Here is a 125,700-nt window from a genome sequence, read left to right as displayed (position 1 = left end):
GTTTTTTCTTCAAAAAAATAAAATTGGTTACTTTCTTTGTTTGTTAATGTCTGTCCTTTTTTTTTGGTTTATTGTTTCATAACCCTTGACCCTGACAATCACTTGTAATTCACAAAAACGAGAGAGAAAATGCTTCCTCCTTAATTCCTTAACACTACAATTGGAAATACAAGTTTTCTCTGTGTGACAGGAGTGATGGATTGACTGCAGTGTGTCGCTGGGTTGTCAGTGGTGAGTATGATGATAGTCAGCTGAAGGCTCTCACCTGTCGCGGCTGAGGCGAAGTGAGGGGACGACTGGCGCCGGCCCAGTCTAAACAGGAGTCGGCCCTTGCTGTCTGAACAGGTCTGCTTCACACTGAGCACATCCCAGGGAGGGAGAGGGAAAGAGAGAGACAGAGAAGAAGACATTCAAATACTCTCACACACACACACACACACACACACACACAGAAAAACACCCTCACTCCTGTCCTTAACTCATATCTCTCCTGCTGCATGCACACACTCCATTGTACTGTGACTTTATAACACTTTACTGTAGATGGGTGCAGTAGATCTCCAAAATATTATTTAAACAGATGAGTTTACATGGAAGCAGCTAGGGCAAGGGTGTGTGTTATTGTACTCAGCTGTGGTCACGTGTTTATCTCATGTCAGTGTCTGTAACACATACATACATTTTGGTGCACTTGTTGGCACATGAAGGTTTGAACTGACCACAGATGTTCTGTCTGATTTCATCTTGATTTTTCACACATCCTTCTCTTCCTGGGCGGTGGGTTGGATCTGCAGCATGGCACTCCCAGGAGAGGCGTCTCACTCCAGCCCCGATGTGTGGGTGCAACTGTGAGTGTGTCTGAGCAGGATATGTGTGTGAGAGTGATGGCGGAGACGAACCATCTGTTTGGCTGAATCTGGGTGTGCTTGATATCCCCTCTGCCTTGCAGATGTTTTGGTTGTTTTTAGCACTGCTTTGTTTTTGATTTCCCCTCGTCTGTTTAGAAGTGGAGGGATTACTAGCTATTCGCTATGGGACATCTGAAGAAGTGTTAGTTAAGTCTCTGCGTTGTGATCCTTCTATAAAACTGTGCCATTCCACGCTTCTTGGGACCGTTTAAAACATTTATTTACAACATGAAGGAGAGCCTGGGTATCCTCTGTTTTTTGGTATTTCTTAGAACACAGGCTGGATTTAAGAACACATCACAGTGTACTGTACTTCGCTAAAATTGATTAACGTAGTTCATTGTGCCAGTGAGGTCAACACTTCACCATACTCCCAGCTTTTTTTATGGTATGGGTCATATTGTATGATTTGTTTGCAGCTGCCTGTATAGTTTACTTTCCTGGCTTGGCTGGAGTTATGTTGGCTGTTTCTTGTCAAATTATACAATAAACAAAATGTTTGTCTATGTGTTTATACAGCAGTTGCAGAATGCATGTATGATACTATATTGATGCCTTTGGGAAAGAATTCTTTTTCCACGGTCATCTACAGAACAACAACACTTAAGCGGGGTTTGCTTTCACAGTAGCTTTAGTGTAGATCCCGCTTTTGAAAAGGGTTCACTTCTTACCCTTTAACAGCAGTATGTTACTATACTAAATATGTATTTCTCCTTTGTACTTTGTGTGAAGTGTGTGGTATCTGCAGATTGTAATATATAATTTGAAAATAATGTATACATGTCAAATGTCTAATTCCCTTTAATACTGTTGCATATACTCTGTTACAGTAATGCTGACCTAAGATTACACAATTTAGGAATTTTCCACTTACATGATGGTAGAATTCCGATCACTGACCACTCGTCATTCAAGCCCTTTTTTAAGCAGTTTCCTGAAATTATTATGCACAAGAAAGACCATTTAGGATGTGAGAATAAATACAAGGAACACAACAGCCCTCTGAATGGGTCTGGAATAGATCTAACTGTGACTAAGATAACAAAATCAGTTCATCCGAGGCTAATATGTATAAAAAGGTTCTTTTATGGAAATCTCGTGTTATGATTAGTCGCAGGAGTCTCCCCAGAATATTTTTTGATTCCCCAACTTCAACCATCTGTTTTTTGCCATCTGTCATGAAAGGCAATGAGTCATACCGACTGAAAGAATCTTCTGGAATCTGTTGGATCCAGTTTATCTTCGTGTTGCCTACAGAGCCTCTTTAGCTCGGTGTTAGTGGGATCTCACTGAACAGTCTTATCTGTTGGTGCCCAGGCGGGGTTATCAGCTCGGGCCTACCTCAGGCTGAAGGACCTTAGACCTCACACAGACTGGAGGAAAGAGGGAATGCTGGAGTTTAGCCTGTTATTGACGTTTTATTCCTTGGAGAAGGCTCTTTTTCCTACTGTAATCAAAAACAACTTAAAAAATATTAAAACATTTAATACTTACATTGTAACATGTCAGCTGTTTTTTTAATCAGCTTATACTTGCTGTTGGTGTCAGCCATGTTTGTTTTGATTTAAAAAACCCTACAGTATCTAAACTGCGCAACGCTGTGAGTACAAATTAGTCAATTGTTATTCTTGTCAGAGAAGGGTAATAAGCCCACACTTGCCCCATGTGTTTTGAGTTGGTCTGAGTGGTGAGTGGGGCGGGTAGTGTTGACTTTCTGGTGAAAAGTGGCCTTGATCCATCTCTGCATGGTCACTTCCAGGTCAGGCTGTAGGCAGAGACGGCGAGGTGCATGGAGGGGGAAAGCAGGATATCAGAGACAGGCCAAATAAACAAACCTGTCAGCCATAGCATGGCCCTCTGACCTCCCCTGTCCCATCTGTTTTCTTATCTACTCCACTACTAATACTGAGAACAAGTGACACCTCTCTCTGGCAAGCACTTACTGTTTTGCTTCCACTTACCCACGGCAGAGCTGCACAAGATATGCACATGGTGAGGAAGATGATATCTGAGGCAGAACTGTGCTGGCAAAGGAAAACCTTCTCATTACCTGCGATGATAAATATATTTTTTAACACTCCTAATTATAAAAATACAAATACGCTACGTGCCTAAAAGGTTATATTTGTGGTTCAGTGAAACAGAATACCTTGTTGGAGTGGCGACCACACAAAGAGAGGACATCCATTCATGATGTCACACTACCAGCTGGAGAAGACATAAAAATACAAGAAGCAGATTTTTGAACCAGTGGACTGCAATGAACAGCCAGTGGCACCTAAACCTTGTTCCTGCTGTCAATGCATTACACCTCTTCCCTCCCTTTGTATTCAATCAGTGAGGTCAGACAAGATAGATTACACAAGTTGCTATTGTGTTTATAATCAGAGACACACACTGTCCTTCTATCTCCACCCTCTCTTCCAGCTGTTATTCTCTATTCGCCAAGAAAGCAGTAGGCCCATCATCCACGCGAAGGGGCGGAGTGGATAGGTGGTTGATGGTGCCAATCATTGGTGAGGGCGGAGGACCAGGGGCCCGTTAATGAACCTCCCCAGAGAGGAGAGATTGTGGGGGTGGAGTGGAGAGGACGAGCTGCAACAGGAGAGGAGGCACCGGAGGCGGAGTTTGTATGTTTGGGTCTGTGTGTGTGTGTGTGTGTGTGTGCAGAGGAGGTGGGTGGGCAGGGACGAGGGGGGTGGGGGGGTAACAAGCTGTCACACTGCAAGAAAGTCTGCTCCAGTTAGTCACATCTGCCAGCGTGCACAAGGGCCATGCCTGAGGGCTGCAGGTTCAAAGGGCAAGACGTCCCCCTGCTGAGCGCTCAGATCACATATCCACTCCAGTCAATAAACTGGCTGCTGTCACTGTTACAGACACTGACAATAATGTTCCTATTTGTATAGACTCAACTGTGAACTGCATCGCACTGAGTTACAGTATATTTGCTCCAAGGATTGAAAGATAACTATATTTGATGAACACAAAGCAGGGACAATATCAGCTGCTGATAAAGTAGCCTATTGTAACTTTTTTTAATTGTCTCCTATTTTGATAAAAAAAACACCATTATTCTCTTATATCCTAATTTGACTTTTTGGCCGGCATTCCGTGAAGCTAAAAAATGTTTCCTGGCTTTGTTATAACTGCATCTCCTTCAATGAATCCTATACATTTAGAGTAAAATAAATTCAAAATACATAATGCAAAGGTCCAGTAGCGAGGATGGACAGGCACGCTGAATCTTCTACCTCGTGTTAGGAGATGCAAGCTTTAGTTACTTGTGTTCGTCTTGGCTGATCGAAGCCTCGTTTGTTTACCTCTGAGCTACCACAGGCTCATGGCTCCTAAGCAGTGTGGATGCCCAGTGAATAGCACTTTGTGTTCAAATCCTGACACAGCAAATAAGTGTGTGTGTGTGTGTGTGTGTGTGTGTGTGTGTGTGTGCGCGTGTGTGTAAATGCAAATCCAGTGTCAAAGTCGGAATTTTTTTGGAATGGTTAAAGGTGCAGAGGGAGGGAAGTTGATTCCCTGTCAAAGCTGGCGCATGGGCTTCTGACCATCACATAAAGAAATACAACCTTCTGCTGTGCTAACATAACTTCTGACAAATCCTTTTTCCCTCTGACTCTATAACCATCTCTCATGTCCTGGAGCCACCCAACTTAAAGTTTGTTTTCTCTGGATTATCTGATCTTGTACCCTATTTCTACTCAAAAGCAATGAGAGTAGAGAATGTAGCCAGCACCCCTCCTTTTCCAACCCCACACAACTGTTGCCCCTCCACCGTCTGACCTTCTCTTGCTTCTACCCGTCTACTAGTTTGGCAAAGTCCGTGACCTCCCAATGCAGCTCCCTCAGTGACCTGTAATGGTTTATTTTGTGTCAAAGTGCATTTTGGTTCCACTCTGCTCAAATTTTCATGACAAATTCAACAGTTGTGCAACACGAACCAGTAATGAGCTCACATGTTTACAATGCCAGGCTGCCATTGTTTGTCACACTTTTCAAATAAAAGGTAGCCAAGATGGACAGTGTTTATAGGATGCTGGGAGCTGTCAGGAGCTGTGGCTGGCAGCTCTGTCCGCTGGGATGGTGTTTGGAGGCTAATTTGATGGTTTCTGAGCCTCTATTGCAGACGAATAGTGCCTGTCAGGAAGCTTCATGGTCACCTCATGGCTTGTGCATTATTATATTTTAAACAGTGTTTTTTTAGACCTATCTTAGACTATAATGAAAAATGGTTTGTGTTTTGTGCCCCCTTGTGCTGCTGCCCGTATGAACGAGAAATGTTTAAATAAACGAAACTTGCACATTGTTCACTTCTGCCATTTTTGAGTTGTCATAACTTTTTCATTATGTGTTGATTTCAGTGGTGAATAGCTGCTCAAAGTGTGGTGGATTATGTAAATACGGTTGTGGAAATGATTGGGGTGCAACCCCTTACCATGTCTGCTCAGGTTCTTCGTAAGGCAAGGAGCAGTGAGTCTTTCAATTGTAGTGGACTCAGAACTGCTGCCACATTTCCACAGCAGATCAACACAATACCCCACCCCAATGTTTCTGTGCATTTCAGACTATTGTTACCTGAGCCTAATCATTAAAGCAGGGACAGAAAGAATGCTAATCTTTTGGGGTGTCAGCCAGATCTCTCATAAGACAAGCTTGTTTACTCTTCATGCATTGGCCAGATTTCCCTAGTTGCTCAGCTACCAGTGCACAGAATACCTATAGTCCGATATCATATGAAAAAAATGCCAACACTTTGACAAAGTAAACAGTAACTTGTGGACCAACAAACAGAACACCTGACATTGCCATCACTGAGATGCAAGATAAGATCCAGGTTGTGTCAATGTAGTTTCCATTGACATACAGTAAATTCAAGTTTTGTGTGATTTTGTTAAGATATCTTCAAAAATGTGACCAAACAACTGAACAAATAGACAATGAGTAAAGGAGAAAAAACAGAACAATAAAAAATATAAGATCATTTCAAAACTAACTGCCTGGTATTTTTTATTTATTTCATGGGACCAACTTTGATATTTAGTGTCAGCACAGCTAATCACACATATATACTAACAAAAATTATTCAATGTTCATGAACCCATTAACCATTGCACTGAAGTGTTTGTGCAAACATTTTTATGTAGTCATGTTGGCTGCAGGTACATTTATAATTTAAGTTTAATTGTGAATTAAAGAGCAGGGGTACAGCTGAATGGTACACCTAAGGGCGTTTTTTGACAGCTTGACTAAGCGTTTGTGTAGTTATGTTGAACTGTGTGTGATGGTGTGTCAGTTTCCATCATACTGTGTGTTTCTGTGTCAATGTGCTGTAACATTAGCAGACTGGACAGCCCTGCACCGCTCCCACCGCTCTCTGATCAACTCCCTCCCCAGTTGTTCTCCATCTGTTGCCTGAGATCTTACAGGACGATCATCTTCTCTACTTCTCCACCTCCCATTTCGATTCCTCCCCTGGACTTCTCTATCCTGCCCTCCTCTCCTTCCTCCACCCTCAATGTCAACTAATTAGGGGGGTAAGGGGACGGCAGTACAAAGACCTTGTCTGGCCCACCCACTGACCCTGTTCCACCCTTTTCTGAGCCATCATTTCTAACCATTAGCCCTGTGTTAGTCTTTTGATTAGGGCCAAGAACGCCTAGACACAAAAGGCTAAGGGATACAACTAGCGGGCCTGTGTCACTCATCTTTGGGATAGTCCCCTTCCCGCCCACCCTGCCTACCTCTCTTATTTGTCTTTGGTCTGCTGGTCAAGAACTGAGCCTCTAATCTAGGCGCTGGCCAGCGAGGCAAACAGTCTGTCCCAGTCTGTCTCTGTCTCTCTCCTTAGCCTGTCATTAAACCATTAAACGAAATGTTGTCTTTCTGACCTGGTATATGTTTACTTGTCCACAGTGGCTCAGCTCTGTCTCTCTCTCTTTCTCTCTCTCTCTATATATATATACATTATCTGTTACAAAAAAAGGAACTCTTGTCTCTTGAAAGTAAAGTTTGATGCAGAGATGCTCACAAGTTTTGAGTGAGAGCCCAAATCAAGTCTCAAATCTCTCATGGTTATAATGAATGTTGTATCACCAGCTGCGTTCAAACCAGACTGCTTATAAAACTGCATGGCTGTAAGGAATTCTGTAACTATAACCTGTTTTTCACTTACAGAACACAACCATGTAATGTGCAATGCAATTAGTGACAGCTTATTAACTCCTGTAAGTCAACACTGCAGACTCTCAAACCCAGTGTACCTTTAACTAAATAAAACTGTAACGTTACATGATCAACAATAAACTTGCAACGGGGTTTGCAGCCAGTGATAATAATCAGCATGATGGCAGCCAGCGGGACGATGATTACGTTAATCAACTACCACAAGTTTGGCGAGCAAACAAACACTCATGCATCTTTTCATAACGAACGACAGTCGCAGCTGATACTACGTGTTACGTAGGTAGGTTAACTTATAGGTAACGCAGGGAGGGGAATAACAGCAAGCTCATCAGACATTTCCTAAAATTAAACATTGTTCATGAGTCCTGCACCGCGATTCCGAGTCGAGTCTGAAGTCTTTCGAGGACGAGTCTCAAGTCGAGTCTGAAGTCACTGTGTGTGCGACTTAAGTTGGACTTGAGTCCGAGTCTCAAACTCGAGTCCCCATCTCTGGTTTGATGCGCTACAAGCCTTTCCACCACCCTGACTTTCTACTTTCCATCTTTCCATAGGGGCTACTACTTCACTTCAGCATTTGACAAAATAGAGAAATGCACAATCATCCAATAAGGAACATACAGTATTTCCTATGGATTCTGGGCTGATATATGCATTATATTCTAGAATATAAACAGCAAGAGTAATTCAGTCATCACCATTGTCTAATGGCCAGGTATGATGAACAGTGTTTCTTATTTTTGGTATTTGTTCTTTTTAAACAAATTTAGGAGACTGATCCCACCCAAACTAAAGTCACTATTCTGTTCTGTGTCTTGGTCTGTGTCATTGCTCAGTGGAATTTTGGTACTATACGGACTTGCCTGTCTTGTGCTGGTTTGAATTTGAGATCATCCACACACGCACACGCACATGCACTCGCACTTCAGTTAAATAAACACTTCCATGATTGTTCTCACACACAAAGAAACATGTCTTGTCATGAAATCACAGGAACACAGTTAAATCAGTAGTCGATTGCATGGGTGGACTCCAGCCAATTTGAAACCAAAGTATTTTGCCGCATGCCAACATGCCATTCCTCTGGATGAAACATCTTGGCAAGTTAAGTGATGGACAGGAAGCAGCTTAGATGCAATTGAGGGGAAAGTTTCGCATGTTTCCATCTGAAATGTGTTGAGACTCGCAGGACGTTGGAACAAAGCACCCACACTGCAAGACTGTCATACTGTCTGTTTGAAGTTGGCCAGGCAGGATAGAATTATAATGTACATCTTTGATCTGTTTAAGACAACGCTTGTTCATCATCACCAACCTCGCCAAAGTCCAGGTGTGGAGAACCATCATTTATGAAATATGAAACTTTTGACCCTTGATATGATATCCAAATGTGCACTGTGTGTGTAGTGTTCAGTAACTTCCCTGCAAAACCATTTGTGAGTCCTAACAGAGGCTTCAGGGTGTATGTCCTGGAAGCAGGTAAGTATGTCAGCAATGCAAACAGATCATAAAGGATTACCTGCTGCCCACAGTGAAAGGTCCTGCACATAGCAACTACCTCTAAACCCATCAAGTGGGTGGTGTTTAACTCGCACATTACACATTTGAGTCTATCTGCCAGCAGATTTGGCAACTTGTCTGTTAATTCCAGGGTAGGTCATCTCACAAGGCTGCAGCAAGCTTGCAGAATAAAAGCCTTAATATGAATATGCACAGGAGTTGGATTTTTAGTGAGTGACATGATGTTGATTGTTGAATAAACTCTTTATAGCGTTTCAGAAAAAGAAGACATATTGCAGTACAAACATTACCAGTGTGTATACAGAGGAAGGGCAATGGAGGAGGGTGCTGTAGACTTGCTGAGAACAGTTTCTCCAATTCTTATTCCCATTGTCCAAAGAGCAACCGTTAATTAAGCTCACTGGTCAACAATCAGATTTAAAGTACTAGTCAGGTAATCACAGTGTAGCATACACTTGATTAAATGTGAAAGTTTAATCTACAGGATTTTCTTTGTAGATTATACAAGTTTCATCTTGATCTGATTGACTAACCTTTGTGGTTATACATGTTTTCCAATATGTCTGGGCTTTAGATACTTATTTGTGGGAACACTTTATCTTCATTATGGCCGCATGCCCAAAAAGATGGTCAACAATCAAATGACCTGCACAGCTCTGTGCATTATGATGGACCATCTGATAACTCAAACAATTACTGATTACTATACTCTGCTTATTGACAATCTAAAGAGCAAGAAAGTAGCACAAAAACAAGTGTCGGAGCTGGAGGAATAAAACTCATGGAGAGTGAAGAAAAGAAAAGTCAGTCTTTTATTTTTAAGTGTATTGTCTCAAGTAAGGAATCAAATAAGATAGCTCACTGCAGAACCACACAGTTACATAATGTATATCTGTGTTTGCATCCATGTCTGTGTTTTCCTTATTTTGCTCCCTCCATTCACATGTACAAAAATAATTCCATGGATATGTTCACGTACAAGTCTTTCTTCTGATGGTCTGATCTCCTCCTCCCGCTCCTCCTCCTCCTCCTCCTCCTCCTGGACACCCTGGATTAGAGCAGACCTCCCTGCCACAGCTCGCACACAGACCTGCTTCTTCTCAACTTCTCAATCTCACTTCTCACCTTTGTGTGTGTGTGTGTGTGTGTGTGTGTGTGTGTGTGTGTGTGTGTGTGTGTGTGTGTGTGTGTGTGTTAGGGGGGGCAAGGCGCATGCGTTGGCTTTTGAGATTTAGCAGGAATGTTTTGGGGATCACCCTGTTTCAGATTTCACCTCAGTTTTAGAGGTAGCAGAGGAAGGAGGGGGGATTGAGAAATAGAAAGACAGGGAGGAAAGAGAAGGGTGGAGAATGTGGGTAAATGAGGGCAGGGGGGGTGTTCAGGGTAAATCTTTCCTCTGTGAGAATAATTTGATACCCCAGCTTGACTGGCTGTTCTTGACTGTGTCTTGTTCTGTCCGTCTCTGAACAATGTAGATGGAGTAACGTTTCAGGTCGGAGGGGAACACTGATTCTCCAGACAGGTAGTTACTGCCCCCCCCCCCCCCCCCCCCCCTTTATTTCTCCCTCACACACACACACACACACACTCACACACCAGCTTTATCCCTTTTTCTCACACGCTTGCCCTCACCGCTGCCTGGTCTCTCCTTCCCTTCTCTCCCCCTGGTTCTTATGTTCTCATTGTATTCCTCCTTCTCTCTCACCCCCTCCGTCTCCTGTTGATTCAGTAGACAGGTAGTTCACTCCGACCCCACCTCCACCACCGTTTCCTCTTTTTACACAGCCCCGTGTGCATTCCTTTGACTCAGTATTAAGCACAAGCAGCCTGACATCCCCTTAAACACACCATGCAATGGACACTGCTTGCTCTGTTCCTTTGTTTAATTCTCTGACCTTAGTCAGACCTTTTCACAAGAAGGATCTTCACTGAACAATACATGGTTGTTTTAAGTGATTCCTGAATGACCATGCAGCATGTTTTACCAGAATATTTTCACTACAAGCCATGAGACCTGAACATTTTAATATAAAACAAGATTTTGTTTTAATAGTACAGTGCGTAAACCATATGTGATGCATCATCCCATTGCTCTTTATTCAATGTACTCTTGCCCTTGTATCCTCATGTGCCAGAGCATATCACTACAACTTCTCAATATGACATCTTACTTGGCACAAGGTCCTGTAGGTTACACAACAAATAAAATGAATCTCATCAGAACTTTTCAAAAATGCATGACGTAACATGAGCTTAACTTTTCGAAGATTCATAAAACTCCTTCCCTTTCATGTCATACATTAGAAATCAAATGACATCCTCAAATGAATTGAGTCTTTCAAGTTTACAGCAACAAATATATTTTCCCATTTTCCAAACTCCTATTTTTCTCCCCTCAAATGTACAGAAAGTCCATTAGTACCATTTATCATTAACCTCCCTGTGTGCAAGTTGTGGGTCCGCATGGCCGTGTTAGTTTTTCTCCCTGCGAAAACACAATCATTTCCCAGCGCTAAGAGCCCTTAATGGACTGGAATGGGCACTCTGAGGCTCATTAGCATTAGCCAGCTTCCTACTTTCCGTTAATGGAGAAATGCTCTTTATATTTATAATGCTTTTACAGGGAGGGACGATCAATATCATAATCTACATGATTGTGGAATATGAAGTCAGGTTTTTTTGTGGGCATCAGGGAGAAAGTATTGGTTTGAGTTGCAAAACAAGAAAACACTTTGATATGGGTGTGGTTGTTGTCCAGAGAGGATATATGAATCCTGGGGCAATAGGTAGAACATTAAAGAGATTATGTTGATGTAATGGGAAGTTTGTTCTGTTGAATCTCGAAACCTCTGAGGCCTTCTCACTTTTAAATCTTTTTTTTCAGAACTACTTAAAACCACTTAAATTAAACTCAAATAAGTAAATGCAGGTATGTTGACACAACAAAATACTGTGTAGTCTGGGCAATTTCACAAAAGTCAATGCTTTGAGTTGTATCATGTTTATTGAGGTTTTGTTTGGCCCTGGATAACAACCTCCTGCTGGCCTTCTTCACATTTCTATGAGCAATGTGAAAAGAGAGTGTGTGTCAGATAAGCACTGGGGCACAGCTCTTGGGTTCCCCAGCACTTCTGCTTCCTCTGTGTGTGTGTGTGTGTGTGTGTGTGTGTGTGTGTGTGTGTGTGTGATATTTCTCCTCTTATGTTATCGCTGGTGTTGAGAAGTGTGAACCAGGAAGGATTGTGACACATGTGAGAAATCCCATCACTAGTGTCTAACACTCATATAGACTTAGAGCCCCCCCCCCCCCCACACCACACACACACCACACCACACACACATTGTGTCAAGTGTATAAAATACAGGTAATTTTTTAAAGAACTGAAGACAAAAATATAATGTTGTTGTATTTTAAACCAGTTTACATGAGTATTTTCACCGGAAAGAATGTAACTGAGGAACAGCAAGAAATCATACACACTATACACACTACACACACGCACATACTTAGAAACACCAGGAAGCTGTAAAAAGCCACAACTGCCATGGTGGTCCACTGCGATCTGTCTCTTTCAGGGCCTGCCTTTACAGTAATGGACCACAGGAAGGACACAAAAGCCACATCATTCTCATATCTAGTCTCATACGTAGAATCTTGAATCTTATTGTAAAGTTTATGGGTTTTTTTCCTCCTAGTTTTTTTTTTAATTGTCTCAGATTGTATTTATGTTGTTCTCATCCATTCTCTATTTATAAAAAACCCTCCCCTCTCCATCAATCCTCCCTTTTCTTCCAAATGTACCCCTTAAGACTGGTGTTTAGATTACTTGTTCTCCATCACCAAGGTCAGACTCATATGTATCATGTATGATAGGGTACATATGGATCAGCCCATTCTGTCCTGTCTGTCTCCTGTCTTCAAGCTTGTGTGAGGTATGCTGATACGAAGGTAGATGGTAACTTCAGCAAGTTTACCTCCGGAGCATATTGATCCGAATCGCTTAAGTAAGTCATTAACCAAAAAGACTACGGTGGCAAAAAGAGATACCTGGAGGAAAACAATTGCCTTTAAAGAGATCTCTGGGGCTTGTTAATCTGGTTATTCTCAGGAAAGATGCAATCATTAATGTGAGACTGATGGGATGATGCATATAATTGGGTGTTCACTAAGCCCCTTCCCGCTTAGTTACTGTTGCTAAACCATTCAAGCTTTCTGTTCTCATACATATGCTGTTTATAATGATAACCACTCAAAATTAGTAATTATTTAAACAATGGGTCCCCTGATTTCAAACCAAGTGCAGATAAAAGCAGGTGTCTCATTTTTACTCTGCTACTGTCAGTTTTTCTGGCAAAAATGACAACTGTTGCTAGCAGCTTTTAACAGCTATAGCTAGCTAGCTATTTAAGCTAATATGCTCCATGAGTTGGTTGAAAACAGCATCCCATATGAAAACGAGAACCCTGTTAAAAGCGTTAATAAAAATGCACTTGATGTTACATTCATGATACCATGCTTAAATGCTTTTTTCCTTTTCTTTTTCATTTGTTTGGTTGCAGGATGATATCAAGCAAGACACACATTTTTAGATCCTGGAATTTGTGCTTGAGTGTGCCAGTTACAATATGGTTATGCATGAAAGTTATTTTTTACGCAATTCTTTCTCTCTGTACCAAGAGGGTGAGGACTGTGATTCTCAGAGGGAGAAGCAGCTGCTTTCGTCCACATAAATAACCTGAGCGTGCAGCAGGAATATGCACGTAATGTGCATGGACAGTCTCCAAGACATTGACCCTAAACGTCCCTAATAAATAAAGACAAGCTTACACACAACACATTAGCGGCATTCACCACCTCTCCGGATGCCACACATTCATACTCTCACTCACTTTTCTCTCTCTCTCTCTCACACACGCATAATATTTCTTCTCCTCACTCTCTATAACCAAAATGGATAATGATTGATTTTTGTTTTGATAATGTTGCACCCCCGCACATTTGCTTGAACTAACCCAGCAGATTGGACCTCTTAGTATTGCTAACTCATGTGGTAGGAGAGAGAGATAATGAGTAGATGCTATATTTACACTCTGTATGTACATATACTTGTCTTAAAGTATTAAATGATGCCATTACTATGGATGGGCCCTCAAACTGCTATAATAGCTGCCGATGGATCATTACCATAACATCCTGTGTATTAAGGATTGGAATATACTTTTTTTATTTTTATTTTGAAGAAGGTTTTTTTTCTAATAATAATTGCAAATAATTCTAATCATTTGGGTTAATTGTCTTCCATTTTCTGTTGTGTTTCAGTGCCTGATTATTCATTCGAATGTTAAAATACAATCTGAAGCACAGTTTATACAGCTCAAGTATCCACCCTTTACAATAATCCTCATCCTTTCAACTTGCAACAGCAGCCTCTCTCTCTCTCTGTCTCTCTCTCTCTCTTTCTCTCTCTCTCTTGCCCAGGGTATTACACTCACACATGGAGTATGTCTGTTCTTTCTTTTCATTTCAATAATCACACCACTAATCAAATAACAAATTAGAAAGGATTTATAGGTGGCTGCACATGATAGCAAATTTACATACAGGATGTCAATATTCAGTAGTGTTGGTATAATGTACATATCAGTAAATCAACCTTTAGGCTTTCTTGTATTTGAATGATCAGGAGTGAGTAAACAGACCTTAATAAAACATAAAGTGATACAGATTTTCTGACTCTGACTTATGTGTATGTTGTCTGTAGGTTCATGCAGACTCCAGTAGGTGCTGCTGGAGAGCAGCAGAGTTGACGTTTGGTGTGTGTGAGTCTGTCCCCACAATCTGGGCTCGCCACCAACCTCCTGTCAGCGTACAAGACCACGACTCACCACATCTCCAGGGAGATGCTGACAGAAAAAGCCACAGCAACACTAAGTGCCAATTCACACCTGAGACAGTACAGTATTTGCAAAATACAGTTAAACTGGCTTTTGTTACTAGATCCATGTGGGGGGGTTTGCTGCTTCACAACAACAATACAGACAGTCAGGAAATACATAGAACATAATTAGTTCTGTTTTTTTGTCCTAAAATCAATTAAATACTTTTTTCATTGGACCATTGCGTTTATGAGGTACTGCTAGTATGTTGCAACAAATGTGCAAATATTCAGATGTCTGACTGTTCAAAAAATGTAATGTTTATAATGTAGTGAAGAAGGCTGTGACATTGCAGTAAAACCAGTCAAACTAACTGGTAATTCTGGTCCACTAGTAGGGTTGACATAACAATGCAAATCACCTTCATCAATTTGCTATGTGACTGCCAAAGCCACAGTACTCACTCTGCTAAAGGACTTGGAAGTGTCATACATTTGCAGAAGTCTTAACTAAAAAAAAAACAAAAAACACAGCAATTAAATAAAGTAACAAAATGCTTGTAGGATAAACTTTAATGAAATTGTTATGACCATTGTGGCTTCTTGCATGATTTGATTAAAAGTGGGTGGGTGAAGAAGTAGGTATGACTTGACTTTGACTCATTTAAGTTTTGTATTTAAACTTCATTTGACTTCACATTTGTAAGATGAAAGTTTGGAGATAGCATCTCCTAAGTCCTTCTGCCAGACTAGGTTTCTGTCACCCATTCTTCTCCACTTGGAATATTTTTTACACTAAAACATCTGTTTTACTTGGGAAGGCACCACAGTCATGTTTGGCTGCTGCACACTTGGGCATTGTGATGCTGATCATCTGATCCAACTTTTTACTTCCTGTGATAGCAGGGGGGTCCAGTTTGAACTCCAGGTTCTGAACTTTAGGTGCACACGCCTGAGTTAGCTAATCCCTAATGATCTGTCTCCACATGAATTTTACAGCTTGAATTGACTGTAACAAAATTTGATATGAAATGTCAGAGGATCCTTTAGGACATCCTGCAAACAAATGCCCCAGTGAGCATCTTCAGGGAAGTCAGGGCATTGTCTAAAGTAAAATTTTTAATTTGTAGCTCTTGTAATCCTCTTTTCTCCCACCCAGATAAACCATCTGCTGTGGAATTCAGATTGGACTTCATACAGAGTTAAGAAAGCTCAACTAAGTAGACAAATTCCCAGCATCTTAACCCTTAAAGCCTTTACAGTACGATGTACAAATAAATTGATATCTGTTTGTATGTGTGGTCATGTATTAATAGCCAAGGGTGAAATTAATATTAATGATATTAATGAAATTCAGCTTTTTACATAATGCATCATGATAATCACTCATATTTTAACATATCAGCAACCATACTGGAGAAGTTTCTCATTCAAAAGAGATGGAAACAAATACACTTCAAATCAATTCTGAATATATGCACAGAAATTAAGGGTAACCAACTTTGTGCTAACATAAGAACCTGCTTCTACAGCAAGACTCATACCTTGAGCCATGGTTGAATACAGTAGATATTAACCCTATGCTATCCCTTGCCAGGGTGCGACTGGGCCAGCAGCCACTGACAAGGTTAAGCTGTTTAGAGTAGGTGAGGAGATTACACAGCTTATTATCCACATCTCTCTCTCTACCCACATCTCTCTACCCCCCATACACCCCCTCCCCCAGGCTGGCCGCATGGGGCCGCCCCGAAATTTAATACCATGTCTACAACAAGATAAGGCTTTCTTATGGACAGATTAACAATATGCCCATTGTTTGTTGCCCCTGTGCAGTCTTGCAAGCAGGCAGACACAGTCAGTCCAGGCACTAAAGCCCGGGAGTCTGGTTGTCCGATGTGAACAGAAAGAGAAAGAAGTGTTGAGAAAGAGATGGAGGATGGGAGGACAGAGTGCAGAAGCAAAAGAGGAAGAAAAAGAAGAAGGTTTGAGGAAGGGGAAGAGAAGCAATGAGAGGAATGGGACAGACAATTAGAGAGGAAAAAGGGAAATGAGGAGAAGAAGAGAAAGAGGGAGAGAAAGGAATTCATCAGCCTCAGATAGTGTGGCACTACTGGGTCAAGCGCAGTACACTTCTCCAGTAACAAGAGACTGAGGAAGGCATGTCAGCAGCCAAATTGCCCCTCAAACCCACTGACAAGGATTGTCAGCAGAGGGGGGAGAGAGACTCTTTCTGGCCTACTCTCATGCCAGGGTTAATCACTGGCAATTACAGAGAGGAGGAGCAATCAAAAGGCCGTGATGGCGCTGCACTGGAGTGTGTGAGCTGCGGTACTGGGGTGTCATAAACCACTGCGACTCAAACCAACCATTTCTCAAATGCTGAAAAAGTGTAAGTTTTAATCCTGGAGGACTGGTTCTTTATGCATCTGCTTGAAAGTTGAAGGCGACGCAGTGTTGAAGACTGCTCCATCACTGTGTGTGTGTGTGTGTGTGTGTGTGTGTGTGTGTGTGTGTGTGTGTGTGTGTGTGTGTGTGTGTGTGTGTTGATGTGAGTGTATGGGGTGGTAGGATTACGTGGGTGGGGATTCAGAGGTGATGAGGCTTTATACTGGAGCGGTCCCCAACAGACCCTGGGGTCCTGAGCACCTGGTGTCAGAACATATCAGAGGGCAGGGGGTCAAAAAATTATTTCTCAAAGTTTGAGCTGTGAATGTGAGGCAGTGCTGATGGTGAAAAGGTAGAGCTGGATCCTGTAAAAAGTTAAAAAATAATGTTTCTATCGAGAATATTTGATTAGTGTGTTCTTGATGCTGTAAATGTATAGTTATTTTATATATTTATGATCGCAAGAATTAAGATGATCTATTTTATTAAATTAGATCATAAATTAGAAAGCTAACTAAAAACTGCTGTAAATAAATATATCAATTTACATTCATATTGTGTAATGTTTTTTTGTGTTGTTTATATGAATTTCGTCATATGCTGTGAGTAAACAGTCGTTTTTTATCATTAATTAATTCTCTATCAAAGGCCAATGTTATGGAAAATATAAATGCATTCTTTCATCCCAGTTTGTTGAGTAATAATTGAGCTAAATAGACCAAGATGAAAAACAACAGGTTTTGAATTGAAAATTTTAAATGCTCTCTGTAGTTTATATGTGAATAAATGAAAAGTGTGTAATATCACTATAATTCATATTTACAGGTAGTAGTGAGTGCTTACAGTGTGACAGTGCATCCCACCAACGTGGCACAGACACAGTTCTTGTTCTCATCGCAGACCGTTTGTATTCATATGGTGACAGTTGACAGCTGTTTTTCCTTTAATAAGATTAGGCTAAAGAAATTAGTTGTGCACTCTTTAATCTGCCATTTAACAGAGGGGGCCACCTGGGGCCTGCCTTATCCCGTCCTCTCTGAATGGCTAATCAAAGAGTGTTTGATTCACACAGGGATGAGCACAGCACTCAAAACCTGCGCCTCTACAAGCCAAGAAATAGACAATTCCCCTGTCAAATGAAAGCATGTTTAGTTTCTTGCATATAAGAGCAAGATTTTTTTTCAGTAGTAACAGTAAGTAAGCAGACAGACAGATTAGTCCACCATTAAGTGCACAAGTCTAACATCATGTCCCTCTGTACTCCAACAATGTTCTCAAATAACCACAATGAAATATGCAAGCTGTTGTCCATGACATTGCATTTTTCCAGATAATGTTGGCTTTGAAACGCCGTTATTGGTTTGTTTACAGCATCATACTTGTCATTTTGATTTTAAATTTTCATCAAATGCACAGGTTCAGGCATGCTCGAGGTTACCAGTGCATTCTCCCCAAACAATTTTCCCCACAATAGAGGCAACCTGTTATCAGTCAAATAATTTGTGACAAATCAGCTATTGGTCACATCTGGCATATTTTTTCTTACATAAATATTCAGGTTTTATTTAAACATGGACAGTTAATAGCACGACGCAAACTGTTTAATCTACAGCATGACAAGGAGTTTGACAACAACAAGTCCCTGCATGTAAATGTAACCAGTAAATGGATCTGATCTGGTAATTTCACTCAAATTGTTACGTCACTTGTTCAGTGATGAAAGAGATTAAATACAAAGAAAACAGGCTAAACATTAGTATCTGTCTTACACTATATTTTCTCTGGTTACATCTGTTCTGAAACCTTGATGCTCACATTGCCATTGCAAGAAAGTGCTGTCACCCTCATTTGCTCTCAGAAGGGGTCTCTACGTGTTGGTTAATGTGGTTTCTCCGCAGTGGGAGCTAGCGGGCTGGTTGGGAGAAATCAGCTTTGGCACAGCTGCACAAACGGTCTTTTTACTGGGCAAATCAATCAGGCAGCCCCGGGCTTGGGCCTCTGCCCAGAAAGCACAGTTTGGAGGGAGTCTCACCTTACCCCTGTGCACGGGCTGAAAGGAGCCAGTATTATCACTGTACAGCACTCACCCTGTCACCTCCTCTTTCTTTTCCTTTCCCCCGTCCTCTTGCTCTTTCTCCTCCTGTCATCTCCACTTCTACCATCATCATATCTTTTTCCTCCTCGTGGCTATAGTTTTCTCCAGCTTTCCTTCTCCTCTCATGCTCTGCTACTCCTTACACACTCTCCAACTTAACCGATTGCCATCAGGAGGCTGTGATCTGAGGAGAAATGTCATATCGTCTCCTGCTATTGGCTGTGCGCCCCTCAAATCAGTTGTGACAGTTTCCTATTACATTGTTTACCTGCCTGAGGGCGGAGGCAGCCGTACTTTAACTATATTCAAATCTGCTCGATCTGGAGCGACCACAAGTCCATGCATAGCTTCTTTAAGCTGGTACGTTATGCGGTTTATAATGTCTACTGTTATTCCAGTGAGGATTGGTTTGGGAATGAGGACCAGATGGAGAAAGTTATCATGGATGTTGAGATGTTTATGACAAGGAATAAACAGGGGCTTGCTTTAAAATATCACAAGTCGCTCCCTTTAAATTCCATTTCTGGTTGGAATGACGTTCATTATTTTTTCACATTTTGTTTTGAGTAAATCCGGAGCCATGAATTGTTACAGAACAGATGAAGAAAGTAAGCATTCTGGTTTCTTCAGTTCCTCTAGTAGTTTTCAACTACGTGCCATGATGTCTGCTTTAAATTTTGTCCAGAAAAACACATTAATAATATCTGAAAACTTTAAAATAAAATTGTGTGTGCATAAATTGTACTGTATCATGTGGTTTGCTTTTGTATTTGTATTGTTTCATAAAGAGAAAGATTCTAAATATTTAAATTAGGATGCTGGTGTTGGAGGCCTTTACAGATCTAAATTAAATCTCTGCATTGTGCTAAATGCACCAATACACAAGATACCTGCTACTGAGTATGCATCAGCTCTCAGTGTCTCACTGGTGGTGGGAACTCCCTGTTGGCCCTGTGTCTTATCTCTGCAGACAGGTCATCAGGTCAAAGAGATTAGATTGTCAGTAAAATGGGAGAATTTGACAAGTGAGTGAAGCAAGTTTCTTACTGGCTGTCTGCTGTACACTTCCTCACCCATTACAGGTCCCTCTCACTCTTAGACATTAAGCTGTTGCTCGGATTACTGCAGGATGTCATTACAAGAACTCTCATGCTTATATTGTCAGCATTATAAGCATCCAAAGACATATGTGTCTTGTATTTGAGAATGATACATTTAAACAATAACAACACAAAGTGCACTGACCAATTCTCCACAACAAAATTCATATTATTTCAAACATATCTTAAGACAGTACTGTTTGTACAATGAAAACATTACTGATCACTATAATCCTGTTCGTCAAAGTCAATGTGGGGAGGAGTTGTTTGGGTGGGTGAAACACAGGATTTTCAGCCAGGAGGCCGCTGTTTGTGTCCCGTGTGAAATCAAAAGTAAGCTTTTTTTTTAAGAGGTCATATTATGCTTTTTGGCTTATTCTCTTTCCTTTATTGTGCTATGTATGTTTTTTGTGCATGTAAGAGGTTTGCAAAATGACGACCCCAAAAACAGAGTTACCAGCTCGACTGTAGTCCAGCCTTTCTTCTGTAACCTATCTGTAGGTTGACATACCTCATAATGCTCGCCTAGGGCTAATCAGACACGCCCTCAAAAACACTGGTGGAGAAACACATTAAGCTACAGCACACAGTGACGAGACGTCTGCTAGCTGCCTCCCCTCACCTCCACCGTCCCTACCAAATGTTGTATACCTGCCAGGGAGACAATGAACATGAAGTTGTTACTGTGATGTAGAGACAGTGCACAGTTAAAACTTTATGTATGAAAGATCAATTTGTTACAAGTTAATAACTTACCACTCTGAAACTCTTGCTCCATTCTAGGTTACAAAGCTGGTTTGGGAATATGTGCAGCAGAACCAAAGCCGTAGTTAGCAGCTTGTCAGGACCTGCCCTTCTCTGCTTGTGATTGGCTAGTAGTCCTTAACTAGGTACTGCGTGTGTGCAACTCACAACAAAAATCAATTACAATTGAGATGCTTCACTTTGTAGCTAAAACGGAGCATTCAACAGATATAGTGAAAAGAGCAGTGTGCAGAATGACAAAAATATGGTGTTTTTTGAAAATTAGACCATGTAAACCTTCTGGTACAACCTCTAAATAAGATTATGAACCTTAAATTATTTAAGGTCACATGACTTTCTTATGTGACTTATGTAACTTAACTTACATATGTAATGTACATTTTTTAAACCAAGCGATGATCTTTTACGAAACCAAAACATTTTGTAAGTCATTTCCAAAATCATGATGACATGTCGCAGTATTCTCCAACAGTCATATATGTCGTTCTGGGAGTCATTGGTAAACAACCTATTCTGTCGTTTGGTATGAGGACCGACTAATCAACTTGGCATCTTCATAAGTTACAGTCAGTAGGAAATCCCTCTTTTTTTCTTCCACAGACAGTGTTTCCTTGCTGAGATGCAGCAGAGGAATAATACCAAAGACAAGACAAAGATAACTGATGAAGCCACACATTAGCTTCAGTTAAACTTTAGAATGAAGACTTGTGCCCCCCTTCTCTTACACTGATTTTGCTTTTAGAAGGGTTTCTTTTCAGCCAGTATCTGCGAGGATGAATAATTTCATCTACTAATAATGCTTTCAATTTTTCAATTTGATTGATCATAGTCCAAGCGCTGTGGTCCTTAAGACTATAGTTGTATAATTATAAAAGCTCATTTTGTTCTCTTAAATATTTACTAAATTCTTTTCTCTTTAAGTCACTGTGTATTAAGAATACAGGTGAAGAAATCCCCTCCATGACTGCTGGTGACCTGCCGGGGGCACAGTCAAATCTCTAGAGCCTGTCAATTAGTTAATTGAAAAGCTATGTACTTGGCATGAATAATTGAATACAGGGGCTCTGGAATTAGCACAACATTCAGGGGCACAAATAAGTCCTCCGCAGCAGTGCGAGTAAAATATGGAGACACTAATGTTTGGCTAACGACAAGTTTTATAGATCATTTCTTGATTTCGTGAACACTTTGTGAAGCGCCATAGGAAAAAATCGAGTCGTGCTAAGAATTTCAGTCAAATCAAAGGTGAAGATGAAGTTGGAGGTATGTTATCATACATTTTTCTGCAACTTTTCTAGCTAAAAAATGGCACACATTAGTACCTGAAAAGAGCATAGATCATTCACCTCCATGATACCACCTCTTTAAAGATGTTAATGATGACCATAGAAATTCTCTGTTTTCTATGATAATTTTTTGCACATTGCAATAATGTGTTATTCTTAAAGCCTATCTCTTGATCGAAAGACAGCAGTGATGTTGAATTTGTCACGTTTTCATGTAAACGGAACCATGCAGACTAAACAATGTAGACTTGTCAGAATCATTCACAAGCATACAACACATATGGTTCCTATTAGGAAAACCCAAGTCAGAAGGCTTTGACCGTTTCACTTATAGACTGCACAGCCACTCACTGTACAAACCTCACAGCACATCAAATGTAACAAGTGTATCCAAATTCCATAGAAACTATAAAATATACACTGCAGCGATGTTGACAGAGCAATAGTTTGGCATTTAGTATACAAAAAACTATTGTACTGTATTATCTTGTACTAACAGAAAATGACAAAGGCATGATCTGACAGGTGTCATCATCAACATGCAATTTAAACCAGGTTTTAAAAAAGCTACAATTTGTTTTGTACTTTTTTGTGTAGCTGTTCCTTCATGTGTTGGTCCTTCCCTCACACCCTCACACTATCTCTGTCGAACAGATAAACTTCGACACACTATAACGTTGTCCTGCTGAACACCCTAGGGTTAATTCTGGGACCTGGTGGTTTCTCTCATTGTAAAGCTTTTCTAGTTAGCAACAGTGTTTAGCCGTGGTTATCTGAACAGGGCTAACATGACCTGCAGGACTCCTTTACACCCTGCTGCAAACACTTCCGAGACTTCTCACTTGCCTGCTTTGGCACCCGACCAGAAAGCACATGTCACTGTGACTTCTAGTGACCAACTTTAGCCCAGAGCTGATGAATAATATAGGGACATGTGCTATTATTCATGGTACAATGCTGAGACTAATCAGCTTTGTGAAGGTACAAATAGCTTTTTTTTTCATTAGAATTTAATCTAAAGCCTGGTTTCAAACAAGATAGGTTTTTCTTTGATTGTTTACATTGCATTAATTTAGCTTACACATTCATCCAAAGCTACTTACATTAAGTGCTTTCAACCATGTGGATAAAACACAAAATTCTAAAATTCTAAAATAGTACTTTTGTAAGTTGACATTTACACAGTATCTGTAAGCATTGTTTGTCATGTTAATACTAACAGTGTATTTACAGGGTAATTATCTTCATTATTACCGTACTAGAATATGGAGATTTACCAAATTCAGTCATGTGAAATATCAAACACCTCTGTGTAACTATGAATAAATTCGCCCGTCTGTTTCCTTCCAATCGTTCTGTGTCTTTCAACAGACCTCCTTCACTCTGGTGACAGATGAATCAGCCCTGTGCAGGAATCTCCCTGCTCTGACGAAACTGATCACTTGCCATCTGAGCAAGAGCCAAACATTAGTACTGCTGCCGCTCTGTTAGCTAGCATAGCGAAGTGCTGAGCTGGCCCCATGCCCATTTAAAACTGGGCGGCTCTGGAATTACAGCAGAGCAAGGATGCCATGACTGAGCTGTATTTACAGAGGACATTTAGATGTTGATAGTCTATGCTTACAAGCAGATACATCATTTATATGAATAAACTGCTGATAGATAGTGTTTAATATTTATGAAGGGCTTTTAATTGAACCCACTTTTCACTGTGTGCTGGCAGGGGCAAAGACTTCTGCTGGTGCCCTGTGGTGGAAATGATCGTGGCCAGTTACTAAAATGCTATTAGGTAACAAAAAGATATAATTGTCCCTCTTAAGATTATACAATTAAGTAATTGTCTGCTTGGAGGAACATTTTTGTTCATTAAAATTTATTCAAAGATCACATTATTCTCGATTTAATGGTCTGAGCAAAGGTCAGGCATCCATTATTTGAGCAAGTAAAAAGAGAGAATTTTCAGTTCTACTCTAATGCACAATAAACAAAATGCAGCTCCTCTACAAGGCTGCTTTCAGAGCAGATGTGACCCATCGTTAGTAAAGTCATGAGTCATGAGAGTGTTTCTTATCAACTTCCTGCCAGTAAACATTTCAGCTTGTTTTCATTCAAATAATTTCACTGAATCTGATAGTCTGGGATTTATTTATTCGTCTTTTATTCAAAAAACTATTCTGCTATTCGAATTTTATCCTTTTTTAATGTTAATGATAAAATTAAGTTACTAAATTGCAGGAATCAAAGCTGCACTGCACCACATTCAAGATGAAAAAGGAATACAAAGCAACAATCAGTGAGGATAAAACACACATTCATTTATGAAACTAAAATGACTTTATATACAAAAGATGCCAGGCAGGTGACCCTGTGTGAGCCAAACAAAATGACACAACACAGAAAATAAATTATATTTACATTTATTTAACACTACATCGTAAATGTACAAAACTGATCCACAAATGTGAGCAGTTGTGTATTTTAAAATAATCTACCTCTAACTGCTCCTGGACCTGTGGTCCTTAATTGTCTAGTGTGGTTGCAGGTAAATGCACACTGTTCTGTTGAGCCCAGATTCAAAGACTGACAAATTGAGAATAGTTGCCTCAGTGAAGCCATTTAGGGGGAGAATGTCATAACAACAAGCTTAAATCCAATAGACATGTGACACGCTGAGTAGGTAGGTTGTGAGCAGTTTGAAATTCTAATTACTGGTATATGTAAAGTCTGCACTGACTGACAGCTCCAACAAAGACGTGAAAGAGGAGTGGGATTTTCTTGGAGAAGGTGAAGCTCGAGAGCCTTTTTGAATGCTCTTAGCGGCAGTGATCGAATGCTGCTCGGCCTCCAGAGCTGGACTGGAAGAGTTTTCACACACTGGGAGGTCTGGTGATGGACAGCTCTCTCTGCAGGACATCCCTTTAAGAGAAGTGGGCTGCAGTCCCTCCGGGGTAGACATACCTGAGCCACTCAGACAAGGTAAGACGGATCCCTGCACCGGCTCCTCCCAGGGCTCAGTGAGGTTGACTACTGAAGCAGACCTGGCGACAGAGTAATAGGCCAATTACCAGTGATTTGTACTGCAGTAGGCGGAGAGGGAATGTTCTCTGGACCTGTCACTGCCAGACAAATTTGTGATATCACAATAATGCATTGTCATGGTGGACTCTCCCTTTAAGCTCAGTGTATTGAATTTCAGCTCAGCTATTTAGGACAGATTATTTTTTCTTTTTTGGAGAAAGATTTGAGTCTCTGTGCTGTCCTCTGTCCTCGTATATACGTATACATAGGAGAGATACTATTGACCTTACAGATCTCAAATCTTTCTGAAGGCTCCCTCCCACCTCTCAGGTTCTCCTTTGTCACTCTCCTCACCTTAAGTCAAATGCTCTCTGTCACGTAGTGAATTTCTTTTTTCATTGGTGCAATGAAAGGTGTAAACTGCTGCTTTTTCATTCAGGTGGTCAGGGAGGTTTTATCAGCCTTATGAAAGATGTGTGGGGAGGGTGATGATAGTGATATAGGAGGTAAACAGACAAATAGCAGGCTGTCCTATCAATTGCTCAAAATGAACTCTCTTTCAGAAGCAGGTGAGTGTGCCTACATTGAACATTGACAGAAAGCTTATGGCTTTACAGTTTACAGTATATCTTACTTATCATTTTAGTTACTAATTTGTGTCATTTTCTATCACTGATTCTTCAACCCATATCCATAAAAGCTTTTCACATGGTGCTGTGTAGGTCCTTCAGGGAAACATCAGTTGGTGTAAGACTGAGATCTTTTTCATAAGAGGAAGTAGAAATATTACAATAGGTTGGCTTAATTAAAGGTTCTGCATTCAAAAATGGAAATCAACATCAGTTAAATGTACTTCAAGGAATAGTTTGATATTTTGGGAAATATGCTCAATTGCTTTCTTGTACAGAGTTAGAAGAGAAGTTTGATACCACTGTCTGTACAAAAATATGAAGCTTAGTTTAGGAAACAATGTGAAATAGCTAATCGGGATGTGCCCGGCCAAGAATTAGTCTGGCACTTAACCACTCATAAAACCACAACTGGGTGCTTTTACCACTTTACACTTCCTGTATGGATTAAACAATCATGATTTACTGCATTAATTTTGTGAGCTTTAGAGGTGCAGGTAACAGTTAATAGGTATTTTGGCTACCATGTAGAACCCAACATGGCAGACTAGCCCTTATATACAGTCAGAATTCTTCAATGAAAAACTGAGGGCAAGTAATTTTGCTTAAGTGGCAGTGAGGAGTAGTTACTGAGAAATACAATGCAAAGACAGTTTTACAAAATTTTTGGTAAAATAGAACAAAATAATATTGAGATAATTAAATATCGGATACTCATTCATAAGACTTGCTCACTATTGTGGTGCATTCTCTTAAAGGCCACTGATTAGTTTATCAGAGTGCCATGTCTACATAGTGTATCACAATCATTGTATATCACTGATAAACCAACACAACAGAAACTGCACCAGCAACTTAACATATCTCACATCTATGTGACTGATTCCTGTCTGTGTCAGCTCACGCTGTGCAATGCAGCCAGAGCCCATGTCAACCCCAGCTGCTGTGCTCTAATGACAGCCAGCTGTTTGATCGTCTGTGTGCCTGTCACTGAATATGTGTGAGAAACCTGCCGTTTGTTCCCTCACTCATTTCACAGTCCCACCATAACCGCAGTTTGCACAGTAGCCAGTAAATGTAACCTATAGTCGTGGATAATATGAGATTTTAATGTCTGGGAATGCTTTAGGGAGAGGAGAGCAGTGGGGATGAGAGGCAGAACTTGTTGTACGTTTACTCAAGATTTAGTCTTCTTGCATCTGTCCTTAAAACATTACCTTTTGCACAGAGGCACACTTGTCTTTAGTGCTGTCTCAGACAAGTACATTGAGAAGTAACCCATGGCCTCTAGGAGACCTAATGGTGTCTCTTTAGTGCCATATGACAGCCCTGACCCTCCGGTGTCCAAGAGATGCATTGATTTTAGTAGAAGGAGGTGGAAATGAGCCACCCTTCTTCTTTCCTCCTTCCTCCCTTGGTTTTCAGAGGGCAGGAGAACCATGGAGCAGCGTTGGCTGGTGTACAATGGCTGTCCTCCATGCTCAGGTGTCTCAGTGCAGCATTAAGTGTGACCAGGCAACCCCGCACACAATCAGGCCCTTACACTGTGGAGGTATTGGCATACAGGTCTCCATCCTGTGCTTAGCATGCCACTGAGTAAGAGATACCTGCTCATGGTATTTATAGGAGGAAGTGTGGCTCTCTCATTTAGGGCGGAAAGTGGTGCAAATTTGTAACGAAAATGTTTGCTGACTCATTAGGAATCCTGAAAGGGGTTTAAGTGGTGGCACTCCGGGAGATAAGACAGATTTGTGTTTGTTTGTGTACCTGCTGTGAACAACTTTAACATTTATTGGGTTGAACTGGGGATTGGAGGCTAATTACATGATTACTTTATTAGAAATAATTGTGTTAAATCAAATCATCACTTTTCCAGCCTGCTTTTCTGACTTTCATCTGGAACAAGGATGTCTTTTGAGTCTGTGAACTCGACGGCTTGACCTCAGATATTCAACATTCAACATCTTTTCCTTACTTGGCTGACAGGCTGCCAGTCATTTTTGCATACTGTAGAGTCATTTACACATTGATGATTTGCATGAGTAACCTCCTCACAAGGGAAGTAACTTGCTGTATGATTTACAGAACCAATAATCCCTCCCTAGATCTGTTGCTGCCAAGTTTATGTTGATAACTTTTAAGGTATTAGGTAATTTGATGAATTATTAATTTCATAAATTGATTGTACTGATTGTACTGTTGGTGATTACATCTATAGTCATAAGTAGATGCAGCTACTGAGGTTGGTCTTTGAGGTAACAAAAAATACAATTTCATGACATGCAGGCTGCATGTCATCTCACAGTCGCTATATACTGTAGGAGAAAGTGAGCAGGAAAAATTGACTCCTCCCACCCAGGACACAAACTGTATCAGCCACTCCCCTCTGGCAGGAGTTAAGTTAATAGTACAAGATCAATAATATGATCAAAAGCAAAACAATCTCTCCATCAAAATGTCAATATTTAGCCATGTCAATATCATGATTAAGCAAAAACACATTTTAAAATACATCACAAGTCTTGAAAACAAATACTAAGACAATCATCACTTTTGAAAATCATCTTTAACACTGGTGTTAACTCTATCCAGTACTTATATAAATACTTATCCAGCCAATACAATGTCATTTAACACACAGCATGTACATTACTGAGCGCAGCAGCTAATTCATCAAAGCACATCATGTTCTCATCAACATGCATTTCAATGATTTAAGCAGCAGCTCGCTACAGTACAGTAGCCACATCGCCCTGGTGTGTTTATAATCGGGAAAAGCATTCTTATTATACTTCTAAACTGTCATTAGGAAAGGATGTTTCCTCTGCAAGAAAAACAGGTGTGACCTTTGACCCCTGCTTATCCATCATGGGGACAGAGAAGGCACGGCCGAGAGATAGCATTGTTAGTACACCAGTCAAGCAAAGTCAACCTGCTGCTTTCATGTATATGTTTTGGTTTTAGTTTTCACTAGTAATATGAGTATGCATAGTATTGTATGTGTTATGTGCTTTGGGTGCTTCAGGAGAATTTTTTTGGATAAGAACATTTATGACATAGCCTATCACCACAGTGGGTGTTTGCAGGGCTGCAACACAGTAAAAAAGCTGGGAATGATTTACCTTTTTTACCAGTAAGTCACTTTATTAAGTACTATATATCTGCAAAAATACAAAGCAAAACTCTCCAAAATGTTCTTTAGCGTCTTAACTAGCAGTGAATTGATCAAATTAAGGTTTAGGTCATTGCACTCGAGCATCTCCACAATTTTGTCAAATTAGAGAGCTTAAATTGACTTATTTAAATGCAGAAGTTAACTAAATGAATATGCAATAGAACGTGTTTGCTTTGTCAGTCACAACCTGCCCTCTCATAAACCCACAAGTACATATACCTCAGCCATTGATAGCCTGTTTTCTCTGTGGTCCCCATAACAAACATAGAAAAGAGCAGGTGGGATTTAAACTATCCAACTTAAAGTCCCCCTCCACTCAAAAATATGTTTTGCTTTTTGTTCCTTCTCTTGGATGTTTGACCTTAAGTGTGCAGAGTGATGTATGTGCAGAGTTTGACACTAAAAGGCTGTTTTCACATTCATCTGCTGAAAGGGGAACATTTCTCTGTGCTCACCTCAAGTCTGGGATGTGTACGTACAGTACAACCATGATTCTGTGCCATCACAACTAGTTTGGAAGCCAATCATGATCCAGTATACAACTTACACATGTGTGATGTGGAAACTTGAAGACTCAAGTACAAATAAACTGAAAATGTACTTTTTAGTGAAGCAGGAGACTTGACTCTAGCACATTATTGCACTTTTGAAATGCACATTTTTAAAGAGGTAGGAGTAGATTAAGAATTTTTAACAGGGTAATTGAACTTCCTTGGTAGAAAAAACATACAAGAAACAAATTATTATTCAAAGCAGAATTTTTATATGTCATAATTTTTATATGTCATAAAACATGTCTCGAATGGTATCCATGGAACAATCACCTTTCAACTTTCTTTTTTTTGATCATAATATCAGTTAGAATATTATTGTATGTGCTAGAGATTCAACAAAACGATTTACACAATGGCCATATACAGTACATGCATATTGTGTACTACGAAGAGGATGCACAATGTAAACAATAGCCTTTCTCCTCTATGCACATTTACTGTAGATATATTAGAAAAGGAAGAGATAGCCAGCAGGCCATCACTGCTGTGTATCGTATCATGTCAGTTTACACATCTGATGATGTACATCCTCACTCAAATTTACTCCCACTTTAATCTACAGTGCTCCTGACCTACTGCTGTTCTGTCACTCTGACATGTTTAACAAATACTGTCTGGATGGGGCAGGATACACCAGAGGTGTTGTTGTCGGCATGCACAGAAGGTGATGGATGATATATATTTCAAGCTTTCTTATCAATATCTTCAAACTTCAAACACCCCTGTACATTTCTCAACTCTAACAAAGCCCATGTATACACATATAAACATTCAGGAGCAAATGTTATTATTATTTTTAAAGACATACATGTTTTTATTTTAATTTAAATTGTGTTCTCCTTTATTTTTTTCCTGTGACTTCCTTTTTAACCAAGAGGCCAGATAGACTGTCAGCGGGGAAGGAGACCGCCTCAGAGGTCTCCCCCTTCAATCACTCGGCACAAAAGCAACAAAACACGCCTCTGTAAATATTTCAGTGGCTTCAGCACCTCGTCCAGGGTCCTGCTGCTCGCTGTCTGCTGGTCCTCAGAGTGAGCCATTGTGTGTCCCATGGCAGACTGTTTTGTGTTGTGTTGCTGGACATGGCTGGTCTGTTGTGGGGAGGCAGCAGTGCCTGCATGCATGCAGTGGCAGAGGAGAGGATTAGGGTTGATGTTTCTCTGTGTCTAACTGACTGCCAGGCATGCTCTGCCGCCTTGGCACAGCACACACAATTTACATCATTCAGTTCTGCTTACTGCAGAGTGAAAATCTAGTTTAAATGGAGTTCAGATTATTCATTAACTTTGGGAAAGAACTATATTTCTGACCACTAACTGCTCCACTTTGAACCAAGGAAAACAGAGTAAAGATTTGAGTGTTTGTTTGAGATGTTACATTTAATTTACTTTATTTTGTATTTACTACTAGCAGTTATATAAAACAAGATTGTGAACCACTGGCTTCTCTGGTTTCTTTTGTATATTAACAGCTCAATGGTTTGCAGTCTTTTGAGGAAAGTTGTTCACAGTCTAAGATCAATGCCAAGATAAATGGGAATCCTGTTTTAGGATGGATTTGCCCTTGATATGAGCCTCGTCCCTCAGTGCTTCCCTGAGCGAGTCTTTAGGGAGCTCTTTCCAATAAGAGTAATGTCTCCCCTGTGCATGGCCACCATTCAACAATTTACGGGCAGATTACAGATTCTAATAAAATTTTTGCAGCCTTAATTAAAGAATCTGCTCCCCATTTTATGATAGTTCAGTTCCCCTCCACCACTTCTATCCAATTTAATTATTCTGATGTACATAATTAGCATGAGTTGGCCATTGTTCACCTCATTTGCATATTATATTGGATAATTGAATGAGAGTGGCTGATGATTAAATTAGGGTGAATGACAGATGATTCCGCTTGCAGTGTGGAAAAGTTAACAGAATGAGCAGACTGGGAATACAACATGTGCCTTTTGAATATTTATATGTTCCACCATGGTCACCCCCAGCAGACGCACTCTGCTAATTTAAAAAATGTGCAGCACTGCAGCGGCTAAACCTGGGTGCTCGCAAGTCACAGGATGCTTTTTACACCTCTGGCTGCTCCTCAGTGGATACTCCTGTGCATGTGGAATGTGGGCAATGCTTACCACATGAGAAACTTTTATTTTAAATGTGTTCCTCCATCATCGAGGCAACACATTATTGATAAGACAAATGAGACTAGTGTGGGGAAATTCATTTCCAGGCACTTCCAATGTAAACACAGACTCCTGGTGCCTGCCTGCCTGCCTGACTGCCTGCCACATTATGGACAGACTCAACTTGGCTGATCAAGGCGGTCTTGGAAAAACACATGTGCAATGTAGATTAATCCCATTTGATTATGACAAATCTGGAAATAAAATGCAAATGTACTGCACGCTGCTATACTTAAATGTTTATATTAATTTTATTTTTTTCTGAATCAAATCAAACTCAGAAGTCACTAATTATTAGATTCAAATGTCTTTTCTAAATCTTAAGGCAAAGTTTATTTCTGCCTATTAGTGAAACATTTACTTCATCATCTTGTTTATTGGTTTATCAGGACAATATGTTATTAGCAGTTTGAATCCTCTCTTTGCACTCCATATTCATCCCGCTCCATGGAATTTTTCCATGTGAGGTTCAGACAGGATAAATGTTTAGAGGGAATATTTGGAACAGCTTTAGCCTTTCACATGCTAATGTAAGCACTGGCGGCACAAGAAAGCTGGCCTGACCCAGGGGCCACACGGTGACACAGTCTGCTGATTCAGTGTCGGCAGCCCTGGCTTTGTTTATGTGTGTGCACGAGAAATAATGCACGTCATAAAAAAGAGAACTTTGAAGGGGAACCACTACCCTGGATGATAAACACCCCCTGCTCTTCGGATATAAATAACTCTTCCCAATAGTACAAAACCCATCTCTGGAGTGACTACACCATCACTTCTACAATAACATTGGGCCTTGTTTCCACCTTGTGTTCCTCACATATTGAATCTTACTCTGGGGATGTTGTTGAGCATTGATTTGGACACAAACTGTATCACTTTTTAATTGGGATGTTTTAAAGTAAAATTTGTATATAAAATTAAATAAAGCAAAGTTGCTGCCCTATGCATCCAAAAAAATTATACATTGATGTCTCCTGTCGGTGTTTGTGCTGAATCATAGAACACGCTCATATAGAGAGGGTATAAACCTTGCTTCATTGGTTTACTTCAAGGATTGTCCATTTTCAAACACAATTTGCAACACGCGATACTTCTGTTTGTCTTTGTCTCCCACATACCTTGTAAAATCTCCTCTGTTCTCTGTTATAGTACACACCGGTACACAAAGTGTCGTCTCATTGTCTGCCCGGAGTCATTCCAGGGGGCAGAGGAATTTACACAGTCTCTGGATCTGTCAGTAGGTGGTATAGGAAACTGTAAAGATAAGTCTCTACAGTCGCTTGAGTCTAGCTTCCTTTTCACGAGTGACTTCGGCATCTCTCAGATCTCCCAGATACAGCCAAGCCCTCTCTCTTATCAGAAACCTGACCATGCCCACTTCCAGCTTGTGCTTGGAGAGAAAAATGGAGATCTGATGTGTTTGTGTGTGTGTGTGTGTGTGTGTGTGTGTGTGTGTGTGTGTTTGGGGGAAATCTTGCAGGACTGATATGTGTCCGTTGCTTACCACATCTCAGATCTCAATGTAAAAGCAAGGTGTCTAGACAAGGAATTGAAGCTATTTAGTTCAATCATGTGTCACTTCCTTCCTTTGATAAGTTGTTTTATGAAGTTATTATTGTAGGAGCTACATTTCATCATTGTCCAGTAAAAAATCATGTAGCTCAACATTTCCACATTTTGAATTTTTCAAATAAACTGAGAAATTAACTGTTCCTTTATGGATTGAGAAAATTCTCCTTCTTTTTAAAATGACTAAAACACACTGGATTACCTGAAAATGTATTGTTGTAAAGCTGAAAACAGAGCTTTTTTTTTTACATTGACATTACATGGTATGCTCAGGAATGCAATGATTTGTTAGTCTCTCAAAAAAAAAATCAGATTTTACATAGTTGTGCTTTTTGGTTTCAACAAGCTCACCTCTTTCATGTGAATTCCACACGTTCACATATATGCATTGCCTTTTTGTGTCATTGTCACAACAAGGCAAAATCAACCCAACAAAAAGACACACCACTGACTCTTTGTAATGTGTCTTTCTGTTTGTGGTCCACTGAGTTTAACATTACACGCTGAAATGTTATTTAATTGAGGCCTACTAAAACTATATATCTTCACTATGGAAATAAACATCTGTGAAAAAGCCTTATCACATCTGATTTCTAATTAAGAGGTGATAAATGCTGCAATGTCCATATTAATATTCAGTACTGATCATTTATATTAGACACAGATTCAAAACTCTTACTATGGATGCAACTTTAATTAGTTTTCTAATTAGCATTAAACAAGGGACAGCTGAGGCTGGTGGGAAATCCGTTTTGCAGGTATTTGGTCGAAAAAATAAAACAAAGTATTAGACAAATTATAATTTTGATCTCAAGGTGGTGCTGGATGAGAAGTCAGGTGATCACCAAAGTTGTTACAATTCACCCTTAGGGGAGTGAGTGTGCAAACAAAATGCCATAGCAATCCATCCATGAGACATTTTACTCAATCCTCATGGTGGTGTTAGAAGAAAATTGCAGTCACTGAGATTTGGGAGCAAAGTGGTGGCCGACCAACAGACCGACACTGCCATCCCTACAGCCACACTGATAGCACAGCAAAAAAAGTGTTAAGGAGCATCACTTACTGTCTGCATGTCTGCTTTATGATGTATCAACCCCAAAAAGGAGTTGTATGTAAAAAAAAATCTGCTTTACTGGCTCTAAACAACTCCATGGGTTTACTTTATTTAACTCCAATATGCCAATGTGGAAATAAGATGAGAGAGGAAAACATTCACGAGAAACCGAAGATGCCTATTTGTCTTATCGAGTGGCTCTCCAGTGCCTCTACTATCCCTGAAATCTCTTTCGCAAAAAGTTGCAAGGAGCAGTTTAATGCAGTCTGACAGGCTGAGAGCAGCCAAGACATTATCGTCCTGTTTCTTGGAGCAACACAGAGGCTGCCACCGCTCCAAATCCAACCCCGTGGCTCTGCACAGCTATCTCCTTTTGCTTTATGTCTTTTCCTGCAGCGAGCACTTGACGATGGACAATTTGTTTGGATGTTTAATGCTGCGGCACTGGCTGGTGGAGGATTATATGAGATGGTCCGGTGATTTGTGGTGGCTGGTAGTGGGTTGGAGTAAGTATGTGGGCTAGTGCATGTGAGGGAGTGTGTTTGTGTGTGTGTGTGTGTGTGTGTGTGTGTGTGTACATGTCAGTCTTTTGTGTCTTTGACTGTATTTATGTGAGTGTGTTCAGTTTGAAGTTCTCGCTCTAACACAGACATCAGTTGTCTTACACCGTGCTTCCTAAGAACTCTTACATTTAGCTATAGGAAGACATTTGTGATGTGTGTCCTTTTTTTCACACTATAAAATTCATTGTCTGCTGAAAGATTAATAATCTTTGAATTTCATTGTTTCAAGATTTATGAAATTCTTCTCTTGTCGAGTTTTCTTTATATGTTTTGGCAGCCAGGAGAATCATTGACTTACCCTGTGAAGCTTCACACTGAAAACTCAGCCAAATGCTACTGTGAGCTTTCCCAGATCTCACACTGACAGACTTTACTGACACACGAGCAAACGGGTGCACAAAGAGCAATAGACGCATGTTGACTTTAATATCGTAAGCCTAGAAAACTATTTCATCTTTCACTGTGAGCAGTGTGTTAATTCTATTTTTTTGCTGCCATTATTTATCATTATCCTCATAATTTATCTAAAATTTAAACAGAGGCACAAGATTTTCATCTTTTACATAAAATTGCCACATCCTTTATATATGACCCAAGACTCTTTCTGCCTCATCCCCATGACATGAGCCAACAACCTCTGTTACAAGATCTTGTGTTTATTCTTTTTCAGTATCAGTGTCCCTTTTAAATGTTGCCCAGTTCTTGGGAAGATGAACCTCAGTGTACTTTCATCCTCAAGAGAGCAAAGAAATCACCGGTTACATCTCAACTGTTGTCCAAAACATCTTGCGACAGCCCTTCATTTGATCCGTTCGAGGCCCCTTTGAACGCTGCTGTAGAACGCGGTCCTGAAGGGCTTCACCCTCAGATGATAAAAAAGTGAATTATTGGTTTGTTTATCATGCTCTTAAAACCTAAAGTGCATTATTAAACAGAGAGCACATTAAAAGGGGAGTATTGTTAAAAGTGTTTTAAAAATCTTGTAAATCCCAGTAATTTATGTCACTGCGTTCAAGGAGGCTCAGCCTGGTCTTCTGGCTTTAATTTGGTTTAGGCTCTGCTCTCTGGGGTCTGTCCCCGTGATGCTGCCTTTTTTCCCAGACACAATCTGACCGATGTGACCCCCTCGGTGGGGCAGCGGTTGCCTCAAATTTAGAGAAGCCAGTCAAAAGCCAAATTAACATATTTGGATCAAGGAGGTGCTTGTAGATCACCCTGCTGCAACCGCTGAGGCCTTTGAGCAAGGCACAACAATTACTAGAAGCATTTTTGTTTTGATTAAATTTTTGGTCTATCCATTTTTTTTGCTCTATCCTAAAAATATGTCTGTAAATGTGTGTCAGGGGCAAAGAAAGAGTGCACATCAAGACAACAGCACACAAAGGAACAGAAGAGGTCTGCACACAAAAACACAAGCTCTCAAAAAAATTTCATTGATGTAAAGTTTTGACCCACAAGGTATTTGTCAAGCGAACATGTATGTGAACAAGAAGCAGGGTATATATACAGATAAAAAAATGACAGCTTCATCAACAATTAGGAGATCACATGATATAAAACAACATCCATTATCCACAAGAGTCTACAGCCACGATGGCGGCTCTGTGAGGCTGCACAGCAGTGCTTTGAAATAAATTATAACATCAGCATGTTAACATACTTACAATGACAATGCTAGCCTGCTGATGTTAAGCTAAGGAAATGTTGAAATGTACCATCTTCATATTTCAATTTAGCGTGCTAATGTTTGCTAATTAGCGCTGAACACAAAGTACAGCTGAGGCTTATGGGAATGTCATTAGCTATGCATGTTTTTGGTCATAAACCAAAGTATTGGACAAATTAAAAATTCGACCTGAACATGGCACTACAGGAAAGGCCAGAGGAACACCAAAGTGAAGGGGAACATGAATGTCTGAACCAAATTTCATGGCAATCCATTCATCAGCTTTTGAGACATTACACTAAAAACCATGAAAGCCAACCTTGTTGTGGTGCTGAAAGAAATGATTGAAATGATGAAATTTGATTTTTCAAAGATGGGTGTTGTATCATTTGATCTCTTAATTGTAAATAACTCGTGTTCTCCTGGTGTAGACCTAAAAGTGGCATCAATAGAAATTCTTTTGGGAACTAGACAGACAGAAATTTCCTTGTATAGGAAATCACTTTTCCTTTGTAAACGTGTGTCACCCACCATGAGTCATATTCTACACATTTCTATCTGGACATTGCTGTATATAAACCCCTGCCTGCTGACAAATACTGCAGAAAGCCATAGAAATAACTTCAAAACATTCAACAGTGAGATGTCACACTAGATTATTGTGAAGCTTCAACAGTGACCAGGCCTTGTGTTGCCTGGGACCAAAATCCTGCTCCAGCCTCTGGGGACTCCCTGGCAATGTAACAATGGGTCAGAGCCCCTTCTTTGTGCAGTTGCCCTCCTTAATCAAACTAGCCAGAGGAGTGATTGCATTTTAATTCTACCGGGCCCAGCGTAATGGTGTATTGGACAGGGACTGGTGAATTGGAGCAAGATGTCAGCCCTCGGAGGCCTCCATTAATGATATTGCTTCATTTCTTAAAGTGGCAGGAACACCTTGGGAAGGGGATAGCTGCAGTTGCCAGGCAGAGCCCTCCCTTCCCCTTTTTTGTTTTATTTGTTTTATCTCTAACTATATGGTGCTGTGTGTTTCTGACAGCCTACCAACTGTATTTGGCCCATCAAGAATGAAAGCTTGTCAGTCTAAAATGAAAGTAATTTCCCCTGATCATGTGAATGGGTGACTCTTTCGGCTCAGTGTTTTCATCTGACAGCAACAGTATATCAGTGGCATTTACATTTCAGTTGCATGCTATAATTAAAGTTTGTCTCTGTTCCATCCCAACTCACGAGTCAGAAGGTTAATTGAACTTTAGCACTAAATCTAAACCACAAAGACTTCCAGAAAACATTCTTGAACTCCTGAACTGACACCGATATGACCCTGATGTACGCCAGAGTGTCTCCCTGAAACCTTTTGATGCCATTTCTCATCTTAAGTGACTCACACTCGCTGCCTCATTGTTTGCTTCCAGTGACACATGTTTGTCCTCCTCGTTTGGCTAATGACAGTTTGGTCCTGTAAGGGAGGGGCGAGTACAGGTGAACCTTCATTGTGTTTTATAGCAAGTCATTGTCGAGTGGGGCGGCTCCAACCTTCCTCTCCTCTTCCTAATGGCCGTTGGTGTGTTGTTTTTGCAGTAGATTTATGCGTGGGTGGGGCGCTGTGATTTACAGAGCTCTGACACTGTCTCAGCAGCAGGACCAGAGGGGCTGATTGTGGCTCTCTGTGTGTGTTCCAGGTAAGACTGAGATCTGCTCACCATCCATGTACACACACACACACACGGTGTGAGCAACATGCCCAGAGACTGTTGTGTGCAAAACAAAGGCTACACACTCAGTTTGTTGTGTAATACAGAAGGCAAGCTGCTACTGTTGCTATTTCCTCCCTACAGGTTCATCTAAAGTACAGCAGGACAAGAGCACGTTTTGCTGTCTTGCAGGTATTTAAAACTCATTAAGTTTACAAACCACTTACACAGCTATGCAAATTCTCTTCTTCTTTTTGTTTAAATTTAGACCAAACTGTGGCCTCTAAAATATAAAAGACAATGGTCAAAATATGTCAACATAGCTGTTAACGAGAAAATCAATATTTGCTTGTTTTTTAATGCAGCTTTCTAAAATAACTCCACCCCTGATGGCCCCGGTGCTTTTAAAAGTTTAAAGGATAATATGTGGATATTTACTCATTGTGTCAGTTTCCCATATAAGCTGCATTCATTCCTCTGGATCGATATTGCACGAGTAGCCCGGTACTGCACACACTGTAGATGTTGATGCTGCCCTTTCATTATCAGTGTAACCCTAACAGTAGAGAAGATTAAATTCTTGTCACCAGATGTTAGATTGTCCATTACCCATCTAAGATAAATTGGTCCTTAAATTTCCCAGTTAAAAACACCTGACAAGATGTGGAGAAAACAAAGTGCAAACACAACACATAATTTAATGATGCTGACACAGGGGTTACATTGTGTATTTGGCTGTATTATATTATGTGTATGAGCAGAAGAAGAACAAAGAGCTGTCTCTTATTTTGGTACATCCTGTTTTGTGGTGAGTCACTAATTTTATAATTTCTCAATTTCTCATTTCCCCCTTCCTAGGCAGAGGACCAGCATGAGACAGACAGCTTTATTTTTCAAATCCATCCCATATGGAATGATTTTACATCAGCTATTGAGACCATCAGCCCAGTCATTGTTGTGTCTCCACTAAAGTGTGACACTTTCTCTACCCCCCTTCTTTTTCTATTGCAGAAAAAAAGCTCCCAATTCAGACCCTGCATTAAGTCAACCTGTCGAGTGCTTCCCTGGAGAGTTTTGGACTTGAAGTTTGTCTTGGCAGTTCCTCTGCTGGTGGCCCCCACTGGAGGAGCAAGGTCACAGTGGACCTGAGTGTCTAAACTTTAACAGACCCTCCACAGAAATCCCACACACTTATTTTTACATAAAGTCAGTAATGCGTATTCAATAGTCTCAAGACAAAGTCTTCAAATGCTGTTGCATGCTAATTGTCAGGAATACAATAAAACCTATAGAAAACATGTAGCTTATTTTTTTTTCTTTTTTAGCATTTTTCAAATTATAGGAGACCAACCCTCCCAATGCTGGCACTAAAATGTACAATTTCTAAATTTTAAATATGAAAATGTTCTTTTGTAATTTGTCATATGGGCACATGGATGGTCGAAGATATTTTGTGTGTGGCTACATTGGAAATTACAAAAATCATCGCTGCCAAGCAACAACAACAACAATAATAATAATATTAATAATCTATTTTAAACCAAATGAAAAGGTTTACTTTCAGTTTTCACTGTGTGTAAATAAAAACGTTAAAAAATGTTTCTGTTTACACATTCTATTGCAGGCAGTCAATTTGGCTTGACATGGTTGACAGAGATTTGTTTGTTTGTTTGTTTGTTTGTTTGTTTGTTTGTTTGTTTGTTTTTTCAGCCATGATTGCACATTACGGCTTTCCTGCATATTAAGCCCCCTCAAAATCCATAAGCTTTTGTAAATATCTGAACTTATATCTGAAAAATAAAACGATGAATCAGTACCAGGCTCACATTTGTGACCTGCCAATGGCAACAAAGGATGTGAGATTCATTTATGAATGGTTCAAATAAAATATGACTCAATTGTGTATGTTGAATTGTTTATGTAAGATTAAAATACCTTATTTAAGCCAAAACAAATTGATTTTCTTCCATAAATGATATACTTTCGCCATTGTGTCAGCACATCTTAAAGCTCAATTGTAAAATTAACTTGTGGAAATTGAACAATTCATCAAGTCATTTTTGTTTAGTGAACAATGGTGAAAATATTAAACTGTCAGTTTGGTGTAAACGCTCTGGAGACAAACATTTACAATACACTGAGTGACACTGAGAAGTGTTTCTAATATGATAAAATGGGGTGGACAAAATGTTAGAAACACATCTCAGCATAATGCAATAACTGAAAAGTTGTCTCAACACCTCTCTAACAACAAAAGCTGAACATTAGAACCTTCATAAAGGGAGCATTGGTTTCAGGGCTGTTGTATTACACTGTATTCATTTTTGCCAGGTGTACCTAATAAACTGGAAACTGAGCTAGCTATATGCCCAAAGCTGTATTACCACTGAAGGGCAGCACATCATCACGCGCTCTGCACCTACTGAACCAAAGCAGTATATTTCCACTTTCCAAAAAGGCATTAGAGAAAAGGAATAGAGGCTGGTGTTCAAAGCCTAGGTCAGGCCTGAAAAATAATGCAGAATGCTGAAAAAAGAAAAAAGAAAATAATAATAAAATTAAAATTGTTTTTCTGTTAAACAAAGCTCAAAATAAAATTCTGTCTGGTTAGTTAAAAGCCTAAAAATGCATGGGTACACAGCTATATATATATATATATATATATATAATTATCATAAATACTGAGAAGCATTATGTTGAATATTGGAAAAAAAAGAAACTGTGAAAGTGAAGTGCAGCCTGTTCAAAGGTGTCAGGGTCTATTCTTTGAGTTTTTATTTATTTTCTGCCACACAGACTGACAAAGAAAAAAAAACTATTCTACATGGATTAAAGCATGTCTTAATGATCCATGTGGCTGTCAGTCAGTGACAGTTTAGTGACTCGAGGTCGTGGGCGGCGCTGCAGTCCTCCCAAGCACGCTGGGTGATCTAATTACGTCCACCCTTCCACCAATTACAGAATTACATCACACCTTTAAATGGACTCGTCCTCTTAATCATTAATGATACGGTGTCGTTCTCTCTGACGGCATAGAGTTGCGTTGTGGCAACCCGACACAGTTCAGAGTTAATCCTAAATAATGTGGCTGAAGCAAAAGTGTTTCAGGGTTTCGGGCAAAAAAGTGATAAATAAATTCCATATTTGCGTACTCTGCGTGCTCCTCAGTGGCGCGGTATACTAAACATGCATGAGACAAAACCAGGTCAATTAGGCCATCCACGCAGCCTATTGAAAATACTGATCCAATGAGTGCAGATACTGTAGCCAGAGATGTGTGTGCGTGTGTGTGTGTGTGTGTGTGTGTGTGTGTGTGTGTGCGCGCGCGCGCGTGTGCTCCTGGGGTCATTGGTGTTTATTTTGGTTCTTGTTTAGCGCACAGAGGGGAAACGCTTATTGATAGGCCTGATAGAGGATCATGGCCTACAGGTAGGCTACTCAAGCGTCATTTTATGGCTGTCAGAGGAGGTGATCTCTGATCTGTGTGAGTAACACAGAGCAAAAGGAATGGCTGAAGCGGAAACATTAAGTGGAAACCAGTGAAAGTAATGGTCCATTTAATTGTTATCTGAGTTTATATTTGCCCTGTTTTTTCTTTTTCTTTTGACAGAATTCTGAATTTTAGAAAACAATTTTAAGAGCCTTTCCTGACATTTCTTTCTTCTTTTTTGCCCATATTTTATCTTGGTGGTGTAAGTCGCTGCAATAGGCTATATATATATCTTTGCATGACACTGATTTTTTTTGTGTACCGAAAGTAAGAATTGCTTCAGTTAATTTTAATGTGATCTTCCTTTTTAATGTGATCTCTCTGATGTGAGTCTTTTAGGGGGTGAGCTATATACAGTATCCATGCTGGAAATTAGCTGCTTTGGAAACATATATGGCCCCACAGTGAGTTTCTGCTAAAGGAGAGTTAATAGGCCCGCATTCTTGTCTGTAAACGCCATTGTTATTCTTCACTTATCTCTGTTATCTTAATCTGCTAGCATTGTTTACTTATCTTATTTGAAATAGCTCAGTTACAAATGTATTATCTGTCCTTTGTCATTCAAACTTCCCATAAAGACACTACCAGTGTGAAAACCAAACGAAAAAAAAATATGTTGTGGTTTTTTTGTTTGTTTGTTTGTTTGTTTTTACAGTGAAAATGCTAAAATATGAAAATATGTTCATAAATCATTTGGTGTATTATTGAGTCCAATTTTGTTAAAATACAGCAAGTGGGGAAAATCAGAGCATCTGGATAATCCCATTTGTTTCTAGCTGTTTTAAGGAATTTAATAACAATACATATGTTCTTGCCATTAAAGACATGACATTTTTGTCAAAAAAAAGTTAAATTACCCGATTGGTGGGTTTTGTCACTCCTGGAATAATAAAACAACATTTCAGAGCAGATTTTATCTAAATAAGATTTTAAGTAAATAACGAGAAATTGTTAATGGCGTGTATTCCCATGCACACTTGAAAAATAAATTATGTTTATCTGAAAAGCAGGGTCTTCGGTGCAGCTTTGTTTTGTCCAGCACACCATATAAAGGAGGTCAGTTCATTTAGTTCATTTAGCCTGAGCTGTCAACTCGGCTGGCCCGCGCGCAATAACGCAATTCACTCAAGGAAAATAAACGGAGGAGGAGAAGTGACCCTTTACGAGCTGCTCTCTGCTCCACATACAAGGGGCTTTGGGAGATTAGTATATGTGTGTGTGTGTGTGTGTCTATGGGGGTTGGGGGTGTTTAGTTAGTTTGTTGTGGCTTCAGTCAGTGTATCGCTTGTAGGTGATGCCAGGACTAGATAAGAGGTCGCCGATCCCTCCGTGCTGTCTAGACCAGCTTGTGACTCAACCGGAGTAACTGGACCGAGCACAATTTACAGCAGATTTTTGCCCCCAAGATAGTAAATGACCACTGCTACATAACCGAAGGGGGAAACACCGCAGATGCAGGGCGATGATAAGACAACAGAGCCTCCAGACTTTATATTCAGGTGGGCCAACTGCTGAACAGGACAAACAACCTATTCAGAGCAACTGGAATTAATATTTGTTTTACTTTTAACGCTTTAAATCTGTTCTTTAAACCGGCCCTAGAAGCTCTGCATTTGTTGCACACGTTTCCCAAATCGGAAGTGACTCGCTGCCATGAGGAGTAACGATCTGTCGCCTCTTTGGATTCGGTCAGTGAATTTGACTTTGCCACCATATGTTCCCCGGAAAACAAAAATTTATTAGGTCCGTGCAATTAATTTGTTTCTCGTCATACTTTTGCAACGAAACATGGACAGTTATAATTAACTGTTTTCAGAGCTGGATTTTCAAATAAATTAGATGATTATTATATTGGCTTGCAAATGCCAAAGCGACATTAAATTGATGGGTAAAAAAAACTGCATCTGTACATAGATTGGTCACCAAGACACTTTATGTATTCAGGGTTTTTATTTTTGTATCAGTTAATAATCCCTTTACGAATCGCTTTCCTAACAATAAATAATATAACAATAATTTACTTTTTGTCCGAGAAGCTCAAACAACCTGTATCCTGCCCTTAAGATAAAGTATTTTACAACACGAATAGGTTTGCAGATTATCATGCTCTGACCTTAAGACAAAGAGTCAACTGGACTCGTCAACGCAATAAATGTATCAAAAAATTCTCATGTTGAAGAAACAAGACACAATATGATCACAATGAAACCGCAGCTGTTTTCGACATGGAAATGTTTCCAGCTTGTTTTTGAGGGAAGGTTTGTTGTAGTATATCCATCGGGAGGTCTTCTGTACATCATCTTTCTCCGTATCAAATCATGCAACAATTGTTCTGCTTAGTTTTTTGTCAATGAAAGCTCCACAAAAAAACTGAGTCAATTGGTGCTTTCTTTGTTCCATCTCCTACATGGCAGGGGGCAAAAAAACCCTCTCCTGTCTGTTTGGGCGATGTGATGAGCTGGTCACATGCAGGGGACCATGGGGATCATGCTGCAATTGTCCTTGCAGGAGCGGGGACCGACTGGTCTGAGGGGCCCCGTTTCACGTCTCCACCGGGCTGGGTACCATACTGTTGGGGGTGTCCGGTAACTGAGAGGACAAAGAAGTCACGTCGCTGCCAGAGGAGTTCCCGAGAGAGCCCGATTCAGAGAAAGACACCTGAACAGACAGAAATAACGTGTTAGAATTTGCGAATTATTCAGGCTTTTATTTTGAAATATTTTCTGTCTTTGCTGACGTGGAGACACAATGTGAACATCCATGTACTCTCTTAGGGCATGTCTGCATTCACACAAGCAACATAATTTAACGGAGAGCGCATAAGTCTGTATCTGCAAAATATGCATGATAGATAGACAGATAGATAGATAGACAGATAGATAGATAGATAGATAGATTCCAGTTTGCAGTGCATGTAAACTGCACTAGTGTTCACATCTAACTCAGTCTGTGCTGAACACACACACCAGTTGTTGGAAGGCTGGCTGGTCCAGGTCACTCTGCAGGGCGAACTCACTCAGGGCTTTCCATGGAGGCTGGTAGGTCTGAACCTCCACTTGGTTTCCCTGCACGGTGCTCTCATGTCTTATAGGACTCCCGGCCACAAGCGGCGTCCCTGTGAGGCCCTGCAGATTCTGAAACACAGCATAAGAATCACTTGTCTGTGTTCTTTAAGAAAATCTCTGTTACCAATCTGTCACTTTTGCAAGAACTGAAAAAAAACTGGCCTTATGAAACCTATGTTTTCTAAATACATTTTCTCAGGCAAAAGGGGCATCTGAGATAAAATGCTAAATTGAGACAGCACTTTTTCCAAAAAAAGGTTTTCTCTTGGGGTGGAGCATTGATTGAACGATGGTTTTAAAGCAAGAGATGCTTCAGATATGTGGAACAAGCCTGTTGTTTGGAGAGGATGTTTTTTTTGTCATTCAGGTCAAGCAACTGAAGCCAAAGCAGTTGATTCATTATTCAATGACCTAAAGTCTGAATACAGAATAGCTCTGGAGCACAACTGGAACTGGTGTGCTGTGTCTTAGTGTAAGTAGAGTAAAAGCTGAAGTTTAGAAATGACATTTCAAGTGATATCATAGGCTACTTTACTGGCTGGGGGGGGGGGGGGGGGGGTAATAAAATAGAACAAAATAAAATAAAATAGAATTACACAAATGTATCCTGGCCATGATTTTAAATAATAATCAAAACGGAAATAAAGAACAAATAAATGGTTGATAGTAATCAAGTGGTCAAACTTACGAAGATGCTTACAGTCTTATCACTGTGTTGCTGTTGCTGGAGCTGCTTCATCAAGATGGACTTCTTCTTGTCTTTGCAGCGCTTATTCTGAAACCAGACCCGGATCACCCTGGGGCTCAGGCCGGTCATCTCCACCAGCTGCTCCTTCATCAGCGCGTCCGGCCTCGGGTTGGCGTTGTAGCAGGTCCGCAACGTGTGCAGCTGCTTCTCGTTCAGAACCGTCCTGACCCGCGTCGTCTTTTCCGACTGCTTGTGTACGTGGTTCCGATGCGGGGCCTGCCGCACCGTCACCGGGTCTGTTGAGGCCGGGGTGAAGAGAAACTGTCGTTCAGAAACTGTCTTGGAGGCCTCAGAGATTTTCAATTTTTGATACAGTTGCTTTGCAGCTCATTAATGTCAATCTGCTGTTTCGCCTTTAATATCTCTTGGACTGTTATGTTTTAAATGGAAAGGCCAAAAATATTTATCAGTCCGACATTCATTTTATGAGAAAAATGTCTGCAGTAACTTAAATCAAAGGCTTAGGCGAATGATGATAGGGTCTTAAAAGAGGAAAAAAAGCCATCAATATTTCTGAGAAGCTCCTTTCGCTTCCTGTGTTTTCAGAGTACAAATATCCATTTTGATTGACATTTTGCATACAAATAAGAACACAATTCTGATCCATAATAGTCAGAGTTGAAAGACAGTAATTCACGTGAATTTGGATAGCTTGAACTTATGATAAAATGTTTTTATTTATTTTTTAGGCTGTTTTTTGCAATTAATAAACCACTCACGTCTTGCATTGTTGTCTGAAGTCAGCCTAACAACCCTTAACCGTACATCAGGAGGCTATTCTTTGCTCCAAATCTACAATCCATTAAATTTGGAAAACGCAGATGAAATATGACATCCTGCTGGTGTCACGCAGCAGGCCTGTTGTCACTGCACTGAGCTGTGCAAGTTCTTTTGAAGTGAGCGCGTTAAGCAGGAAGTTGGTGAACATTATTCACACATTTGACTCGTTCTCTTTCTGTTGGCAGGCGCCCTCAGGATGACAGCTCTGCACACACCAACCCAGTCTCACGCACTCAAATACCAGATTATTCAGATAATGGCAACAGAGCAGGTTAGCGCTAATGAGATCAATTATGAAATTAAGCCTAAAGAAGTGTCGCAGCACACACTTTAGCCTACACGCACAAGCGTGCATACAAACACAATCCGACAAGCCCAACAACTACAAAACATGAAAATCTCAAATATAAAATTTTCATATCGTTTATCTAAACTTTAAACTGTTTGGTTTGTTAGAAAGTATGAGGATTTCTTTCTTACATTTCTTTAAACGGTAGTCTTTTTATTTAGGAATTATCTGCCAGTTATGGTGTTCTGGTGTTATAATAAATAATTAAATTGTCTCAAGCAAAATAAAAAAAAATAAGAATAACAGAAACAACAACCGGACCTGCCAGGTGCAGCGGTCTGTTGGAGTGGACGTGTCCGGGGCTGATGGGGCTTCCTGCGGAGCTCCTCTCCAGCAGCAGGCTGTGGTCCGCCCGGCACAGCAGCTCGTCTTCCCGCAGGGAGAACTCGTCTCCCGGTAGCAACTGCCTGCTGCACACCGAGCACCGAAAACACTCGATGTGGTACACGTTATCCCGGGCTCTCATCACCAAATCGCTACTGCTGAATCCCAGGTTGCATTTAGAGCATTTTATTCCAAACAGCCTGGAAAATTGGGGGAAAATGGTCAAAAGATTTTAAACGTCTGGGAAGAAATGTAATAAATAACAACAGAAAAGTTTCGGCTGGTTGCTCAGAGTTGCGAGTGCTAAATCTCAATAATCTTCTGCTATATATTTTTTAATATGGATAGCAAAATGGTGTCGTGTATTTTTTGTGTGTAAAATTGTATATTAAACTACTCCTTTAACCCGTGTGTTACCAAAGTATTATTCTGCTTTTTGTGCACTTTTCTTTTTGTGTCCAAATTCGTTATAATTCCAAATTTTCGTAATTAGATTTGGCGTCTTTATAATATAAATTCTTATTGTATTTAAATATGTTTAATTTTACATTTAAAATGAGTAGCCTAAACATGATTCGGCCCATATGGTAAATATTTCCAAACTCCTACCTTACATAATCTCTTTTGCAATAAGTTTTGCCGTCCCGGACGAAACAAGTGCAGGTCTCATCCAGGTACTGGCTGCACTCTGCACACTTCAGGCAGGCTGCATGCCACTCCAAGTCGGGAGAGACTCTCAGTATGTACTGGTCATGGATCTGACTTCCACATCCTACACACATCGCGAATCCTGGCTTCTCTGCAAAGAGCCCACAGCATTGTAACCACAGACTGAAAATGCAGCCAAATAAACACACTATCATAAAAAACTGCAGCATTTTTTTTTTTATTTTAAAACCCAGCCTGTATTCTCAGTTTTGCTGCGAACTCCTCTATTTCTTGCAGACTGGACAAGTCTTGATGGTTATGTAACAGATGAAGACTTTTGCCAGTATTCCTGAAGCAAAATACTTTTGATTCATGTCTAAAAAGCGCCTCCGAAATGCACAAGCAAAGAAATAATAACCATCCCACAATATTGCACTATTAAGAAAATTACTAAAGCAATCGGTGCACTGCTGAACATCTCATGTAGCATAATGCCACTGCGACGAAAACAAAATCTGCCACTTAAAACTCCACCGAGCAGTTTAGCTTACTTACTTTTGGAATGATCCCCCATATCACCCAAGAAAGAAGAGCTGAAAATAATATCCACCATACAGGAAGGATAAAGGGGATTGTGGCAGATGCAGAAAAGATGTGAGGAGATGACTGGCCCTTCGGCTGCCTCCCTGATAACGTGTGTCTCTCCGGACATGGGGGTGCGGGCGAGGAGGATGCAGGGTCCCACACGCCGCTGCTCTGACGTCATGACGTCAACGTCGGACTTCTCCAATCACCCTACCGCGTCTCCCTCAACCTGTAAAAAATAAAACCAGTGTAAATTTATGACAAAAGCGTAAGAAGAGTGCAGATATTCATATTTAGTTTCTTCAAACAAAGATTCAAGGCGAGGGAAAATGTTTCAAATGCAACACCAATCGATGCAGTTTTTAAGATGCACATGATCACATTATCATCCTCGGTGGATTAAAAGCTTCATCTGAAACTACTAACCACAAAAAAACAAAAAACAAATAAACAACTTTGTTAAGTTCTACCTTAAAGGTAACCTTTCTTGGTCACACGATGAAGAAATAAGTCATTATTTACAAGAAATATGTAAGGCTATTGTTGATGAAAAATAATTACATGTTTTAAAAAAAGAAGGCTTTGAGTCTTGCTCCCCTGACGCGTTTTTTTTAGATCGCTTCCGATAAATTTACATCTATTTTTGATTTCAGCTCTTCAATATATCTTGGTCAAAAAACCAAACGATATTTCTTGAGAATTCGCATTGTTGGTCTTTGACTTGGAGTCAAAAGCAATGCAGATTACTGCCTTAATATTTTTATTAGAAAATAAACACGAAACAATAAATCCTTGCAGGATCATAGTGACAGTGGTCAAGTCTCCTCAGCTCCGTCCTCATCTACTCGAGAACAAGGCCATCTATTGGAGGAAAACCAGAACTACACTGGTATGAAAAGGGGGGAGAGTTGTTCTTCAAGCTGAGCATGGTAGATTTGACTTCAACTCAATGTATGAATCTATCGTACGCTCTGTAACTGAAGACCCTAACAAAAGTATCAGATATCTATGATCTTTCACAGGTCCACATTAGATAGACCTAAACGTAAGATGATCTGCCAACAACAGCAGAAATCCTTCCTGCAGATAATTAGTCTAGGCCTAAATCAAATTTTCTAGTCTTAGTAGAAATCCGTATTTCACATCACTTTTTTTAAAAACAGTGCTGTGAAAATAAATATAGGATATGTGTTGCCTATATGTAAGATTCAATTTGGGTTCAGTAATTAAATTCACAAACGTGATATCGTTTAAAAACTTGCATTTCCATTGAGAGCCTCGGTCTGTTCACATGTTGAGAGTGAAAAGAACAAACAATACAGCACAATGCCAATGTTTGCTGCACTGTCTTGCTCCTGTGTCTCTTCTTCTGTCATCCTGTAGAACAGTTAAAGCAAACAAACAGCCTCTTCTCCATTTGAACTTCCTCTCAGTAATCCATAATAAACCCTCCTACTCATGCCCTCACTTGCCACCTGAGATTTTTTAAACCAATATAGGCAGACTCTTATTATGCCAAAACAACGCAACTGAAAAAAAACAATTTCTTTCTTGATTAATGACTAATCAATGATTAACTTTAAACGCAGCTCCATCAGCTTAAAATAGTGGTTTGATTGGACTGATCCAGACTCTTGGCTACTTTGCTCACGAGACCTGGCAAACATGTACATATTATGTGGTTATTTTGCTTCCACAAAATGGGATGTTAATTACCAGCGTGGATGTGTTATTGCAGGGTCAAATCAGGATGCAGCAGTCGGGTTTTATCCCTCGACCCTGTCTTACAGGTCAGCTGAGACGCAAACTACAGTTAAAGCTAGCAATTTATTTCTGAAGAATGTTTTGACATATAAAGAGAGGAGTTCTCTGTACACCCCGAAAGCAATAAATCAATCAAATGCTCTGACACAAAAATGAAAATGTTTCCGTGGCAGTCAGGACTGTCTAATATAATAAGCATGGCCAATCACTTCATTGGCTGGCCTACCTGCCGACCTGCTCGCACTCTGCCCACACACTGCGCACGAAAATGTTCTTTTAGGGGACTGTCTTTGCAGGGAGCCATGAGGGGAGGGGGGAGGAAATAGGATTTTTTCGGCTGCATATAAAAAATGTAGCTGTTCACATAGCATCAATATTGGCCTACTTGTAAAAAGCCAATTATGGATGTGGAGTATGCTTGGTCTATTAACAAACACATATTTATGTTAGGTTTTGATTAATTCTTCAAACAGGACATTACCATAGCTTACTAGTCTACACATTAGTCAAGGTGAGGTATGCGATTCTAATGTCTCCTCAAGGTCCTCTAGCGGTCCCTTCTGTGTGTGCACTGAAAAATTTGTACACAGCCCTGTCTCTGTAAATAGAAAACAAAGAAAGTGGCCCTCACTCTGCCACACAACACTATTCCAGCTGTTCCAGCCATGATTTGTGTGTCAGGAAACAAATTACTTGCCCCTGGACATTCGGCTTGCTTTCTAGTTTGCCAAGACATAATGCTGTTGTGATGTTGGCTACAGTAGCAGGAGAGTTCTGAGTAGGCTTTCACTGGTTGGAGATGGTGTACCAGCTGTGGACAGTCGTGTCCTCTCTGCATGTTGGTTTTGCAGCAGCAACTGTAGCCACGGCTTGCTAACCCCCAAGGTAGCTAACATTAGTTACATTACTTGCTGTGTCATTGTTTGCTCTGATGGTATATTTCATGGTTTTGGATTTTTCCAGAATCGCATGCCCCACTTCAATGAATGAAGTAAAATTGTCTAAAACTTTCTTTATAGGCCAGTCTCTTCCAGAGCACCTGCCCTTTGCAAAGTACAACAACAAACGGACCCAATTGTGTAAAGGTAGGCCTACAGTATTTTTACAGGACCTAAACGAACAGCAGGAATACAAAGAATACTTACAGCTGTATGCTCAAACTGGTCCATGCTTATGGGTACTGGTGATTTACAGAAATGTGCTAACTGTACACCGTCATTGGGAAAAGGAAGCAACCTAACAGACCATTCAAGAGTGCAAAAACAAAAAGTGATACCTGAGCTATAATTAGACCACAGCTGGCATGAAGCTAGTCAGTTCTGTTAGGACATGAACTGGCATAACTTCACTAAGATTATTTGTAAAATGGCAGGAAGTGCTTTTTCCTCCCTTTGGGGCAAGTAGTGTCAAAGGGGTCAAGAAGATGCTAGTTGGCACAACTTCAGCTTAATTTAATGTTTATTCCTATGCTGGATTTTGAGTATTATAATTAATAATGTTGTTATAGTTTATTATGCATGCTGACATACAAATTTGTTAGTTTAATTTGTTGAAATATTGGATGTCTCCCTGCCCTTCACACTGAATTAACACACATTAGTGATTAGAGCTTTTAAAGTGATTTTGTCAATTTAAAATCAGTTTAAGTAAACATCAATCTGTCACATATAATGTTTCAGTAGCCAAAAAAAGGTGATGTCTTAAGTGAGAAAATTCTCTCTGTCTCATGATGTATATGTCATAAAATCACTGTTTTTTAGGTCTAGAAAATGCAATATTGAAATTAATGTCACAGTGATGAAGACCTTTAATTTTTGGAAGTGAGGATGTTGTGAAGGTTAGCTTTTGAGAGCTGTTAACCTCAGCCCTGAATAAAATTTGGGACATAGAAATCAGTTTAATTCTGTCTCATTATTATTGGTATAAAATCAAATATTGAAAAAAGGAGAAGAAGAAAAAGGTGTTAAAGTTGCTGGCTACTGAACCTGATCTGCTCACACTCACATTTAGTAAATTAGGTCTAACTCTCCGTAGAATCATTCTCTGTTATATGTATATTAAAAAATATTGTATTATTCATATTGGATTTTGGAACTTCAACAATTATGTCTCAATGTTCTAATGTATGTAAAAGTTTTTTTTCTCTTTAATAAGTGATCTCATTCTGTAATCTGTGCTTGTTCAATAGAACTGTCAGCTCATAGATCTAATGGTATTTCAATTGAATTAGGATGCATTAAACTAAATCATAGGTATTTTATTACAGCTCATATTGATCTTTATTTCTAGGCTAGGCTTTACTCTATTTAGTATTAGAACAAGGTGCAGTATGTGGTTAATTCAATGTGACTCACTCACTTGCATCAGTCACTTTAAACCTGACTATATGGATGGTGTATGTTGAGAGAGTAGTATCATATTCAAGCTTTATTTCTTATTGTAAAAGTGATATAATAGTATAATTTGCTGCAGATATTTTTTAAAACCAGACTGAGCATTACCTCTTTTAAGCTTTTATGTAACCTTTTCACCCTGCCCTTAGAGAGCTCACTATAACCATTACTTTAACTTTTATAGTCTCAGTCACTATCGCTAAAGATCTGTGAGAGCTTTGTAAGCCTAAACATGTTGTTGTTCCCTTTGCAGAATCTCCTCCCCAGAGTGTCTGCTAAGCTGGATGTGGCTACTATTTCAGACATCACAGAGGTCAGATCCCAAGGCACCTTTGTCAGGACCATGTAGGGGAGCGTTGTTTTGAAAAATGCATCAAGTGGCATAAACAACAATAAAAATGTAAAGGGGACTAGGGAAAGTAATACAAACCACACGGAGGACCTGAGGCTACTTTAACACACTATTCTGGCTGCCTGGATTAATTACATTAATTGTGTTGCACTTAATCATTCATTAAACCTTTCAGCAAAGTTTTGGTCATGACACCGTGGCTTATTTATGCATGCTGTATAGCATTACCCTCAATGTAAAGCCTGTGCAGAAGATTAAAATATTGAACATAGACTAAATGATTATATGCACTCACTGTTTCGCTAATGCTGCAGGTCAAGCGTTAAGGTTATGAGTGTTTCATATAGGTACATATATATACATTCAGTACAGAGTGACAGGAAACATCACATGCAGCATTATTGTTTGTGACCTGTTAATGACTAGAAGATCAAGCCCAGCCATCCTAGCTGTCACTCTAGCATGAAAGCGTCCCAGAAGAATCTCTAATCACAGTTTGATGGGGCCCATTAACCTCATGAAATATATATGTGTGACTGAAATCATCCACTTAAAGTTTGGCAAGAGCAAAATGTTCTTGTTTGGAATTCAGGGGGGCTTTCCTGGGCTGCATTACCAAACTTTTCATGGTGACTCGTTGTCTCTTGAATGTTTTAAGGTTCTGTGGCATGTTGCCTTCATTGTCAGACCTATAAGTAATTTACCATGCCAATTCCTTCGAACTCCCCAGGCTTGATTCAGCTGAATTTGTGCCAATTTGTTTGTGTCCGTTGGAGCATCTTTATTTTTTTCACATTAAAAACGGAGATGTGTGAGATCTTGCAGTGAATGCCTTGTGCACAGTGAAGTGTAAGGAGAAGGTTCACAGGGTAATAAACCTTTGCTTTGCAATATGTGCAATGGAAGTTTTTTTGTCTATTATACAAATATTTTGGTAACTGTTTAATTTCGAGCTAATTTATGTCCCTATTTAAGATTGATTTTAAAAAACTAGTACAAAATATGGAAAATGGCTTGGAGACGAAAAAATTAATGACTTAAAGAGAGACTGGGCAGCAGTCTGATCATCACATAATGGCCACATCAGATAAATAATTAAAAAAGACGCTTTTCAACCAGCTATACCTTTTGTTGTTTGTTTGTATCATATCATAGTTTGGAACAGCAGGCTGGGAAATGTGTTCACTGCATACGTTAATTTATTCATTTATGACCTGTCATGGCCTATTGATGTTAAAACAAGAAGAAAAAAGCACACTGCAGCGTGTGCTGTTTGGAGCATCAACAGCACAAGTACAGTACTTGCAGTCATAGTATATAAGGTCTCAGTGGGACTCTAAACTCAAACCACGTGTCTGCTGACTTTTATGTTTTTGTGTTTATTCAGGACAAGCTGCCGTTTGAACTGGCTGGTGAACTGAAAGCTGCAGGTATTTTGCTATTATGTGTGTTAAGTCCATTTCTTCTTCTTCTTGAAGGTGTGTGTGCTTTCTGCATGAATTTATTTTTGTTAAGTGTGTGTGTGTGTGTGTGTGTGTGTGTGTGTGTGTGTGTGTGGCACTCTCTTGCCTGCAAAAGGTAGGTGTGTTTAAGAGTCTGTAAGAGAGAGAGAGAGAAAGTTTTATCATATCATCATCTTGACTGAAATGCAGTGATGTGTAGGTCAGCCAGACCTGAAAGGCTTCTGTTCCTGTAAGTCATTAATTCCATACACACTGTTTATTTGACTCGTACCAAGGGATCCATAATTACTGTACTTTGATAGATTGAAAGACAGAAAAACTTAAAAACACTTTGATATTTAATGATTTATATCAACTTTTATATTAACATTTTGTAAACCATTTCGTTTGTAGATTTAATTTAAAATGATAACATTTTACACATTTTATAAGTTTATTCTTGGTACATAATGCATTGTCTATAGTTGTCTAAACAGAGATGCATCTTTCCTCATTTAAGTGACACAGCCTCTTGTTAAAGCTGCTGATAAGTAAAAAGACTGCTGCTTCACCCTGATGAGAACTGCTGATGAGAAAATACAAGATGTGCATTTGTAAAATAAAACAGGCGGCTGACAGTTACACTAATAAGGTAATAATGGCACAGGTTCTTTAGCCCAACAATGCAGAACTGCCCCGAGGCACCAATCAAAAATTAATACTAATTATCATGTGAATACTGCATTAACTCCGAAGAATTATGAATTATAAATCTGCAACATGGTTCCCCTCTCAGAATGGCCTCGCTTGCATGTGATGGTTTTTTTCTCTCGCTGAGGCATTTCTGAGGACCAGTAAAAATAAAAAAACATGCAGACATACCATCAGTGCTGTGAACAATTTATTGTGAAATCTACTGTAATTATGTCTTTAAAGTAATGACCTTTCTGTCTTTAAGGTCATAAGAGAGATATCTGTTTACACATTTTTAATATCTTATAACCTGAGTGTTCATATTAATTTCACTTTGGGCTGACTCAAGACTTGACTCAGAGCACTCAAAGCCAACTTACTATTGGTTCTGGTAAATCATTTACAGCTTTAAACCACCATTAATTACATTTCAAGTGGTCAAGTGTCCAAATTGTCCAGTGCATTTAAATGTGTTTAAATGAAAGTCATTAAACAATATTATACTGCACATTGCAGTATAACACAGTCATGATTTTAAAAAGGCACATGTCTTTAACGTCTGATGATCATAGTAAGTTAGACCAGTCAAAACAATGCTGTCTGCCTCCTCTGAAAATACTGGAACAGTTGGTCTGTAAAGAGTTTTTTGTCCACTGAAACCAAACAGAGAAAGTATTCATATAAAATATCCATAGTCCAGTTTTATCACTATGTTTTACTATTAACGGATTCATATTTATTAGTCAATTTGTTGCATTTACAGTTCACTGAAGTTTTTGATGTAGCTGTTTTAAACAACCATTCTCTGGTTCCAGTTTCTCGTGAAGATTTGTTGCTTTTCCTTGTCTTTAACTAAATATCTATGAGTTTTCAACTAGTCGTTAAAAAAAAAAAAAAAAGCAGTTTCAATATGTTAGTTTTTGGCTGCATAAAAGTGTGATGGGGAAATAATGGTTACTTGCAGCTGTACCCTGAAGACAAAGCACTGAATGCATTCTTGGCTGTACAACACAGCACTTAGTGCTACTGGGTAATTTAATGTAATATGTACAACAGTCCAGGCTGTAGTTGTCTGCCATGTGCTCCATGGTATTCTGTTTACTGACCAGCCGATTAATTCACTTGTGTCACAATCTGCGTGTTTTGTAAAGCACTCATGTTCTCACACCTGAGGGAAGCTTTGCTGTGTGAAGGAAGAGGTTTCAGCATCACTTTGGGGTATTTTATTAACAGGACAGCAGGTGCAAGACTCCCTGACCTGTTCCCTCCGCCAGCTGTGTGTGTGTGTGTGTGTGTGTGTATGTGTGGGCGGGTATCACTGATGTTGTGGAGACATAAATCTATTTATACAGTCACATTGTGGGGACTCACCTTCCTTCCACAAAATGAAAGTCCCCATAAGGTAAATCTTGTGTTAGAGTTAGGTAAGTCGTGGTTATGGTTAGGGTTAGTCTCCAGGGAATGAATGTTAGTCAATGTAATGTCCAGAGAAATGGTGGAAACACAACTGTGTGTGTGTGTGTGTGTGTGTGTGTGTGTGTGTGTGTGTGTGTGTGTGTGTGTGTGTGTGTGTGTGGTGAAGCGAAAGCTGCCTGCTGCTGCCTCAGTCGCCTGCTTTCCAGAGGAAACTTTGAAAAGCTGCTTGTATGCAGCTGGATACTGAAGGCAAAGGTGATTGCTTTTCTGGGTTTTTTGGTTTTTTTCCATCTCTCAAGTGAAAAAAAGGCCCTCTAGATTGACAGTGCCTTTCATACTGTATTATCCGGCCTGGCTTTTAACTCTAGGAGAACTGTGTTCACAAATTGATGCTCTGCTCCTTTGGGGCTGTAGCTGAAACATTAAATTGTACTGAAATATTCATATGTGAGTGCATTTAGCTGAGAGCAATTGATGTGCGACTCCCCAGACGCCAGATGGAAATGTTGCGGGGCCCCAGAACGCACTGGCAGACACCCTGAGCTCTGGCCGGGACAGTGATTGTGATTTAGCCAAGGCTACCGAGTCAGACTAAGTTGAAGACTGGTACAAAAAACACCAATGTATTTGAATTTGAATATTTCACAACAGCCACTAGGTTTAGATTGATGCATTACACATGCTGATAGTTTGTGTTTATTAATGACAAAATTAAAATGTTAGTATTGAATTCATTATTGTCCATTAATATTTCTACATGTCTGTCTGTTCTGCTTTGCATTTGGCATCTCAGGAGCAATTCTGAGCTGGAATGAAACACAGTAATAAGTCGGACACACAAAAAACTGACAGGAAATTGTGTTTTTATAGTCTACCTCTAGTCTATATTCCTTCATACATATTCATTATATTACACTATAAATATAGTATTAGCTTTTCACAATACCCAACTCAAATTTCTTATTTAATTCAAAAAGTTTGTGTTTAGAATGATTAACAGCCCATGTCAGTTGGAGATTAAGAAAACCACACATGGATTAAATAACAGTTTGTAGGTGTGTAAATCATTAATTTTCAGTTACTCAGTATGCACTTACATGTCTTAAAGGTGGGTTATGCGACTTTAATCCAAAACACGTTTTTTTTTTTTTTTTTAATTCAGCGAATATCTCCTCACAATCCGTAAACTGTCCGTTCTGTGTGTGCGCTGAAAAGATCATTTTCACAGTCCTGGCTCTGTAAATAGGAAACAACCTCTTGGTTGGACCGAGCCACACAACACTATTCCAGCCATTCCAGCCATAATTTGTAAGTCAGGTAACATTAAATGACTTGCCCACAGACATTCAGCTTACTTTGCCAAAATATGCTGTTTTTATGATGTTAGCTATATTAGCACAAGAGTTGTCTGGAGCTGGTGTGCTGGCTCTGGGACCATCTCGTCCTCTCTGCATGTTAGCTTCACAGCAGCAAATGTGTTCCAGTTTGCTACAACTTAACTAACGTTAGTTACATTATTTGTTGCGTCGTTGTTGGCTCTATATCATTAAAGTATTTGTCAGGGTGTTGGATTTAAAGCTATGTTTGTAAGTTACTGTAAATGCTTGGTCGGGATTTTTATGCGTTTGTTGCAGAAGCAAGATTTGAATATGAATATGTACGTGACTTCAATGGGATTTGGAAAAATCTTGATTCCGTGGCAGCAATTTCCCTGAAGAGTTGGGCTTTTTATTCAGAAATGTTTGCTAATTTACCCTTCATGTAGCAAGTCATGCATAACATGATACTTACACGTTGAATTAATTGTGATGTTCTGTAGATTATTTTACTCAGTTCTTTGGAGCACATAGTGATGTAGTGCCCCATCTCCCAGAGGACTATCTCAGTTGTGTCCTCATGTTTATCACATGACTAACTAGCGTAAGTCTTCTTCTGATTGCTTATAACATATGCAGGAGCAACAAGAGAAATTATCAGTACTTTTCTTTGTCTCCAGACAAAATGTAGAAAAAGCCAATGAATTTCACATTTGGCAAATCAGAAGCATTTGTTTCTGACATTATTTTACCTTATATTAGTAAATTACAATCTTGTACTAAAAACTGATTTAATAATTAATATTATTTCTCAAGAGGAGTGAAGTGATTGAGCTTGGACACTCAGTGGGTCTTGTTTCCAATTCTCTTCTTTTTCTCATTTCTGTTGTTGACCCACTTTTATCCCAAGTAGCATGACAAGTATCTGAGGTCAGGGTACCAGAAGAAAACTGTATTTTTATGTAAATGCAAAAAAAAAAAATTTCTGTAGCCATGACAACAGTCTCCTGAGTGGATTTATTCCACCAAGCGAACCTCTGGATCCTGTGCACTTAAGAAATGTGTTTCAAAAAGAGAACCTGAGAAGCTTTTTAAAGAATGATGTATAATTTATTTGCATTTTTCTCCTGCCTCAGAGCCTCTTGAAAGAGTGTCCTGTGTGAGACGTGTTCTGAATCTGTCAGACCGCAGCAGTAATGCAGTCATACTTCCCACATCTATTTGTTCTCAATGAAATTGACCCTTTTTAACATATACCCAGCTTTTTGGTGCCATAGGGCAGCATTTAAAATCTCCTCCTCGTACTTGAAAAGAAACAACATTCATAATCAAAACCACTCAGATGTGAATCAGAAAATGCCTCTTGGACAGACAATTGAAAACATAAAATGCTGTATTTTAATACCAGCTCATATTCCAGTAGTTCAGTTTCTATCACAATACCTGTTTGTTAGTTTGATAATATTAACAAACTCCTTATCATTGTACTAGGTAACAGCTAACACAGAGAAACGCCCTCAAGATCTTTCATCTCTCTCAAGTAGTATTTGGAACCCAGGACACCCATATTCCAAGCGGGTGACTACGGTTTGATGGACTGGTCATGTGACATATTGGGAATTTTTCCCATTTGGCCACTGGACAATTGGGCCAATAAACCACACAGTACTAATAGTGACAAAAAACTGCAGTTCAAAATCGATTGGTATGTTCCTTGATTGACTTGGTCCATAGTGTGTGGTTACTGGCCTAGACAAAAAGAAGTCGGTTGAGAAAGGTGCAGTAAAGTGCCTCAAAATTGCACACTTTTCTTTTGGCGCTGCTACCTCCACCATTAACTCAGTCGCAAAAGAGGTAGCAGTTACAAAGGTTTCAATGAGACATTAATATGATGGCTTACAGTTTAATGTTTTGTTTGATTAGCTTAGGGACTAACAACAAAACAAAAAAGATTAAAACAATAAATGTTGGCCCTGTAATTCTCATTCTGCTGTTGCTACTATCTAGTTGAAATTGCCCACTACAACTAGTCACTACAACTGCTGCCTACCTTGCCTAATGGTAATGTTCAGTGTCACGCTTTGCCGTGTTTTCAGGCAGGAACAGGTTTAAGGACCCAAACGCAGGACAGGTACAGTTTCTGAGTAGTTATTTAAGCCAACAAAACTTATGGCAGAGTCCAGAATTCAACAATGGTAGTCTACAAACAGAGTCCATGGAACAGAAAGCAAAGTCCAAAACAATCCACCAGGTAATACTCCAACAAGCAACAGGGATGAGGAACAGACAGGTAACAGGCAGACACACGGCGAGAAAACATACTGTACATACATACAACAAACCAGCAACAGCTGAACAGAAGTGACACACATTTCAGCACAGGCTAACGAGGAGGGCGGGAGCACAAACAGGTGATACTAATAATGATAGCAGACAGGCAGGCAGAGAGACAGCAGGGGAAAACAGACAGTTACTAACAAGTTGCAAAACACAAGGCTAGATCTAGCTGGAACTCAAAACACAAAACAGACAAGACAGACCAAGTAACAGGGAAACACAGGCAACTCCACAAGACAGAACGGACTAAGATAACTGAACAGAACAGAACAAGAAGACACAGAATGATCATAAACAAATGAACGACTAATCAGGCAGAGATCCCAATTACACTTAGCAGACAGGCACCAAGCATGAAACAAACACCAGATAATAACAGAAAGAGACAGGAACTAAAGCAGGCATGGATCAAAACTAAACTAGACAAGAAACAGACTAAACATCACTAAAGGCACAGCGTAGACTACAAACTAATACATATGGACTACAACATAACAGTGAAAATAGACTGAGAACCAGCACAACAATCCTCACAAGAATAAACAAGGCGAAACAGTAGAACACAAGAGATGGAACCAAAACACTAAATAACAGATACGGAACAGACCAATAAACAAAACTCACAGAGACCTAAACTAAACAGGCCCGGTCAGACAGGCAGTGTGACAGTCCGACAAGACGCCAACAGCGGAAATGATGATCAGACGTGAGTTACAAGTTTGCTACGTCAGAACTTATTCGGCAAAAGTGTTTACATCTACCATTTAGCGCATTAACATTTGTTTGACAAAGGCAAAAATCACCTCAAGCGAGCTTAAAAACATTTTTGCCAAATTAAGGATTTTTTTCAAATTTTGCTGTTTCTTTCAGCCTTTTCTAATGCGATACTTCAAAATGAGCATAAAAAATGTCGATGGAAACATGGCTAGAGATAGCCAGAGCCAGGAAGTCAGTACCCCTTTAAATGTGGATTTTTTTCACAGGGCCAAAACGCAGAGGCCTTAGACCACTTCTTCCATTTTATTTATTGATTGTACTCAAGGGCTCAGCTGAGGTGATTACTTTACTTGAGGAGAGCTAGAGAGGTGTTTCTAGTTTTGAAAATGTATTTTAATGGCTCATATTGTGATGTACTGTACTTGCATAAAATTCTCAAGAATGCAGGAATAAATGTCTCTGCCCAGAGCTGCCAACAAATGCTTTGTCCGGAGAGTGGGCTGACCACAGACAAATTCCCGGCCGACTTTTTTTTGCCCCAGTCTGCCCCTGTTTCAATGTGAGGAGGTGGTATAAGTTTGTATGTTGAGAAGGAGCCAGAATTATAAATTGATAATGAACTTTGTCGCAATATATCCAGTTTTCAGTAACAGTCAGCTAACATGTTTGGCAATGCCTGGTTAGACCTGTTGAGTAGCAAATACCAATTATCTAAAATGTACTGTTGGAGCTTGACATCTAAGAAAGGTTCCACAGAAACTTAGTGAAATCCAGAAGATACAGGGCAACAGTAGCATTCATTTGGAGTCATACTTGTGTTCGCCAAATTAATTGTGGGTTCACCTAAAGGTCCGGTTCCTGAATCAATCTAATGCGAGGATGACATGTTGTTTCAGTTTTTCAGTGGTACGGTTATCCTTTTTCAAAGCAAAACTCAAATGTTACAAAAATTGTAAACAAAAGCTGTGTGGTGAAAATGGCATTTGATCATTGGTCAAACAGTCCACTGGTAAAAAACCCAAAACAAAACAAACCCCTCCAAATACTTACAAAACAGTACTTTGATGTACTGTTGTTCACACGACACTGCTCAACAGATCACTTGAATTTTACATTTTACATACAATTAGTCATGTGATCAATTGCTAATATAGGAATATTGATTATAGACACTTTAAATTCACTACAGATATTATGGACATGTGTGCTCTACTGAAAACAGCTTTACAATTACAAAATGAATTTATAATGTATACATGCTTACCCAACGTATGAATGGCTTATAAAATGAAAAGCCTATTTAATAATGGCGTTTAAAACCTCACTGTTGATGTCTTTTTGGTCTGTGCAGCCCTGACAGAAAAGATAGTACTCTATTATAGAGCACACAGCCCTAACATGACCAACCAAACTGGGAGCTCTGTGCTTTTTTATGAATGAATTGTCCACAAAACAAGTTTGTTTGCTTTTGAAATATATGAACTGAAACATTATTTAAACAAAGTTTTTTGTTAAACATGAAACATTAAGGTTTAACTCTGAGCTTTGGTAAATGTGCATGTGCTCAGTGAGTTATAATAATTTCTTCTCTTAATGCGAAAGAAAGATTTTAGATCAGCTTTGCATACCTGCAGTGACTCTACCATTACAGTATTATTTTATGAAAGGAACGAAGTCATTATCTTTTTCTACCCAGGAGTCGGTAGATGTAAATCTTATCTCGGAGGCCTAAGAGATTAGATTTACATTTTATCTATGAGGCCTCCGAGTTGCCCAAAAAAGTCACCTATGCCACGGTCGTCTCATAGCTTGGGGATCTCACCTGGTTAGTGTCGATCCCGTATGGTTTTAAGCCTCGAAAGAGCATTAATGTATCACTGGTCCATGTTCCCTTTGTTAATGAGAACGAAAACAATGATCATGTAATGTTAATGCAGTTAAAGTGACTCCCTCTGTGCCATTATTAAAACATTTTAATTATTAAGTGTCTAATAGTCACTGTTAATGTGAGCGTGACAGGGACTGTACGTCTTGGTTCGTTGGAGAGGTCCCAAATGCAATTTACTTCATAGCATGTCTCCTAAAGGTCTGCTCTGTGTCTCTGCCTGTCAAAATTGAACACTTAGCTCAGGCTGACTTGGTATGATACGTATTGACAAATTGGGTTCATATGAATCATTTAGGCGCACTTTTTATTTGGCCTATAGTTGTAAAGGAAAAGCATTTGGCATCACATTTTGCCTACAGTTATTAGCAAACTTTACTTCCCTACAGATACCTTTATCCACTGCAAATAATTCAGCTTCATCACTGAGTTGTACTGCTCAGGGTGGAGCTGGAAGTTATACCCAATGAGTTATCTCTTCTTTTACATGGCTGGTTGAGCTGGAAGGGGTTCAGATTAGAGGTACAGCACCTCCACTTGAGACATTAATACCAAGGCAGCCGTGACAGATAGAGGCTGAGCCAGGGTCTGGCACCCATATTCAACAGGATTCCTTTGTGTGCGTCGAGAGCCAAGCAGATCATTATTTATTTACTTGTTCCATGGCATGCGATAGGCATTGTTGTTTTTGTAAACTAGATTAATGTGATGGGTCTAGTAATAGCTAGAAGGTTACAGATCCAGGTTATCAACTTACACGTTGGCCCTTTTCACAAAACCCGCAACACAGTTGGCTGCTGAAGGCAATAAAAAGTGGGCTTTGTTGGGGGGGCTTTTTTTAAAAATCTTTTAATAAATTTAATTAAAGGAACAGGAGGATTTTAAAACCACTGACCTGGTATTCATTTGCTGTGGTTTCCCAACACTTCTATGTTTTAGAATTAAAATAAAATGGAAAGCCTGACACAGCAAGCAGTTTATTTATTTTAATATATTATTCTTTAGGCTGTTCCAGAGATTACCCAAGCTTTGAAGAAATGATCATTAGTTTAACTTGAATTTGACTTATTTTAAAATAATTCAATAACTTCCTATTTGTGACAAGTAAACCTCCTAAATAATGATGCTGCTTCACATTCATTTGAATTTAAAATAGGTGACCATATTGTCTAAATGTCATGCATCTATGATTTTTAAATCATAATTAAACATTTTAGGTAATAAAGCTATTATGTTTGCATTTGATAGTACAGAAGGCTCACGAAAGCCCTTTATGCCGTGGTCGTCTCATAACTTGTGGATCGCACCTAGTTACTGATTGAAAGCTTGTTATTCAACACTCTGTGTGTGTTTGTGTGTGTGTGCAGCGGTGATCTCAGTATCTTAAATGCTGTCAGTCATAGTAGTGACATAGTAGTGAACAAAGCTAGTGCACCCAATGTGACGCCTCCCTGCGCTTTGTGTTGAAAATGTGCATCTCACTTTTGTTGCACCTACCTGTTGGGGACAGCCATCCTACACATGCGCAGGGTTTGAAAGGTCAGAAGCTAAGGAATATAAATCCATTGTACATTAACATATTTATTTACAGGTGTGGTTGTGGCTCAGGAGTTAGAGCGGGTTGCCTGTTAATTGAAAGATTGACAGTTCAATCCCCGGCTCCTCTAGGCTGCATGCCGAAGTGTCCTTGGGCAAGATACTCTACCCTGAATTGCCTCTGGAGGCTGTTCCACCAGTGTATGAATGTGTATGAATGGTGAATGCGATGTAGTGTTTATTTTACTATTACAGACTACATGGAGATGCAATAAAGAAATAGGTAAAAAAAAAAAAAAAGAAGCTATATTTTAATGCAATGAACCATCAAAACCATCATAAGATTATAATAACATGATCCAACTGAATATCTTCTAATACACCTGGAATGCATTGCAACTTTAAATTTAAGGAAAATAAACTAACAGTTATCATCCAATATTTTCAAAATATACCAGGTGAATGTCCATATTTTGGCAATGTTTACTGTTAAATAACACTGAAACAACATCACAATGGCAGAGATACTGCTAGATATTCAGCGATTCCTTAGAACTTCAAAACATCAAAACACTCTTACAACCCTGTTTCAACACATTCGATTCTAACATATATTGAACCTGCATGATGACGATAACTCTGTTTCAACCATTCATTGCCACATCGGAGCATATAAGCCCCACCCCCACAAGCATAACCCGCCCTTGCTGTAGTTTATTCAAAGTTTATTAATTCTGAACATGTCGTGTCCAAATTGCACCAAATGCAACAGTGCACTGCCTTGGATCTGCAGCAACACACCTGCCATGTGTGAGTTCGAAGGGATGAACGGTTCTCAATATAGTTGAAATAGAAACACACAGACACATAGCGAGATGTGCACTAACTGAATATTAGTGTGTGTGTCTGTGTGTGTTTCTCTTGCATCGTCACAGTGGTGATAGACATATGGCACTCTTGGAGTGCAGGCCTCATGGGCTCACAGAGAAGCCTACAGGTCTTACACTAATATTCGAATGTAATAATAAAACAAACAAACTACTTGTGATCAGTGGTTGCAATGTGTGTTTTTATAGGGAGAAATCACACAGATGTTTTAGGGCTGTGCCCGACTAAGGATTTACATCAGTGGTTCTCAACCTTTTTTGGGCCAGCGCCCCCCTATCCATTATCCAGGTCAATTACTGCCCACAATCAAAAAAGATGTTTGCTATTTGCCCTGAATATTGTTTTTTTTTTTAATTGTTACTATTGTTGTTAAAAACATGGAAAATGTAACAAAAGCAAAAACAAAAGCCATGTGAAAAGTAATTATATTTAACTAATAAGTGAATGTTCCTCCCTGAAACTGTGTGTGAAGCCAGATACTGTTTTCTTGGATGGGGCACTTAATAAGTGGGGGGTACAGGGGTCTCCCCCCAGAAGATTTTGAGCATTAAACACTTAATTTCCTGCATTCTGGTGAAAATTTCTCCTCCAATTTCTGCCTTTTCTGCACTTATGCATTTATGGTGGAATTGTCAAAAAATTCAGAATATTCAATTCAAAATATACAATTATAATAGAATATAATGTAGTGAGGCTCTTGGGCATTCTCGTTGCTTTTAAAATATTTTTATCCTGTAGCATCATCCCTGTTGAGTCAACACACATTATTAATTCTTACCTCCTCTTTTGAGGGGAAGTAACCTATTTAAATGTGATCGTGGCCCCTTTTCATCTCAGTAATAAATTAATCCGTTTTATTTCAGTTATTGACTGGAATTTATTAGCTCATCTGTTAATAACTTATCATAACTCAGTGTTTCCCACAGAATGACAGTGTAACTGTGGTGCAGATACAGCATGCTAGCCTCAAAAACCTAGCTGTATTCTAACATTAACTTAGCGCTCCTTATTAGCTAGGCTCCTTACATGCTTGCTAATAACTTTTAATAGCTGGGTCTCCGACATTGACAGCGTTGTGTTGCACAGATTTGTGCAGCTGTGTTCACGAGGGAGAGAGAGCGAGAGATCGAGGGATGGATGTGAGACGAGCGAGAGGATGTGCTGCAAGAATACGTGCTGCCTGCAGGTCTGCAGTCAAATACGATTTTAAATTGGCCTGGTAAAAAACATCGAAAATCAATATGTGGTGGTCAGCCTTGATATTGTGGCGGGCCGCCACAAATAAATGAACGTATTGGAAACACTTCTGCTCATGTTCAAAACTTTCTGCAAATTCAGAATCTCTCCCACATATCTGAGTTCTCTGACATGTAAAGAAAAAAAGTCTAATGTGAGACTAACCTCATTAGCCTATTTAAAGAGAATTCATAATAATTTACTACATGCCCTATACTGCATTATGTTACTGATTCGCTGGAAGTATCCCCTCGCCCTCTAACAGAAAAAACTGACAAGGAGGTGCTCATGCCGGGGAAAACGAAACTAACCGACAACAGCTGTGATCAGGCAGGAATCTCCAACTCAGTCAACTTCAGCACTTCTGATAAAGTGCCGCTTACAATCCCTAACAGAGCAAGTCAGGGCTCTAAGTCTTACCACCAGTGACATTTGAATTAAGTGTCAGTGCTTCAAATCAGTTAATAATATTCTTTTTCGTAACAGTATTTGTAATAGCCCCCCATATGTACTGTGTCATTTAAAATAAAATTAAATACAGCTAAATTAAATACAATCCTCTTACCCAGTTCTGCAAATGAACCACTCAGTTCTCTAAACTTAAAACACTTGTGTTCATAGCTTAATTGCAGCTGAACTAGTTATTAACAATTAAAACATTCTCTGGATACGTGTAAACATTTGACAAGCAACAAAATGGTACAGCAGTTTATCTTCTGAATTAATGATATCAGACGGTAATTAGGGGGGTTGATGTCTCTTATGACACACTTACAATGACGTGAACAATTAGCGGTTGTTTTGACAGGTCTTCGGATGTTAATAACTTTAAATAATTTAGATTTTTCTAAATCACATGCACATAAGGAGATTATGCTAATGAAATGATGTTGTACAGTGCAGTGTGTAACAAGGGGCCTGTCAGAAGAACATATCTGAAGAGCCAACTCTATCTGCCACTGTTTGCCATTTAATGTCTTATCTTTGGCATAGCTTTATATAAGAGTCAGTAAACTGAAAACAGTTAAGGAAATACTAACTTTTATTTTTGCTATTTTCATTCAAATGACAACACCTGCATTAGGCAATAACTTCCTCCATATCAAGTTTACAAAAGTGTCTGTAAACATTAAAGTGCAAAGAATTTGCTTGCCATTTAGGGCACATTTCTTTTAAAGGTTCATGCTACAAACACTCCAATCTAATTTCATGTGAAGAATCCAGTCACTTACCTTTTCATTTCATCCACACAAATACACTCTACTAATGTTTTTGAACAAGTAAAACAAAGATGCAATTCAATAAAGTTGATGACGGCCCATGGTTTCAAATCAAACAAATAGGTGGCAAAGGAAATAAAAATATTTGCTGCTTGTATAGTTAAGCCAGTCGTATGTACCCTGCGGCTGTTTGAACAAAGAACAGCATGACTGATGTTTAAAGTTGATCATAAAAATTAAAAGAAACAAAATAACAAATGCATTAGAAAACACTCATTTTAACTGCTTGAAATTCCAAGAACAGAGAACAGTGTGTTGGTTTGCAACACTGTTCAGAATTAAAGTTTTTGTTCAGTATAGGCTTGAATGGCCCCTTGCTGGTTTTAATTCATGTGAAGTTCAGTGCATTTAGGACCTATTCAAAGTGAGAATTCCTGATGAAGAATGTGTCCAAGAACACATTAGACTCCCCTTTAATGGGATGTTATAGTCTTTGTTGTGCTATATCAGGTTATTTCTGATTTCAGAGATCCATCAAGGAGGAACAGGGGAGGTGGGACAGTATGGCAAAGGGCCTAAGAGTTCTTATTGTCATTTCTACTATTGACTTCTGAACATGTCAAGTTAAGGAGCATCAGTGTTAGCTGGAAGCTAAAGCTCAAGCTTGCTCTGGATTGGCTAAGATTGGATTCACACAGCGACAGAAAAATCCCATTTTTAAATCTTATGTGGTCCCGCTAATGAGGTTTGACCTGCCACAAGATGAGGTTTGACCTGCCACAAGAGTTCATATATATGCCAAACAGGGTGGGAGTAAAAAGAAGAAAAGACTTCTGTTTCTGTGTAAATGTAGCTTATGTGTCAGGCATGCGCCCCAGAGGTGTGTCAGCTGGTCCTAAAAGCCGGTACTTCTCCTCCAGGGACCGCTCGGTGGTGCTGCCCTGCAGGTGGATCAGTGGTTTGGTCTGCAGCAGTACACAACCCCTTCCCCGGCCTCGACTTTCCTCTTGGTTCCTGCGGTTGAATAAGTTTATTCTGTTCTCCAGCTCGGGGCTGGACTTTTCTGAGCCAGTAGGACTGGGAAGCTTAAGGTTGACAGGGTCCACTGCCAGGCCCTTTTCGGCAAGGCAGGAGTCCTCAGAGAGGGAGCAGAGTAGCTCCTGCACCACCATGCTGGGGTCCCTGCAGGCATCCTGGCCTGCGAAGGAAGGAGGGCAGCAGCGATGGGAGCTGTAGCACAGACTGAGGTCCTGAGCTGTGCTGCTGCTGCAGTCTGTCATAGACGAACCCGGGGTGTGGCTACTCAGGCTGTGGGGGCGAGCAGTCAGGCTGCCACTGGACCGTGATATGCTGGTTGAGGCGTCACTTACGGTGATGCCCACCTGCTCTATAGAAAGCATTGTGTTTGACTGAATGGGAATTTGATTGGTAGGGAGGTGAACATCAATGGCTGCCGTGGTGATGACCCGGGCACCTAAGCCAGAAGCTCCAGCATCTTGAAAGACATTGTATGCATTTAGAGAAGGTCGGACAACACAGATGAAACAACTTAAACAAATGAATTTACACACAGCAAGTGCACAACAGTATACTTTCTGTCAGCCACATGGACAAAACTTTAAAACCTGTGGATGAATTATGCTGCTGTCTGTGGTAAGGGTGAGATATTTACTCACAAGATTTCCTAATTTTGTCTATAGCAGACTTGGAGTACAGTACATTTAGAGTGTTTAATATCATTGTACATCACAAGTTCAGTTTTAAGGAATTAAATTACTAAAGTTTTTAGTTTGCATTTAAATATATACTTATTTTTTAAATATTTGAAGATTTCAAGCTCTCCTCAGACTATATGCAATGCCTGTCCAGCAGGAAACTACAACTGCTTCACCAAATGTTTTATATGTTCAGCCAAATCTATGACCAAATCAATGAGGTTTTGGTCCATGACATATAACTTAGCAACCTTATAACCCCTCAAAATGACTTGTAAAGAGCTGTGTACACAGAGTGGTGTATAATAAAGTCAGTGTTCACAGTCACTTACCACTGCTTGCTTCACTGTAGTATTGACTGATGTAGTTGTTCATGTCATCACGTACCACTCGATCTGAGTTAAAAATAAGATAAATAAATAAAGGACTTGATCATATTTATTTCAGCAAAAACACACCTAAATGTGTTGCTATTGTGTGTGATGTTAATGTAATTTATGTATTTAAAAAATAACTCATCTCTGGAGCAAGCATGTATATTATTCTGTTTCATGTTCTAATGTCTAAATACAATAACTGTAGTCTGCAGTAAGTTCTAAGTCTAATTTGCCATACCATGAATCTAAACAAGGATGCTCAATATCCCCATTACTGTTTCCAATGGTCAGTAAACCTGTGGTAAAGTAATGTGTTGCTGTGCTTGCTCTGGTCTGTCCTGTAATGTTTCATAACCTCTGATATCCAGTTTCTATTATATACTATATGTAAAATGCATGTTGTCACTACTATTACTACATAGCTCTCACAATTTTCAAAGTCTGTTGTTGCAATTTTGGGTTACACACAGACAAAATATATTAAATACTGTTTAGACTTAGGTAATTAGATAGCAAGAAGCGACCAGTGAAATTAGGGTTTAATATGTGACCAGCTCATGTTACTAATACTCGGTGTGGCAGTGAATGTAATTAGATTTTATACCTTTCTGTAGTTACTTTGGTCCATTTCAGTGTTAACAGTGCAAAACTAGTCCAAATGGAAAATATTTCTTATATTTCCAACATAATAGTGACAGAGATGACTTGTGCCTTAGGCCACAGGTGCTTTATTGGCAAGTGGTCAGGATCACGTCCTGCTATGCTGTGCATTAACTGCACCCTAGTGCACCAGAAATAAACTGGGACAGAGACAGGGTGGGGTTGGTTTCAGGGATGCAAGACATTGGGGGAAATGAGAGAGATATAGTGGATCTCTTTGTTCATGCACAGATCCCTCCAGTGTAGCAGGCCTCAGTGTGCGTGGTGAATGGCCGTGATCTGCTATGCTCGCTTCGCTTCGCTTGATTGGTCTTGAGCTCACTGTCCGCTGGCTGAGTGCGAACCCAGAGTACCCTGAGTGCTAGCCCATATCCCCTGGGACATGCTGCAGACTCTGATGGGTAATTTCATTTATTTTTCAGACTAAAATATTAATCCATGAGCCACCCCTGGAGAGGAAGCATTGCACTCACTAAAACAAGACTGAGACAATCACTCCACAATTAATAACACATGAGTCTAAAGAAAAAAAGAATGGGCTGTCCAGCATACATAAAAGTCTCTCCTCTTCTTTCTGTGACAGTCAAGTTGCTAGGCTGTCATCTGTCTGTGGAAAAAGAGAGGTGACATGCTGAGGTCCTTTTAGTTCAAATCTAAACTATTCGCTGCTTGTTTTGATGGGTGAAGTATCAGTTCTATACCACAGGTGAAGTGGTATGAGTGTTGACCCCAGGAGGATTAGCAGCGACTGCAGCTACTGTTAATACAGATAAAGAAGATAAAAAAGTGAACAGGCAATTTCTTTTTTAGTTTAAAAGAAATGTACTTTGATAGTTTCACAGTTTGGAAGATTTATATATGTAGCATAATAAGCTTTTTAGCCATTTTTAGTGGCATTTTAGGACTCAATACTTGCAAAATGAATAACATTGCCATCAACTTCAGCTGTACTTTGGTGTAAATTAGCAAATGTTGGCATGCTAACACACTAAAATAAGATGTAAAAATAAAATATTATACCTGCTTAACGTCAGCATGGTAGCATTGACATTGTGAGCATGTTGGCACACTGAAGTTAGCATTTAGCGCAAAGCAAGGCTGTATTAAAGCCTTACAAAGCCAATGAAGTGCATCTTGTTTTGTTTAGACAATTTGATAGATACAGTAGGGTCATTTTAAATGTTCCTTCCAAATAAATGCTTATCTTTCTTTTTCTGCACTCTATTGTTATAGTACTAGTACTGTGTGCTCTGCTACTACAATCCTCCCTCGGCATCTGAGAGAAAACTCCACTGGCTCATTGATTAATGCTGATTGTCACTGGATGTTCTGAAATTCTACCTGGCTTGGTACTTTAAGCTGGCAAAGCCCTTTATCTCCTGGGTCATTCCATCTCATGAAGGCCACTACCTTGATAAAGTTCTTGGTAGTTTTATAGCACTCTGCAGGTGAGCGTGAGAGAAGCCCATTGAGAATGTGTGTGCAGTATTGAGTAGAACAAATAAACTTGATTTGAGTTGACCTGATCTGACTTGAGCCCTGTGGCCTAAGTGTCCAGTGACCATGTTTCTGTAAAAAGCCCCACTTGTTTCTGAGAGCCAGATTTCCCACTATGCCCTGGGGCTAATATTGTGGCTGCCGCAGAGCCTCACGATGCCCTATTGTGGTTTGCAGGTGAAGGGGAACAGATGTTGACAGGAGCCCACTCTCTCCAAACAAGGCCCAATGCACAGAGCACTCTGTACCTGAAATAGCCCAAGTGGTCCGGGTTGGCCAGGATGGCCTTGCCACGAGGGGAGCGGTAAGAGAGATAGTTGGGGCATAACAGAAGCCCATGGAAGCTGACGTAGTGTCAGAGAACAGGCTCATTTTCTTCAGGATTCACCAGATCCTAAAAGCTTTTTTGCCCTCATATTGATCCCAGAGCGCCTCCGGTCAGATGGGTGTTATGTGCGAGCGTGGAGTGACTAAGAGCCTGGCCTCGAAGAAGCTCCAGGGCTACTGCTCCAGATTAACTGTACACTGCTCTGGCATCCAGTTCACCTGATGTTACACCGTTAGAGACTTTTTGTTCCACATAATTATGTACATACTCTATGTTGCTCCTCTCTCCTGGTTTGTCATCCTGCTTTCTCAAGCAAACACTGCACCTGGCATGGTGTGTATTCAAATTAGCTAAGTTTAATGCCGCCAGCTTTTCATCCATTTCCAGTTTTATGAAACAGTACTTTACATGTAATTATAACTTACTGCATTAAACTCAACGCATCAAAGGGGATTATAGATTAAACATTTTAGTTTCCTTTCTTATGTTCTTTACAGTTCCGCTATAATGCTTAATTTCACAGTTTACAAACCTAATCACTTTACATTTAGGTGTCACTAGACTCATACATATATAAATACATGCTGAACTTGTCCAGCAACCAACTCAAATGATAACGGTGTTTTCACCAGAACAGTTTTAAGGCCCATTTCCAGTATCTTGCAACTAAATTCCTAAAAACTGTTTAGAAACCATACTGTACCTGAAGAGGCATGAGGCTCCCTGGGGTTTCTCTGGCCGCCCTCATCATCAGACTCACCAGGAGTCAAGCCTTCTACAACCTGAAAACTCCTGCCCTGTTTGCCCCATACGTGGTGGATCTGCATGGCTGCTTCACGTTCTGCTGCAAGGTCCAGGTCCTGCTGGGCCAGATGGGCCCTCAGTTGCCTGATCTCAAACTGGACATGGTTGGTGTGTATGCAAAGGAAAAGAGAGAAAAGCAGAATGTTGGGAGTGTGAAGGAAAAGAGGAAGTAAAATGGGATTTTTAAAAGGATGAGTGAAGAAGACAGAGATGGAAAATAAATTGAGAGGGCAGGAAAGAAAAGAGGAAAGCAAGAGGAGAGGGAAACGTGGAAGGAAGGAAGAAAGAGAACAAAGAAAGACAGAGGGACAAAGATACAGGATGAGGTGAAAAGGTTAGAGAGCAAGGGAGGGAGAGAAAAGTGATCTGCATATATTTCAACACAATGTCACATAAACTGATAGCAATCAGTGTTTATGATTTACACAATTTGTGGTGTAAAATATATTATGCAGCATGCTATGGGAAAACTACTCCCTAAATTTATTAAGAGCAAATTGAACAAGAATATGGAAGGATCTGATCATCTTTTCATTATGTGATTCTGTATATGTCTATTCAGTACATATGTCTGGTCTCAGACATGAACTTCAATGGTCAACTGAAGGTTAAGTCTATATCAATATTTTCTGTAGTCTGCATTTTCCTGTATGGGATCGTCAGTGTGTGTGATCTGAGGAATCATGAAATGTGTGGAAAGACTGGAGACGTTTGTGAGGTATTGCTGCCCTCTTCTGGTGGCAGATGAACTGACAGTTTCCTACATGGCCAAGTGTAATGTGGACTTGTGTGGCCTTTAACATACAATTAGTGAAGTAAACCAATTTGCCATGACAAATCTACAGACTGTTCAAGATGGTTATATGACTATAAATTGACTGTAAAGCAGTGAGTGAGAAACGTCTATAATTGAATTGGAACACTTTTACAACTGACACACAATATATGACCACAGTAATTGTGTGTGAAAATGTCTAAGCTGATTTTAAAGTTGTATTCTGATCAGTTTCTGTCTTTTAAGTACTATACACCCATTCCTTGGGGTAAAATCTGGCTGTAAAAGTTTGGTAGTAGTTTCGACCATCATGAAGAACTGAGGCTGTAGACAGTTTGTTGTGTGTTGATTTGTGTTTCTCCTCCTCAGTCTAAGGTGTTTGGGCACTCACAGCCTGTTCCTGGCAGATCTGAGTGAGACGCTCCAGCTGCTCCTCTCTCACAGCCTTGGTCTTCTCACACTGCTGGATCTCCAATTCCATCTCTACTTTGACTTGTAGCACGTAAGCTAACATGGAAGCAAAAACAAGAGAGGCAGTGTTTAGATCACCAAACTATGTAATTAAATGGTTTGAAAATTATGGCCAGGTGTGTTAAGATACATCAAGACTTAATAAGAGAAAAAAACTTTCTTAGGAAAGACAGCTGGTTATGGTAATTATGGTGAAATACATCGAGGTCAAAGGTCAGTGTCAGTGGACCATTTGTCCTTTGCTCCATATATGTCTGTCATCATACGCAAACCTCATTAATTACTGGTTACTAGGAACACTATACCTGTACTAAAACGAATTTAGCAGGGTGATGAAAATGTTCCACAGGGATCTTGTTTCATGCTGACTTGAAGGTTTCACAAGTATATTTTCAGCCCAGATATATAGTGCAAACATCCCATTCCACCGCAACACTCTGTTGACATATGTATACAACATCTGGATGAACTAAAGTCACAGTCTTATAAGTGTCTTTAGTTAATAGAGCGATGGTGGTGTCATAGGGATACAAGATGGACAGGGCTCAATGTTAAATTTGAGAATGTATCTGTGTAGTGATTTGATATCTTGGAAACAAAAAAACTGGTGGAAAATCTATTTCTACAAAAGCTATAATACAGAGACATCTCTCAAGATCAGACATTAAAAGTCTCTTTTGGAAACCAAAAACAAAGAGCCGTATAGGCTTATAGGACATAAAGAGATCTACCTGGTCAAAAACATTTTGGCACACTATGCTGCATTCAAATGCTGCTCAACCGCTACTTGTGTACTAATATGGAAATTGTTCTAGTTGTCTAGTCTTGGTGGTCATGGGGCCACCTGAGCTTCATCATTTTGTTACTGGATGGCACTGTCTTCAACATTCAGTGATATACGAGTAGTTTGTCTGACATGACCTTCTTCCTACTACAGCATTTTACTGAAGTGTTGCCAGCATACTTTGGCCAGACTTGAATCACTCTAGCTTTTTTTTCCTGTGACCTCTCTCATCGATTTCATCAACTCTCTATATCATCATTCACCAGTCTTTTTCTTCACACACAACTGCTGCAGATTGGTTGTTTATTAATTTATTACTTTATTTTGTGTTTATTTATTAAATGATTCCTGGTGGTAACGTATAGGAGTATATAATGTGCCCAAGCCGTGCTGGAACTGATGCATGAAACACTTGAATCACGTCTTGATCAATCAGTAACCCCACCTCTTCTACAATCTGACTGCACATTTTATTTATACATGACACACTTTCTGGCACAGGATGGGAAGAAGTACCTAAAAAAAAGGATAGCGAGCGTAAATTTAGATACCTGTTGTCGACACAGGTGGCAGACAATCAGTCCCTCACACCTCTCTTTGATCGCATTAGTAAGCTAGCCACACCATTTCATATATGGAAATACTATGTATCCTGATGGGGAATTTTGCTATGGGCAACATAAAGAGGTGAAATAAAATCAGTACTTATACTCGTCCTATCATTGTTTTTCTTGTGATTGTGGATCTGCACTATTATGAGACTCAGGCTTCGTCAAAGCTAGGAGGAGAATGAAACAGCCTTTCTGGTACTGAGGGGGACAGAACAAAGCACGCAGTCATCGCCACATGCTCCTTGTACCTATTTATAGTCATGTTGGTACACACACACATCGCAAAAGTGGGGAGGGCAGGAGGGGTCAGTCAAGTCAGAATTCAAACAGGCATGAAAAGCTCAATCATAGGTTCATTACTGAGCCACACAATGTGTAAAAATACTACATTTGTTCTCCTGTGTATTGTATCTGTGTCAGTTTGTATACAGTGTTAATTGCATGACCAGTGTGTGTGTGTGTGTGTGTGTGTGTGTGTTACAGCTTTACTGACAGCTGCTGGCTGCACATGCATAACAGTGTAATTCACACCGCAAATGAACATCATAAAGGCTAACACAGTGCCCTGCTCCACTCTCTCCTCTCACCTGGAGTCAAGTGTTTCACTGCTCACAACCCACAAAACGCTGTTTCTCAGCATTTTTAACTTTGCAAGGATCTATTTTAGTTCCATGGTTATTGTGCTTTTTTGTAAATCACCTTATCATCATTTATTCATTCACTATTTAAAGTTGGCAAATACAGTGACTGTGGTGAAATTGCAATGCTTGAAGTGTTGCCATTATTACAGCCTGCAAAAGTATCGGTTTCATTGTCAAATTTATTTATACACCATTAAGATCACTGACTGCAGAAGATGGAAAGAAAGACATTCAAGGCATTTAAAAGAAAAGAAAATACTTCATCCTAGGCTTATTTTGCAAGTTAGGGTACCTCTCTGTGTTTTGGTTAACGTAAACAAAGCAAACACATCTGCCTATTTCATTTTGCAGCAAATGGTTTTAATATACATTCAGTAAAATAAAGATTCAGTATTTCTTTTATTTTTGGATCACCTATTTTCTACATGTTTGAGAGGTTGATATTTCCCATCTGACATACCGTTCTGCTAGTACTGTAAATCCTGCAAATTCTGCTGCAGTTTCCTCCTCTGTAATTCCATTCCCATCAGACTGACACTAACATTGCCACTATTATACATCAAGATAAATCTGCAAGAGACTCAATTCCTCTCCTACGATAACCGAGCCGGTCCTTCAGCTGTACGTTTATTGGTTTGAGGGTGATTTTTTCCTCCTCAGAGGTGTGTTGCCGCCTGGCTAACAAGGAAACTCAATCACTCACAAATATCAAACCCAGCAGGTCGAGGTGTGCAGCAGGAAAATCAAGAGTTCATTCCCTGGAAACCAACACTGCAGCTGCATGTTAAGAAGCACTCTCCTGCTGAACATGTTTCACCATAGAAAATCAGTGTTGAAAGCTGTATTGTATTGATTCCTGAAATTATAAATCATGTCATTATGATGTGTCCCTTTTAGTTCAATATGTTTGATTATTTAAATTAATGTACTCATGTATGATTAAGAGTGGTCCAAACCCATCCTGAAATAAATCAAGATAGAAAGTTGTACTTAGAAACCTTCCTGTATTTACAAAAACAGTATATAAAAAGAATTTAAACATTTCTATTTCTATAAATCTAAATTAATAAGAAAGACTGGATTCCTTTAAGGGGATATATTAGAGAAAACAACCCTTTAGTCGTCCACTGTCTCACTGCAGCTGATCCTGTATGCAGTCAGAGGCCCGTGGTGAGGGTGACCTCCGAACAGATATCGAACCAGTCCCCATTAGCATACGGGAGAACAACCACTATATTCATTATGGCTTCTCTGAATCTACTTAACCGGGCCCTTACAATCAATACAAGTTAGAGTAGCAGAGTGGCAGCAATTTACCATGAGAGATGATCAATACCTATATTGCTCTGAATAGTAAATAATTTGTATAATCATGGAGAGAATGGGGTCATTTAGCTCTTTCAAGGCAAGCTGACTTTTATGCATCTGTGTAATCCTTAAGAAAGATTGGGTATTTCCTTGAGTTGCTCTACAAAATTAATCGGTCTTACATATAGTGCAGGCCACTTAAGGAGACAGCTTTGATGGACACAAGGTTTTTGCCTGCCTCACCATCAATGATCCTCTTGACCCTCCAGATGCGCAGAGTGATGATGAGGCTGATGGCATCCCAGGGGCTGCTGGGCCCGTTGGCCACTGTGGAGGCCACCATGGGGGCCAGCGACAGCACGATGACAGCACCATCAAACACCTAAGGGATCACGCATACATACATACATACAAAATTTTATATGTGCAAATTGTGTACCATAGGTCCCTGGCAGTACCCTGCCAAACCCTACAGCCCTGACCTTATAGGCTAGGGCTCCGTGCAAATTTTATTCATATATGCATGCACAATAGGCTGCTTAAAAGGAATAGTGGGAAATGTCTTATTCACTCATTCAGTTTATTGCAGAGAGTCGGAGAAGGTTGGAACCACTCATAAGCCTGTGCTATTCTGAGCTCCCCCCAGCAGCTGATTTTCTCCTTTTATTAGCAGATTAAACAAACATGATATAACGTGTTAATTAGTGAGCTTTAAAGGTGCTTGTAGGTGGAACTTTGGACACAGCCAGGCTAACTGTTCCCCGTGTTTCCAGTCTATGTGCTAAGCTAAATTAACCGGCTGCGCCACTGTAGCTTCGTAATGAGCATACAGACATGAGAGTGGTATCGAATAAGAGTATTATATTATATTCTACTGTTGTTGTGTAAACTCTGGGGGAAAAAGAAAATATAGATATATAATATTGGAACAGGTGACCAAATTGACAATAATATCTGACACTGACAAAAATTTAAAACTGGTAACCAAGATCTGCCAATAAACACAGCAGCACTAACCTCAACTTTGTTCTCTATGTAGTCCCAGATCCCAAGCACTACAATCCTGAAGACAGTCTAAGACAGACAGAGAGATAAATGAAAGCATTAAAATAGACTGATGAGTATGCTCATACATATAAAAAGCTCTTGTGATATTCTTAGTCTTTTGAGTTGTCATCACATCCAACAACCTTTGTCAAGATGTGTGAGCATAGACTAAAAACTGAGAGGAGGCCTGTGCAGTACAGTTTTCTTCATCAAATACCTTTTTTTTTTCAAAGAGAATAATAATAAAGCTAGAATGTTATATGTGTCGCTAGAGACCTTAAAAGTAGCCCAACATAAAACAAATAACTGTATTTCATTAGTGTAAAATATGTTGCAGATACTAAATACTAAATACATGCTTACAGAACAATATCACTGATTTACCTTTGACACATCACAAAGAACAGTCCTTTAAAAGCACTTACAGCTCTTTAACAAAGTTATTATATTTGTGGCAAATCTATTCCCTAATCTTGATCTTTGAACTACAAAAGGACTACACAACACCAAGCACCTGTCAAATTCTACATTGTGTAGCTATAAATGCTGCTGGTTGTGGGACCCTTTGTTGAGCAGGGCCATTGATTTACATTTCAATTAGCATGGGGTGTCATGTACAAGCGGTCCTGCTAATGCATCATCTGGAGCGCATGTTGGACAACACTGCTGGTGTCAATTGAAAAGTGCAAGGACTCCGCCCACATGTTAGAATCCTGTTTCTGATTGGTGCAGAGCAGCCAGCTGTTGATATGCTAGTCTAACACCATTCCCAGAAGACTCTTCTTCTGTGATGTCAGTGGGCAAGGTGTTTGGATGGATCGTATCACTGTAACCCCATCCCCACTGCTCATTAAGTTCAGCTGTAATTATTGCTCCTGCTGGCTCTCTTGTAATTAATGTTTGCTTGAGGACACTGGGGCTGAGGCTGTCAGGGTAATTGGTTTGCACTGGGGTGGAGGCCTGTGGGCCAAATTCTTCCCTCTCCATTTTGTTTTTCACAATGCCAGAGTGATGATAAGACATTATTTTGTCAAGCAATGGCTCAAATGTTATTAAAACTAATTACAATGATAGTTCAAATGACATTTTACCGTCCACCGAGCCTTAAGGTAGCTTTTCTGAGGCTAAAGCCAAACCTTGACTAGATGAAAATTGACGATAATGAAGATAGAAAAACAGTGAAGAACTATGTGAGGAAAGATTTTTATCAATGGTGGTACCGCAAATAATTTTTAATGGACAACAATATACATGTCTTACCTCTGAAAAGAAGAGTGACAGGATGATAAGGCTGATCCAATGGATAATGCTGGCAAATTGGAAAGCATTGGAAACTGTTAAGAAATGGAATGGGTCAAATGTTAACCAAGAGAAGCACACAAGAAAATTAATTCAAGAAATAGAAATAAAAAGCATTTCCTTTGTGTATCCCAAATTGTGTCTTGTAAAAGCATGTGTCCTGCTATTCTGTTGAAATGCAATTCTTTACATTCAGATTTCAACAAAGTCTAATACAAAGAAAACCTTATTTCTGCAGTCCTGCCTCAATTTATATTTTTACCCATATCACTCCTCCCACTGCTCCTCTCCTTGACAATGAATCTATCCATCAGCATGTTGAGTTTTTTCTATATCTAAGAGTCCATCAATTAATCCACAGTGCTATCTACACATGTCCTACGCCACTAATCTCTCTGTACACTCTTTCACTCACACACATCTTATTGCCCACTCCTCTATTTGTCTTGCAGGACTGGCAGCAAACACAGCATTAGCTTACAATAGATCTGAAGTGACTAGAGGTCTGCAGTCCCTGCAGCGAGACGCAGGTATCGTCAGAGCTGGATGCTGGCCAGTAATCAATGGGGATGTGTGCCTACTGCCATTGACAAGAGACTTGGTTCATTATCACCTTTCTCCATCACCCTCCATCACAACCATTTACCATCCAGCACCACCAGCTCAGCTCCTTTTTGACTGGCAAGACTACACAAACAGCGGTGATGGAAAGAGTGGACAAAAGCCTATACATGACCATTAAATCACATGAGTGTTATGATGGTTTCCAAGACTTAGAAGTAATGGACCTTCAGACATGAATGTTTACCTTCTGCAGTGAAATATAATGAGGGACAAAATTATTTTAGTGTGTAAATGTCTAGGCATGTTGTTGTCACAGTATTCAGTACATTCATTCATATACTGTCAAATTCACAGACAATTTAGGGTCCCATATCCACCTACATTTATACACACAAGGTCAGTAGTGGAAGAAGTACTCAGTACAACAATGTAAAAATACTTCGTAACAACTGAATCCCTTGTTCTCCCCTGTGACTAATAAGCTATTATATAATATGACATTATTAGATTTATAATACTGAAACTGGTACAAAAATGTGTGAGTAGCATTTTACGATCATAGCAAGACTATATTCTTTAGGTACAGTTTAATCCAGTGATTCCTAACCCAGGGGTCAGGGACTCCCCAAAATGGGTCACAAGATAAATCAAAGGTGACATTATATAATTACAGTCAAACAATTCACATGAAATATTGGATGGATGAGGTAATATATCAAACCCTGGGGGCTGAAACAACAGGCAGCAATGCTGATACAGGGCAGCAATGGCATGACTGAGTAGAGGGAGAGATGGAAGATTATGCATCTTAAATAGGCCGCCAAATTGAGAGGGTTGTGTTTGGTGGAGATTGGTGAGTGTGAGGCATGTTGTGTGTATGGAGTGCACCTTGAGTCCACAACAATTTTTTTCTGACTTTTAACTTAAGTTAGCTTTTTTGTTAAATATTGGACACGTTCACCTCTTTGGGCATCAGGTAGACGTGCTAACTCCTAGATGTCTGAAACATCACAAAATAAAAATTAAGTTATCATATTTATAGTTTTCATGTAAATTCTTCATCTGAAAAGTAACCGATAACTATAGTGTTATGATATGCATAGATTGTGGAGGATTGTTGGTATAAAATGGATGCCATAACCTGTTTAAGGACCATTTCTGAAGACACAGGGCATCACTCAAAACAAACTGCAGAAGATCAAAATGAGTAGAAGTAATATAAAATGAAAATACTCAAGTGCAAGTTCCTCAAATCTGTATTTAAGTATAATAGTTGAGTAAATGGGTGTAGTATCTGGTAGGGCGTACATCTGCATTGAATGTTTTTACTTAAGTAATATTTTCAGTGCAGGACTTGTAATGGTCTGTTTTTACAGCATGCTATTAATTAGTAGGATCTGAATACTTCCTCCACCAGTGATGGCTGCTCAAGGACAATACAGCATTTAACTCTCCACTGCTCCAGTGGAGCTACTCCTGTGTGTTGCACTGGATGCCTCCCAGGTGTTTAATGAATGTCACACAGTGTATTGCTGGAGAAGAATATGCATGTTCAGCAAACCGTCCCTTGATTAAAAAAAAAGAATGTTAAAATAGGGGAAATAAATAAGTAGCCATGCACATTATTTACATTGTAGGAGTTTGGTGTCTATGAGCAGCTCCAAAGACAGGAAAAGCACCACCAGGATGACACAGGCCACCAGGATACAGTTGAAGCCAGCGCTGAGCAGACAGACCTGCCACAGGGCCACACGGCGGCCGCAGCAGGGCTTTAGCCAGTTGGACCTGGAGAGAGTAAACACAATAAATGTGGTTGTTGTTATTTTTTTTAAATATTAAATAGATTTTTATCCGTATACGTTATTTTATTGAATTTCTATAGTACATAATACACAAAAGAGAGTGAGGCAAAACAATATTAAGGTATCATATATGAAGCAGGTATTTGAGGTCAAATGTTGCCTTTAAACAAAGTATAACAAAGGCAAATACACTGACAGTCACATACTGAGATGTGATACTTAATTAATACTTAATTATATTCCTGCACAGCATATTTAAACTGACATTGTTGACTAATGGATGAATATTTGCTTGCATCAATTTCCAGTCTGAGTGCAATGCTGAACAATATCTCAGTGGTTTGGTATCTGAACTCCCTGACATGGCCAACAGGGGGTGGTATTGTGCACTCATGAAAGGTGATGTCTGTTTCATCCAAGCAAAGTTTGGTGCTGGTGGCCAGAGCAAAGGGATAGGAAGTGTGGTCAGAGACGGCATTGACAGAGTAGAGAAAGGGACAGTGAAGCTCTGTGAACTAGTGACTTGACCATCAGCCGGAGGTGTGACTGGAATATTGATGGACTCCGTTTTACATAGCAATGAAGGGAGTCACTGTAGAGGATGTTGCTTATATGGAAGGATTTCAAGTTCAGCAAAATCAGGGGCTTGAGACACAAGTTAAAGCATGAGATACAAAAAGTTTGAATGAAATTCACATCTGCATATCATATTGTTTATCATTGGAATAAGTATTTTCAATGAAACATTAACCACATTAGCAAGAAACTCACAGTCTCCTGTCTGATGGAAAATCAGGCCTTTAACTCAGATAATATGCTTTTGCTAGGTACTGTAAGAATCCAGCATTTAGGCCATTAAAATGTCTGGCAATATGACTCAATGCTATTTTGAAATAGTGGCTAGTCTTACAGACTAGCTACTACAAGGGCTGACAGTAGGACATGAGAGAAACAATGCCTCTCACCAGCTCTCCAGCTGGAGTGGAAAGTTGGCTCTGCCCAGTACCTTTCCCTTCTCCCCATGCACTGGCATGGACGAGACAGACGTTGGCAGAGCATTTCTCTCCTCTGATCATGTCTTCATTCCTTGGCGTGGTGCTAATATGAGCTGCAATGGTGACAAAATGGCTCAGTTTTTACTGTGGCTTCAAAACTGATTATGCTGCATTCATTATGGAAGAATTTGGATATTTTATCTGTTTTAATACCAGTTATAGCCTATTAAACCACTTCAGGTTCTCACTTTAAAAGTGTTGGATGAAGACACATTCTATCCTTGAAATGAGTTTTCTAAGAGCTGTATTTGAATGGGATGATATAAATTAAGCTATAAAAAAAGTCCTATTTTTACCTTCTTCATGTTTGCTGTGTAACTACTACATCCCAAAACAGATTCCTTTAAAAAAAAAAACTAAGTGATGAAATGACAGATTGTATGGTATTTGGATGAAATATAGCAATTTCATTCTACAGCAGATCATGTAAAAACTCTGTATTGTACATAGGATGATGTGGGGTAGAGGATTTCTTGGCTGGCTCCCAGTATAACCACATTACTACACAACAGACCCAGAGGATTTACTGTAATTGATTCAATTCTGTTGCTGGGTAGCCTTTTTTTTCTGTCTCACCTCCTCATCTCTGACATATTAACTTCTGCTCAGTCAGTGGAAGAAGCCACACATGCATCTTTTTTACTTATATATTGGTACTTTGACCATTTGATCGAGGAGAACACTTGAATATTCACACAACCTCCACAACAGATCAATGTTTAATCTACCTTAATTGAATATGGAAACACCCAAAAAATACAACCTAATGAAAACTCATCGTTATGACATTTTTAGCATAGTTCTATTGACAGTGCCTTAAATTCCGGGGTTGTAACTTAAACACCAGCGTTGTAACTAGACAAAATCCTACCACTTTCTGTGTTTAAGGTTACAAGTACGACAACCAAATACAGGTTTGTCATGTTATGCATAGATTGTGGAGGATTGTTGGTATAAAACTCTGAATTTCTAAAATTATCTAGGACATTTATGTAGCAATAAGGGAAATGTTTTCAGCAGTTGTTGAGATGATTCCTCCACCCTCCCATTCGTTTTTCAGAGAAAAGTATTTGTTCAAGGCTGGCACGGGCAGAGCCACAAGCCTGTAAACAATGCACAGCTAATCTAATAAAGGCGTAATCATGCTGATAGCAATCATCTTCTTGGCTTTGGGTGGGGTGGCACAAATGTGCGAGCTCCAGATGGTGTAGTATCTGCTCCACCAGCATCTTGGCGAGACTCTGTGGATGCCAGGTATCCTGCCATACTGGGAACCAGCCTACATACCAACCTACACACTTTATATAAAATCACTGTACGTATACACACACACACACACACACAAATACTAATTAATACTATTTACCCGGTAGGTCTGGTACAAAATAGAAAAGTGACTGATTAAAAGTTTTGTTAATAGTAAAAGATACCAAAAGCATATTTTGTAATATTTTGCATACATCTGATATGGTGAAACGAATTATCTGAAGAAATGTTGTAGGGGAGACCGGGTATGGTTGTAACATGGGTAGAGTTGTAACAACACCAATTCCACCAATTAGAGATAAGATAGGAGTTATGTGATCATTTTAGTATTTACCTACTTCCTCCTCGATCAGGTATGGTGATTATCAAGTCTGGAAACAGTTACAATCAGAATATGTAGAGAAAAAATTATTTTTTAGGTCAGACAGTAAATTTTTTGACCAAGACCATATTTTGTTTAGTATCTATACTATTACAGATAAAATCTTGTGATGCATTTTTCCTTTCTCATTTCAAACCACTATGCTAATACAGCTAGCTAAACAATGGCTGACAGGAGTGGGGTAGGTTGTATGTCTTTAAAAAGTGTTACAACCATCCTCTATACATACTACTAGGGAATTTCTTGATTTGCTATTCTATGAATGCTATTTGCAGTCTGGGCCCACCAAGCTTGCACTGAAGGGTTACCAGCATTCATTTGTCAGCTCTGTGACCAGTACTTCCCATTAACATGTCGATCTTTTCCATACTCCGTCTCTGCCGGTGGAGAGGGCAAAGAACCGTACGGGCAGCTTGTGAGAAGTGCTGCCTGTACAGTTCCCTGGTAGCGGGTAGGTTGTCACAAGGGAACACAATGCATTGGACATCAACTCACAAGGTCTGTGATATTCTTAAAGAGGACTGAATTGGTGCCATTTGTAGTGAACAAATTTAGGTACTTTGTATAAAGGGTTGAGAACCCTGGCTACAAAATTCAGTGAGTTATAGTTGCTGAAGCAAAAAGTGTTACAACCATACCTAATTGTCTCCCCAATTCATTTATACATTCTTCAGCAACAATGTAAGAGCACTTGGTATGGAGCTGAGTGAATGACTTCCTTCAGCTATCCATTGCTTTTCACTGAAATATTCACTGACTGCTACTGAGCCGCTCCACCAGAGCAGTTGGAATTTGGTCACCTTGACAGTGGTTGAAGGTGAGGAGTTTCTCATTCACCCTTTCCACCTGCATCCATGAGGCTCTTGGGATTTGTACAAGTCAACCACCAAAAAAAAAAAAAATAATCATACAGTAGAGTCTAATTGAATCAAACCCTTTTTATCAGATCTGATTGCATGAACATAAAATATTTAATATTCAAAACTGTTACTGAATATATTCTAAAAATGGCTCTCACAAAACAATGGTATTTCCTTGTTGAGTCATCTTAGTGCAAGTAAGACTGTAGGCAGTTTTGGAATATGTTTTATTTTAATTTTTTGCTGAACAAAAAAGAAAGAAAGAAGAAAAAACAAAATCCATGCATATGAGTAATCCAAACATTTCACTGGTTCAAAGAACCTCAATTTCAAGAGGTTATGGTTTAGCAAACTTCCACCATATGATTAGATAGTCCATCAAAGTGCATCTTATATCAAATGATTTCACGCTTCATTCAACTGCTGCAGGGAAGAAAAAAATAAGAAAAAATTACCAAAACAACAAAACTCCATGAGTGAGAGTAGTAAAAGGAAGTAAAAGTCAAATACTCTTCTCACAAACTTTATAAGGGTACAGTCTCTTCAGGATTTAATGGTTCTAGGAATCATGTCATAGTGCAGCCACAATGAACACCACTGATTACAATACTTAAAGGGAAAGTCCACTTTGAGGTTATTGACCCTTTTCTAAGCCACGCCCCCTTAGTTACTGTTGTCCAACAAACGGTCGGACCTGTCAGATTTATCCCGGAGCTGCCACTGTCTATAACTGCACTCCCTGGAGAAATATTGTCAAATTTTTTGAAAAATAAAAAAAGACAGAGAAAGCGTTAAAGCACTATTGCGACATTTTGGGAAATATCTTATTTGCTTCCTTGCCGTGAGATGAGATTATGGATACCATTCTCATATCTATACTACATGAAGCTACTCCCAGCAGATGGCTAATGTGGGTTAGCACATAGACTGGAAACAGCTTGGGCATGTTGGGTATGTGTTACGTGCTGGACTATTTTTTGTAGAAGTGAGTTTTAGAGTAGCTGGTGGGCAGATTTTGTTTTACTTTTTATGAGAGCATGGCTAGCTATTTTACCTTCTTTCCAATGTTTATGCTGAGCTAAACTAACGGGCCACTGGCTATAGCTTCATATTTAGAAAACAGACACAAGAGTGGTATCCGTCTTCCCATCGAAGTCTCAATAAGAAAATGAACTAGCGTATTTCCCCAAAAACTATTCTATTGGCATAGAAGGTGTTTGAGTGGAGCTGGATCAAATCAACATCCTAGAAATTTTGCTAAAAAGAATAATCTCAATTTACAGCATGTCTTTAAAGTCCAGACAGACTTGGAAAGGCATTCATGAGTTTGTATGAGTCATTATATGTTTTATTTATTTATGTTTTATATCATTTATAACTTATGAGAAAAAAGTACAAATTCCCCAAAACATTAATTTTAAGCACAACACCTAGTAACCAGCATCTCCCTTGTTTACCAAAATGCAGCATCCTGGGCAAATTAAAATGAGTCAATAAGCAAATAATCCTGTAAGTTTCCAGTAACCTATGCATCACACACGCTCACACACACACACACACACACACACACACAGATGAATGAGGGATGGTGAGTTCACAGGCAGTGTGAAGACTCAGCTTTGATACATTAGACAAATAGGCTAAATTCAGTGTGTGTGTCCTTACTTCATGTCATGCCAAAACTAGCCCAGCCCAGAGGGGACACAGTCAGACACTGCTGGTGACACATGCAGTATATTAATGAGTCTTATTAAAGCAACAGAACAGTAGCAAATGTTGTTTCTCTGACCTGCTCAGCCCTGACGGCCTGACAGAACCACCTGGACCAAGTCACTAGTAGACAAGCACATATATTGGACAAGGTCACCTCTCAAACTGCTTGTTTTCAAACTCACTTTGGCTTTATGGATTTTCACATTGGCATTTTTCACAACCTAATATTGATTTTTTAGAAAATTACATTTATTTTGCTGTCATTGTGTCAAATGTTGGACACAAACATGGAGTGCAAATAGTCTTACTTCATTTTCTTTCTCTCTACATTTCTGTATATATCTCTCCTGCATTCTCTCTTTCTCTCTTTTTCTTTCTTTCTTTACATCCTTTTTGCTGCCAGTGTGTGGTGAACAGGTTGATATAGCTGTCACTATTTCCCACTGCCGGTGAGACTGAGTGGAGCTGGACAGGGAAACAGAGGAGGGAGATTAAATCAGGCAAAGTAATCGATACCAGCATGTCGAGTTGGCCACCAAACACTGAGACTGTCAGACTCACAGCACCTGATGGTCTCATCAGATAAAGTACTCCACTGCAGTGAATGGGGTTATATTGCTTAAACATTCATTCATACTTAGTCCAATAGACAACAATAGAGAATAAGTTGTTTTGCTCAAATAGTGTGCATACGGTCCATTTCCTCACTGGAAAATATTATGCTATTACTATTTCTACTTCTCATAATTATTCTATTTTACCTTTACTCTTGCCCTATTTGTTCATTACCAACAACTTCAAGGACATTTTAGAAATGCACATAATATTAAGATTAGACCATATTTTTAGCTCTGGAAGCTGCAAGTATTATTGTATTATTATAATTTGATGATGAAAAACCTAAAATTATACTTTTAATGTCTACTCTTTGTGAAAGAGTTGTCAAATTTTCTAACTCACTCACAAGGTAGTATTTTCTTTATTGCTTGTTACCACTCTTTTAGATGATTATAGTCCACTGAAACCCCTAAGCTTCACACAACAAAGCCAACCAGTGGATTCAAACACACACACCTTTATTAATTCTTCAAGCTGTAGAGCACAGTGAAAAAACCAAGTAAGCAACATTACAGTATTTTAAATGGTATATCAAGGCTGCACATTGTGTATATTATGGAAACAATTGTGATTTTATCTTAAATACTCAAATAAACCTGCACTTTTAATTTGGTTCAAAATAAATGGTGGCTATGAAAACATTTAAAAACATTTATTCATGGGCTTAATTTCTGGTTATTAATATGTAGTATTGTATATGTCCAAACAATTGGAAAAATAGGCGTGGCGATGGTGCAGTAGATAAGCACCCAGATTTGATTCCCATAGCAGCACATCCACTAATGTGTCCCTGAGCAAGACACTTTACTCCTAGTTGCTCCAGAGTTGTGTGACCTCAGACATATATAGCAATTGTAAGTTGCTTTGGAAAAAAGCATCAGGTAAATGAATAAATGTAATGTAATGTAATGTAATGTAATATAAAAAAGCACAACTTGCTGCAGAGTACTTTGATGATTTATAATAAACAGATGGATTGATCACTCTGTTTTGTCAAAATACAAAATAACATATTTCTTAGAACTGACATTCAATCGAGTGCAATGACTTGTGTGTCCTGAATTGGGGCAAAATTTTATCTTTTTATTATTGTTTTATTTTTTTCACTTTTACTCACAACTCATAAGGTTTTTTTTTACTTGAGTTCTATTATTGGCTAATCACCTGGGGTGCTTTGAAACTGGTGATGACAACCGTTCCTAGGATGAGAGGTGCGATTGTGAATGTTCAGTGAGATCATCTCAACACCTTTTATGTTGTGTTGCTGCGCGAGAAATGTGACCCCAGTGGATGAAACTAATTTACACCATTACAAGATACTAAAAGACATCATGAACATGGGTACAGATTATTACCCTTCAGTTTTAGTTGTTTGTGTTATTGACTTGCAGTAAAGACTATTTTTGTTTGGTCATTTGTGTTCAGAACCTCCTACAGCCAGCGCTCCTAGAAATGGCTTTAAAGCACAAGGCCCACAACTTGTCTTTGTAAGATCATTATAAATACAGCCAAATAACATGCTGTGAAGAAGCAGTTTTAACAGCAAAGAAGAGAAGGGACAGGTGCAAGAAGACTCTCTTCTTCCTGAGGGAAGGATTACAAGTCCTTTCGAGCAAAATCACAGTCTGCTGATGACAATTCAGCCTCACCTGACAAAGCAGACACCAGACACGCAACATCCTGTCCTCCCCTTGAAAACAAATGAGTCTCCAGCAAGCTCCACATTTAAAACAAGCAAAGCACACACTCACAAACACACACATACAAAATGTGTCATGCTAAAGCAAGTGTGGGAAAAGAGGGAGTACCACTATGCATAAAATACATGCTGAGTTTCCCTGATGCTGCCGGATTGCAGGTAATTAATTTTACATTTGAAAGGTCCCCCATTACTAATGCCTGTGCACGATTGATCACAACACATCAGCAGGGAAGAGGCAAGCCCTGAAAAACTCCTGCAGCACTTTCAGTAGAAAAAGAACCAAAGAACTAAATTACTGACCCTGGAGTCAAGATATAAATCTCCAAGGTACAGAATTCTGCTCATAGATAGAGCAGCTTTTGTTTTTTTTGAAACATTCACTCGGGCAATAGCTAAAAAGAAATATGACAAGTGAATTATTACTATACAGTATTTACCTTCTTACATCAACAATGATTTTAGGCAAACAATTTTTTTTTCAAATAGTTTGTGTGAACATTACATAACAGCTTCTTAGTTTCACTCCAAGTCCTGCTAGCAACAATAGCTGGTCTTGTACTACATACTGCAGTACTGTAGCTGGTTAAAAAAAGATGATAACACAGCTTAGAATATAGAAGGCAATCTACAGTTTAATTGTAGCTGTTATCAATCTTCTGGACCCAGAGTTTTTTTTAATCTGATCAAAATCCTAGTGAGAATGCCTGTGTAAACTACAGTTTACATGGCTAATTGATACTCCAAAAATGAAACTAGAAAGCACAGAGGCACATTTTGAACACGTCTCATTCAGAGGGCCAGAGGTGGCACAGGAATCTAATTGGCCACTCCTTGTGACCGGTGTCAGGTATGTGTGTATATATGCATATACACACATACATGATAACATGTAGTACTTGTAGCTACTTCTCACAGCACAGTGAAGTCGAAAGAAGTAAGTGGTAATGTTATGGTCAAAATTGCTTCAATCCTGATGAATCCTGATGAATGAAGCTGAAAGTCATCACGTGATGTTACATACACACTACCAAAAAGACACGATATAGATTATATTTAACGTGCAGCTAAAGGCTTAAGTTCACTGTGAGCAGTTCCTTGTCCACACAACACAATGAACTGGTCTTCATTTGTATATTACAAGGGGACAGGAAGGTCAGTGTGTGTGTGTGAGTGTGTGTGAGTGTCTGCACGGGTGTATTCTGTATCCTGTGTGTGTATACCTTATGTGTGCATTCATATGTGTGCAGCCCATGAGAATCAGCCTATATAAGTGTACAGTAAGTTATACAGATCTAAGGTGAAGCGACAGAAGTGAATTGATCTGAGAGAGAAGCCACGGTGGAGCTCATTTCAGTTGCAGCAAAAAAAACTGTATTTTGACTTCATGGACAAGAAAGACTAATGAGTATGTGTTTTGGTTTCAAAACAAGATGTTCAAATATTCCTAAGTGAACAAAGCTAAATTAACATGGGTTTTAGTTTTCTCAGCGGATGCATGGTCGGCGGTACTGTGATGAATTACCTTGCACTACAAATCTATTTAGAATTTCATTATAAATGGTATCTATATTTCACAGAAGCTGAAAATGTTTGTGAGTTCTGACTGTTTTAGCTACTTTGAGCTCCACAAATAAAATACAGTTAAACCCCATCGTCAAGCACTGCTAGTTCACACGCAAAAGCTTTCCGCTACATTTTATGTGTTTTTGGTAAATTGTCTTTTTAAAACTAATAGGTGTCATGTCTGACATGAAAATTAACCACTCTGCACCTCCTTTTTAACGCTATGTTTGTGGATTTAGGGAATCAAAACTACCAATATATGTCTGAATATATATATCAATCAAATAATTCTAAAATAGTGTTTTAGTTTTAGGTCTAATGGGCTGCTTAACTATTGGTGTATTTATAGAAAGAAGAGTAGTGTGTGGTGGGGGGGAGTAAATTACATAATCTGAACGCATATTGTTATCGAAATCGTAAAATAAAAGCACTATATTCATTTTTCACAATTTGGGGAATCTCTGATGCAAAAGCTTTATCCATGTCAATTTGCCCTAAGACAGACAAGAAAACATCTATTTGAAAATGAACATTTAGTTTCTAAACTACATAGGCCAGCAGCCCTCCCTGTGGCAGAGGAATTAAGAAGCCTGGGAGATAACAGGGAGGCCCGTCACTCTCTGGTCGCTGTCTTAGACAACTTCCTGTGCACTGTAATTAAATCAGGCCAAATTGGCTCGACCAGGTGAGGTCCTTCAGAGAATGCATTATTTCAAAAAGTAGTACTTCAACATTTAACTTATATCCCCCCCCCCCAACAAAGTAGCAGCCTGTAAAGTAAAAATGCAGTAATAGACCCACAGTAAATGGTTGCACAAATCTGTTGTCTGTGGTCCTTGGGCAGGTAGATGCAAACAGTAATATTAATGTTTGCATTAATACATTGACCTCACATCTTCAAATTATCTGGCAAGTTGATACACTTTGGGCCAAATAAAGACAAAATGTAATTTGTGGCATGCTTTAAATGTCCCTGCTATGCAAAAATGCCAACATTTAGTTACAAAAGTCTCAGAACCATACCCGCTACACCTATCCAGACATGACTGTGATCATGTGGCCATGTTTATTTTCCTTATTTAACCACTTTCTAAAACTTGCAAATGGACCAATAGTTCTTTCCAAAATGGAACATTTGGACCCTTGGCATAAAGCTGGTGGGTGGCAAAGGGTAGGAGCACTTGTTTTTTCTTCTTTTCCCCCATTGCTCACTACAGATTTATATGAACCATCTGGTGTTGGTAACTAACCCTGGACACCTTGCACATTTGGAACAGCCATATCAGCAACATATGCTTCTGTCTCCGAGTCTGGCAACCATACACCAATCACTGGGATGGGAGGTGACATTATTCCACTGCTCAGGTGTGCGCTTCTAATGGCAGAGGAGGGTGGGGGGTCTTAAGATTTTTTTACACCTGCACGCTTATATCCAGGTGTTATCCCTTGACCTTGCACAATAATAAGACAAGGTAAATGCCCAAACGACATGACACATTGTCAGCATCATACTCTTGTCCTGTAAACAGAGTTAACGTTAAGAAAAGTGTTACCTGTCGAATTATTCAATTTGGTTGTTTAGGGTTTAGTTCATTTCCATGTTACAATTCCTAACTTACAAAATAAACTTTCAAAACTCAGCAAGACATGCCTTCTGTTAGATATTTGTATTAGTATGGAACTCTATTTAAAGATTTTGAATCATTTTTGTGATTGGCCCACATGCCACTAGTGACTATTTAATTGCCAGTTTAAACCTTCAATGAAAGCCACAGATAAGGCCAGGCCCTTCAAATCTCCCTGACATTCTTTGTTACACCCAGGATTTTTTTCACCAGCAGCAGCAGCCTACACAAATACAAGCTGAAATGCACCAAAAACCCTTCAACCTAAAAAAAAAAGTGAGCAAACAAACAAAAGCAGCTTGATGACTAGGGGGAGAGTAGGCGGCTATGAAAGTGCTGAACACAAGCCCACACCACCTTGGTCCTCCCAGCATTTTTCCTAGACAGGAAGATGGATGGGCCCAACTCTATTAATAACTACACTCCACTTACCATGACGCCAAAACTGCTAACACTGCAACTGCCCCCTGATGCTAGCTAGAACAACCACCTCCCACAATGTCGCCCACGTCTCGCCTGATAGGAACACTGTGTTAGGCAACAATACAGTAAACGGGTGTTGGAAATCTCCAACCTGTCCACCTTTCTTCACCATCACCACAGGACTATGAACGCGGAGGCTCCTGAAGGCTTGCGAAGGTGCCTCTAGTAGTTTCGGTCAGTGAGATGCGCTGACAAGTGTGTACGCCATGATTTACAGTGATAAGAAAACATGGGCTGCATCTTGGCATTTAGCTTAGTTAACAGGACAGTGTAGATTAGTATTCACTATGAGAAGGCATACTTTGTGTGAAATTGAGGGCAGAAACATATGAGACAGTGAGTGTGAAAAGAAAAGAGTAAGAAACTGGAGAAATAAGAGAAGCAAAGAACAAATAGAAAAATCAGGAGGAATACAGAAATATGTTGGAAGGTGGTGAAAGCGAGAGAAAGAAGATCCTATCTAAATGTGCAGAGGCATCAATGAAGGAACACTATTGTTCCTAATGAGATGTGACAGCGCAGTTTAACTGGAATATGAAGTGAACCATGATTACAGAGGATTAGATTAACAACCACTATGTAGTGCAGTGAGAAAGCTTTTCAGGCCTGGCCTTCCCCCCCCCCCCCCCCCCCCCCCCCCCCTCACTCTCTCTCTCTCTCTCTAAGCGTATAAATACTATATGTGTTCAGTTTCTGTTCATGCATACACAAATATATGTGTGTGTGCTTCTGTGAGAGAGAAAGAGAGAGCGGGAGAGAGAAGAGGGGTTGTGTGTGAGTGACTACTTTGCCGTCATGTGAAGTGAGGGCAGCACACTATACGAGAGATAGCAGTAAGGTCAGCTCCACCTTCACAATGCTACAGACTATGATATGCAAACATGGCTGACAGTAGGTGCTTCATCACACAGTGGCAGCTTGTCACAGGAGCCTTTTCTTTTGATTAATCCCCTCAGCTTGCTTCCTGCGATGAAACACCGTGCAATCTTAGAGTATATAGGCAAACCATAATAACACAAAGCTCTGTTCATTTAGCATCTAATCTGTAAAGGAAAAAATCAGGCTGTGAATTGTCTGTATGTTTTGGGCAGCGGGGGGAGGGTTAATTTCAGGGACTTGCCAACAAAACTGATTAGTTCCATAACTTTAAAGAACACGACAAGCTGGTAAATTACATTTGACATAAACCATTAACACATTACAACAGAAAATATATGCGTTAAGTTTGCATATTTTTCATTTACACCTACTTTCTTTCTGGAATGAGTAGATGAGAAAGTTTTGCTGACAGCGAGACACTCCCAAACTACTGGTCAAAATAATTTCCACCCCTCAACCAATGAGCAGTCACCATGTTGATGAAACACCTCTACCGCGGTTGTGACATTCTCACTTTTAGGAGCGCATGGTCTCGTTTTGCCAAACATCACTACAGAGCATGCCTGAACATTTCCCATGCACAGCTTTCTTCAGGACGCTCCTTCACTGTCTTAGAAAGCCAATGAGCCAGCTAATGCTGACTGGGAGCAGAGGAGTGTGTGGGGTGGGTGGTGGTGGTGGCGGGGCAATCAGCTTTCCCAGGTAAAATCAGTGGAGCAGTCAACAGATTCCTCTCCCACATACATTTTGATTTTGATTGGTGTAGATTGCTGTCCCACTGCCGCTGTCTTGCCTTCTCTCAACTTCACTTCATCACTCCACGCGCCCATAAAAAAGGTTCATTTCCTCTGCCCCATTTCCCTAAAGGTGAGTTTAGCAGTCACCCTCTCTGCGTGATGCACTCCAGCTTTTCCTATCAGCATTCTGAAGGCAAATACAGAAACAGGCCTGATGGTGCTTGCATACTGTTATGTCCCAACAAAGTCAACTCACAGGTAGTTGATGTCAAAGCGCTGACTTAAGAAACCCGCCCACTGCCGCAGGAGACGGCCGTAAAACATGATGATGGTGCACGGGCGTGGTGCTCGTGAATGTCATTAAAGGAGGCTAATAGACGCTGTCTATTTGAGAGGTAGATCAATAAGGTAATGAGGAGACGGAGGCACAGGCGTAATCACCGAAGGCCCAGCGGTGCTGAAAACCGCAGAAATAAAATAGGATTGGGTCCTGGAGGGCAGCAGGCTGACTGACACATTCAGTGAGACGCTATCTCGCTACATCTCACTGATTCTAATGACGTGGCCTTAATGTCAGAGGAGATTCTCAGTTTTTCTCTTTCAGTGCTGATTTGCACTACTTCACTGTATTCTGTCTAAAAATCTCACAGGTTAGCAAAAACACCTGATGTGATGCGAGACCTATAAACAGATATTTCGTCTCTATTATCACAAAGCAAGAGGTATAGGAACATCCTAATGAAACTTTCCAATATAAGGCCAGACACAATGCCTGGTAATAGTGATTAATGTGAGGGATTAGTATAGCGTTTAAGGTATAGTGGAGATGTAACGCACACACTACTGGAGTTCATGCCTGGTGGATTTAAATGGAATTTCATTAAAGTTAAAAGAAAGAATGATGACTTTTACAACTCCCACTGGCAGCATTTGTACAGGCAGACATTCCGCACTAATGACTTGAATATGAAATAGTGACCCCATCACACTAAGCACAGTTTGAGTAAATTGAGCTCACTGGTAAAATAACCTTCACCACAGTGACTGGTAAATCTTTTGTTAGAGCTTTTAACAGCAGGGGTTCTTACAGATTTGCAGCCTCGGGACCAGAAGGAGAACTTTAGTCTCTTGCTCTCGAACCCGAGCTCATTTGAACATATTGGTAGTGTCGTTTTTTTGATCACTCAGCAACAGCAGGCCTGTGACCCAGTTATTGGTCACTTCTTAGCTCGAGCAGCCTTACAGGTATTTCACAGGTTGAGCTACAATAGAAAAGGCTGCATGCATAATTCATCACTGTACACCAAATGTTTCCCCGACAAACACCAGCCCAAGACAGTGTGAACAATCACAGTAAACATAGACACATCTATCTATTATGCATAGGGATGGAAATACATGCCATCACTGAACCTGATTTGAAATAGGACACACGGGGGTTGTAGCGGTTGCAATACGAGCGTGGTGTGAGTGTCGGCACCTCCTACTGTTGATGGTGCGTCTGTGAAATCCATCTGTTTCTGACCATAACTGGCTAAGTGAAGGGAACCAATGGAGTGAGACCTGATTTGGTGTCAAACGGAGTACTTGGACGATTGTATATGGACTTGGCGTGTGTGTGTGTGTGTGTGTGTGTGTGTGTGTGTTGGACCCTGTACTACAGCTTATGGTGTTTATGTGCATCCTAGTGAGAACTTGTGCAAAGAGCCAGGTTTGAGTCACAGTTGCTGGACAGAATGGAAAGACTGGACAGGGAGCAGGCTTTGCACAGAGAAAAAAAAACTGTTAATGTTGTGACTAATCAAAAGGACAGCTGTGATGTGACCTCATATCCATATGCCATACCAGCATTTGACACAATCATGTTACAACGGAAAAAACAAGGACCATGATCAGCAGCAGGTCACAAGTTTAACGTGCCCAACTGAAATGCCTGTGCGGATGCTCATCTCTAAAGTGATTGTTACAGTATTTTCTCTTTTTTATTTATGTTGTCTGCATCTTTCTTGCTTTACATCATGGTACTTTATAACAATCTTCAACTTCTAAAATAATAATCTTGAAGTTTATGACACCTAATTAATTAAGCCTTGAGTCCCATATGTGCATGGTTTAATGAAGGCCGTAAAAGTTCCTCATCCAAACCATTCACCCAAACAGAAGTCCCAGTCAGAGGAAAAATGCAAGAATTACAAATCAGTCAAAAACTATCTACAACAATTTGTAGGGTTTAAATGACTTCAAACAATAGACAGTATTATATTAAAGACATAGAACTGGAAGTGTGTTGCAGTTCAACCTGAAACAGCCTGCTTTTGATCAGCAATGTGAGACCCAATAACATAATTTGATGTGACGGCATGTAAAGTTAGATAGAACAAAAGACTTGTAAGAAATTAAGAGTGTGATATTATCGGCTTCTGGCTCATGCACAGCAAAATGTCACTTACAATAAAGGGTCCTATTGTCAGCCAGCAGGGGAGGAAGGCGGATATTTAGTCTGAAATGATGAATTGATCTCAGTTAACTTATGGGCACTGGACAACCCCAGAGGTTGTCACTTAATGATAAATGGACGTAATGCTGAGCAACGGGGACAGCAAGTCAAGGACTTGGGGAAGGAGACTTAATACATGATGGATGATAATCATGCATACTATATGACATTTCTGCAAGTGTAAGTGAGTGTGTGTTTTTGTGTGTGTGTGTAAAAACTTTAAATAACAGCTTCAGGTTCTGGTGCCACCATATAATAGCCATCATGGTCTTCTGAACAGGGTCTACATTGTTCATGTCAAAAACATGTTGACATATGTTAATATGTTAAACTTACATTTGGGAAACCTACATTCACCATAATGCAACTCAGTAGAAAAAAAAGTGCAATGTGTGCAGACACTTCAGAGGACTGATATGACAGGCCACACTCAGTAACAGATCAGAGCAGTGAAGTCTCTCGAGGAAGTCGCGGCTCTTCCACACTTACTTCTTGGTCATGATGATGAGCTGCATACCAGTGGTGGTGTAAATGTTATAATCTGTGGTCAACATGATCTTTCTTCAGTGTTTTCAGTGCAGGCATGTGTTCTGTACAACTTTCAAAGTACACCACAGTGAGATTCCAACAGAGGAAAAGGTATTAAACATCTTTCCATTTATTCATTAGACAGTTCTAGTATAGCTCCCGTGATATTTGTCTCATTAAAGGTATATGGTTCACCATCCATATGTGATGCATGTCCACTTCTTGACCACTTCCATCTACAAGAGATCAATACAAGCTGTGCACCTGCTGTGTCTCTGAGCTTCTTCTGAACCCTGTCACTGCAACTCCTCTGGTATTACAACATCTTGAGAAACCATGTTGGAAATAACTGTTTTCACTTTAACATGTAATCCCTTGGTTTCTTCTTATGTCTGCAATAAATGACTCACATCGTATCATACTGCTGACAGGGGTTAAGAGTGAGCAGTGAGCAGCAGAGATGGGGACTCGAGTTTGAGACTCGGACTCCAGTCGCACTTAAGTCGCACACACAGTGACTTCAGACTTGAGACCGGTCCTCAGAAGACTTCAGACTAAACTCGGACTCGAGGTGCGGGACTGGTGAACATTGTTTATTTTTAGGAAACGTCTGATGAGCTTGCTATAATTCCCCTCGCTGCGTTAACTATAACCTACACACGTGAAACAGGACAACAAACAGCGGCAGCTGCTGCGCCGTTCATCATAAACTTTAGCTTTAAAACTTCATACAACAAGGCGCAAACAAAGAAGCGCTGAACGCAAACAGGTTAGTAAATATGTTTAGCTCAGCATTGGCCATCTAACGTTAGCTTGCTTCTTGCTTTTGCTACAACCTAACGTTACAAGAGGTTAACTCCGACTGTTGTTCGCTAACTTTAGATGTTGAAAAGAAATATAGCCTAAGTGTTTGTTTACATGCCAAACTTGTGGTAGTCAATTAATGTAATCATTTATGTCCCGCGGGCTGCCATCACGTTCATTATCAACGTTGGCTGCAAACAGGTTCATTGTTGATCATGTAACGTTACAGTTTTATTCAGTTAACGTTACACTGGGATTGAGAGTCTGCGGGGTGTGTTGACTTACAGTAGTATAGGTAAGAGTTAACTGCTTTTATTAAATTAGCTTTTTACTTTAGTTTTTGGAATTGCAACTTGATTTATCTTCACCCGCGCTTCTTGGCAGCTAGCTTCCGTGCACATCCGGTTCCACTGTTGTTGATAGCGTCGGATGGCACCAGAGTTCTTCTGGATTACTACTTCATTTTTATATAAAAATCGGACAAAGTTGGAAAGCGAGGAAGTTGAACTACCTGGTGAGTTTAGAAAATGTGTGTCTGTAACTTTATTCCAGCTGCTGTTGTACTTTACTGTGAACAGGTTAGCATAGCATAGCCCTGATTGATCCGAACTCCATTCAGAAAACACGTATTTTAAAAGTTGTCGTCCTGCTGACTTGCTGACAGACCTGACAAAGCATGAATTCATATGTCTAACAAAACGGCATCATATTGTAGTTATTTCGTCATCAGTTTGATCCGTTTATTGCAATTAAATCACAGCAAAGGGTTTACTTTGGGTTCACATAGCTGTAGTATCGACGGGCTGTGTTTATTCGCTTAAAACGCGCGTGTGTGAACACTCGAAATGTCCAGCGGTCAAACTCGCGCGAGTAAAGCGAGGTGAATATTAAATTCGCTTTCGGTGTGAACGCAGTTTCAGTGAAAAACAGGTTACAGGTTTATTGTTGATTATGCAACGTTACGGTTTTATTTAGTTTACGGTACACTGGGTTTGAGAGTCTGGGGATGTGTTGACTTACAGGAGTTAATAAGCTGTCATTAATTGCATTGCGCATTACATGCTTGTGCTCTGTAAGTGAAAAACAGGTTACAGTTACAGAATCCCTTGTTGCTATGCAGTTTTATAAGCAGCCTGGTTTGAACGCAGCAGGTGAGACAACATTCATTATAACCACGAGTGACTTGAGACCTGACTTGGACTCTAGCTCAAAGACTTGTGAGCATCTCTGGTGAGCAGTGAGATGTGCAGTGAAGTTTGCATCGCATCACTCGGGTCTTCAATACATGACTTCAAGACATGGCTATTTGGAGAATTTCATAGGTGGACATCTGGATAGCAGAGCTGTGTGTTTAGATGGGACCGGTAAGAATGAATGGCTCTTGTTTTGGCCAATGTAATCACCTCAGGGTGCAGATGACAAGCTCTGAATACTAAATTGTTTCAGCAAGCTTTTTTACTCTGAACCATTTTTCACATTATGTATGTTAGTACTTTCTCTTTAACAAAAATCCTTGACATTAGTGTATACCAATTTCTCACAATATCCACACACAAAATTAAATGTATCTAATAACTCGTTTTGAACCAGATGATGCCACAGTAATTATATATTTTAAATTAATTTACATCTCACCTTGTATAAGGTTTTTGATGATGCATGCCAGACCAAAGAGCGTAAGAGAACAATAGCCTGAACATGTCAAAATTAGGTATCAAAGTAACTGAACGGAAACAACAAAAAAAACACACCAGACGATGTCTGTCACTTATGGTTGGTTGTGTGAGATTGACACTTCCAATATAAGCAGACTGAAAAATTGACTAAGAAAAACTCTTCCAATCATCTCATTTCACACAATTTGTTAAAGTCTCATCATATTCCAGTATTATAATGTCTCTGGCATGTGCAACAACTTTATGTGGTGCACTGACAAGAAGTTATTTTCAAAGGTAGGCTATTCATTTGCAGATGTAGAACAATTTGGGTCTTAAAGAGGACATTTTTAGTAGTTTGTATAAACTGTGATTTGAAATCATTAATAACATAGTGGAATAATGGTGAATATCAAGAGAAAGAGAAAATGGGAAATCACCTGAAGGCAGTAGAGATAAGCGAAAGGGTGCTTTACTGTTAAAAAATCATCAGTTACCAAAATCTTTTAACAAACATTTACACATGGTAAGCTCATGGCATACGGACGATATATACAGAAAGTAATGTCCGATGAGGCTTTTCAGAGGAGTGATATGTTTAGTTGTTTTTGAGCTCCTCAAATAAAACAGTGCTCATAAGATGGAGGAATCTGTTGCCTCAACACTGACTGTGATTGTGTTTGTGCCCCCTATAAATGAATCCAGAAAAGTCACCTACAGTACATAAAAATACCACCAGTGTGTCAGTGACACTTGTCACAGAGGCAAACCATGTTAAAAACAAATGTATCTATCACAGAACAGTGCAGATACAACAATAGTTTCACTCACCCTTCCCTGTTCTCATCTTCATCTGCGTTGGAGAGGAGCTGCGAGCCAGCCAGCGAGAGGTCCAGAGCTGCGAGGGGCAGATCTCGGTAGCCAAAACTCACCAGCTGGACTGGAGGAGCCAAGCACTGGTTCTCGTCCTCCACTGGCTGGGAGATGATCTCCAAGTCCGACAGACCTGCCTGCTCCACTTCCCTGGTTACATGCCAACACCAGCAACAGACAGACAAAAGACACATGTAAGTACAAAGAGGACACAGAATAGAAAAAGGCATACATTACTTTAAAAAAAAAAAAACACACACACACAAAAAAAACGACCCAATTTCTCAGATGTAAACAGAATCACATCATCATCATCACACAAAAAACATGAAATTAGAACTGATGCTAGTCTGGAAAAAAAGGAATAGATGCCGTATTTGACTTTCAAAAAAAAAAAGATTAGTGTCATTCTCAGAAGCATCCCTTTTTAACATTTCAGGTAAATATTGAAATACTTCAAATATCAATGACATTCATCAATTTTCATAAAAATAGCAGATAACCTGCATAAAAGAGTAGAAGAAAAAGACAGAAAGGGTTTTGTTGAGGAAGCATAGTATATGTATGAGCACACAGGCAGTGCAGATAAAAAAGACTTAATTATTCAGCTCAGCAACTTCCCTAAGAACACATTCTTATTTACAGAGATGGCCTCGGGTGGGTAAACGCAGGGTCAGAGAGGGTTACACACAAACACCCACTCGGCACCAGGGAGCTACGGAGTACTCACACAATCCTCCACTGCTGAAGACCAGAGGAGCTGCAGGTACAGTGCCTTGCTCAAAGACAGTAAATACTGGAGGGAGAGTGTTTGTTGCTGCGACTCTCCAGATTTACTCTAGCACTCTGGAAGTTTGAATTTAAATGCCACAACAGTATTATTTAAAGTTTGTAATGCTTATTGCTTATTTATTATTTTGAGATGGCAACATTGCCCAGCACCATTGCTCTAAAAGTTGCTCCCTGTATCATCATCTTTAGAGTCTACCTTTCCAAGTTATGCTACTTGGTTATGGCAACAGCTTGCCCACAACTGTCAGCCATCAAGTTAATGTTAGCTAGCTATAAAGAAGGGAGATTTCATTATAATAGCAGATACGTTTTCACACAATACTGTATTGAAATTGTCTTGCTGTGTAAAATAATGTAGGTGAGTGGTGATGCAAATCACGGTTGAGATGTGGTCCACAGTAAATAGCACAAATATCTGACATAAGTAACTGATAGTAAATGATTCTGGGTCATTTCAGACCCACTTGGACAAAGTTGGAATTATAATACAATGTCTCTATTATGTTAAAGTTAAAAGTGCAAAAGTAAGAGGCAAATTATATATCAAAAACTAGATGCTTAAGGAATACCTGGAATATGAAATCGCTTATCCTGCGTACAGGGTTGCGGGGGGCTGGATCCCAGCTTACATCCAGCAAAAGGTAGGGTACACCCTGGACAGGTCGCCAGTCCATCGCAGGGCCACACAGACAAACAACCAGTCACACTCACATTCACACCTAATCTTTGGATTGTGGGAGGAAGCCAGAGCACCTGGGGAGAACATGCAAACTCCACACAGAAAGGCCGGGGCAACCGGGGTTTGAACCCGCGACCTTCTCGCTGTGAGGCAACAGTGCTAACAACTGCAACACCGTGCCGCCCATCACATAAATATTGAAAAAAAAAAAAAAAAAACAGATCAGCCCACCACCAACCTATGCATCTACCAGCAAATTTAATAAATTATTACAGTAAATTGAGTTTGAGTGAAGTTTTTAATTTCTTTTAATGTCAACGCATGTAGGTTCCACAGTTTTTGAGAATATTTCTTTATTAGGTTTTGATTCATTGAATTTAGAATGAGGGCGCTGAACAATTTGAAAGGAGAATATAAAACAATAAGGTTTAGTGGTATTCACACATGACAGGTTGTATAATGACCTCATAAGCATGCCCACCTTGATCTTAGCATATCAGCAAACCCACGCCCTGCACCCTTACTGCACTCCAACTTGTAGTCTTTAAACCTTAATATCTAAACACATCAAGGCTGATCAGTTGTGGCCCAGCAGCATGTAACCCAGCATGCATACGAGCCCCAGTTGTGTAAAAGCTGGGCCATCTCAGTAGAGCATGGAGGTGGAAACAAATGCTGAGTGCAGCTGCAGACTGTGTGTGCCCTGTGGTGTGTATTTTTAGACCAGAGCAGATGCTGGTGTATCATGTCTGCTGTGACATCATCGCCTCTCCCTTTGTCAGCTGAGTGAATCCCCACTCTCCTTCAAACGTCAAAGGAAGTCAGGATAAGGGTGATTGGAGAGAGGAAACTAGTGGAGGAGTGGGAGAAAAGGGTAATGATATCGGGTTCATACAAGAAGGACAGGGGAGGGCAATGAAGAAATAAGTAGCTATGAACAATGACAGAAGAAAAGATGGATAAAAAAATGACCAGAGAGACTGGGCTGAAACCAGTATGAGGTGTGAAGAAATGAGACAATAGAGAAAGAGGGGGGCAAAGGTTCAGGACAAAAGCTGGAGGTTAAAAGCAGAGGTAAGATATAAAAGTAAGAGAGTGAAAAGAAATGTAAAGACAAAAAGTAGAGAGAAAAAGGTAAGGCAATATAGGAGTACAGAAGGCTGACTGCAGATAGGTCAAAGTGAAAGAGAAAGCAAAGATGCAGAGATGATAAGATGATGAGAAAGAAGAAACAAGGTTTTTCCCAGCAGCCATTTTCTAAATACTGATAGACTTTTCCTACTTTTCAATTCTTCACTTTCTCCTCCTACAGTCAAACTGCCGTGAAAGACAGCAGTGAGTGACCTAAAACATTCAGAGGATAGACATGCAATCTGACAGACAGGAACACCTTTAAGAAAGGACAGACAGGTGAACAGACAGGACAGGACAGATAGATATGCAGGCAGATAACCGTTAACCACCCGGCACACACTCCATAACCCCGTCCCACGACAGAACCGCGGTTTATTAAAATATGCAGAGATAATGTCAACGTTAAAGGACCTTTTGATGCAATCTGGAATGACCTGAGCTGTTGGAGGACATCCTATTCTCTGTAAGTGACTCTAGGGCACTCCACTTCCACTATACTTGTGGGGTCTGACAGCTTTGTGGAACCAAAATGCTGGACCCCCACAAGTTTAAAGACATGACCTTAACAGTGAAAAGTAAGAAAGTAACCAGCCAAATATGAATTTCCCACAGAAACACATTTGAAATATTAAAAAACATGACATTTCTTCCACTTTCATCCAAGGCCATAAACACATACAGTGGGTACGGAAAGTATTCAGACCCCTTTAAATTTTTCACTCTTTGTTTCATTGCAGCCATTTTCCAAAAATCAAAAAAGTTCATTTTATTTTCAGTAATGTACACTCAGCACCCCATCTTGACAGAAAAAAACAGAAATGTAGAAATTTTTGCAAATTTATTAAAAAAGAAAAACTGAAATATCACATGGTCATAAGTATTCAGACCCTTTGCTCAGTATTTAGTAGAAGCACCCTTTTGATCTAATACAGCCATGAGTCGTTTTGGGAAAGATGCAACAAGTTTTTCACATCTGGATTTGGGTATCCTCTGCCATTCCTCCTTGCAGATCCTCTCCAGTTCTGTCAGGTTGGATGGTAAACGTTGGTGGACAGCCATTTTCAGGTCTCTCCAGAGATGCTCAATTGGGTTTAAGTCAGGGCTCTGGCTGGGCCATTCAAGAACAGCCACGGAGTTGTTGTGAAGCCACTCCTTCGTTATTTTAGCGGTGTGCTTAGGGTCATTGTCTTGTTGGAAGGTAAACCTTCGGCCCAGTCTGAGGTCCAGAGCACTCTGGAAAAGGTTTTCGTCCAGGATATCCCTGTACTTGGCCGCATTCATCTTTCCCTCGATTGCAACCAGTCGTCCTGTCCCTGCAGCTGAAAAACACCCCCACAGCATGAGCTGCCACCACCATGCTTCACTGTTGAGACTGTATTGGACAGGTGATGAGCAGTGCCTGGTTTTCTCCACACATACCGCTTAGAATTAAGGCCAAAAAGTTCTATCTTGGTCTCATCAGACCAGAGGATCTTATTTATCACCATCTTGGAGTCCTTCAGGTGTTTTTTAGCAAACTCCATGCGGGCTTTCATGTGTCTTGCACTGAGGAGAGGCTTCCGTCGGGCCACTCTGCCATAAAGCTTGATTGCTGCAGTGATGGTTGACTTACTACAACTTTCTCCCATCTCCCGACTGCATCTCTGGAGCTCAGCCACAGTGACCTTTGGGTTCTTCTTTACCTCTCTCACCAAGGCTCTTCTCCCCCGATAGCTCAGTTTGCCCGGACGGCCAGCTCTAGGAAGGGTTCTGGTCGTCCCAAACGTCTTCCATTTGAGGATTATGGAGGCCACTGTGCTCTTAGGAACCTTAAGTGCAGCAGGACTTTTTTTGTAACCTTGGCCAGATCTGTGCCTTGCCACAATTCTGTCTCTGAGCTCTTCAGGCAGTTCCTTTGACCTCATGATTCTCATTTGCTCTGACATGCACTGTGAGCTGTAAGGTCTTATATAGACAGGTGTGTGGCTTTCCTAATCAAGTCCAATCAGTATAATCAAACACAGCTGGACTCAAATGAAGGTGTAGAACCATCTCAAGGATGATCAGAAGAAATAGACAGCACCTGAGTTAAATATGAGTGTCACAGCAAAGGGTCTGAATACTTATGACCATGTGATATTTCAGTTTTTCTTTTTTAATAAATTTGCAAAAATTTCTACATTTCTGTTTTTTTCTGTCAAGATGGGGTGCTGAGTGTACATTACTAAGAAATAAAATGAACTTTTTTGATTTTTGGAAAATGGCTGCAATGAAACAAAGAGTGAAAAATTTAAAGGGGTCTGAATACTTTCCGTACCCACTGTATGTTAAACATGAGTGGCCAAACTAGGAAACAAGCTATTATAGGACCATTTGAAGTGTTTTAAGGGACAGTGCTGTTAAGGTGCAGTCAGACAGGGTTTGGCCAGGTGAAATTTATTCACTTACCATCATTAACCTCTATCACTGTATCATTACCAGTTTCACAGGTCAACAAGATTGAACTATGTGTGGAGTGAACAAGGCAAGATCAATTCAAAACTGAAAGCAAATATGTCTGGTTGGTTGTGCTGTATTGTTGGTAATGTAGGCACCAGGTTTTGACAAGGAAGAGGAATGTCCATCCATCCATCGTCAACCGCTTATCCTGCGTACAGGGTCACGGGGGGCTAGAGCCAATCCCAGCTGGCATCGGGCGAAAGGTGACAACAACTCACAGGACAATTTAGGGTCAGTGCCACCCTAGGAAGAGGAATGTGTGAAATAAAATATCTTTCCATCTATCTGTCCATTGCGAGTCAGACATTGTTAAATGAGTGCAATGCTAAATCTTCTAATGGTAGTCTCTTGCAAGGTGAACAATGTACTCAAAAATATAAAAAATTACAACAATTCTGATGCTACAAAATAAATAAAATCACAATAGTTGCGTCTGGATTTCTGTTTCCAAACACTGGGATCATAGATGTGTTTCTAATTTATGTAAATTAAATTAAGAAGGCCATGTAAAGCTCTAAAAGACATCACACAATACAAATCCAGCTGGCTCTCGTTGCTATAGTGACACATTAAACAGCAGTAAAGGTATTAAAAAAACACACACACTGCCATGTATTGTAGTTGTAACCTGAACCAACAATAAAGCAGAGCAGCCTTGGCCTATTAAACCCAACGAGTGAACAAATGCAAAGTTTGTGAGCTAAACACCAACAAAGCATGAACACAAGAAAAAAGGCACCAGCTGTAGTTATGTTACCACAGCAAATCCACTGAACACAGCAGCCAAAGTCTCAGCCAGTGTAATCAGGTGTATTCTGTATATAGCTGTTACAGGTGAGTAATGTGCCTGTCGGCTGACAACCTTTGTATCAGGGAAATCCAGCAAAACTCTTGTACAAAACAGCCAGGCCAATCTTTTGATCATTTAAGATTAGAAAGTCGTCTTTCTCACTTTTGAGACAGTAGTGGTCACCTGTCCCTCAACAGAACAAATGACACAACAGAAGATTTTGAATGTCTATGTTATTTTATGTAACGGGAAAGCTGCCCATTGGACTGTGTGTCTCCACCTTCTGCTGCATTTATTTAACACTGCCAGTCAGCTCCACAACCTGTAAACCACAGTTGAATGAGTGAGCAGACTAAGAAACAGGTAGATGTAGTTGAAGCAGGTTGAGCTAAAGTTAGTACAACACAAAGGTAAACTACGACATATTGTTACAAAATAACTTCTGAAATGTTTCACTTCTTTATATTGATGTAAGTTAAGGGTGAAAGCTTCTTTAAAATGTAGAGGTGGCAACAGTTCCCAGGAGTAGTCTATCATAACTCTGCATGTATAGCATACAACAGCAGCATTTTTTTGTTTTTCATTAATAAAAAACCCCATTGTGATCAAGAAGAAGTGTTATTGCAGTCTAGTCTCAAGAGCTGCTGCCCTCATCCCAATTTGATGGGATAATTTCCCTCGGCAACAGCCTTACATTTCTTTGAAGATACATACTCTATATAGTCAAAAAGATAGTCACCAGAGGCTCTGATGCTGTTGATTCATGTACAATGCAATATGTATTGTATGAGTGAAGAAAAAGGATATTAAAGTAAAAAAAAAAAAAAAAACACTTCCTCTGTAGCCAGCGGCATTTTCTTGTCTGTTCAGAAAATGCTATGATTTCAGTAACATAAAGGTACAGTACATGCATGCTGCATACAAATAAAATAAAATAATGAACAGAATGAGATAATAACACAGCAGAAGATGTAAGTAAGACTTAAATCAAGTTGAGAAAGCCTGATTAACAACAAATTTCAAAAGCTGACTTAAATAAAGACAGTCAGTTTGTATGCTCAAAGAGTGAGGACCCCAAACCACAAAAGCCTGGTCCTTATAATCTCAGACTTGGGGCGAGCCAGCAGGGGCTTGCCCGAGGAACTTAAGCTTTATCTGGGCTCATAAAGAGGTGAGAACATCTGTGACATAGGAAGTGGCCGTCCTGAGGCAAGTGATCACTTGATGCAACAATTTGGCACTTATTTTATGTATTTTGTCTGTACGCTTCTCGCTGGTTTGAAGTGGGCTGGGCTCAGTGGGGTCAGGGTGACGTATTTCTGAGAACCAATCAGAATTTAGCAACCTTTGAATGACAATGTGATGACCCTTTGTGGGGTTGCAGCCTTATGTTGACAGGCTACTGTCAGTCAAATCTGATCAAATCAGACCCACACAGTCCTGATTAAGCTTTTCCTCCAAATTTTAAAAACTGTGATTACTGCAAATTTAATCAAGAATATTTAAGGTTATAGATAAATACGCAGGATTTTTCTAATGCTATTTAGTAGAAGGAACATTCTCCCATTGTAGTTATTGAATCTTTTAAGGCCGTACCAGTTATGTTTGATGAAACTTATTAACTTCTGCAACGAATAAAAAATTACCAACCGACCAAGTGGTTGACTAGAGAAAATGTATGCCAGGGTGGACCAGTCCGTTGTTGTACTGTGGATTGGAAGCTGTCAACCTACCTCCATGACAAATACCTCTACACTTATTTTACTTGGCAAAGAATTAATTCTTGGTCTGAGACTGTGGATATACAGTATTATGCCACAGTGGGTTGGCCTGATAGATGTTGTTTTCTCAACACATCTCCTACACACAACATCTCATCCATACCACCTCTCATCTAAAGCACAGCAGCAGGTTTGGCGCTCTTCCCAAACAATCAGGACCATACACATAACTACTCATGACAGACACAAGCTGTCCAGAGCCCACTGGCTCACAGCTTACAGTAATGTACCTGGTGTGCTGCCTGGCTGCCAGTTGAGATACCAGCAAAGAGGCCCAGCCCAGCCCATGCATTTGTACAAGGTTCAGCAAAGTTCTTATGATACGCAATTGGGTTAGTCACGCATTTTAAGATATTTGGGATATTTCAGTGTTCTCTATTCCACTTATAGAGATTTAAACTTACTTTAGCTAGACAATCCACTACAGTTATTTTTGTCAAAGTTACATTAATGTGTCGTGGAAATGTGAAAATGCAAACTCAGTTCTCATTACAAAGTGGACTGTACATCATAGCTCCTGAATGAAATTAAACCCCAAATAGACCAGATAAGTAAACATGAATATCATGAAAAGGATAATATGAGTCTAACAGCTCCTTGCATTAAAATGTAGCTGTTCAGCATACAAGTGTAATATTATTGTTATAATCCATTAATATAATACATGGCAATGACTTTAGTGCACTAATATCCAAACAATGTCAGTGAAAAAAACAAAAGACAAACACACCTCTTTTTATCCGAGTACAAATATAAATACAACATTTTTGCTGTTTTAAATAAAAGCACTGACCTTTCTGTGTACTGCAAAATTCTCCAAAACATTATTTCATGGAAAGACTAAAAGACTGAAACTGCAGACGAGCACCCACAGGAAAGAACTGATATTCAGGGGAGCGGGATTCCCTGGGGGCGGCAGATAAAATTACACAGTGGACTGCAGAGTTGTGGACCAGGTAGGAAAGGTCATTATGTGACAAAAGTTGCTCAGGGGACCTCACTGACCAAAACAGAAGGTCATGTAAGTAACTGGGAGCCCGTGGCACTGAAGAATGTTCTTCTTCCGACAACTGAAAGTGTCTCACTCATGACCCTCATGACCCCTATGCAATAACACAGACTTACAAGCAGCTCTGAGAAAAAGAAAAGGAATAATTTGCTTATTAGCAAATGTTAGCATTCTAACATACTAAATTAAGATGGTAAACATGGTAACCCATGTACCTACGAAACATCACAGCATACTGACATTAGCATCAAACTGCTGTCCATTATGTAAATGCTCCGTATTTGTATAGCGCCTTTCTAGTCTTTTCGACCACTCAAAGCGCTTTTACACTACATCTGCATTCACCTTCTTCTACACTGAGCCCAAGTGCTCAAACAGAAACTAACATTCACACACATTCATACACTGGCAATTCAGGGTTCAGTATCTTGCCCAAGGACACTTCGACATGCAACCAGGGGGAGCCGGGATTGAACCTTCCAATTAACGGCCAACCCGCTCTACCGCCTGAGCCACAGCCGCCCCCATATTATAGCTTAACTGAGCTGCTAGAATGGCTGTAGACTCTTGTTCTTGTCTTGTTCAAATATATTGAATTTACCCTTCGACAATTAAGTGTCAATAAATAAACAGATAAACTGTCTCAGTCAAATCTACAGAAGCTTGGGGCTAACAAATAAAGGCATAAAATACTCCAAAATACAAAATTTATGGAAGCCTTACTACAAAGGAAGAACCTCTTGACAAACAGCTGTGTGGACTTCTTGATTATTTTTTACTCACTCTTACTTCACAGTGTTTCAAAGTGAGCTCAGAACATTAATATTCTGTTTAAACTTTTATTGGAAAGTGTTCATCATAAGTTCCACCTACACACTGCATTATGAAACTAAAGTATTCTATCCTCTGAACAAGATAAACTACATAGTTGTCCTATTAGCATGAGTACAGTGTTTGGGTACATTAGGTGCAGGATATGGTGTGCATATATCAGGCAGTGTATAGTGTAGTACAGTTGAAAATGTTACCATGAAATGTAAATGTGTGAAATCTGTCATTGTCTGCTTTCATGTTTTGACATATATTGTAAATATATTCATCTATCAAGAAAATGCAACATAAAAACTATGAGCCATTATTTCCAGACATTACATCAAACATAGGTGTTACGTTGCCTATCACCTCCCGTTGAACAGCCCAATGGCAGCTTTGAAAATACACGTTATGTGGGAGTAAAGAAAATGTATTTCCATCTAGGCACATTTTATCCTGAACCACACTCCACTCTGTCCAAGACCTCAGCGGACTACAAGATCAACACACACATGTTAGATTAGGCTGTTTGAGCACAACGCCCGAGGATCTAAAACACACCCATAACTTGGCCAGAACATGGAGACATAAAGCAGATGTTCCCTGCTCCCACCAGCTGCTGTGGAGAACTTTGGAGAAGCTGGACATCATTGTGTATTAGTGTTACAGACTCATCGCATATGAGTATGCACGCTGTTGGTGGAACAGCCGAACACTGCAAACTATTCTACATCTTCCATCTTAAAGTCAGGCTCACTGATTGAATCAGTTTGATGACAAAATGTAATAAGTATGTCTTGGGGACGATGACATTTCACACGTGTGTGTTTTGCTGTAAAACCATAAACTAAAAAAACCTCTATTTCTTGCTGCTTAGGAAGTAAGTAATGTTTGACTCACATACAACGTAATATGGATTTCAAATAAAAAAAAAAGTTGAACATGAGTCAATTCACCCACCAGTCTTTTCAAAGCAACTTGGAACACGTAACTTGGTCTTCAGCACCATGTTCATGTTGTAGGACAAAACACCTGTCACTTCTGCAGAATTTACAAATTGCTTCGGGTAATTTCTTAGAACACTCAATTCAACTTCCAGAGAAACTTTTCGTAATTTCACGCCAGTGGATATTAATGAAGTCTGCCAGGCACATTAGCTCATTAATAATATTACAGATTAAACTATGATGAATTGGGGGACTGCACAATGGACTGTTCTGGCCCTGGTGTGACCAGTCTCTTATCTGACCTTTACAGATACAAGCTGTAGAAGACACAGGAGACACAGAGACCCTCATGGGGCAGGACTAAGACAGCAGATGTACATAAGCCTTCTTCATAATAGAGAGGTCCGTGGACCTTTTTACACTGTGTCAGTTTCCAATAATAGATTGAATTTTAATTTCTACAGACACTTAAGGGACTATGGGTCTTGAAAGACTTAATGACTGAAAAGACAGATTTCTGTAGACTTGTGAAACTGACTTTACTGACTGGGTTTTTTCATCTGCATGCATTTCAGGATATAAGGTAAACATAGGAGACACAGTGTATTCTATATCTCTGTCTGTGAGGTGTAGCCTGCTGCATCTTGAGCATTATGCAAAATCCGTAGCAACAGCTGTTATCTTATTAAACTGTGAATATATAATTCAGTATAGAGTGAATGGATAATTATAATTATAATGGCATTTCCAGGAACTATTTACTGGAGGGAGACTTTTCCCGCAGATAAGACTGATGAGTTTGAAAATGACACTGTTATAACGTTATATGGAGGAAGCTGTGTTGATATAGGTGTTCACTAGTAGTGGTGACACTGTGTGACTGATTGTTGTAAAAAGACGTCCACCTTTACTTCTAACACACACTTAAAGGGGGGGTAGAACCACAGAACTTATGGCCAACTGTTTTCACAAACTGAGTAGAACTTTGCAGAAAGAGTAAATTGAACTTGATGTGTAAAATCAGAGGAGTGCCCCTTTAATTTGACATACTGACTGATTTTCCTGTCTCGCTAGGGAAACACTTGCTCAAGCTAAATTTTTGAAAAGGGCATTGTACCCTTTTTTAAAACAGGGCAGTCCTAATGCAAGTCATGGAGCTCTCCTATACCTACATTTGTTATTATCCATAGCTGATAAACAGCATACATTACGCCAGTGTTTTCATGAAAAGAGCCAATTAGGCAGAATATCGGACCACTTGTAGACAGCATTTCTCCCAACAGGCTGAAAGACACCATGTGCTTGTCAGCTCCCACCCCCTGAACAAAAGAGACAAAGCCGTCCAACCTCTCCATCCTCCCACTGGCATTGAATAAACAACAGGGTAAACAGCGACGTGGGGAGAAAGATGAATGGTCCCGATCAGCGCCGTGGACCCTTCAGAATTTGAAAGGGAAAATCCACCCTAAAATGCAATTTACTATATACATGAATCCCATGATGTTAGACTCTTCAGATTAGCTTTGTGGACATGAACATATTACATTGTTAAATTTTCTTTTCTTTTCTGTTGCAAATCTCAGAAATCGATAGAAGGGAAAGCATAGAAATGGTCAGCTAATAACAAACCGTGGGAGAAAGTGTGTATATTTACTCAAGTACTGTACTTAAGTACAAATCTGAAATACTTTACATGAGTTTTTACCTTTTCTGCTACTGTCTCCTTCTACTCCACTATATTTTGGAGGGAAATATTGTACTTTGTCTCAACTAAATTTACGAGTTTACTTGAAAGATTCAATACAGTGTTGCTTCTTCTAAATAGCATTTGTAAATTCTTCTTTTGGTTTTATTTTTCAAATTTCAGATAAGTGAGAAAAGTTAATCTGAAAAGCTGGATTCAAAGCCGGCATAAGCATCAATAAAGAAATGGATAAATAATGTCAGTCAAACCTGTACAAAAAGCAAATTTACCTGACACTTATACTGAAAAGTTACTAATTTTTGATTTTAGATGACACAACATGATATGTTTATAAAATAGGGTCCCTCTTTCCTTCATATTTCCTTCATGTTTTATTTTGGGACACTTTGGAGGGGTCCCAGACGCCTTGGTTGGGAAACACTGGAGTAAACATCCCAAGAATATAAAATAGTTCAGTATAGCACAGGTATTAACAGTCTGACAATATCATAAAAAAATAAGAATTATAATATAATCATAATAGTCATAATCAGTAGGGGTCACAAGGGCCATTGTTCTATGGAATGAATACTTTTACTTTTGATACTTTTAGATAAGTATTTTTATATTGTTATATAAGTACATTTACTTAAATAAGTTAAATAGATAGAGAAGTATTTCTCCAACCATTAAAAATAAGAGACTGATACCTATTTATTATCTACTTTAATTTTTACATTTGTATTTTTACATTTGTTTATTTTAAATATCAATCTTTATAAAGCTGAGGTCAAGACTCATTATATAGAATCAAACACTACTTTGTATAAAATGTTTGTTGTTTTCATAACAATCACTTAGTATAAATGATGTTAATAAAGCCAGTGCTACTTTAACACTAAGGTGGCGAAAGAATTTGAATAGAATTAAGAACAATGTGTGTTTGTCCTTTGAGATAGTTTTATTTAGTTATTATTTACACTGTATCTTAATGACGTGATCGACAGTCTTCAAGAGTAAAAGCTTTTTTTCTGGTCGAGAGCAACTGTGAGCTCTAGTCATCTGTTCTAGGATGCGTTTCACCTTAACCACAGCATGGTATGACATTGCTACTGGGACCCGCTGAGCTGTGCTCTGTATGGGACCACGAGCAGAACTGGTTCTCTTATAAAAGCACAAATGGAGCAATGATTTAGGGCTATTCATGTAGGTCAAGAGAATAAATGCAGCTAGTTAAGATGAGACAAATTAGAGAGTCATGCTACGCCAGCAGAATCAGAAGTTCACAGAGAACAGTGATATTCACTGTTCTCCTGTACCTCTTACTTTGTCTTCACACACACAGGCTACAGCATGGTACCTCAGTAATGTATCAGCTGTTCTCACTATGCACAGATTAAAAATGGAAAGCTGGGAGAAAACTGGAGGTGGAGGGGGTTTGTTGGAAAAAAAGGTGTTCATTTGTAATGGTCGTGGATAATAAAAATCAATATACTGTGTGATGTACCACAGAGATAATTAACATAGTGACCTGTGTTTACGGCTGCAGAATGGACGTTCTATGGTCAGCATTGTGCAGCTGTGTTTAGCATGCAGGGTCAGAGACACCTCAACGGTAGCAGTGTCTGAGTGAATAAAGGTCATTATTGTAGAAATGAAGGCTCAGAAACACGGGAAACCGTGAAAGAGAGGAAACTGAGTGGAGAGAAGAGGTTGAGTTAAGAAAAATCCCCCCCATACGCAAGAAAACAAAAAGGAATGCAGTTTTTATACACTGGTTGAGACAGGAGAGAGTGAGGAAGAGAAGAAAGAAGATCCCTGATGGACTGTACTTACTTAGCATTCGCCATGATGCTGGGTGAGAGGAGAAATGTGGTGGTGGCTGTCACAAGGTTTCCACTCAGTAGGTCTACTGGCTCTTTTAGTGCTGCATTTCACCTTTTCACCTGATAGATGTTGCTTTCATGTCAAACCTGGGAGTACGAACAGTACAAATTACTAATGTTTCATACATGGCTCATAATAATCTTTGGAGAGCCACAAAGTGTGTTTTAGGCCAGATATCTGCATCCCTTCAGTATGACTTAAAACGGTGACTTTCTAAATACCACGACAGTTAGTAACATCACAGCTGACATAACAGTTGATGTTTGATAAAACAGTTCTAAGAAAATCGGTTAGCCAAGTGAAGCACCTTCTCAACTGCATCCTATGATAGGATTTCTTTAATCTGGCGAAAAATATTTTAAGATTGGTGGAACTCATTCCTTTCATCACACGCTTGATGAGCCATGAGGAACCTGTTCCAGGGCTTGTCCTTGAGTATGGGGTTAGTGACAGTGGTGAATGTCAAACTAACAGAAGCCCCAATTTTGTCGCTTTATATACATCACAAATGTTGTTGAATTCAATGAAAATGTAAGACACCATCACCAATGGACTAGATAGCCTATACTCCTAAAAGTCACCAAAAGACTGCTGTAACTCTAACATAAACTAACTTTTGTAAATGTGAACTTTCAGTCACATGCCTTGAAAGCATCTGCTCTGCTCATTAAACACTCCACAAACTGAGTCGGGTCAGACTTTTTTATTCCTACCATCAGAGTAATAACTGCACCTGTGATTAAAAAAAAACTGATTTACTTTTTGTTATCAGATTCAAAAGAGGAGAAACTCAAATAAATTAGGCCTATTTATTTGGAGTAAAGGACTTACCTGTGAGAGATTTACATTGTTGACGGGTAATCGTGCCTCCCGTTGCCCCCTTGCTGATAGTAATGTCTCCCTCGGTGGTGATGAGAGTAAGTGAAGCAGCAGCAAGCTCGCAGTGTGTGTAGGCTGCAGCTATCCTTAGCACTTTTGCATTCGATGAGCACCACTGCTGCTGCTGCTGCTGCTGCTTCCGCTGCTCGGATTTCAGTGCAAAACCAAAGAGGGGCTGAAGCTCAAATGCAAGAAGCATCGTCACGCGGCAAGATCATATTAGCTTTTAAGTGTTATTAAGACTGATCAAATAAAGACCCTTTAAGTGTGATCCCCCCCCCCCCCCCCCCCTACACCTCCCCCTATCTGGGATCGTTGAGGGTTTTGTGCGTGTTGCCGCTCCAGATCCAGATCCCGCTTCTCAGCCGAGGGTTTCCCCGGCGAGCGCAGCGGGGAATCCTGCGAAAGGAGCTGTCCAGGTGCTGAAGCGAGCCCGACGAAGCCTCGGCTAACGACCGACCCGCTTCCGCAGCAGCAGCAGCAGCAGCAGCAGCAGCACAGTGCGAATTTCAGCCAAACGCCATCAAAACACTGACGTTTTCGTGCCGGAGACTGACAGTAGCCTATGAATCGTGTGACATTTGCATCGCTCGGTCACGACATAGCAGTCTAAAAATGTTGGCCGCGCGCGTGTGAATATGTGTGTGTGTGTGTGTGTGTGAGAGTGTGTGTGTGAGTGAGAGAGAGAGACAGAGAGGGAGAGAGAAAGGCTGTGAGCAGATTTTCCCACTTCCCGATTGAGGCCAATTTGAGAGCGGATTATCGCCACAGATGATTTTATTAGCTTCACGCCTGGTAGGTCGTCCCTCCCAGTGTCAAGAGCGGGTTTTTTATGGTTTCCCAAAATAAAGATACATTGGGAATATAAATTGCCTTTACAGCAATTGGCTTAACCGTTTGTCATTCATCGGGATTAGCCAGTCGATGGTTAAAGCGCACATCAATCAATCTCAAGCGTCTCTTCCTTTATTTCAACACGCCTGGACGTGGGCTGCTGAAGACGTTATAGGCTGAGGCACATATTTCAGGGTGCGCGCAAATAACGAGAAGTGGTGATCTAAATTAACTGTAGTAGGCCTGTGGTTAGAACCGATGTGAGACACCCAGTGGGCTCAGGGACTGGGTCTAAAGGTGTAGCCTATATAGTGGTTTTAACAGTGCGGTTAAAGAAATAAACTGAAGAAACGAGCACATTTCTACTGAATGTTCGTAATTTATTGAGGGAAAAGAGCAGAACATGATTTGGCACATGTACAGAATATCATCATCTAAACAACCGAGTTCAATGAGCCATAAACACTAACTTAAAATACATTTTAATTTCCCCTTCAGACACCATAAGGGCAGATGGGTGTATTGTGATACAACTGAGACTTCTAATCATTTTTTAAAAGTAAAATATTTCTTGAAAACACCATTGTAACAGGGTGTATGGAAAACCTGAACTTCACATGCCCCCCCCCCCCCCCCCCCCCCCCCCCCCCCCCCCCACACACACACACACACACACACACACACACACACACACACCTCTATCTACACTGAAAATTGCACCTTCATGACATCAGGATATTTTAGTGAAGAAAAAGCGCAACGTTAATCAATGACAGGGCCATCAAGACAATAATGGATAAGTAATGGATTTTACAGAGACCACTATTCTATTGTATGAAGGCATCAGTAAAATATTTGGCTGTTTCAAGCGTGCAACTATGTAGTTAATCTCAGACTACACTATGGAAGACCCTTTGCGATTACTTTAGCAAAGGATACCAAATACATCATCATCTACACCGAATACATCACATTTCTTCTGACATTTGACATTTCTTCAATTTCCAACCACCAACAACTACAGTTCGAAACTGTAGTAGAGCCAAGAGTAAAATGAGGTTAAACAGAGTTTCTACTGGTCAGTGTCACTTCCACAGCTAACAGGGAAGCTGCTCTACCCTGTTCTCTATTCTGTCTGGAGCTCTGGAGATGAAGTAACCATTAACCATAGGTAGTAGATATAACCTGACATGTGGACACAAAAACAGGCACAGTACGATTCTGACCGACTTCCCTGTGTCCAATTAAACCATGGTAGATAGATACCTTGCAAAATTAATATTATTAATTTGTAGGCTATCACGGTTTATTTGTTTTTCCATCGGTAAGACAGAAGCATAAATATCATAAAGCCTACATAACAAGAAAGAGCATTCCAATCAAGATCACCTTGATTTTGTGGAAGAGGGACCACGCTCACATGAATAAAAGTGCCTGCGGTGAATCAACAACTATAACAATAGCTTGTGGGACACACAAGTGTATATAATTTACTCACCTGCAAAGCAAACAGACCATGAGGCCGATGTCAGTGGGTAAGATATGCCCTGAATGTGTGTTAAATTGGGGGAAAATATAAACACATTGTATTTTTATCACAATTGAATGTAACACGAGATGAACAGTTTGACTTTTTATGTCTGAACTTTATGAAACACCAGTTTTAATATGAAGCCGTGTTTACACACAGTCTCCGAGGGACAGTTTCCCAAATGATGCCATTACACTGATGGCTAAAGGGAGACTTGCTTTATGAGCAGAATGGTGAAAGCAATATTTTGTAATGTTTCAGGTTTCCGACCACTGTTGCAAACAGGAATGCGGTGGGTCTTTTTTGCCCCGTTTGTCCATTGTGACAGCAGGTCAGTCAGCCTAGATGGACCAGGGTCATGACTGTAGTGTACTCATGCTGCAGACTGTCCGTGTCAGTGTCGCACAGCGTGTAGTCATCTTTAATGATTCGGTCGCAGCCAATCTCGCCGTTGCCGAAAAGGCCGAAAAGCGGGGTGTTGGGGAACACCTTGTGGAAGGCGTCAGCTTCTACGTTGGTCTGGTTGTTGTAGTAGTTCTGGCCTCTCCCCACGCAGGCGAACATGAACCCTAGGGTATTCCTCTCTGGAATTTTGGCCGCCTTTAGCCGCCCGATCGTGGCTTCAGCCGCCTTTGAGTTGCTGACGTCTTGGTCCAAGAGCACAGACGCCCCCTGCACCTTAGGGCCACTCAGGGCCAGGCCCACCACACCGTATGCACCCTGGCTACAGCTGCAAAGTGACAAATGATTGGAGAGGGAGAGTGTGAATAACAGTGTGCAGAAAGAATGCCACTGTATTAAAATCATAACTTCCAGTAGTGATAAATGGGGCTGTTATCTGGCATTTTGAGATAATTGGCCGATACCTGCACTCACGAGGCTACCATATCATCCTAACTGACAGCAGATCTGATCTAAAACCATTACTGGCTAGCATTAAAAATATATATTGTTATACTGTAGAGAATAATGCAGTTGAATGACGTACCTTCTGACAAACTGTACCCCTCTCTCCCTATAACACCAATCACATTCTGAAATCTACAGTGTCCTGTGTTTTTCTATTTCAATAATTAATAAAAATTAAACAATATGAACTAAACTACTACTAAAACAACATGTTACTGGCTAAGATAACCATGTAGTGTATTAGATTGTACTCTTTATGGAATAATGGAATTATACATGACATTTCATTATTTTCATATTGGTATTATACATCGACCATTGGCCGCCCTGCTCTCTAAATATCAGCATCGGCCATTGTAAAACCCATTTGAATGACCAATAACTTCCAGTGGTGATCTATAAATTCGATCCAAACCTATTGGCAGGTCAATAAATGGCATAAAAGAAATAAAGATGTTAAACTTCAAAATGAAGTGAGATTAACAAAAACTGTTTGAGGAAGCCTCAAAGTATTTGAATTTGCAGGAAATCACTTGCAATTGTTATTTTTGCATTATTATTCTGAAGGTTTCTAAGAAAAAAACCTTGATTTAAGTGAAGGACATTAACTCACCAGTGTCTGGTAGGAGAGAAGAAACTTTCTACCAGCCCTCCAGCAATGAGAGCTTTGCTCTTGGCCAGCGGCTCCAGTATCTGGCTGAGAAAGCGTCCTCCTCCAGATTTATATGCCTCATAGAAAAAGATCAGGACCACACGCAGCTCTGGGTTGTCAACTAGTCCTGGAAAGAATATACAAATAAAAGAGTAATACAAAAACAAAGTTCTGAAAGTTTTGCATTTCTCAGTTTAGATTACTGAATAATTGCTGTGAGCCTACACACACCTGCTTCTTTCAGGGCTGTTGTGGAGATTGACTTCTTGCAAAAATGAAAGGGCTTGATGTGGACACCTTCTATGGTGGGGAACATGATTGCAAAGCCAGCCTCCCCTTCCTGGTACTCCTGAGGAGGGCTGGAGCAAGAGCCACTGGGAGTCACTGCACAGAGGAGCAAGTATTAAGCACCACAGACTATAAAGTTAGAGGCACATGCAGTAACTTACACACAAGTCATCTGTCATGGACGGTGAGTTGTCAAAAACTAAGGAACTTTTTTTTTTACTTTACAGACCCCAATGCAACCCCTATTGTTTGTTGCTTGCCGTGTTAGTTGCAACCATAGACAGCAAACATAGCATCTGTGGCATCACCCGATTTTCCAGAAGGGATGTGGAAAACTTGATTTGGGTTTACTGTTTGCTGCCATCTTGGAGTTGAATATGCTAATTTGGCCAGAGCAGAGAAAAACAGTGCTGAGAGGAGAAAAGCCACAAGCAACCACCGCTGCAGAGTGTGACACCTGTCAATACAGAAGACATTTTTTACATGCCAAAGTTGGTAGGTACCGGTCTAAATAATAAAATGAATTATGGCAGAATTCTCTTTAGCTTCAGGGTCCTGGTATTGTGCATGGCGGCTCACTGCTGGTCCATTGTTAATGTTATTAGTAATGTGTCAAAATGTCTGCTGTGAAAAAGGCCCATAGACTCCTCTCACAGCCTTAATATGTCTCCCAAATTAACAATGATTCTTACTAACTTCTACTAGAAAATAATGTTTTCTACTTTTTAGTGAGAAGAGGAGTTTTTGGTACAGGTAGTTTCTTGGAGTGAGCATCTAGTAACCATTAGAAAAACTGCACCTCAAGGCACTAATGTTTTCACCAATCAACTGTGTTGTTGTATTTTTTCCAAAAACTCAGGACAGTGTATACTAACCACAGAAAACCAACCTATCAACACCCCATTTACACCTGGCATTAAAATGCAGATACGTTACCCAGATATGGAAAAATGCATGTAAATGCAAGCTGTAAATGTGACACGATCGAATCGGTCTGACCATATTTGGATCTTAGGTATGTGAAACACGATCTGTAGCCTAGAAAGCACTGGTTATCTGATCTGCTGTTAACAAAGCACATATAACGTATCTAGTCACAGAGATCTTTACACTTCGGTACTGCAACACAAAGTGACACAATATCTTTGATACAAAGAAAGAAATAATCACATAGGTTATAAAGTTTCCTCTAAACCAACATTTTTTAATGGGAGTCTGGGGCGCATTTGCCGCCACCTCAAATTACTCACGCGCAGGTTTTGCTTTGGAGCATAGAGACCCGATCTCAATAAGGATAACAAGAACACATGAAAAATACCAGGTGTAAAAACAAAGGCAAGATAGGGTTGTCTATTTTCCGTGTAACGTGTCCAGATACAGATCACATTTTAGTACCAGGTGTAAATGAGGTGAGGAAGAAGGTTTAGCAGGTGGATGAGCCACCATGCAAATGAAAAAACAGGCTGTGCAGTCAAACATCTACAGGTTCATAAGACAGACAGCCTCATTCACCACTCCTACACCTTTTAGATTTAACTATTAACCTTTTTGCAACTACATTTGAAAATTACAGTAAACCTTTCCATGTATTCAAAATGAGCAAATACTCCACATTTGCATCTCATTTATTCCCATCCTCGAGCAAGTTAGAGTTTATAGAATTCATGAAGTGTTACACAGAAATACTATGTTTAGGTGTACCACAAGTCATCTTTGTTAATATTGTGCAGCCCCACTGCCAACATGCATAAATCATTTGTTGTAATCTAGGCTGTATGGCAGACTTATTACAAGTAATCTATAGATCCAACCTTATCCAATCAAACATTTCATTCATTTGAATTAGATGTGACTGGTGACCCTGTGGTGACCCTCAGCTGCAATATCACAAAATGAGTGTTATCACAAACAGCTGAGACTGCCATTAAACCTGATAGACGACGGGAGCCTGATAAGCCATCATCTTGAGGAAAAAGAACGTAGCTGATGGAGAGTCACTTCTCCGCGGGGTTGTGATTATATGGAGAAATGGGGAGCACAGCACCGAGCAGACTAGGCAATCTATCATAGGGAGAGGCAGGGAGGTGCCAGCCACCGGTGGTGCTTTCCAACTAGGTAGCAGAAGTGGGGATTAATGCGTAGTCCTCTCTGCTGAAAGGTGAACTATTCCTCTTGGATATACTCATGACACCTGGTTAGCTTTTTTTCCTACAGCATCCTAGCAGATGAACATACTATGGTCACATTTTGTACCAACAAAGCTTTGAAGTTCATTTAAGAAACACGCTTAAAATAATAATGAATTCAGTGATTCCCTGTGGCTACCACTGGTTTCATTGGGGGTGTTCTCTTCTATATGAATGAGGGAAATATAAGAGAGACAGAAAAGAGCACCACTTACAGACTATGCCTGGTGTAGCAATGCCCATGATGTCACAGCCTTTGGGGAAGAGCAGGTTCAGTTCTTCAACTGTGTCTATACTGTGGCGACTCTTCTTTGCTTCGGAAAAGTTGAGGGAGAAAAAGCATTAATGAGATAGGTCACTGTTTTATATGTTAATCATCTTAATAATAAATTAAAGCTGGGGTAGGCAATTTATTTCAGAAGCATTTTTTGTTAATTTAAAAAAGATTCTCATCCTGACATAAATCTAATGCTCTGACACAAAAATGGCAGTAAATCAGGTATCCGTAGCTGTCACAGGACTGTAATCGGAATGGTCAATCATTTAATTCAGTCTTAACTAAATGAGTGGCTGGCTTACATGGCTGTCTACCTACCTAGCTGCCTTCCTATTTGGGTACACTCACTGGGCTTGTGTTTTGGGGGAGTGGCCGTGAAGGAAGGCCAGAAGGGATGGGGTGGGATTTTTTTCAGTTAGATACTCTAAAAATCTAGTTGTCTCTTGCTAGTTTCTCCAATGTTGCCTACCCCAGCTTTAAGCAAATATTGCTGGAAATTAGAAAGTCCTTAGTGCAATAATTTGGATTCAGAGATATTTACGGCAGCAAAGCATCTCTTTCTTAACAGTGAGACTATAGGTTTATATTTTTTAGCATTTTAGCAATTATCTGGCAGATTCTTATTTTCTAGATTAATGGGCAGGTCATATTAAACTGCAGTTAACCATAGCAACTAAGATTATGTATCACAGTATGTTAGCAATTTACTCTCACTGATGACCAACAATCCAGCAGGACTTAAACTGACTATAAACTAACAACTTCAACACAGGTCTTTGTCTGGTATTTAAGACACACATAATACAAGGTTTTCTATGCATTTCAAATTTTAGAAATACTCTACAGCTACTTATACACAATTATGATGCTGTTATGATACAGCTAAATCGGGATTTGATGGACATGCTAGAAGCATTCAGAATAAATATTATTCTGACAAAAGGGCAGCACAGACCTAGCTGATTCCTGTTTACGCCTCTGCTTCAGCTATCTCAACACTGTGAACTTTAAAACATTTACCTTAAATATGTCTTTGTTTAGTTGTCCCTTTTCCTGAAAGATTGTGTTACACCACTTAACTCATATAGGACATGTCTTTCTACGAACACAACTCAAACAATTATGCCTGACACAGATGAGCACTTATCGGACATTCTGTCTAATGAACACAATATAATAAAGTCCAAGAGCACTGTGTACTGAAATTTTATACAAACCTTTACCCTGTCTGTAGCAATACCCTTGCGCATTGAAGGCCTCACAGTCTACCATTGCCAGAACAGTTTTGGGCAGGAGAAACACTTTCTGAAAATAATAAGAAGCAAAGGGTTACACTTAAAATAGTGTTTCAATTGCTTTCTGGACACATTTGGGACCAACAAACCTACCACTTACCACAGATTTTAAGTCATCTTAACTTATGAATGAAAAACATGTGGATAAAAAGATTTTTTTTAATCATCTCCTGAACACATTTTAGAGCAATCATTTCAAGCTGAGCATACAAGTTGAGCAAATTTTCAAATCAATCACTATCACCAGGGTGGTGTTTACTTTACTTTTTTACTATTATGCATATCAATTCTGGCAAACGAAACTGATGCGGTTTTTTTACTGTCCTGTTACTTTCACTTGATCTTGAGTGTAATGATTTACCTCCACGTCGTCAGCCAGGTTGCTGCAGAGGACATGTGCATCTGTATTAGATGGTCCACATGCCGACACCCAAGTCAGCTCCTGCTGAGTCCTCAGCACTCTCCGGGCACAGTTTCTCCACAGCCTGCAAACACTGAGGAGACCCACAACATTCAGCTCGTGGAGGAGCGCCTACCACCTATCATGGATGGGTTCATATCCATCCCCTCTCTCCCCTCCCTCTCCATCATTACCAAATAAAGCAGAAATGCCAAAAAAAAGCTTGCTTGCTTTCTTGATCGAAACTTGGCAAGAGTTAGCTAACATTAACGTTAGCTATTAAGTTCGTGCTTTTGACAAGAAACACGGCTGAGCAGCTAAAGGCAATTAGAAACAATGTACAGTGACTTATAACCCGACAGTCTAGCTGCCGCATTAGCTTTCTAAATGTCCCCTGTGGTTCTGAAAATTAGTTTCACTCCCATTCTCTATGCTTCAAGTCGACAGCCATTAACGTTAGCCGAGTTAACTGTTTAGCATACGAACATTACCTCCATTACTTCCTGTTAACTTACCTCGCGATACGGAGAAGCGACTTGGTTGGTACGAACGTCAGGATTCGCTCAACTACTTCAGCAACATTGCTGAGTACATACGCAGCCTTGCTATCTTGTAAAGAAACGGTATAATCTTGATTTTCCCCCATATTACTCTCTCAAGTTGGTTTTCCAGCACAGCTGCCCCGCTACGAACTTTCACCTCCGTTCTTCCACTGCTGCCGAGGTGCTGGAGGTGACACACCGCCCCCTGCGGCGAGGAGGAGCTGTAGCGGTTTAGTTTCTTCTTCTTTTCTTAGTTAATGGCGGATTGCAAAGAACTTTTAAGTGCATACCGCCACCTACTGCACTGGAGTGTGTAACATCATATCACTCAACTTCAAACTCCAATAAGGTGCTCTCATATAATCTGTTCACCAACCCAGTGTCTTTTAAATAATGCCTTCCTGGTGTTTCTTATCCCCTTTTCTTCTCCTTCTGTTCCCAGTACCCCCATCAGATTGCATTCCTGCCCTGCCTCCTGAACCCTATCTTGAAATCTATCCTTCCAACTCAAACAATATGCAGTGCAAAATGACATGTTCAACATTTTCTTTAACCCCACACTTACCACACACTCCCC

At 39.9% G+C, this 125,700-nt stretch overlaps 3 protein-coding genes and 2 long non-coding RNA genes across 7 annotated transcripts; 2 read left to right on the top strand and 3 right to left on the bottom strand.

Annotated features, from left to right (window-relative positions):
• Positions 1 to 43,193: 43,193 nt before the first annotated feature.
• Positions 43,194 to 48,441, bottom strand: isl2b (ISL LIM homeobox 2b). 2 transcript variants are annotated; one of them, XM_038701603.1, is made up of 6 exons: positions 48,189 to 48,441; positions 47,595 to 47,784; positions 46,923 to 47,185; positions 45,473 to 45,768; positions 44,686 to 44,853; positions 43,194 to 44,377 (listed from the first exon to the last, which is right to left on the bottom strand). In XM_038701603.1, exons 1-6 carry the CDS (start codon positions 48,397 to 48,399, stop codon positions 44,261 to 44,263), a joined length of 1,245 nt encoding a protein of 414 aa, XP_038557531.1. In that variant the 5' UTR covers positions 48,400 to 48,441; the 3' UTR covers positions 43,194 to 44,260. The 2 variants fall into 2 exon arrangements, with proteins under 2 accessions (XP_038557531.1, XP_038557532.1); XM_038701604.1 differs by having other exon boundaries at positions 45,485 to 45,768.
• Positions 48,442 to 50,622: 2,181 nt separating this feature from the next.
• Positions 50,623 to 71,896, top strand: LOC119889795. Its single transcript, XR_005442160.1, has 5 exons — positions 50,623 to 50,867; positions 51,002 to 51,067; positions 52,629 to 52,688; positions 54,115 to 54,157; positions 71,840 to 71,896. It is a non-coding gene; the product is annotated as an uncharacterized LOC119889795 (long non-coding RNA).
• Positions 68,182 to 116,500, bottom strand: LOC119889793 (transmembrane protein 266-like). The gene is made up of 11 exons (XM_038700614.1): positions 116,162 to 116,500; positions 115,280 to 115,416; positions 101,295 to 101,486; positions 81,925 to 82,079; positions 79,692 to 79,765; positions 78,402 to 78,458; positions 77,628 to 77,766; positions 73,961 to 74,076; positions 72,694 to 72,889; positions 69,461 to 69,523; positions 68,182 to 68,908 (listed from the first exon to the last, which is right to left on the bottom strand). Exons 2-11 carry the CDS (start codon positions 115,291 to 115,293, stop codon positions 68,268 to 68,270), a joined length of 1,647 nt encoding a protein of 548 aa, XP_038556542.1. The 5' UTR covers positions 115,294 to 115,416; positions 116,162 to 116,500; the 3' UTR covers positions 68,182 to 68,267.
• Positions 101,415 to 106,543, top strand: LOC119889794. Its single transcript, XR_005442159.1, has 3 exons — positions 101,415 to 101,530; positions 101,982 to 102,102; positions 106,511 to 106,543. It is a non-coding gene; the product is annotated as an uncharacterized LOC119889794 (long non-coding RNA).
• A 2,163-nt stretch (positions 116,501 to 118,663) lies between the features above and the next one.
• Positions 118,664 to 125,306, bottom strand: fbxo22 (F-box protein 22). 2 transcript variants are annotated; one of them, XM_038700603.1, is made up of 7 exons: positions 125,097 to 125,306; positions 124,543 to 124,675; positions 124,104 to 124,191; positions 122,825 to 122,923; positions 120,367 to 120,519; positions 120,097 to 120,262; positions 118,664 to 119,304 (listed from the first exon to the last, which is right to left on the bottom strand). In XM_038700603.1, exons 1-7 carry the CDS (start codon positions 125,225 to 125,227, stop codon positions 118,911 to 118,913), a joined length of 1,164 nt encoding a protein of 387 aa, XP_038556531.1. In that variant the 5' UTR covers positions 125,228 to 125,306; the 3' UTR covers positions 118,664 to 118,910. The 2 variants fall into 2 exon arrangements, with proteins under 2 accessions (XP_038556531.1, XP_038556532.1); XM_038700604.1 differs by having other exon boundaries at positions 124,110 to 124,191.
• Between the last annotated feature and the right edge of the window lie 394 nt (positions 125,307 to 125,700).

The sequence above is a fragment of the Micropterus salmoides genome, unplaced genomic scaffold (genome assembly GCF_014851395.1).
Source record: "Micropterus salmoides isolate LMB-PRFRI ecotype aquatic unplaced genomic scaffold, ASM1485139v1 Ms_hic_scaffold_6, whole genome shotgun sequence".
NCBI classification, from domain to species: Eukaryota; Metazoa; Chordata; class Actinopteri; order Centrarchiformes; family Centrarchidae; genus Micropterus; species Micropterus salmoides.
Note: the sequence above shows the minus strand (reverse complement) of the source record. Positions and strands in the feature narration are given on the sequence as shown.

Coding starts and splice junctions, on each gene's coding strand:
- isl2b (XM_038701603.1), bottom strand. CDS start 48,399: ATGACGTCAGAGCAGCGGCGTGTGGGACCCTGCATCCTCCTCGCCCGC. Junction 47,785..48,188: donor TATGGGGGATCATTCCAAAA/GTAAGTAAGCTA, acceptor GGCTCTTTGCAG/AGAAGCCAGGATTCGCGATG. Junction 44,378..44,685: donor AGCCAGCCTTCCAACAACTG/GTGTGTGTGTTC, acceptor CTGTCTGTTCAG/GTGTCTTTCTCTGAATCGGG.
- LOC119889793 (XM_038700614.1), bottom strand. Junction 78,459..79,691: donor TGTCACTCTTCTTTTCAGAG/GTAAGACATGTA, acceptor TGTCTGTCTTAG/ACTGTCTTCAGGATTGTAGT. Junction 69,524..72,693: donor GGAGCCTCATGCCTCTTCAG/GTACAGTATGGT, acceptor TTTTTAACTCAG/ATCGAGTGGTACGTGATGAC.
- fbxo22 (XM_038700603.1), bottom strand. CDS start 125,227: ATGGGGGAAAATCAAGATTATACCGTTTCTTTACAAGATAGCAAGGCT. Junction 120,520..122,824: donor TGCTACACCAGGCATAGTCT/GTAAGTGGTGCT, acceptor TCCTCTGTGCAG/TGACTCCCAGTGGCTCTTGC. Junction 119,305..120,096: donor TTCTCTCCTACCAGACACTG/GTGAGTTAATGT, acceptor GTCACTTTGCAG/CTGTAGCCAGGGTGCATACG.